Source organism: Pleurodeles waltl, chromosome 12 (genome assembly GCF_031143425.1).
Source record: "Pleurodeles waltl isolate 20211129_DDA chromosome 12, aPleWal1.hap1.20221129, whole genome shotgun sequence".
NCBI lineage: Eukaryota > Metazoa > Chordata > Amphibia > Caudata > Salamandridae > Pleurodeles > Pleurodeles waltl.
Genome location: NC_090451.1, coordinates 49515460 through 49659638, shown reverse-complemented (window position 1 = coordinate 49659638; position 144179 = coordinate 49515460). Strand labels below are relative to the sequence as shown.

Here is a 144179-nt window from a genome sequence, read left to right as displayed (position 1 = left end):
AGGTATACGTTTCAAAAGTAACTTTGAGAGGAATTAGTGGGGGGAAGAAAATGGGGAAGACTTTACTCCTATATGAGAGGGGTTTAGGTAAATTTAAAGAGGGGTTTGGGGAGGAACCTGCTAATACAAGCAGACCCACAGAAGAGTAAGGCGGTTGCTATTTACAAACTACACTTCTAGAGAGCTGCAGCAGATGTGGGCAGTAAAGACATCTTCAGGCAGATGGGGCAGGTCTAGGCAGACATTGCATGCTTGAGCTGATAAGGCATGTCTAGGCATGACAGCACACGCCTTGCACAGTAACAACAGGTTCTGACAGCTGGGGAATGTTCAAGCAGAAACAGCAGGCTGAGGGGTAAAGATCTGTTCAGAGAGGGCAAGAATGGGCAGAAACAGCATGCCTGGGCAGACACAGCAGGCAGGATACAGCATGCCAGGGCAGACACAGCAGGCAGGATAAAGCATGCCAGGGCAGACACAGCAGGCAGGATAAAGCATGCCAGGGCAGACACAGCAGGCAGGATAAAGCATGCCTGGGCAGACACAGCAGGCAGGATAAAGCATGCCAGGGCAGACACAGCAGGCAGGATACAGCATGCCTGGGCAGACACAGCAGGCAGGATAAAGCATGCCAGGGCAGACACAGCAGGCAGGATAAAGCATGCCAGGGCAGACACAGAAGACAGGATACAGCATGCCTGGGCAGACACAGCAGGCAGGATACAGCATGCCAGGGCAGACACATAACGCTTGGGTATTAATAATGTTCAGACCACAAGGGCCTATGGTGGCAGAAACAACATTCTCCAGCAGTAAAGACAGCTCAAGATAAAAAATGAGTGTTCAAGCAACATTAGGGTTCCTGGGGTGCTAAGTTGGTGTCCGCCCTGAATATTGACCCCAAAATATGAATGGGACACAATATAGAGGACAAAATACCGAAAAAATTATTGTCAGGGAAATCTAGATTTTCTGTTCCTAATTCCAGATGTATGTACTTATGCTTATGTAGATATATTTTCAAGGTACACAGATATGCAATTAGGAATAGTAAATGTATACATCCGTATATGATTGTACCTTTCCATATTTTGTCCCGTGATATTCTGTCCTTGATATCCTTCTATCACGATATTCTGAGGGCCGATAGTCAGTAGTACAATCTGCTATGTTGAACTTTATAAACAATGAGTTTCAAGAGAATTCGCCAAAGGGTTTCCTCCTCAACTTTACGTTTCTAAGAACACTGCATGCTTTCTGAACCTAAACTTTTTTCCAATATTTAAAAGATTTTAGGAAAATTCTTCAGCAAACAATTTTTAGCAACAAGTGAAGTTTGGAAACTCTTGAAACTAAATGATTTATGTGAGATTAGTAACCTTTGCAGAACTTTCACCGCCTTACCAATCATAGGATGTAAGAAAAGCAAAAACTGGCCTGTAGGACAATCCTTCAGAGGTGCACTCACACCAAATATGCCTCATCCTCTTAGAAACTCTGTTCAACCTGTCCGTGTCAGGCCAACCTCACACTACACACAAACACCCCACAAGGACTGAATGAATCACTTCCCGCAAACAACATTTAGGAACCTACTGAGCGAAATCTCATGCTTACTTCAAAACAAGAAATTAACGTGGCACGTGCTCAATGAAAAACAAGAGGGGACAAAAGCATGTTGGTACTATGCACACGGATGTTGTGCAACTAACTTGTGAAAGTCATTGTCAATACTACTCGAAACAAAGGATTAGGCAACGGTGTTGTCCCTGTAAGTGAAGTCTATGAATAGAGCTGTTTTGACTGTCTTAAGAAAGTAAAAGAAATATTATAAGATGTCCACAAATATACATTGCCTAATACCAATTCAATTTTTGTAGCATTGTTGTATTTGCATAGCATCTCCTACCCCAATGAGGCTTCGAAGCGCTCCCAGGTGTTTACGCAACAGTCTGTTCCGATTGGCTGTGTGTGGTTGTGTGGAGTGGTCTATGTGGAGAGTGTTGGGTGTTGTTCTACATGAGTTTGGATTGCTCCAGTTGTGTCACGACAAACTAGTCGCTACTCTGAATCACGAAGTGCACGAGACAAATGTAAATGTGGAGTCGAATCAGTGTTTTCACCATTCCTGCCTTATTTGGGCGATATTTTATGGCATTCCTTAAACCTGGAATCACCAAGATAGTGTGTATAGGGCAATCCTCAGCAAAGATTTGTTTTTTTAAAGTTGATTGTACGGATCTGAAAGGCTTGTTCTCCTGAAATAATAAATTAGGAGTGTGCAAAATTATCAGCAGTTCCCTCGGCGACTTTTGTGAAGTTTCTTCAAAACTTCTCAATCTTTGTGAACATTTCCAAAGGTTGCATTTTTTAAATAAATTGAGTGATATAAATTTAGCCAAATATATACACATTAAAATAGCTGGAGATGGCCATGAGAGGATTTCATGGAAAATGTATCTTTCGTAATGTCCCTTCCATTGAATACATTTTTTTCAGGATTTTACTCACCATGTGTTGAAGGTGTATAAATATAAAAATGACCCATATGTGTAAGAAAAAAAAAGGCGCTAAAATTATAAAGCAATCAGAAGTAGGCTAAAAATATTTAGAACAATAATAATTTCATAGGTATGCAATCAATTGACAAATAGTATTTTTTCACATATGATGGAGATGTCCTGAGGTGTGGTCAAGGAATACTTGAACGTACCAGTCACCATCCTAGGAATTTAGGAGAGACCCTTCCATTTGGACAGTTTCAATGTATATAAAGTAACTGCACTACAAAGGAGGATTATTTCACAGAGACAAAGATTCTGCTTTCTAAGTTGGTAACTAGAGGGTACCCGTACCGCCTGGTTAAGATGATCAATGAAACGAGCTTGGTTTTATGACAGAGGTGCTTTGTTGCAGGCTGACGTACGAGTGACATATGTAAGGGCTTTTAGTCGTGAGTCAAATAGCATTAAGAGAGTCATATTGAAAACTTGTCATTTGTGATCGACGACCCATATGAAAGAAAAACCTAGGTGTGCTTTCAGAAGAGGCAGGAATTAGAAAGATTTTCTGGTTCGAGCATGTAATGATCCAGAAGCAGTCACATTGACCTCATTTTGGGGCCTGGGGCCTGCGGTTGGACACTATCCATGTGGGAACTGCACAGTTTGTGCTACCACATGTGTGATTAAAACATGTACATTGAAAGGCAAAACCTGGAATTTGAAACATTTATCTAATTGTGGATCTAAGAATGTGATATAGTGCACTGAGTGTCTCTATTCTTTGTTCTACATTGGTAAAACCACCCAAGAAGTACGGAAACCTATCAGACAACACCAGTCGCGTATCCGATGTAAGGCTCAAGATGCACCGCTTGCTGATCATTACATGTTGTTGTCTCATGCTCCCAATGCCATGAAATGGTTTGTGTTGGAACAGGCTAAAAGCTAAAGACGCAGACATGCTGTGCATCGCCTTCTTACACTTAGAGAGAATGAGTGGATTTGAGTAGCCAATACAGTCGACAATGGGCTTAATGAGCAAGTTGATTGGCACACTTTGGCTGCTCTATAAGTTATTCTTGCACTTTGAATGTGGGGGTCTCCCCGGCCTACTGCCCGTATACTCCCTGTGTTCCATAAGGTTAGATGGTTTTCCTGAACTTGGTTAGAGGTTGTTCTTTTGTTCAAAATATTGCAGCCGGAGTTAATGTAAGTATGCATTAGGTCTATGGTGGGCACTATTTCAGGTTGTGTTCCATTACATGATGGCGCTCACAGCGGGAATACCATCTTGTGATTCGCTAATATATCTGCTGGGCGCTCTGGTGTTTGAACATTCTCTTTAATGAGATGGTTGGTGTAGGTTTCATTGATTTTTTCTATTCTTCTAAGGAGAAGGATTAGCTGTGCCTTTGTTTGGCACCTTATTTGATCTGTGTAACTCATGATAAATCCCAGTTAAAATGGTTATGGGCTTGGATTTTTTTTACCCTCTGTTTCAAGATGGTGCCCATAGTTTCTGTGTTTGTCACATGACACATGGTGAGCATAGTTGGCGTGTTGTCGACAGGACTAATAATGCCGGGATAGTGGCCGTATCTCTCTGATGCTAAGTGATTCATTCACACGCAGGCAGGCCATCAAACCGAGTAAGTAGTACAGCCGCGGGGCACTGTAGCGACATAATCCGATGGCGAGCGACCTGATATGATGTGTATCTGTTGTTGTTTTTGATTAGGTCGTCTTCCAAATTCAAGTGGATTGTGAATTGGTATGGTCTTAGAGATTGTTGTCATGTGGCCGTGCTTAGATTTGTGTGTTTAAAAAAAAATATATATATATATTTTTGGCAATCCATCTTTACTTCTCATAGAGTTATTTTATTATTTCGGGTGCTGGTGGCCCTTTACTAGTTGAAGGGTAAGTTACGTGGCATTTTTTCAGACTTCTGGCTATATGCTTCTGTATGTACTTTACATTATGACCATTTGTGCATTGGTAGTGGTTTTTGGTTTGCCACCTGGGTTTTGATTTGATCACCGAGCACCTGTAGTTAATTGGTGCACAGTTTTTCACATTTGGATTGTGGGCAGGTGATGCACTTGTGTGTGTGGTGTTCTCTCTTCAGTTCACTGTGGCTTTTTGTCATGGTTTGGCATAGCTTTTTAGGTTTTATTTCCTACTTGCCACTAAGAGGGCCATTACGACTTTGGCGGACGGAAAAGCCTGTCTGCCGAACTCCCAACGGGAAGGTTGCCGCCAGTGCTGCCGCCTTCCCGCTGGCCCGATTACCAGTTTCCCGCTGGGTCAGCGGGCAGAAACAGAGTTGCCACGTGCTGGCCCAGCAGGAAAATGCCTACAGCATCGTCTCTGGCTCAGAATACAGCCGGTAGCAACGCTGTAGTGCGTAGGGTGCACCAGCACCTGTTGCACCGTTCACTGTATGCTTTGCGGACTGAGATCTTTGCAGCAGGGCTGGCGAGGGGGGCCCTTGCACTGCCCATGCCAAGTGCATGGGCAGTGCAGGGACCCCCCCCCACCCGGGCACCCTGTACCCTGTTTCCACCAGCCATTTCATGGTGGGGTTACTGAAATGAAACTGCTGGCGGAGAGAGGGGGTCGTAATCCCCAGGGCGGAGGTGCATGCAGCGCTGCCTTGGCGGATTAGGACCGCCTGCACAGCCAGACCGTCCTGTGGACAAACACTGGCGGTGCTGGCAATCTGACCACAGTGCTACTGCCGCAGTCGTAATGTGGTGGTTGGACCCCCACATTGGCGGCTGTCTGACCACCACTGAGATGACCGCCAGGGTCGTAATAAGGCCCTAAGTCCTGATGATCATCACGTGGACCCCTTAGCCTTCAGAGACCGAACAGGTCCACGTTAACTAGGATTATGGCACCATATGGTGAAGTCCAGTGCTGCAAATCTTGAGGATACAAGATATTGGGCCTGATTACAACTTTGGAGGAGGTGTTAATCCGTCCCAAAAGTGACGGTAAAGTGACGGATATACCACCAGCCGTATTACGAGTTCCATAGAATATAAGGACTCGTAATACGGCTGGTGGTATATCCGTTACTTTACCGTCACTTTTGGGACGGATTAACACCTCCTCCAAAGTTGTAATCAGTCCCATTGTCTTTTGTGGACTTACATGGTTAGGAGGACCGGGCACTTCTTTTCGAACTGTACATATAGTATGAGGAAGTGCTAGTGCTGGGCTGTGATTGTTGATGCTGGCTAGGCTTTGAAAAAAAAAAAAAAAGATTATGAAAAAAGACTATGCAATTGTTCTATGCTTATAATAGTATAATTAAATCATTCTTTTTTTATACATTGCACAATGCTTGTTTGTGTGATAAACCATTTCTGATATAGTTCTGGTTGGATATTTATGGTGTCTAACATTGTACACGGCTAAAAACTGTATAGAGATAATTCCTCCTGGAACACTGTCTCTTTATGCATTAGATTACCCAGTTTGATGGGGAATATTGGGTGGCCCACTTTATTTAGCAGCCACTGTGTTCCCGGCACTGAACTTGCCAAGTCTTAGGCCAGGGGACACAAAGGCAGTGCCAGGGGTAGCCATCGGCAAGCCATAGGGTCGAAGCTGCGACACCTGACGAACCCCTAAATGACGTCCATAGGTACGTTTTAGACTCAGGTTAACAACCAAATATTAATAGAAGTCTGAAACCTTATTAAATCCCATACCTGTTTTGTCTCCTCCCTGTATCTAGGCGATCCTTTACAGTAAGCGACACCAATCTCAAACAATCGGAGACATTTCAGTAATGTTTATGGTGAATGTCGCTGATGGAGTACGAAAGCGTAAGATCCAGTCACTCAAAAAATATGTAAGACGGACATCACTGAGCGTTATCACCCCTGAGCATTATCAGGGTATCTAGTGCACTTTTAGTCCATACTGTGGCAATCTAAACCATAAGTAACACATTTGTACTACCAGAGTATGGGCCATGGACTTTGTAACAGTCTACTTGAGAAACAGATTTCTATAAAAACACTACATTTGAACTAGAGTAGTGTTTCCCAACCTGTAGTCTGGGGACCCCTGGGGGTCCACGAAGCCTAGTTAGGGGGGTCGGCAACTACTTAGAGAATTAAATAATAATAGATTAATAAATGGTATATAAGTTAAAAAAGGCAAAGTGTAAATCTGAACATTTAAAATGTTCTATAAATGTGAAGGAATGTACACATTCTAGAGGAGTAAAGACAGCTCAAGCTAGGTAAGGTGTGTTCAGGCAACATTAGGGTTCCAGGGATGCTAAGTTGGCGTCTGCCCTGAATATTTACCGCAAAATATCAATGGGACACAATATAGAGGATAAAATACAGAAAAAAATATTGACAGGGAAATCTAGATTTTCTCTACCTGACTCCGGATGTGTGTACTTATGCTTATGTATATGTATTTTCAAGGTACGCAGATGTGCAGTTAGGAATAGTAAATGTATACATCCGTATATGATTGTACCTTTCCATATTTTGTCCCGTGATATTCTGTCCTTGATATTCTTCTATCACGATATTCTGAGGGCCGATAGTCAGTAGTACAATCTGCTATGTTGAACTTTATAAACAATGAGTTTCAAGAGAATTCGCCAAAGGGTTTCCTCCTCAATTTTAAGTTTCTAAGAACCCTGCATGCTTTCTGAACCTCAAGAATTTTCCAACAATTAAAGTATTTTGGAAAACTGCTTCAGCAAATTATTTTTTGCAGAAAAACTCTTCAACAAGTGAAGTTTAGGAACTCTTGAAACTAAATGATTTAGGTGAGATTAGTAACCTTTGCAGAACTTTCACCGCCTTTCCAATCATAGGATGTAAGAAAAGAAGGAACTGGCCTGCAGGACATCCCTTCAGAGGTGCATTCACACCAAATATGCCTCATTCTCTTAGAAACTCTCCTCACCCTGTCGGTGTCAGGCCAACCTCACACTAGACACAAACACCCCACAAGGACTGAATGAAGCACTTCCTGCAAACAACATTTACAAGCCTACTTAACAAAATCTCATGCTTACTTCAAAACAAGAAAGTAACGTGGCACGGGCTCAATGAAAAACAAGAGGGGAAAACAACATGTTGGTACTATGGACACGGATGTTGTGCAACTAACTTGTGAAAGTCATTGTCAGTACTACTCACAACAAAGGATTAGGCAACGGTGTTGTCCCTGTAAGTGAAGTCTAGGAATAGAACTGTTTTGACTGTCTTAAGGAAACTAAAAGAAATATTATAAGATGCCCACAGATACATATTGCCTAGTATCAATTATATTTTTGTAGTATTGTTGCATTTGCATTGCTCCTCATACGCCAATGAGGCTTCGAAGCGCTCCCAGGTGTTTGCGTAAGAGTCTGTTCCGATTGGCTGTGTGTGGTTGTGTTGAGTGGTCTATGTTGGGAGTGTTGGGTGTTCTGCATGAGCTTGGATTGCTCCAGTTATGTCACGACAAACTAGCGCTAATCTGAATCATGAAGTGCAGCAGTGGTCAGGGAATACTTGGGTTATTTCAATGTTATTAACAGTGGGACATAAAAGAAAAGAATACATATATTTCTGCAGGGACAATGATCCCAGGCCGCCCTCAACCATAGAAAATTGTGCGCAGAGGAAATCCACTTTAAATATCGCCACTGACTCTCAGAATTCAGTTTACATCAGTATGCGCTATCAGTAGCGGCTCACGTCGCGTGACGGGGCGGGGCAGCGGGCGAGGGTGGGTGGGGGTTGCATGTTGTGAAAAAAAATGAATAAAAAGATAAACTTACCTGAATGTGCCTCTGCCACCACCACGTGCAGCTCCTCTTTCCTTTGCCGCAGGCACAGGCTCCCAGCCTGCTCTGCGGCCAATCTGACCGCTGTTGTCATGTTGCTGGCAGATTGGTCGGCGTGCCCAAGTGCTCCTAGGCAGACTGGGAGAGTCTGCCTGCTCTCTCCAACCCGGCACTGCGTTACCGGGTTGGACAGAGTTTAGTGCGCATGTGTGCTTGGCCAGCCTGAGATGTTATGTTATGTCAATTTGTAAAGCGCCTGGCTACCCAAAGGCCTCCCAGCGCTGGAAGCGAGACTCTGAGAACCGACGGAATGGTTATGCTTTGAACAGCCAAGTTTTTAGAGCTTTCCGGAAGGATAGTTCATGGCTGGTAAGGCGAAGACTGAGTGGTAGGGAGTTCCATAGCTTGGTCCCCTGATAGGCCAGAGAACTTCCACCTCATCTAGACTTCTTTACTCTGGGAATCAAGGCTAGGGCAGCTGTGGAGGACCTAAGCTGTCTAGCGGGTGTATGAAAGGAAGCCAATGTCCTAAGCAGAGATGGGCCTCTATTATGCAGGGCTCTGTGGATGTAGCACAGGGTCTTAAATTATATGCGGTGTACCACAGGAAGCCAATGCAGAGAAGAAATTGCTGATTTGACTGATGCATGCTACGGTATATTTAAAAGCAGATGGGCAGAGGCATTCTGCACCACCTGCAGCTTTCTAATCACAAATTTGGATGATCCAATATACAAAGCATTACCATAATCCATGCGCGAACTAATCCGGGCCTGTAGGATAAGCCTTTTGGGAACAAATGTAAGCATTCTAAAAACCTTTCTTAAAAGCCTAAGCAAGCCAAAAGAGGTAGAAGAGGCCTTAATGACATGATGTGCCATAGTTCGTGAGGATCGAGCCAGATGAGTTCTTTAGGGGACGGAAGATTTTCCCAAACCTTCCAGGAGAGAAGGGTTAGATCTCAGCTGTGAGTGATGTCCGAGTATCATAACCTCAGTCTTATTATCAGTGAGTTTCAGCCTGCTTAGGGACATCCGTCCCACCGCAGCTTGAAGGCATGGGGCAAGTGATGAACCGTTTGTGCTGGGATTTGTAGATAGCGATACTACCAACTGCGAGCCGTCAGCATACCACGCTAGAGACAGCCCAAATGGCTTAACAACCTCTGTGAGAGGAAACATATAAATGTTAACTAAGGTGGGGCTAAGAGAGGACCCCTGTGGCTCTCCACAGCTACTCTTAACAAGGTCAAAAAAGTAGGACCGTCCAAGACCTGAAAAGATCTACGCTTCATAAAGGATGCGATCCAGTCCAGGGCAGCACCAGATATTCCGACCTCTTGTCTTCTACCAAGTAATATGTCAAAAGAGATGGCCGGCAAAACATACATGCGTACTGAGGGGGAAGGCTCGGTGCTTGTCACGGCCCCGCCCCTTCTACAATACAACAATAATAAACATAGTTTATTATTGCTGTACTGTAGATGTTTGGCAGCTGCTGCTGCTGGCAGGGGGCAACGCTTCTCCGCCCAAACGGAGGAGCCGCCCCTTTGTGGTATGCTCAGTGGCTTTGGGTATGACGGAAAGGCTGGAATGGCTACGGAGACACTTGCTAGGGGCCACTGTTTGAAAACCTGCTATCCCTTTGCTAAAGAGGGCCTGGCAGCCATCTTGGTTGGACTGCTGGAAGCTACGTTTGTCCACAAATGTGCAAATAATTCTATGTCAGGACCGGAGGCTCCGATTATGCTTCTCTTTCTTCACTTTAATTTTTTCAACAGCCAATCAGAAAGTTTAAACACAAAAAAGTACAAATCCTTACAGTATACACAACATGTGATAACCATAGAGGAGGGCCCCCTATATTATTCTCACAACAATGAAACAACTCTTTCTTTGCTGCTTCGCAGCCAGTTAAGTGCTTTCAATCCTTGTTTATTGCCTATGCTTGTGTAGATTTAAGATGGTATTTATTCTATTGTTTTTTACAAAGGTTGCTGCGATTGTGCTTTGCACACGTTGTCTTTTCCACCTGTTTATTGGGAGCATCTTTGCATCTCCCGTATGCGGCCACTGGGCCCGCGTCCTGTCTGTGGAGCGGCAGCAGGGGAGTGAGGACGTGCGCCTCTGCCGTGCAGTCCTCTTTATATTTCTATAGCTCTAGTCTAGCGTGCATGTGCAAAGCATTGTATCAGCGTTTAACACGTTGAGACGCGTGTTATGGTCTCTGGCATCGTGTAGAGCTGTGCACTCCCCGTTTTACGCCCCAAGTGTGTTCTCCTTGGGGATGGAATCATTTTGACACAGGCTGGGCTGTTTATATATGGGCAGAGTTCCCTCCACATCCTAACTTTTTTTCTCCCTCTGTGTTCAGGGCTTGTATTCTGCCCTTTGGCCTGCATCACCTGGTGGACTGCTCCCTTGGAGTTTTGTTCTGAATCTAGTCAGCATGGCTGAATATAATAATCATTTGGGTTATGAATATTATGTGGATGATCCTGCTGGATCTTTTGAACAGGCTCATTGTCTATGCCTTAGATGCTGGTGTGCGTCACACGGTAAATCAAGCCTTGGCCCAGGCTATCCGGCCTGTTAAACATCATCTCATTGGCTTTGCCGAGCAACAGGTATGGGTGGCCCCCTCTGGATCTCAGAATGTCGAAGAACCCTCCCTGTCTGGCGGTTCACAGGCACTCAAGCAGGATAGAAATCCACATACTGCTGACTTTGAGAGTCTTATCAGATCCCTGGACAAGGAGCATGATTATAATACTTCTGCTTCCACCCGGAAGTCTAAGTCCAAGGAGGATTTGGACTCCTCCTCTTCAGACAATTCCCTAGCCCACAGGGATGACCCTTCCCAGAAGCGCAAGAAGACGCACCACCAGGAAGAATCTGTCCCTAACCCAAAAGTGCTTACTTTTGAGCTGGAGGATATTGTTCATCCCCGATCTACCCTATGGTTTCCTCTGGCGGAGTCCCACATTCGGCATGGATTCGAGAAGGCGGTTCGCTCCAGGTTACGCTCCGAATGTCCAAGACCAGACTTCCATTCTAAGGTGATAGAGACTCTGGAACTAGACCCTACACTGTTCACGTATTTTAAAAAGTTTTCAAAGGACCCCAAGAAGGAGATCGACCGTGCCTGGCGCACTAGCCAGGACAAGCTCCTAGATGTGACAGGCCCCTTAACCAAGATTCTGGAACTGGGGTTTCAGGCCAAAGAATCAGGAAATTCCATTGACCCTGATGTTTTGGTGGGCTGGGCTCAAAGGGCCCTATGCTTCCTGGGGAATGCAAACTGCGATTTCTAACGAATGTTGTTGCCCCATTTTGATAAAGATGGACCCCAAGTTAGCAGCCCTTGCTTCCTCTGAGTCAGGACCTTTGGCGCAAGGCTTGCTTTTCAGCTCTCCTGTCATCAAGGAGTTTTCTAAATTTGCGGGAACTTACGCCTATCTGGACAAGGCCCAAGGGTCCATCAAGTAGGTTCTGCGCCCACTTTTTTGTGGGGCCGGACGCTACAGAGGGCGTGCTTTCGGCCAGTTCACCGTTCAAGGCCCTCAGCGGGGTTACTATCATCAGGGAAGAGGAGGCTTCCAAGACTACGACTCCCCCTCGTCCACCTTCTACCCCCTACCGGCCAAGAGCAGGCTACTCCAAATTCCACAGAGGGAGATCTAGAGGCACCCAATCCTACTCCCAGAATGCAGGATCTACAGGTGAGCCTAATTTTCAGCTCAGAAGTTGTTTTAGGTGGCAGGACAGTTTTTTTTTCTATAGGCTTGGCACATGATCGCTTGCGACTCTTGGGTCCTGGAGACCATTCAGTGTTTCAAGCTAGAATTTTATGACTTCCCCTCCCAGTTGTCCCCTCCCCGTCTGACATATTTTTCCCTTCAAGATCGCAATTTCAGTTCCACCAAAATTGCATCACTCTTGCAAAAACACGCTATTGGCGAGGCTCTACCTCACCCTATGGGGTTTCTCAGCTCAATATTTTTGGTAAACATAAAAGGTGGGGGCTCCCACCTTATTTTGAACCTCAAAGAATTCAACGGATGTCTGGTTTATCGCCATTTCAAAATGGAGGGCATCCACCAACTGAAAGATATTCTTCAGGCGATGCTTATTTGACGATCCCTATTTTTCCTCCCCACTGTCGGTTTCTCCAGTTTCTTTGGAGGGGCCTTTGTTACGAATACAAGGTCCTTCCTTTCAGCCTCTCATTAGCTCCTTGGTGCTTCACAAAGGTGATGCGGCCACTTGTGGAGTTCCTCCAAGCAAGAGGGGTGCGTCTGATAATTTACCTCGACGACATTCTCATTATGGCTCAATGTCCTTGCCTGGTCATCTCCCATCTGGAATTGTTCCTTTCTCTTCTCCCGAGCCTGGGGTTCATAATCAACGGTCAGAAGTCGGTCTTAATTCCGTCTCAGCGTTTGGATTTTCTGGGTTTTCCGGTGGACTCTACCCTAGCTCAGTTGGTCCTTCCCCCTCAAAGGGTTCACTCAATCAAGAGGGAATTGAGGTTACTGTTTTCCAGACAGACTGTATCATTAAGGGTGATTGCCCGCAGGGTGGGCCTGCTCTCTTCCTCAATCCAGGTGACCTTCCCGGATTCCCTTCACTACAGGACTCTGCAGCATTTGAAGATTTCTCATCTTCGGAGAGACTTCAGTTATTTGGGCCAGATTCGCCTTTCGGAGGAGGCTCAGATGGAGATGAGCTGGTGGTTGGACCACATGGAGGCCTGGAACGGCAGGGTCATCTTTGGGTCCTCCCAAGAAATTGTAATAGAGTCCGATGCCAGTCTTTGGGGATAGGGAGCTCGTTGTGGGTCAGTATCCACAGGGGGTCATTGGTCCAAAGCAGAGCTGGACCTTCATATCAATTGTCTGGAGCTCCTTGCAGAATCATTTGCAATCAGGAGTTTCTCCCCTTTCAAGACAAATTGTTGTATTCTTCTTCGAATGGACAATATCTCGGCAGTGAGATATGTCAACAAACTGGGCAGGACCAAGTCTCGCATTCTGGCGGAGATTGCCAAAGACTTTTGGCACTTCTGGCTGCAACACCGGCTTTCGATAGCAGCAGAATATCTGCCGGGGCACAGCAGTTCGATGGCAGATTGGCATTCTCGCCACCTTTGGGATTTCAGCGACTGGAGACTTCACCCCAAGGTCTTTCAGGTTCTCCATGCCCGATGGGGTCCTTTCTCGATAGACCTTTTTTCCTCCCGTCTCTACCGGCAGATGAAGAGACTTTTCATCTGGAGACCAGACCCTGATCTGGGTTATGCGTTCCCTCCTTTCCTGATGATTCCCAGGTTTCTGGCTCAGATCCATCGTCAGTAGGCGGATCTCATTCTGGTGACTTCTCTCTGGAGATCCCCGGTGTGGTTCCCGGTAGCTCTGGAATTGAGTTGCAAGCATCCTCTTTGGATTCCGCACAGGCGGAACCTCCTTCTGGACCCCCTGGGCCGTCCTCACCTTCTAATTCTTTTGGGACAACTAGCTCTAGTAGCTTGGCAACTTTCAGGGAAAGATGGAGTCTCCTGGGCCTTTCGCAGGAGTCTTCAGATTTCATTGCAGGGGCCTGGACTTCCAGCGCCCACAAGGGATATGCTTCCACTCGGAAACGATGGTGTTCTTGGTGCAGTGCACGGAACGCAGATCCTTCTTCAGCTGATTGCAGTCTGGTCCTGAATTTTTGTTGTCCTCCCTGGCTTCGTCTGGCTTAGCTTATAGATCGGTTAATCCTTATCGGTCTGCCATTTCTGCGGGACATTTGCCATTGGATGGTAAACCAGTGGGGGAGTTACCCATCATTTGCAAGCTTCTGAAAGGCATAAGGTTGGCTAACCCCCCTTGTCCATATTATTCTGCCCTTTGGGATGTGAATATAGTCCTTGGAGTTTTGGACAGCTAATAGATTCCGTCCCAGGAACAACTATCGGCTAAGCTCACTGTGTTATGTTTAATCTCTTGCAAAACGGTTTCTGATGTTAGGGCCTTAGATTTGGCAGGTAGGGTTTTCTCCCCAGAGGGAGTAACCTTTTCATTTCTTGTTGTACCAAACGCAATTCGAAATCAGTGTCTTATCCTTGTTTTATAGACAATCCAAAATTGTGTGTGGTACAATGTCTAAAAGCTTACGGGGTAAGTACAGAAAGATTTTGTTCTGATATGGGGGGACAATTATTGATTTCACTTGTTAAACCTTATCACCCTGTATCGTCAGCCACTTTGGTTTGATGGGTTCGTTGGCTCTTGAGTGAGGCAGGCATCGATATTTCCAAGTTTGGTGCCCATTCAACTAGAGGGGCAATGGCTTCAAAATCTTTTGCCTTGGGTTCCAGGTTAGAAGACATTTTAAGGGCTGCAGATTGGTTATCTGAATCTATATTCAAATACTTTTATTATAAGCCTATTGTGGATGTTGTTTCTGTGGTTGTGGGTCAGCTTTAAACAAGAATAATCGGAGCCTCCGGTCCTGACATAGAATATAAAATTTTCTAGCATTTGCGTTAAGAATTTTCTTATTCTATTAAGGACACGGAGGTGAGGATTATCCCACCCGCACTGTTTGATTTGTTGTTTGATTTGTTGTTATTATTGTAACATTTACATGGTTATTGCTGTATCTTCAGTGCTTTTTTCCCCTCCCTGTTTCTACTTCTATTATTTTATTCTGCTTCTGTTTTATGGCCTGGTCTTTTTCATCCCCTTGCAGGTAATGATGACAAAAGATCCATGGGCTTATCAAGTGGATTTTTTCTGGCGGCTGATGCTGGTGTAGGATCTTCGGTCCTCTTCATCCTTCAAAGTTGATCTTCATTTGGTTTCTCCTCTGCATTGCGTGTGGTGTTCATCAAGGGTATGTTCTTGTGAACTCAGATAGTCTTTCCTGAATGTTCGAGCAAAGAAAGAGGAGTTGTTACATTGTTGTGAGCATTGTATAGTGGGGCCTCCTCTATGGTTATCACGTGTTGTGTATAATCTTGGGATTTGTCGTTTTTTGTGTTTTAACTTTCTGATTGGCTGCTGAAGAAATTAAGTGAAAAACAAGAAGCATAATCCTCACGTCCATGTCCTTAATAGAATTTTAAATTTCTTAACGCGAATGCTAGAAAATCTTTTATTTGAGCAGCCATTAGCGTAAGTTTACTGGGTATTTCGCTGAGGTTTTGGGATGCGCTAACGATTCAATTGTAAATGTGTTTTAACTATATTAGAAGGCTGTGCTTTTAAATGAGCTGTTAGTATTTCGAGATAAGTGCATTGCTGCATTATACTTGCTTTGAAGGTGATTGGCTGAACGAGGACTACAAATATATATAATTGTGTTCTATGTATGTATATTCCCATTGAACATACGAATGCTGTGAATGTGCCTGTAGCTGACCTCAGTTACATGTTATGGGTAGTTTTAAAAAGTTTTCTAAGTCGGAGAGAATACACATTATTTTTCTAGAATGCATGGCCTGGGTGGTTTTGCCTCCCTAGATCGGACTTATTTGTGTAGCAAGGGCTGCTGGGCCATGATGCACACAGTAGGGAGCACAAGACATGCTCAGTGGGACCAGCTGATGTCTCCGCAGGCAACAAGCGGGCACACGCGAGCATGCGCAGTAAATCAGTGCGTCCTTAAGTGGAGTAAACGGCAGCTGCCATCCTGTTGAAGTCCTCTGCACCCCATGTGACCCCACGAAACCTCGCCTGAGAGCCAAACATGACACAAGCCGGGGGAATGTTTATGGACATATTGAGCCAACTCATTAGAATTTGTTGAAAACATGGACCTATCATGGCAGCTGATCAATTAAAAAACAGAGGCAACAACAACATGTTATTACTACGAACAAGAAAGTTGTGGAAATCACAAATGCAGTGGACCCTGTCTTTAGTAACAAGGTGCTGAATAACAAAGGGGCCACATGATAACAATGCCTGCGGGGGCTCCTTTACGTTTCTGACACTGAGTGAGACATGATACAAGAACTCACTTCACCTCCAGCCTTTAATTTAATGTTTTCTATATGTTATCTGTGCCCAGGCTTAAGCTTATCTATCTACACGTATGAACATTTATTCTCTCCTCCCTCTTTCCCTTTTTTATTCCACCATTTCACCTCCACTCTCACATTCCAGCGCAATGCATCTATCAGACGTTTTATGTTTATATGTCTCTCCATCTATTGTATCAGCTTATTGTCCTCTATCTACACCCATCAGCCATACTCTGTCCCTTTATCTATTTTACTCTCCTCTTTGTCATTCTCCTTCCAACTCGTTTACCTCCTCTTTTGTTTTACATATCTTTTTCCCTCTGTCTCTTACCCTGTCTCCCATTTTTCCCATTTCCCTCACCCTGACCTCTCTTCCCTCTCTCCACCTTTCTTTTTCTTAAAAACTATAAAGTTGTCCCTCTCTCTTACTCCTCTGTCTCCGCTCTTTTTCCTTTTATCTCCATCCTATCTCTTTAGTCCCCACTCTCAGTTTAGGTCTCTCTTTTGAGTTTTACTTCAGTTCTCTTTTCTGTCTTGCAAATTCTTCCTTTCGTCAGTTTTGTATTTTGCATCCCTCGCACCCGTTTCCATCCATCCCTTGAAATGCTTTGTGTCCTACACTACAACAAATCTTATATTCTGTTGTGTTTTTATTCATTACCTTCCTGCAATCATAAACTATCTGCCCTAGCAAGCCTTGACATTTGCAGAGCACCATTCCCCACAGAAGGTCACAGGATTGCTGTCCCTGTGAGTGCTTTCAGTTCCACTTTCTTCTGAAGGTAATTCAGGGATTTGAGGGGGCTTTGTTCTACCTCTGGTAATAGTCCAAGATCCTAATTTAGAGTTGCGAAAAGCCACATATTTCTGGTGGGAATGGTAAAGGAGAATCCACTGGTGGTATTCCCTTTACCGGACCATCCGTTTCTTTAAGGACATTCCACTGGAGGATTTTACTACATATTCATCACTTCCATTAGGTACCCTGCCGACTTCTAAACCAGTGGTTCCCAACCTGTGGTCTGGGGACCCCTGGGGGTCCGTGAAGCCTCCTCAGGGGGTCCGCGACTGCTTAGAAAATTAAAGAATATTAACAGATTAGGTCCCAGTTTTCAGTAATGACTTAGGAGGGGGTCCCCAGAGTCCAATAATGATTCAGTGGGGGTCCCCGGCTTCCAGTAATCATAGCATGGGGGTCCACAGAAGTCAAAAGGTTGGGAAACAGTGTTCTAAACCAAGCCTTAAACTGCTGGCCCAAAGGGCCATCAGAGAAGATGAGACCCTAATTCCTCCTTTCTGTATGCTCACTCACCAGGGATATTCTGACGTCCCCTTCTCCGCCATCCTTTACTTCATCATTCACTGTTTTTCTCACTTTGCCATCTCCTTTCTCTCCACTTTTGTTTCCCACCCTTCTCTCTCCCTCTACCAATCTCATTCTACCGTTCTCTTCACTCAGTTTTCCTTACTTCATCTTCTCTTTAGTCTCTTCCCTCTCTCCCTCCATCTGCTTATCTGGAATTATTTTCTTCCTCCTCTCTTTCCTCCTTTACTCTCTTCTCTCCCCTTATTGATTTCCCTCTTTCATCTCCTCTCTCCCCACCCATTTGTCTGTCAACCTCTCTCAAAGTCTCTGATTTCATTTTGTATCTCTAGCTCCTTTCCTTTGACTAGCTCTTTACTGCCTCTGCCCTGTGACCTCAGGAATGGGGGGTGAATGAGGTTTCTTTACAGCAACATTGTCTAAGAATGAATTTTCTTTCTATCCATATCTATTCATAGATTACTTTAAATTTGAAGTTATTTAAAACTTTTTGGGGTTCATCATTCACTTTTTCCTCCCTTTCTCATCGTTTTTCTCTCCAATGCGGTTTCGTTTTATCCGTTTCCATTCATATTTTTAAATACAAGATGATTTTTCTCTTGTTCCATCACTCTTCGTGTGTCCACAGTACAGCATTACAACCACAATCCCAATCTTAATGGGGGAGGACTGACAGGGTAGCAGGCACCTGAAGCTTGATCGTCCGATCTTTGTGGTCTGCTGCAGGGGATGTGGGGGACAAAAGCATCCTACCCACACTCAAGATGTGCTAATTGTGCTGCTTAAAAGAAACACCTCTTGGGACAGGAGGAGATGCACCGCGTGCTGTGCCTACATGGTTTGGCTCATTGTCGTTTTGTAAATGACAAAGAATGGGCCTAGGCCTGGCTTTGTGGCATGCTCAGACTAACTTTCACCTAAGGCCACAGCAGCCTTTCAGCCCAGACATGTGGAGCTGCTTCAGTCACAGCTAAAAAAACAAGCATTTGCAATGTAATGGGTCTTGCATTTGCTTGAGTTAGAACTATTGGCGTTGTACAGTCATAACTGGCTTTTTCTTGCCACATAAATTAGTCAACCCTGCTGCATAATTTGGTATTTTCCTGCCACATAATTCCAATGGCCCCACATATAACGAAAGCACTTCCATTTACCTTCTTCCTCTCTCTGCAGCCAAAAATTAAAATGTTGCCATTTAGCTTCCTAATTTAAATCTGCCAGGCTTATTCCAATAGAATACCACTTTCACCACCCCACCATCAGAGGTGCCGGCTGGCTAACACAATACCCAAAAGAAAGACACAAGACAGCCACGGAGGAGTAACAAGAGGAATAAACTAGAAGGGTCACACAAACATATCACGACTGTTCAAACAGTCATTATGTAATACAAATGTTAAGTTGGCCTGAATCATGGTCATAATTGAAATAAGGAGAGATTAATAAAACATATACAATTATCATATAAACCCAATAAAAACCTTTATCATAAATAAACTTTTGGCATTAAACTGTAATGCTCAGGAACAGCCATTAGAGGACACCACAATGAAAATAGCATTTGTAAGAAACCAGGGGCCAGATGTAGCAAACGTTTAGCGAGTCGTAAACGGCAAAATTTGCCGTTTGCGACTCGCTAAACGCGTTTCCCAATGCAGAAATGCATATTGCGAGTCGTTACCGACTCGCAATATGCATTTCCGACTCGCAAATAGGAAGGGGTGTTCCCTTCCTATTTGCGAGTCGCATTGGGATGCAATACCATTTGCGACCGCGTACGCGGTCGCAAATGGCATCGCAGTTACCATCCACTTCAAGTGGATGGTAACCCACTCGCAAATTGGAAGGGGTCCCCAGGGGACCCCTTCCAGTTTGTGACTGGACCCAAAAATATTTTTTCAGGGCAGGGAGTGGTCCAAGGGACCACTCCCTGCCCTGAAAAAATACCGAAACAAAAGGTTTCGGTTTTTTTTTTAAGTGCAGCTCGTTTTCCTGTTAGGAAAACGGGCTACACTTAAAAAAAAAAAACTGCTTTATTGTTCAAGCAGTCACGAACATGGAGGTCTGCTGACGACAGCAGGCCTCCATGTTAGCGAGTGCCTATACTCGCAATGGGGCCGCAATTTGCGACCCACCTCATGAATATTCATGAGGTGGGTCATTGCGACCCCATAGCGAGTCGCAGTCGGTGTCTGAGACACCGTACTGCATAGCAATTTGCGACTTGCAAATTGCGAGTCGCAGGGACTTGCAATTTGCAAGTCGCAAATTGCCGACTTGCTACATCTGGCCCCTGGTCATGTAACCATGTAGCTAGACCATTTAGCTTGACAGAAAGACAGAAAGAGCAGGTTGAGGTGAACCTTTTGTAGGTGGTCCCATTCTCCTAGAACCACCACAGGCTGGGTTATGAGCAAAAATGTTTTGTAAAAGAATGCCCTGCAAAGCATTATGGGATGACCAAGTGCATCGAATATTGTAGTAGGTTGACTGTAATGCTCAGAACAGCCGCTAGAGAACAACCTAATAAAAATAGCATTTGTGAGAAACATGGTCATGTAACCATATAGCTAGCCCCCTAGAGGGCATAATCACATGAAAACTGAATGGCAGAAAGTAATGTAGTGCAACCAAATATTTGGCCTCTAGAGGGCATAGGATCTTACACATTTTCAGGGGTAGTAGACCTACTGCAATACTAAAGCCCTTAGAACACAAACTACTCCCACCAGTAAAACAAAGGTTCCAGCCATAAGAGAGCTTTAAAAAAGGCACTGAATGGTGGTAGGGGTTATTATTTGGGGTCCCCATTTAACCTAGTGTGGGGACTCAGAGAGGTAGAGTGTGTTGTGCTGAACGTTTTGGTTGTGGTCCCATTGTCCTAGGACCACCACAGGCTGAGTTATGTGCATACCTGTTTTGAAAAAGAATGCTTGCAAAGCATTATGGGGCGAGTTTTCCTGAGTGCAGTGTATATTGTAGTATCAGCTCTCCCGCTGTGCCACGACAACCGGTTGCAGATTTCTGTGTTTTTCAGTAAACCATTTATCAATTACAAGTGTTTTTGGGAAAGCTATGGAGCGTGAAGGGGAGAGCCAAAAGAAATTACTGATTAGGTGACAGTGTGAACAGTGCGACCAGGGCTTGAATAGCACTGATGCAGTTCGTGCTGTGGCTGCCATGGAGCACAAAGGGGAGAGACAAAATAAAAAAATAGTTCGCCTGTGCTGAAGTATATTGCAAATTGTGCAATAATCCATGTAACAGGGTCAGTTTGCAAGGTGGTAAGAAAAAACGCCCCAAGGCGGGGACAAACGTAAAGCAATTACCAATGACATCAAGAGAGTTTTTTTTAGAAAGGCAAGCCCACGAATAGGTGAAAGTGATGGGTGTGAGTTGGGCGTGGTTGAAAGCCCACAGAATACTGACAACAGATTGAAAAAACTCTTGCACGCTCGACCTAAAAACAGCCCACCATCCGGCCTCTGCCACCGGCCTCTTGGACGAAGGCGGACTGCCCGCCCTGCCTGTCCGACTCTGCTGAGTCGCATCAAATTACTGGCTCTGTTTTAGATTCCTGTGTCCTGCATCAAGAAGAAGAAGTCTGCCAGACACAGAAACAACAGGGCCTAACAGAGAGGGGATCAGGAGAGGTCCAACACTGGGCCTAATATCACTCGCAATGTGGGACATATGGGCAGGGAAGGAGACGCAGGAGGCCAAGCAGGTGGCCAGATAGAAGCCTACACGCACAAGGGATAGGAGCAAAACAGCATGACCCTGAGGGGAGGATCTGGACACAAAAAAGGGGGAAATGAGAGGAAGAAAGAGAAAAACAGAGCAGAGTGAGGGGGTAAAGGCATGAGGGGCGAGAGAGAGGGTGTGAGAGATGGCAGTGAAGAGTCATATGCAAATCAGAGGACAGGGGAAGGTCTCAGGGTAGGACCTGAACACAAAAAAGGAGGAGATGAGAGAAGGGTCAGGGAAACAGCAGGGAGAGGGGTTGCAAAGGTATGAGAGCGAGCGGTGGAGAGAGAGAGCCTTTCATGGAAAGATTTCTCCATGACGTCAGGTCTGGCGAGTGACGTCACAGCAAGGGAAGGCGAGCGCCTGCAGACATGGACAGCCACATGTTCTTCATGACATCATGAATACCTCCAAAAAAATAGCTGCTCGAAAGAGCCAGACAGCGCCATTAACTCTTAAACAGGTAATGTGAAATATTGACCATTAATCGTAAAATGTGTTCTTTTGGAAAGAGGACAAGCTGAAGAGATAATTAATATTAAAAAAGAGAATAATTCTAGCTAGCTGTATCTTTGAGAAAGTAACAGCTCAGTGGGTTAATTTATCTTATGCAGAGAAGTGTGTTTTTGCCATGTGCAGTTTGTATGTTTGAACCCAGCATTGTCCACTAAGATGTTTCCTCCTCAATTCTTGATCTAGTCAATACCATTTATTTGTAGAACAAAATCTGTTCTCATCGCTTTGAGAGTTGTTTTTTTGAGCTGGCAATAAATAAAAGGTCCTTCGTTGTCAGATTCTAAATTGAAATATTCTGCCAGGCTAATCAACAAGGATGAAAAGTCCTTGGAGCCAGCCCAGTTGGCAGCAAGGGTGGCAGAGAGAGCCTGGCACTGTCCCAAGCTAGAAGACTATATGGTGGGCCAGAAGGTCTTATCACCAAGAATCGAGGACCTGGAGGAGAGTCAAGGTGAACCGGCAAAGATGCAGCCTGTGATGGAGCACAAAGGACTCCACACCATAGACATGATAAGACCAAAGCTTGAAGACACGCATTGGATGCTCTAGGTCCAGAAATAGCCCGTTATCTGGAGACGGTAAGTAGACATCAATGTTTGAAGTGATGGGAGACAACACATTTTAACCATCAAGCAAGGCAATGACCCTTCATCCAGTTCTGCGCGTGCTGTCATCCGGTCATATCCGGTTTCCGATACTGTATTTAGCAAAGGACACAAGGGCATTTTTTCCAGGCAGACATAGAAGATAATTAATATTGTTTTTTTTCTTTTTTGTTTCTTGCTTTTGTTACAAGCTCAGTAGAGGAATGGACACTGCAAATTGTGTATTACCCGATAAGGGGTGTTTTGAAGTAGTCTTTCAGTCACAAGGACATTGTGCTACTAACTAATTTCACAGTTGAAAACACTCGGATTCACACATTTTGAGCACTTTTGGCTGCAAAATACGTTTTCTTATGTAAAAATCCAGTTTTATGAGTCGTTAAACTTTTAATCCTAAAATGTGAATCTGAACGGTTCCCGATCACAGCTTGCAGGGCCTTGCTGTGCGCATCTCTTCCAAGTAGCTATGTCTGTCCACATTTCCAACGCTAATTCCAGCTGCAAACCCTCGAAAAGTTACTGACCACTAAGGCCCATATTTATAAATTTTTTGCACCGCATTTGCGTCATTTTTTGACGCAAATGCGGCGCAAACTTGCAAAATACAATTGAATTGTGTAAGTTTGCGCCGCTTTTGCGTTAAAAAGCGGCGCACATGCGGCGCTAAAAAAAGTATAAATATGGGCCAGTTTCTGTGGTAACTCGTTTGCAAACGGGACTATTTGCCTCTCATTCCCCTTTGTGGATTGTAGAAAAGGTTTTCCGGGGAAACTTTCAGAGAAACTTTTTTAAAAAGAAGAAAACTTTTTTGTCTTGTAAAAAGAATGCAGCCCTGTTTTATTTGAGGAAATCGGGCTGCTTGAGAAAGAAAGTTTCTTTCCTTCACTTTCTTTATTTAAATGGAGTCAGACATGGTGGTCTTCTGACCCCTGTCCCTGTGCATACCTAATGAATATTAATTAGGTAGGTGTGATTGCGAACCATTCAAATTTGGGATTCTGTAAACCAAACAGTTTAAGCAAAGAGTATTATGAGACATCTGATCCTAAATCCTTGTCGGAAGAGGCGGGTCTTCAGCTGTGCGTGAAGTGACGATGTCAGTCTCGTGGCGAAGACGCAGTGGAAGAGGGCTCGAGCAGAGGGGCCTTGACGGTACAAGAACATCCATCATATATGTTTGAATTTCACTGGGAACACAGTGGAACAGATTCAACCACATGCTAGTTGTGGGTGGAGCCCATGTATGGAGGTGGTGAGGCCTATGGGGAAATTAAAAGGTCACCCCAGGGTATGTCCTTGAAAGGCCAATGGAACCGGGGCAGAGCCAGCTGTTTCTCCAGCTGTGCAACAGAGAAGTTCCTCATCTTACTACATTTGTAGTACGAAAAAAATGGGTGCAAATCTGAAAACCTTTTTGGGAATAGCCGATTGACGAAAAACTCAACTATTTTATTTAAACATCTGTTTACTTGTTTATGTGTCTTTAATTGCACCGACTCACCTTCTACGCCGCAAAAATAGCCTTGGGTGCTGAAAACAAAATACAAAATCCTTCAGAAGAAATCAACAAATAATTGGCCAGGTGCAGCAAACAGAAAGTTCCTTGGTTCTTCAGAGGATCTAGGGCGTGACCACCTCCTAAGGTCTTTAAAGTACCCACAATTTACACACACTCACTGTTGATGCTTTCAATGGTGCAAAACTTCACAACTTTGTCTCAGAGCGGTGAGAAGGGACCTATGTGTCCATTCTCCAGGAATTAAACCAAAGCCTCCAGATGGGACCATTCATGGTTGAAGCATCTGACATCACTTGGAGTTTCACCAGGATCTCCCCTCTTCCTGAGAAGCTTGAATAGCCACGTCCACCTCAAGGGACTGGAGGACTGGTTTAGGATTCCATTACCTACCTTACACCGTGGATACTAGTGTACGGTCACCATTAATCATAGTCAGCCAGATTATAGCCATCTTCTTTCATGTCGGTATTAGATAAACTGTAACGTAATGGGAATAAAACAGAACACATGATGATCAGTTCGTCGTCCTCTCGTCCAAGTCCCCCTTCAGACCACCAGTGCTATTGTGGATAGCACACCTCATTAATATTCATGAGGTAGGTCGATTTGCAACCCAATAGGAATCTGAAACATATAAATAAAAGTTGAATACATTGGAACTAGTGATTTCCTAATTGCGACTAATTTTGAAATTGCTATTCCCAGTGTTAGTACATCTGGTCTTATGCGAGTGAATGAGAGACGGGGGTATGTAGGTGGGCATGCTGTTCAGTGATGGGTGTGTACGTCTGTGAATTGATAAGTGGCTGGATGGTTGACCAGTTTGGTGTGTGAGTGGTTGAATGGGGGGGAGAACATAGGTAGTTTTGGGGGGATTTGTTCTGACTGATGAGAGGTGATAACTATCCTGATGTCATAAGAGTCACCACCAGTTAAGTCGTCAAAAATGTACCTGACGATGACCTCACTTATTTAATCTGTGTGATGTCATCTGTGATGTCATGCGTGAGGTCATGAGCAGTGCACTGGTTGATGGGTGGTTACTAGTAGACTGTAACCATTACTAGTGGATATTAGGGGCTGGCTTTCGAATGCTACCGTTAACCTCCTGTGAATATAAGTTATTTAATGATGGAATATTTATATTTTATAGATTTCAAAGGCTGGGAGGTCAGAAGCACCCAGGCAACAAAAATAAATGAAAAATAATTCCTCTAAGTTCTTCAGAATCTGAGGGGTAAACAGGATACAGAAGGGGGGGTTCTGGCGTGGCCGCAGGTCATGGAGAGACTGCTGATTAATTAATCCCTGGTGAGAAGGGCTGAGATCAGAAAGTGACATTTAATTACCAAGGTTCCGTTCCTGGCTGACCCCCCCTTAGTGTGCCCGCAAGATTCCAAGAAAAATAGAGCCCGTGGAAAATTACTTTCAGACTTTGAAAGATGCTTGTTCTATGCACGTAACGTGCTGGGGGGGGTCCAACCAGGAATGGGACAAAACGTAGCGCTATGAAGCGGCAAGGCAGCTAGAAGGGTTACATGGGTGGTCTGCATAAGGCATCCCTTGCTAGGAACACCATTTAATTCTGTTAGTAATGTAGCACAGTGGGTTGCTGCCTCGAAGCAGAGATGTTTAGGGCATCGCTAAAGTGGGCTCTGGCCCAGGGCCCGAATCTTTCAGAAGCCCCCTTGATAGAGCCAGCTCTGTTCTGTAGAGAATATTTCCCCGATGACTTTGAATAATTCTTAAACAGATTGTTTTAAACACCGTTTTCCTTTAATTTATTTTTAATGTGGGAGTTGTGGGGGGTCCATTAGAGACATTTTGCAGAGAAATGTTGTGTTTATGTTTCATGCAACATCCATAAAAAACGTTTCTTATAGATCAAAACAGAATGTCACCTATGAGAAATGGGAGGGGGCCTCAGAGATTATTTGCAGTAATATTAGTGAGCTGCAGCTGTGTTACAATATTGAAAAAACGCACCACTATCCGTGAATATTAGATATAAACACATTTAGGATATTTCCCAGTGTGCCTGCACTGTCAGGGACCTGGCCAAAGACGGCTTGAAAGAGCAGAAATTGGGTCATAAATTCAAAGCTGTTCCAAACAATTGCCCCAAAAAGACGTTTGGCCCAGGGCCCCCAAAATCCTTAAAGTATCCCTGCCTCAGAGCATAGATTTGTGTGTAACAAATTGTGGCATCTTCTCCTACTTAGAGTCAAAACTACAATTGTGTGTTTAGCCACTGAGGGGCAAGGGTTGGGTGCTTGTGGGATAAAATTGTGTTTCTTCGGGTTTGTGAATCAAGTGAGCTGCCTTAAAATGCCACAGACATCTTTAGAAGTGGCGGTGTACCCCCCAAAGGTCTAATCCAAGCAGCCTGGTTGTTCCAAGCCTCATCAGGCCAGAACCACCAGGCTTCCTGTGGGTGGCCTTGAGTGTGCAATATTCTTGTAATTTGCTATTGCATAATTATGTGAAATGTCAGTAAAATGATCTGAAATGATATGCAACTATAAAAAATTCATAGCTATCATTTTTTGCTATATTTTGCCACATGATGCATCCTCGTGTCAACTTTTGGTGCAAGGATGCATTTAAACAAAGCAGTGTGAACGTCAGCTGCTTGTGTTATGTTCCTTGCTCGCGTTCACAATCATTTTTTTCCACAAATGTATGGTGATTTTTTTACTGTGAATGACTTGTTTCCCAGGAATTGCACATAGTTACGCGAAGGGGTTTGGGGAATTTCACATAACAAGTGTAATGCGAAATTTCCAAAATTACATTGGTCCAATAATCTATAATGTGAAATTTCCAAAATTATATTGGCCCAATAATCTATCATGTGAATTTACCAAAATTACATTGGGTCCAATAATCTATAATGTGAAATTTCCAAAATTACATTGGCCCAATAATCTGTCATGTGAAATTTCCAAAATTACATTGGGTCCAATAATCTATAATGTGAAATTTTCAAAATTACATTGGTCCAATAATCTATAATGTGAATTACCAAAATTACATTGGCCCAAATAATCTATAATGTGAAATTTCCAAAATTACATTGATCCTATTATCTATAATGTGAAATTTCCCAAATTACATTGGCCCAATAATCTATAATGTAAAATTTCCAAAATTACATTGGGTCCAATAATCTATAATTCGAAATTTCCAAAATTACATTGGGTCCAATAATCTATAATGTGAACTTTCCAAAATTACATTGGGTCCAATAATCTATAATGTGAACTTTCCAGAATACATTGGGTCCAATAACCTATGTGCTGATGTGTGCTGGCCGTAGGAAAGAACTGAAGGCGTGGTACAGTGCTAACTGCCTTCCAGCTGGGTTTTATCTGTATAAATGACATATACTGCCTTAGGCATGTCTTTTTCCTTCCATTGTAGTTTTCCCCCAGGTTATACTTCATTTATTTGTTCCTCAATTTTGACCATCATATTAATTTTCTCTGTCAATATTTTCTCCTCTTTCTTTTTACTCCCTGAAATGTTTTGTCCTGGTTAGGGGTGCTTTAATGCAATCCTTTTTTTTTTTTTTGTATCATCACTTTATTATTTCAAAGTGACATACATGGTGGAGCACCACTGAAACGACCATTCAGGTTCATAGAGAAGAGAGAAGGGAGAAATACCTGTTATCATTAACATAGAGTTACATATACAACTTCAACTTTGAATTATAAACTGTCACGTGGTGGTTAAACCGCAGCCACACCAGGGAGGCTGGGGGGCGTATGCAATAGTATTCAAGGGGGGGAGCGAGGCGCCCACGCGCACTATGGGCATATGTTATGCTAGCGTTTTAGTGATTGGGGGTATAGCATAAGTATTTCAAATAGAAGATGGGATGAGCCAGGACATAATAGATAGGATCCCGGGGATGTCCAGATGCACTTTTACGCTGGTGCATTAGTGGCGCCCTCTCTCGCGTAGGAACAGCGGCATTCGCAATAGTCACTCACAGAGCAAAATTAAATCCGGGGGGGCAAATAACCATCCCATCTCGATGTCTATAGGAGATCTAAGGTGGGCGAGTGTCATCCCTGACCTCCATCTTGACTATAAAGGCGTCCCATATGTTTGAGACGCCCTGCACTAGTCCTCTATACTGTAAGCTGCGCAGTGTCTGAGCCTCAGCCTGGGGCTGCTGTAGTAATATCCGTAGCCACCCATCCTGATTAGGGGCATGTGGTGCCTTCCAATTAATGGCTATTTGTCGCTTCAAAACTATGTATGCCAGATCGACAAACCTATATAGTTGCTTATCCTTGCTGGAGCGACGTCTTAATCATAGACAAGATTTGGGAGTCGGTTGCAAAGCGTGGGTGGTGATGTCAGACACCTCGTCAGTGACGTGTCGCCAAGCCACAGCCAACGGGGGGCAGCTCCACACCATGTGGTAAAAATCCGCCTGGGGGTGCGCGCATCGGGGTCAAGCTGGATCCGAAGCAGGGAACATGCGTTTTATACGGAGGGGGAAAGGTAAGAACAGTGTATGTCGTTAAATTGGGTGTAGCGGAGTCTAGCATTTCGGGAAACAGTTTTAACAGAGGAGAGCGCAGACGACCACGCCGCCGAGGATAGGGAGGCAGTCAACGTCTCGTCCCAGTGAGACTTTGAATGATCTAGGTCCGGGAGAGCGTCCAGTAGGAGCATGGAGTCCAGTCGTGACACCATTCTCCCAGCTCCGCCCATTGAAAGGAGTAGAGTGAGGATCTGCCACGTAGGAGGTTCAACGTCTCCCAGACCCCACGAGGTATGAAGGAGGTGTCGTATAGCGTAGTATGCTAAAAAGTTACCGGCCGGTATCTTTGTGTGGGACAATAATTTGTTGAATGTTAGTCGTGTGCCCTCGGAGTAAAAATCTCCAGTCATGACCAGGCCCGCAGCCTTCCACGGGGACAGATTATGGTGCGCCAACAAGGACCGTGCTTCGGGTAGAAGTATAAAGGGATATATGGGGGAGTATGGTATGCGAGGTCCCCTGCCATGGACATAGCGTAGCCAGCCCGACTTTGCAGCAGTCAATACAGTATTGCCATGTAGAGGAGAGGAGGATTTGTCCGACAGCCATGTCAGTAATGGTGTCGGAGCCAGGGCACTAAGCAGGACTGATTTTTCACCCGAGGGATGATCGCCCAGCCAATCTGCTGGCCACTGCAGCTGGGCTGCAGCATTATACATTTCAAAGTTGGGAACACCCAGTCCTCCCCCAGTCTGTGGGTGTTTAATCATAGACGAGGCCACTCGGCGCTGACCTTACCCCACACAAAGTCCGTCAGAATGCCCTGTAGTGTCTTAAAGAATGCGTGTGGTAAAACAAGCGGGAGCGCTGCAAAGTAGTAGAGTAGGCGAGGTAAGATGATCATCTTAGTGATAGAAACCATAGGGGACAGGGGAAGCGCTCCCCAGAAGGGCAAAGAGCCCTTAATGGAGCGAAGGGCTCTGTCCAAATTGCCCTCCCTAAGGTCCTCGAGAGAGTGGTACATCTGTATGCCCAAGTATTTAAAGGTGGTATGACACCATGGCAGTTGATAATTCGGTAATGCCAACTGGAGTTCCGAAGGCACTGGAGATAGGGGGAAAATACAAGATTTGGACTTATTTACCCGCAGGCCGGAAGTGTCTGCGTAGGAGTCCAAGGTCTCCAGTACCTGACACATGGACGTCGTGTGATCATGCAGATCGATCAGAGCGTCGTCCGCATTCAAGGAGATTATATGAAATGTATGTAGCTGTGGGATGACCCAACATTGTGCCTGTTGTCTAAGGTGAACGGCCAAGGGTTCCATAGCTATGGCGAACAACAAAGGGGACAAGGAGCATCCCTGTCTGGTGCCCCTGGAGATGGGGTATGGGTCCGAGCTAATTTGCCCCGTCTTGATGCGGGCTGACGGATTAGAGTAAAGGATCCTGATCCATGATATAAATCCTGCACCGAGCCCCATCGCAGCGAGTGATTGAAAAAGGAAATCCCATCTCAGCGTATCAAACGCTTTTTCTATGTCTAGTGACACAGCATCTTCGCTGCCGGTGGGAGTTGGATCAGTGCTGTGTAGTATACGGATCAATCTCCTAATATTCTGGAAAGTATTCCTGCCAGGTATAAAACCCGACTGATCCTCATGAATTAAATGAGGGATATATGGGAGAAGCCGGTTGGCCAAAACTGCAAACCTTTTATATATAAAATGACTAATGGCAAACTTAAACATCAGTGGAAGAACATGGGAGGCATAATGTTGTAGAAACAAAATGTGAACTTTTTTCTCTTCAAGAATTGAGGGTACAGTTTTTTGTATGCTAACTGGTGACAAAATGCTCACAAAGAATGTTGAAAGGGAGAGCGGGTTTGTGGGACACGTACTTTTGTCTCACTTAACTCATATCCATAAAACCTGTACATGTATCCAGAGTGACCCAAGCAAAGTGTGTTGCAGACTGGCCAAATTTTACACCATCCAAAATGGCCTCTTGTTGAAATAGTGCCATGGGCTCAATACTGAGTGACCCTGGTTCCTGATGTAACTCCTCATTTCTTAGAGGTCCCTTCTGGATGCAGCTTGTGATTGGCTGGATTTTTCCCAGCCCTGATAAATAATGATGCCACGGGGTAACTTATTTATCGGGTGTGATAAATAACACTTATTACAAGTTGGTGGGAAATAAGTTGATTTGGTGTTTAACGCCGTAAAATCTGCATGATACGATAAATACTATATGCTTATCCCCCTTTAAATTTCAGTTATTTTTACCTGCCGAAATTTAACAAAGGTTGAGGTATTTGATGCATCCGATAACTATCAAATGCATTAAATACCTAACGACTCGCAGTTCTAGCCCGTGCAGACCCAGGGGTTTACGCACAGGTCGGGATACACCGTAATCAGGGCCACAGTGGTGTAAATAGGCATTTTGTGTCCAGTCCAGAGCGCTGTGAAGTGGGCGGATCCGTTGCTTGTCACGATGTTGCACTCCCACACACCTCTGACATGGCTGATGCAACCAGCAGGGTGACTGGCACGGCTGCTAGAGACCAGTAGCACCAAACTGCAGACTGTGCATGCAGGAATACGTCTCAAGTTCAGCGCAGCTAGGGCCTCTAGGGAGGAGGAGCTTGCGCGCACAGCAAAATGGCCGCCTTTCTCTCAGGGGAGCTGTAGCTAACATAACGTTGAGCGCAGGGTGGTAAACCCTTTGCACTACCCACACAGCAGTCGTTGTGGCTGCAGGATAGCAGCAGATTGTGCAAACATCTGGAAGAGATTCAGCATGTTCCAGAGGGACTAGAAAAGGCTGTGACGCAGACCCTGCTGCCCAAGGGGCTCCTGAGTGCCAAAACCATTCATGGGGACCCAATTCAGCCCACGGACAACTAATGTAGGCATACATGACAATAGTTCTGATTCAGGTGGGAGACTCCTGATTTTTATTTTGTCTGTCTTCCACCTGAAATTGTCTGTCCTTCATTAGAGGTCATTGGGGAAAACACATTGTCCCGATTTATTTATTTTTAATCTCCCACTTTCTTCTTCTAAAATGTTGGCATGTGTCTATGGGACACATAAGTGCCCCTTTTCGCAATCTGAATGAGGCATCATTTTACGCTACCCCACAGTGACAAGCGCCATGCATTCTGTGTTTAATTTGAGCCGGTGGTTTCTGATGCTCAGCACCGGCACTTTAATTGTCAACCCCGACACTTATGATAGTCTGGCACATGGTGGCGCTTTTTTTCTGATTAGAGATTAGCTCAACACCAGCTGTTTATTAATTCAATAGACATTAAAAATGACTAATACCTGCCACCTAAGCCATCAGGAGCAGCTCCTCCATTATATTGGAGGAGTTTCGCCCCGCTAAAAAATGTCCCAGAGATGAAAAATAAAATGGTAATAAAGTTTATGTATTACCATTTTATTTTTCACCAACCCGTCCCGAACAGTGTGTCAGGGCGGGGCGGGGCAATTGCTGCTGAGTGGCAGCAGGGAGCTGTGCACATACGTTTAAAATGTGCATGTCCCTTTGGCCGGCGGTCTTGCGATGAACAGTCAGACATGCGCACTTTAAACCTCTCTAACCCAGCTGTCTGAGACAGCTGGATTAGACAAAGCCCACGCCTCCAGGGCTGTTAGGAGTGCTGAGAGAGGCTGCTCCCTTCAACCCGAGTGCATCTCTCATGCTGGTTAACAGCATGAGAGCAGCGCCGGGATTGGTTAGAGAAGATTGGAACACCGCAGCAACAATGACGTTGTTTGGCAAGCCAGGAAGGTAAGTGGCTTTTTCTTTTATTTATTTTGCTACCCCCCCTGCCCCCCATTTGCCCGCACCACCCCTCTCCTTACATGCCAGCCACCACTGACAGCCATTCTTAGAGCTTTGGGGGCCTGGAATAGTCTGGATTGCCACGCTTGTAGGGGTGTGTTGGTTAGTAGTTGTGTTGGAAGCTGGTACTGTCATTGGCAGCTCTGGCTGGTGCGAAGAGGGGTTCAAGCCGCAGTGGCCTCCTGGCGAGAGCCCCGAAACATTATATTTTTACAAATTAAGCACCTGAAGGTACTGCACGAGCGAAGGTGTTCTGGGATGCAGCTTCAGGTGCACTCATTCATATAGTCACTCCCAAAACCTCAGCTGAAATCCCAGAATTCACCTCTGTCCGTGGCTTACCTTGGGACACTAAAACATGGGGTGCGACCTTGAGTGACCTTCTCAACCTCTGACCTGCTGACAGGCAGAACACCCGAGCCCACCTGGAAACACCTTTGCTGTGAATGTGAACCAGGATAACAGCAGAAAGATAGCTTTACCTGCCAACTATCAGACAATGCACAGCAGCATCACAGGGCCCCGGGAGGCACAACAAACACCTTCATGGGCATCCATGCCAACACAAACAGGGAACTTTGTAGTGAAACAAGCCCAACAATGTCACTGTGTGTGTACACAAGCAGTGCCAGTTCTCTCAAAGAGTTTGGGCACAAGAGAGACATCACATGGGCCTGGGAACCCGAAAAAAGAAAAGCGAACGGTATACAGAGAACTGACTCTACCACTAGCGCCTAGAAAGTGTCCACTTTATTAAGGCACATTCAGTCATCGCATAAAGATGGAGTGAAATAGATTTTTTTCTTTTATCTTGTGAACAAAGATGTTCAAAATTACTTTTTGCCGGACATTTTTTGGCAAAATAACTCTCGTACCATTTTTGCCAAACATTTAACTATTTAACTGGACCACAAACATAGGACACGATTTCCTGCACCTCAAAATTAGCAGTTTCACCACTGACCAGGCTCAATAAAGCACATCCCACAATTTACTGCGACTAAGAATGTACCTCCGGCGCAGTTTAGTCCGAGGGCCAGATTTGGACGTTGGCGGACAGAGTGATCGCCGGTGGCCTGGTGAGGACTTTACGTCCGCCAGGCTGAGCCCACGCTGCCATCAGATTTATAAACGACCGCCACGCTGATGTAATTTACACTGGCTCTTTGTTACACGTTTCTAGGCAGGAAAATATAGGAAGATTTTTCTTACACACTTTTATATTTTGTCGCACGTTTTTATTGACAGTGGCATTGCCGGGCAGAAGAACACTCAGGCGCTGGTTGCAAATTCAGAGGAATTCTTCGTGCAGAGTTCGGGTGTCCACTATTACGGATGGTGCATGGAATCTCCACGCAGAATTTCACGAATTACGGATTTGACTCCCTGGAATGTGGAATAAATGCGCGGACCCAGAATTACAGAGCGACACTTGACATTATCCCCAACTCCAAAGGGTTTAATACAGACATTTAGAGCGAGCGGGACCTCTGCGTATGGATGGTCGGGGAGGGCGAGGGGGGACAGAGAGTGTTGTGGGTAGAGAGACGCCTTCGATGCTCTCTCAGTGCATGGCTGGGTATCCGGCAGGGTCTGGGAAACGAGTTCAGGCTGCAAAGCTCCCCTTCCCCGTCCGCCTTCACCGACCGGATTTTCGGGCCTGGAGTCCCATGGACTCCAGGACACCCACAGGACACCCATAAATCCAGGTGTGTGGATTCCAGGCCCTTTATAACTGGGGAGAGCGAATTCCACACAGGAATTCTGCTCTTCAGAGATCGAAATTGGCCCATAACTATTTTGTGCAAAACATCTCTCCTGCAGAACCCCCTTTGGCATTAAAAACACAGATGTAACTAATTGTTGCAAAAGCCACGATTTTCACTCGATTGTCCAGAAGCCAAACAAGGGAACCGAGGAGACTTCCATGGACACGACCCCTGCGAAGATTGCACAAATACTTTGCAGGTTTGCAGGCCCAGGCGGCAGCCCTGAGTCAGGCTTGTTTTCGTCCCGGCTAGTGGTCTGGAGCTGTGCCAACGGCGGATGGTATTTTTGGGTTCCACGTAAGGTGCGTCTTACACTAGTAGAATCGGCCCCAGCTGGGCCCTGGGCACAGGCTGTCCTGGCTTTGGCAGCATAACACATTTGTGGACACAACAGAATCTTATTTTAGGCTGACCAGACCCCACACTTGAAACCCACACCACAGCCCTAGTGCGATATAACGCAAGGGGTCACCTGAAGTGTGGGACTCACTGGGCATCAGATGTCTGTCAGACAACAACATATGCCCAGTTGGCATGTGCTGGGAACATGCGCAGGTACTGGGTCAGCACAGTTACCGGTACATGTTGGAATGCGCAGATGCAGGGCTCAGAATGTACAAATGTAGGTGGAATGTGCAGGTACACGTTTAGAAAGCACATATATAGAATGGGATATGCAAGCGGAGGGTCACAATGTACAGATACGTTTTTGGAATGTGCAGGAACATGATTGAGCCATGCCAATACAGGTTCAAAATGTACAGAGAGGTTGAAATGTATAGAGGGATGGTTAGAATGTACAAGCTGGGATGTGCTGATGTGGGTTTAGATCGTGTAGATAGAGGGGATATTAAGTGCAGATAATGGTTGGAACGTGCACATGAAAGGGACAAAGTGTACAGATACAAGTAGCAATGTGCAGATGCACAGGATAGAATGTACAGATACAAGTAGGAATGTGCAGATGCAAGGGTTGGAATGTGCAGATGCAAGGGATAGAATGTACAGATACTAGTTGGAATGTGCAGCTACAGGGTTAGGATGTGCAGATGCAAGGGATAGAATGTACAGATACAAGTTTGAATGTGCAGCCACAGGGTTAGAATGTGCAGATCCAAGGGATAGAATTTACAGATACAAGATGGAATGTGCAGCTACAGGGTTAGAATGTGCATATGCAGGTTGTTATCTGCAGATGCAGGTTTAGAATGTACAAATGCAATGGTAGAATGTACGGATACACAGAATGTGCAAACAGGGTTAGAATGCACAAATGCAAGGGATAGAATGTACGGATACACGTTGGAATGTGCAAACAGGGTTAGAATGTACAAATGCAAGGGGTAGAATGTACATATACAGGTTGGTATATGCAGGTGCAGGTTTAGAATGTGCAGATGCAGGGAATAGAATGTACAGATACGTATTGGAATATGCAGATACAAGGTTGGAATGGGCTAATGAAAGGGATAACATGCACAGCTAGAGGTAGCAATGTGCAGATGCAGGGTTGGAATGTGCAGATGCAAGTGACTGAGTGTACAGATATAGGTCAGAATGTGCAGTTACAGGGTTAGAATGTGGGGTTGCAAGGCACAGAGTGCACAGATAGAGGTTGGAATATGCAGGGGCAGGGTTCGAATGTGCAGATGTGAGGGACAGAACATACAGCTAGAGGGTGGAATCTGCAGGCGTAGGCATGTGTACAAGTATAGGGTTAGGATGTGCAGATGCAAGAGATGGAATGTACAGATATAGGTTAGAATGTGTGGACACAGGGTTAGAATGTGCAGATGCAAGGGATAACATATACAGGTTACTATCTGCAGATACAGATTTAGAATGTGCAGATGCAAGGTACTGAATGCATAGATAGTAGTTGGAATGTGGAGTTGCAGGGTTAGAATGTACAGATACAAGGTGAGGATGTGCAGATGCACAAGATCGAGTGTACAGATATAGAGCTGAAATGCAGAGACAAAACGATGAATGTGACAATCTGGGTTTTGAATATACAGTACGAGCTGTGAATGCGCAGAGAGAAGGTAGAGTGCGCTGCTAAGGGTTAGAATGTACTTATAGCAGTGGAATGTGCAGCCTTGTGTTTACAGAATAAAGTTAAAGGACAGAAGGTGGCCGTATGGCTTTAGAATGTACAGGTAGAGTGTAATGGACAGCCATGTGTTTTTAATGTACGCTTACAGAACAAAATGTGCCCATATGGACAAAGGAATGGTTGAAGGGTGTTGTTGTATCATATAGAATGCGCAGGCAGAGGGTGGAATGTGTAGGTTTGTGTTTACAGCACACAGTTAGGAGAACAGAAAGGGCCATATCCGTTTAGAATGTACCGAAAGAAGGTGGAACGGCAGCTATGTGTTTATAAAGGACAAGTTAACGGGGATGGTGTGCCTGTATGGTACAGGATGCACAGAAAGGGGGCGGAACTGGCTGTGATGTATTTCCAAAGGCACGGCTAAGGGGCAGGATGTGCCTGTATAGACATAGAAAGAAGGTAGAACAGAATGTTTACAATGTACATTTGAAGGGCAGAATGGGCCCATATGTGTTTTAGAATGTTCAGAGGGTAGAATGTCCAGGTGCTAGTTTAGAATGCGCGTGTAGAAGGTCACATGGGTGGAAGAAAATGTAGAATGTACAGCAAGAAAGACGGATATGCAGATTTCAGCTTTAAGTGTACAAGAACAAGCTAGAATTTGTAGATATGGATTCAGAGTTCAGTGTAAGAGGCGACAATGTGCACCTTTGAGGTTAGGGAGTAAAGCCAGCAAGTCAAATGGGCAGATACAAGTTTACAGTGTCCAACCACCGGGTGTATTGAGATGGGTCGGATCAGCAGAGATGGGTTTAGGTAATACCTATGGAAAGTGGAATGTAAACTCCAGGTGCCGCTATAAGGGACATTCCGCAGGCCTTGGTTTAGAGTCTACGATAGAAGTTAGACTCTTCAAACACTGGTATAAAAGGTAGGGCCAGCATGGAATGTGCTGATATGCGTATAAGCTATGCGTATGTGGGGTAGAATGTGCAGCCACCACACTCAGAATAAACAGAAGACAGAATCTACAAATTTGGGTCTAGAATATTTAAATTGATGTCATCATTATTGCACTGGTGCTTTCTTCCTTAAGGATGTGACCTCTTGATGCTGTTAGCGTGCAGGCGGGCATACAACACCCTATTCATTATAATAAACATTGCTCCCAGTTTAATATACAAATCGAGGGTATTTCATGTGGATACTTATTCAGAATGTAAAGAGATAGGGTGGAATGCTCGGATAAGAATGTGCAAATAAAAGGGATCTCATGCAGATAACGTTCCTGAATATTCTAATATTAGGGGGCTCACGCAGAATGTAGAGACAGTGTGAACTTTGCAGCGATAGGTTAATAATTAAAATTAGAGGGTGCACCATGTAATGCATGTTTTTGTTGTACTGATAGAGGCTGAAATGTTTAGATATGACTTGTGAATGTATAGACAGAAAGTAGATTGATGGGAGTTTAGAATGTACTAATATGAAGTGGAATGTTCAGATATGCCTTTTGGATGTATTGCCAGAAGGTATAATGAACAGCTATAAGTTTCAAATAAACTGATATAGGCTGGAAAGTTAAAATATCCCTTTTGAATGTATTGCCTAAAGGTAAAATGAACAGCTATGAGTTTCATTTATAGTGATAGAGGGTATATTGTGACTTTTGACTCTATAAACGGAATGCGGAATGTACAGGATTTAGAATGTACTGATTGTAGGAGGCGGGCTCTCTATGTAGTGTGCAAAGCTGAGCTCACTGTGCAGAGAGTCCGGGCAACTACTTGTTGGTTTACAGAGGTAAAAACTAGACTACCTAATGCTCTAATTTTCATGGTAGCTGGTCGAGCAGTTAGGCTAATCTTGGAGAAGTGCAAAACGTATTGTACTCACAATATCAATAAATGAAGACACACACTCAAAAGAATAACTCAAGGCCAATTTACAAAAATACTTCAGATTTTTATAACATTTTTAAGACCAAGATCATCAAAATCGGGTAAGTACTTTTTACATTATGAATTTTAAAATTTTAGCAAAAATTGTCTTTTTGTGCGTAATTACGCACCATGGGACTCAATGGAGAAATTCTTTAAAAATGCATATAAAATCAGGCAATGCGTTTACCAATGTCTCCTTTTGCAGGTATGTCGAGGTCATCGGCGGGCACTATGGACCAGCCGGAGAAGTTTGAGCGGTTCCCGGTTTCAGCGGCAGCAGCTGCAGAATGTCGATGGAGCTGGTGCCAGGCAACTGCGGGGTACCACTTGGAAAAGCACTGCACTGTGACTGTCGAGGTCACAAGGGGTGGGGAACCCTTAGGTCACAGCTGGATCTTTAGTGCAGGGCACAGGGCGGCCGGAAGAAGAGCGAATCAGTGAGCCAGGAGCTGTGTGCAAAGGTGCCCTTGGAACCAGGAGGTAGGTCACTTTGAGGGTGGCCTGCAGGTCAGCAGGGTCACTGGTGAGGGGTCCTAGTGTTTTCTGAAGTCCCTCGACTGGGGCTTCCTCTTGGTCCCTTTCCAGTCCAGAGTGGGCTGTTCTTCTGGATACCCGATGTTAGGTGATAACTACCTGGGGCAATGATGCGGATCGGCTGCCCGAGGGTGCATTGCCACATTAGCACACTTGAAGGGTGTGTCCTCGTGGTTCATCAGGTGGAGTTTGGTCCAGCTGAGGCATCCAGGTCCTTGGTCAGCAGCCGGTCAGTGAAGTGGCCTTCCCTGGGTCTTTGGTCTTTGTTGCAGGAGAGTGATGCCTTCACTCAGGAGGGAGATCTTTGGTGACTTTCGAAGTGTGGAGGTCCTGTGGGGTTTGTAGAGACTCTCCATCCTTCAAGCAACCCCTCAGCAGCGAGTGTCGACTTCTGGGTGCAGCAGGCAGGGTTTGGCGCCTTTTTCTTGGTGCAGCAGGACCTCATGTCTCGAGCCCTGGGTCTTCCTTGTTGCTGGTCTTCTTTTGTCCTTGGAATCTGAATCTCTGGTCTAGGGGTGCCCACTAAATACTGTATTTAGTGAGCGTTTAGGGGAGTACCTAGTAGTGGCCAATGGGCCATCTACCTTCGGGTGACTACACCGGCTAAGTGACCACTTCCTCTGGGCAGAGGTCACTTCCCTACACCTGATTGGCTATTTTCCTTCCATGTAAGATAGAGGAAAATTCAATGGAGGAGTCACCTTGCATGCTACACCTTAGGGGTGGTGCAAGCTGGGGCTGACCACTCCTCCTGTCCTTTGTGTGGTTTCCCGCCATTGCTCCTGCCAAAAATGAGGGTTTGCAATGGGGACGGCCATCTGCTGCTAGCAGCAGGCTTCGGTGTTGAGTTTCAAGGGTGGTAAGCCCTGTGAAGCTCACTAGCAGAGCAGTGCACATTCCTGGGGGGGAGTGTGATAGCACCTCTGCCCAGGAAGAGCTTTGTTCTGGGACCCAGAGAGCAGGATCTCTCACCCCAGGGTTCCAGACTCTTGTCTGGAGGTGCAGGCTGGATGTGATCGGGCAGGATCCATGCCAGGACAGTTAGCTTTTGCAGGGGGCACCTCTAAGGTGGCCTCTGGGTACATTTTGGAATAAATCCAATGCTGGTACCAAATTGGATTTATCATTCTGAGTTGTTTGATACCAAACTAGAGTTCAGAGTTGCCATCATGTAGCTTTAAAACTCGTACTGACCAGTGTCCAGCACATGTATTAAAATGGCTGCTCTGTTCACTTACTATGTCCCAGGTTTGGCAAGGACACAGTAGGGGCATATGGCTCATATGTCTGTGTCCACACATACAGTATGGTGCACCCTGCCTTAGGGCTGGAAGACCTGCCAGAGGGGTGACTTACGTATATTGCATGCAGTGTTTAGTGGACACGGCACACAGGGTGTGTGCCATGTCGAGTTTGCATTTTAGGATTGCACCAGGACACTCAGCCTGCAATGGCAGTGCTGGGTGTATCTGGGTGCATGGCCCTTTAGGGTGGCACAATCTGTGCTGCTACCCTCAGGGGCCTACCCTTAGTACCCCAAGCCTTGGGTACCTAAGTAACCCTTTACTAGGGACTTACAGGGTCAGCTAAAGATATTGCCAATTGTATCAATACCTTTGCAGTTTTTAGGGAAAGAACACTGGCATTGGGGACCTAGTTAGCAGTATCCCAGTGCACTCCAGTCCAAGCTGCATCCAGAAACCAGGCAAAAAGTGTGTGGGGGGGGGTTGGGGTACTGCAACAGGATGCGAAGTTCCCACCGTGATATTGGGTGGAATGTTCAGACATGGCTTTTGAATGCTTAGACAGGGGATAGAATGCATAGGTTTAAAATGACCAGGATCATAACGTGCACATAAGAGCACACAGTGCCACTAGTCCACAAACTACAGAGTATGCCATTCCCAGAGCACCACTTGGCCTGTGTATTTAATCACTCTTCCGAGAGCCACTGCCCTGCCAGTGGGGCTTGCAATTGTGGAAGGAGCACAGGGACTTACCTTTAATTCAAGTCAGCTATCGCCGTGGAGGCTGGACTGGACTCAGTGGCGGCTGGCTTATGTTTATAGCGGAGGGCGGGGGAGGGGACCACAATAATAATAATAAAAAAGAAAAGAAAAAAAAGGCATCTACCTTCTGACGTCTTCCGCGCGGCATCCTCCTGCTCCCGGAAGCTTCACCGCAAGGGACAAGGAAATGGCAATAACCAATCCTGGCGCTGCTTTCATCCTGGTAACCGGCATGAAAGCAGTGTCAGGATTGGTGGGAGCGGGCTCTCCCAGCGCTCACCAGAGAGCTGTGCCTTCTCTAAACCAGCTGTTTTAGGACAGCTTGGTTAGAGATGTTTAAAGTGCGCATGTCTGGCTGGTCGTCACAAGATGGCCGCCCAAAGGGACAGGCCCGCTTTAAACATAGTGCACAGCTCTCTGCCCCTCAGCAGCAATTGCCCTGCCACGTCCTGACACTCAATTCAGTACGGGACGTTGAAAAATAAAATGGTGATAAACAAAGTTTATTACCATTTTATTTTTACATTATGAGGGGCATTTTTTGGTGGGGCGACGCTCCTCTGCTCAAAGCGAGTGGCTGACCATGAGTGGACTAAAGACCTGGAGGCCTGTCACTGCTGACAGCTGCTCTGCGCACAGAGTAGCCAGGGGCGTAGCTTGGTCAGTACGATGAAGGGAGGCGTGATATTCATATTTTCTAACAATCACCCTAGCATATAATCAGTGGCATAACTAAACTGGATGACCCCCTTGCAAAGAGCATCTAGGGGGCCCCTCCAGACTCACTCAGGCTAGAAGCTGTGCTGAGGGGGCCCCCTGGAGCTCACCCACCACGCACCGCAGGAGCTGCAGGGGCCTTTGTTACGCCCCTGCATATAATGTTAAAATGCATTATAACACAAGCAGGGCACCTTAGAGGGCTTAAGAGTAAAGGTAGAGGAATGCACTTTAATAGGGGTACTAAGTGACAGAAAACACAATATTTTGTGAAATAAACATTTCTGGAGACTTACACAACAGCGAGAGGGAGCAAGTGTGTGTGTTTTTGTCTGGGTGTATGTAAAATCCGACAGACACCCTCACCATACCTGAATGAAATCACCTGAACTCTGCTACTTACCAGAAAATACATTCATTAGGGGGTGTAACACTCTAAACACCCCCTGAAGCAACGCCCCTGGGAGTAGCACAGCTCTTCAGCTGTCAGTCATACACTCTTGGACCCTCAGTTACAGATGCCATGACACACTGCCCTGCCCAGCCTGTTTACCAGGTGGCACTGGGAGTCATCGCCCTTAGCATGCCCCGGAGTGCTTAGCCCTCCAGTAACGGGGCTGAGAGGGACCCACCCTGTCGCAGCCGAGGGTGCTGCCCTGCCACCCAACCCCCACAGCCGGTCGGTGTCAGTGCTGGATGTTCTGTGCCAAGGCAGATGCTTGGTAAGGGTGGGTCTGAGTGACTGGCATTCTGCGGACGCGGGCATCAACCGAGCGCAGCTGTCAGTGGCACACTGGTGCAATCGACAGTGTTCGCAACGGGGACATCTTGTGGCCTGTTCACAAACTATTTTCATTCGCACACACTTTTAATGGCTCGTTCGCTACAAAATTGGTTTTGAGAACTTCACGGCACTGCATTACAACATATAACTGTTTTTTTTTAAATGTGGATTACACAAACGTAATTCATGTAATTTCAGGAATTTTGCGCTATGCTTGTTTCACTAATTTTCTGAAATTATGCCATTACACCACTTCGCGTCATTACACACCATTTGCAGTTAACAAAAAAAACAAATAACATTTGGTGTACACATGTACAGCGGATGGCACGGATACAACATAACGAGAACAGGTGTTGTTTGCAGCGCTTTGTTTAAATGCGCCCTCATGTCAAACATTCACACAAGGACGCATTTCACATTAAAGCGTACCACGAAATGCCGGATTTGCATTTTGTGAAATGTCATATAAATGTCCAGAAATGTTGCTTAATTACGCGAAAGCAGAATTTCGCTGAATTTCCCACGCCCCAGTGCTGATCTGATGGAACAGTGAGAGATCGAGGAAGTACGAAAATGCATCTCAGGAGCCCGTGTGACAGAAACATTACCAGGCCCCAGCAGGAGACGAGATGGAAGACCTAATCCTGTGAGGCGGACTAACTGAACCCGAAAGAAAAGAGATGGGAAAGTGGGAGGCCAAACTTGAAACAGAGATTAAAAAAACACGTGCAGCAAATTCAAAAGGCATCACCACAACGTAGAGACATTTGATATTAAGTAGGACTGGATGGAGGGTAAACATGGCTCATTGCCTTTAATACATTTTCAGATTTCCACTTCACTGAAGCTAGTAAAACCCTCATTGTGTCGCGAGACAATGGGCGGTGTAATATGCAAGGTCAGAGCCCGGGGATGACTTGGACTGCATATATTCCGAGGGTGATTGTTCCTAGATTTGGAAAGTCAGATGGGGTGGTCACTCTTTCTCAGTAGCTGCAGCTGAACTATGGAGCACCCTGCCAACTCATATTCGGAGTCTGGACTCATTTGCAGCCTTCCGAAAGCGATTGAAAACTTTGTCCCTTCCCTTCCATGATGGCAGCTCCTTTGCGTTTAGTGGGTGCCCCTTTCCCCTGTAATTTTACTGCTTTAATCAATCAATATTTGTAAAGCGCGGCTACTCACCTGTGAGGGTCTCAAGGCACTGTGCTGTGCCATAATGCGCTTTATAAACTCAAACAAACACATATCTATATATTCAGTGGTTCCCTACCTTTTGACTCCTGTGGCCCCCTTCCCTTTATAAATACTGGAACCCGGCGACCCCCACTGAGTCAGTACTGAAAGCTGGGGACCTAATCTGTTAATATTACTGAATTTTCTAAGCAGTCGCGGACCCCCTGAGGAGGTTTTGTGGCCCCTCGGGGATCTCCGGACAACAGATTGGGAACCACTGTTTATATTCATTCAGATGGCTTATGAAACTCGATCGGGCCCTAAAGATGCGCTTGAGGCTGGAGACAGTGGAAAAGGCCATGGAGGCCTTAGGGCTTGGTGTAGACTTTGGCAGATTGGTTACTCCGTTACAAACGTGACGGATATCCCGTCCGCCATATTGCAACTCCATAATATCCTATGGAAATCATAATATGGCGGACAGGAAATCCGTCAATTTGTGACGGAGTCACCCGTCCGCCAACCTCTAAATCAAGCTCTAGTTCCAAGAGTGGAACGGGCTCCAAAGAAGGAGATGCGGATGCCAGAGGAAGCCACAGTTCACTTGGTGCGTTGGTGCAGGGTGGCACAGAAAATGCAATTCTGAGGACCCTTGGAGGAGAGAAGCGGGTTCGAGAAGTGTAGGTTCGAGGTACGAGAGATGCGCCCTGAAGAAAGAAGAAAAAGACAAAGAGAAGGAAAGGGGGTAAAGTACGGGAAAGGGACCAACCGAGAGACCACCTTGGTACGAGCCAAGATGTCGAACTTAGCCTCATTTGGGGAGAAGTGGAGACCCCCTTATAAGGGATCAGGCAAAGCACGAATGCGAGCCTATGAGGGATGGGCCTTTTAAGGAAAGGGGGGAATTTAGAAACCTAGAGGAAAGAAATATGGAAACGCCCTGGGTAGAGTAGTGGGGGGCACGGCTTTGATGAGTTGTCGGACAAGGGGATCCTGGCTGATGGAGAGGGAGATGGGAGCAATGATGGAATAGTAGATATTAATGGTCCTGTTTGTAACACAAACTTGGTAGGGATGGGAGGGGTCCAAGCAGAGTGGCAGGGGTTGCCTAGGGCCTCAAAGCCGCAACCCCAGTCAGCCCCCAATAGAAGGGACATCACCATTGAATTTGATAACTACTACATATTGTACAGTTATTTCATCTACACATTAACAACATTGCCTCAGCAGTAGGTTTACATCATTCTAACCCTAATAAAAAAAACTGACCCGAACCCTAACCCTGATGCTCCAAAGGCAATGTAGCATAAAATGACAATGTAAACCATGGCCATGTAGGGGTACATCACCCTATGTGCATGAGAACGTAAATATCTGTCTATGTAATTGTAAGAATCTAATAGCGTGCACCCCAAACCTTTGAGGCATAATTGTCCCCCAATGTCAGAGCAGCTTTCTGTATGCAAGATGCTTTGTTAACGGCACACGTTGCACTTTCTATTCTTCATCAAATGAATTAAAATGCAAAGAAGACGAATTCTATTAAAAATGTTCTGTCGTGTGAAGTTGCATGTGTTTGCCAGCTGCATCGCCCGTGCATTTGAGACCTTTTTCGATTGCGCTCACGAAACTTCAGCCCCCCCCTTGCAAAGTACTTGGGGGGACCCCCTCCAGACTCACTCAGGGGTTCTAATGCCAGGTCACTGTGGGCTTGCACCCCCCCTCCCCCAACCCAGACTGCCGGGGCCTTTGTTACGCCCCTGATTGCGCTGGAAAAGGGACCGGTATTCCACCATTTTCTCAGTTTCTTGAGACGTATGGCTCTCTCAACACCCTAGGAGAAGCTCAGGCTGGATAGGCACATTATGTACGTATTTTAATATTTAAAGACTGGGCCTTCACAACTGGTGGCTACTTACCAAATGTATGTAAATGTATTTAAAATGCGCCCTTTGCCATTTTTTTTTTTTCAAAAATGAAGACGACCCCCTTCATTGAGCACGTTGGGCTTGCATGACCCACTCAATGGAATTCTGGCCCAGGATTCCCCACCGCTTCACCCCGGAAACAATCGTATCTCCTCAATGGCCATAGGTCAGGAAAAGCATCATTGCTCATTAACAGCAAACTGCATCCAGTTCACACAGAGGCAGTCATCCATCAGGGTCACCGAGATAAGCATCCGCCCAGTATCCCGCCGCCCCCCCTCATCCCCGACCGCGTATTAATAGACTTTGTTTGTTATCGGATCATAGCGGTCAGTCTGGGGCTTCCTGGAAGTGTCCCATTTGCACGCAGAGGTCATGCCTGGCTAGACGTCCCCCCAACATTGCTGCCGGGGTGCGCGGCCAAGACCAGGCCCGGAATACCTCGCGCGCTCATTCCGCAGAGTTCAGCCACGCGGGCCTGGCCCCGGGGCGCGAGCCATCACCAGAATGCGGCTTGTTGCTCTGTAAACACGGGGTGTTGTGCACCAGCTGACCCCCTCACGTGGAGGGCAAACAAGCAGGTGCCTGAGCTGGACGCCAGAACTGGCTTGTGAGCTCTCTCGTGCGCCCCCACCAACCCACTCGAGTTTTTTCAAACAAAGATATTTCCCAGATGAGCTGTAATCAAATAAATGGCCTTTTGTCCAGGGCTGGGAAAATATGTCTGAAAACTGTTGGCAGGCAGCCCAGTCTTCCAAGTACAGACATACCAAGGTTAAAGGTCAACTTTGGACATTTACGTCTTAGGTACGGTGGAGATGAGCGAGGTGGCCCTGAGAGCCACCCTCATGGCCTAAATTATAACTTCAATGGAGCTTTTCTCAACATGCAAAAAATTATAAGTGATGACAAGCAGGTTTGTCCATGGAAATGTGGAAACTGAACAGAAATCAATAACCAAATATTTATGTGAACTTTTAGAATAAACCTGGGTGAATGTCGAAAATTACATTTAAGTGCAATTATTAACCCATGATTCTGCCAAGTTAAATGGGTGGCGTGGAAAGCACTTACATTGGGAACCAAATCTTGCTAATTCGTTTCCTGGTGTTTCTTTTTTTTCCTTTCAAGTCCACATTTCTTAGTGAATAAATTGTGTTCTATACTTTCTTTAAGGGGCTGTGGCTCGCTCTTCTCCAGTCTATTGTACTCCAGGACTACCAGACATTGGCTTGAGACACTGTTGATCACATCTTGGAGTATTTTAATCTCACAATTTCTCAAATGGTTGCATGCCTGTGTGTGTCCTCGTGCCTCCGCTGAACTGCACCAGGAACTATTTTGCATCTGTTCTCAGCCTATGAGCGGGCCGTTGGCACTGGGGAGAAATCACTGATAAAAGCATCTGAAAAGGGATATTAAAGGAAAAAAGGGTTGCCTTAATCTCTGTACCATCTATTTTTCTGATGGCTTGGTTGCCACTAGCTCCTCACAGCCAAGCTACTCGCAGACTGATTATTAGCACAGCCGCCATCTTGGAATGGTATTCTACATCCTCAAGTATCTCATTATTTTATTTATTTCTATGAAACGAAAGTCAGCCAAGTGTTGCACATTCGTTCAGCAGTTACTTGGCTGCAGAGTGAACAAAATATACATGTGCAAGGGCAGAATTGTACTATGGCACCAAAGTATTAGGACATGAGTGGGATATTCTCCAACTATGATCCCCTTTGGCCCCGTAGACTGCATAGCCTCAATGAAAACAGTGCATTAAATAACTGATAGTTTGTCGACAAGTGGCCCTGCTGCAGAGTCTCCAGGCCTAGGCTTGCCAATGCTTGTGCCACTTGGAATGGATCCAGGGAATATAGTCTTGGATGTGCAATGGAAGTCTATGAAGTGCATCCCAGAAACCTGAGTGAGCATGGTATGTGCGAGACATTGCCGACCACCTTGTTGAACCTTCTACTAGAGACACGGCAAGGACCCTGCGGACTGATGGAAGATATGTGCACTCACTCTAGTCTCCGATGCATTTTTGAAACTCCTCGTAGGTCACTTTTCCTTGCCTGGACAGGGCCTGCTAAATGGCACCTTCATTAAGCTAGAACTACCAATCCTAAATTTACATTTGGCAAAAAATTGTCTTACAAATCCAAAATATGTTTTCTATGATGGCTGTGCTTTGGCTGTTTCTAAGGTGTTTTGAAAGTTTTCAGGGTCAGCGTAGCAGCGCGCAAGCGCTGTCTTCCCACGTGTTGGTATATATCTGGGCTTTTAACAACGCCCACCGCACGCCCATCACTTTCACTTGTTAATGGGATTACCTTTCAAAAATCCTTTGATGACATTGGTAAATGCTTTACGTTTGTCCCTCCTTGGGGCGGTTTTGTTACTGCCTTGGACATCGACCCTGTTACATGGATAAGTGCACTTCTGCCGATACGTTTCACTGCGAGCGAACTTCTTTTTCCTTTTGTGTCTCTCCTTCCCGCTCACGCTCATGGCAGCCGTGGCACTTTGAACTGACATGCTTATGTCAACTGTTTTACTTTTCATTTCCAATTTATGTGGCAAGAAAAGTCCACGTAGGAATTTACACCGCTAATAGCTCTAACTCAAGCAAACGAGACCCATTGCATTGCAAATGCTTGTTTAGAATAGGTGTACAGAGAGTAATGATTATTTTCAGACACTAGATTCATTCCGTCACGAGGTAATGGTCTAAGGAGATAAAAATCAGTTGACAGGAAACAAATCCTCTTGGCATACCATGTATTATTCTAAACCACAGCATAAGTAATTGGTACCTAGGAGCAAACATTAAACTAACCTAGCTTCCCACAGTGAGTGCACAGAGACAGAGGAGCTATTCATCAGCTGGTGCCACTGAATACTTTCCAACCCGTGCACAAACCTTTTCAGGGGGCCAATGTTCAATCTATTCTTGTGTAGATCTGGTGACTGTGTACTGGATCGCATCAAGATCCCAGCAGAAGCCGAGCGCCCCAGCCCTGTGGACACGAGGGGTGCCTGATTCTGCACATTCCTAATGCCCTTGTGAGCTATCCTCCACAGTCTCTGGGTGTTTGAATGGCTAGTGAGGAGTTGTTGCAACAATGGGGTGCTCCTGGTCCTTTGGGGAACCTGGCGTGGTGGTCGTAGCTTCCCCCGGTGCCTTTCTGTTCCCACTGTGTGTTAAAAGATATTATTTCTACTAGCCGGGCGTTCACTGGGTTGTGTCTCCTCAGAGTGCTGTGGGTTGGTCCTCTCGTTCTCCCTGGACTCCTGACTGCTAACGTCTGTTTGATGGGTGTCACCGCGGATGTCTTCATGGCTTAGGCTTGTTTTTGTGACTTCCCACCACCCTGTGCACGCATAGTGGATACACACAGTGGTTGTATCAGTGGTATGGAAGGTGTAATGGGGTGTGGGCGCCATTGTCTCAAGACGGCCATCTATTGAGTGAATCCCCAATAGGTGTTACAAGCTGAAATCATCAAACAAAGGGACCTTCCAGAAACTCATTGATGGTGACTGTTGATGGTGTCAGATTGGGTAAGAGACTGAGACAAGCTTTATACTTTTCACTGGTCGGTTCCCTTAAGGTTCCTCCTGTCGTTGGGTGAGTCATCATGGTAGTAGGCTGTGGGTACTAGTTGCCCCGACTAGCATCCTGGATGTTTGTTTGTCTCTCTGTTGCACGGGTGTTGTCCATGGTTGAGGCTAGGAGCGTCTGGACCTCTTCAGAAACTGTCAGTGAAGTGATGGCACCCAGAAACTCCCCCATGTCCCAGTGGTCCTTGACACTGACTGATGATATTGGTCAGTCGGGCAAGACTGCACTCTACTGGATGTGACTGAAGGCTGTAATGACCAGTGGTATGAGCCACACAGTGGACAAACTGCATTAGAAAAAAGCATGGGAACTGTGATGCTGCATGCAGTGAGGGTGGGGTCAGTGAGCGTGGGGGTGGGGTTCAACGAGTGTAGTTTAAAAAAAATATATTCTTTACTTTTGTTTGTTTTTTACCGTCAGGTAGCTAAATATAAAATAACATGCAGCTTAAATGAAAAATACATTTTAAAAAGTTGTTACTCATTGGGAACTGCACTACAGTACATTATGAAACCTCTATTAGTTAATGCGCTGCAGAGGTCTGGGTGTAACCAGAGAGCCACAGAATTAAGCCTTGGTTGCTGCAGTGGAGAAAAGTGACTTGTGAATTTTTAGTGCTATGAGGTCACAGCCTGTGACAGAAAGCACTGTGAGTATATAATTCATTATTTTAAACTTGCATTACCCATCGTATAAGATAGACTGTTACAAAATGCCCAAAATGTTTAGAATAAAATTGTGCTTCCAAAATATAGATTTTAGTAATACCCAGAGTGCAGGTAATGCAATTCTTTTACATTATTGCCCCTTTAACACCTCCAGGTGTAGAAAGGTGATATACATACAATTACAATTAAAAGCACGCACTTCACAGCCTAGTTGTTAACTTTTTGCATTGCCACTCAAATTGAATAAATCTTTGTCATCTCGCAACTTCGACTGATTAGGTCAATTAAAGCCAGGACCGGCTCCCATGCATCCTTCACGCTTGCAGATTAACGCGTAGCACACATTTGCATTTCTTTCAGGCAAGCAGGCACCCTCGTAGGAAGGCTTGTTTAGCTGTCTTAAACATACACAAGCCCCAGAGCAGAAACAAACAGTCTCAAAAGTGATGGCAAGAACATGTAGTACGTCCAGTTAATAAACAAGAACGTAATAGTTCATTGAAAACCATCCTGCCATAGGATGATTGCGTTAGTAGCTGTTCCCACTCCAATAACAAGACCTCCCCGAGATCATCAAAAGTTGGAAAAATAACGATACAAAACCCGATAGGTATTTATTTTATCTCAATATATTTGTTAAGTATAGTGACATCCCACCATCGTGATAACTCCTGTTTCTTCAATCTTTCTAATTTAAAAAACTTCTGTTTCAAGCCTTCATTTTATTTCACATTTCTGTTTTGGTGTGGGTCACATTCTTTTTCCTAGAGGTGTACTAACATCTACAAACGCTGTCATCCTATGGCATGGTGTCTATCCATTAAGCATGCGGAAAGGAAAAGGGAGGCCATCCGACTAGAGATCTCTACATTGTAGGAAGAAATTAGAAGTTTGAATTTAGTTGACGCCACACAGAAAAATTCCAAAACACTGGAAAGCTGCATTGACTTTCGGGCATCTGTATTACCTCTCATAGCCTTGAAAAAGTCGCCAAGGACGAAACACGTGCCTGCTGCCTGCTCTTTGTGGATTAAACAAGTCCAGTTTTTCAATGAACTATTACGGTCTTGTTTATTAACTGGACGTACTACATGGTCTTACCATCACTTTCGAGACTGTTGGCTTCTGCTCTGGGGCTTGCTTACGTTTATGTAAATGTGGGAGTTCCCCTTTGACATGAGTTGGATAGCACAGTGTCTCTGGCTGCTGAACAGATTGTTCGTATTGATTTACACATTTGTTGCTTGGGGGAAGTGCGGTATTCGCTTCACCACCGCTACTTCCTTCTGTTATTTTTTTAGCCGTCGGGCCGGCTTCGGTTGGACCGCACAGGAGTCACTGAACGACACTTCAGTTCAAGCACTTAAACTGTAGGGAACGGTTTTTGTTTGCAAAAAGTAAGGGAACGGTGTTTCATAAATCATAAAAGTATGGGCACGTCGTGCGGCACTGATCCCGCCCACTTCGACCGCTGGAGCCACACGCCACCAGCGTCTCTCCAGTGTAGATGTCTGGTCAAAATGGCCTCCTTCTGAGGGGAGCGTCCATCTTGATTCGTAGTGGCAGAAACTTCCCCAAAAACACAACATTTATTATTGACCTGAATTTAAAATCCACGACTTACATTCATTACCCTTTTTTTCCTGTCTATATTCACCTCTCATATTCTCCCTCATTCTCGGGGAGCCCTCTTTCTGGTTTATTTCTGTTTCCTGTCCCCTGTCGATGTTCCTTGTCCATTGTTCATTTTGACCCTATTGCTGTATCGTCTCCTAGACTCTTCTTTCCAAGTCCCTGTTGCCCAGGCCCATGTTTGATTCTGCCAGCTGTTGTCTCCTTGGCTCTGTCACAATGGCCATGGTTCTTGTCGCCCTGTCCTCGTTCACTGTCCTGTTCACCCTGTTCCCGCCCTAATCAGACTCGGTCCAGCTTCACATCTCTGCCTCAGCATCCGAAGTATCTGTTCCCTGACCCAAAGCCTCTATTATCTGTCCAAATGTACAGGTTTCTTGTCTAAAAATCTATGTTGCATGTCCAAAGTACATGTTCTCTGCCCAAAGGACCATTCTCCTGTCTCAAGGGTACATTTTCCCCAACCTGCCTAGAGACAGGAAGCAGCAATATTAACTTAGGGTAAAAATAAGCCAAACAACTAACACCAAGCACTGGTAGAAGTGAGCACGAGCTCTTAGATTGCATATCTTGGTCACCTTGCCAAAACCAGGTGGCCATTTTGTCTGTATAAGCGGCCTCGTGTGCCCCATAGTCAAGTTGTATTTGTGTGGTATGTTGTGTTGTTGGCAACACACACGACTCATGATAACCCTTGAATTCGTTTTTTAATGTAAATATGCCGCATAACCTTTAACTATGCAGAATTTGTTTTACCACATAACTTGTACATAGCTCAGTGCCACAAACAGGTCAGGCTCTCACCCTCTCTTGGGGCATGTCAGGCGGGTGAGGGGCCTTTACAGACATGTGAGGATGCTGTGGCACCAGGTGGGACTCCGAAGAGGGTGGGCCTGTGTCTTTTGCTTTCCCCTCGGTCCATTACGTTCCCAAAGTTTACCCCCGTCGTCGGAGTACCTCTCACTTAGGTTTTCAGAAGGTCTACTGCACAGAGGCTTTTTGGATTAGTTAGGCCCTTCTGCTGGTATTGGCACCTTTAAAGGGACATCCGACCACTCCTGAGCACGTGTTTTACACACGACAAGGTAGGCCTACCTGCCGAAGGGGAGGGAGTGGGGTGCGTATGTTCTGTGCTCCCCCCCCTTGTTTCTTCTCGGTGAGATGCGTCCTAGGTGCATGTTCGCGCGCTCCCCTTGGGGTCCCCGGCTTGCTCTTCTTCAATGGTCCTGATGGGGTTGGATTGGGTCCTGTCACCAGGATGGCAGAAATGTTTGGAAACTTTAGGAGTTCAGCAGGCCTGAGGACAGGTTTGTGAGCGGGACCTATCGCCTCTCCCAAGGGTGAGGGTGCAGTTTGGAGCTGGTGACCCATTAGTTTTTGGGCCTTTGGGGGAGGGGAGTGCATCTAAGGGGACAGACTGGGCCCTCGCCTCACCTGTTTCTCCCGCCACCCCCCAGCTGCTGGATGTGACAGGACCAGACCCAGGAGCAGGCACCACCCCCCGCACCGCTGGCTTTATTAAACCAGCTTACTTACTTCAAATGTTTACATCTGACTTTGTCTCTCGATGGTGCTGGTACAGCTTTCAGAGTGGGGGTGCTCCCATCAGCGTTACATCACTGAAGTCATGGAGACTGTGTAACCCCCAAGTGTCTCACAAAGAACAATGCAGAAAGCGAGCCTCACCCATCCAGCAATCGCGGGGTGCGGGTGTAGATAGGTCCCCAGTGGAGCATTCTGGAGAACTGTGGTTCAAATATATTACTGAGGTACGGGGTGCAGTGCCGAGGCGTCTGGTCCTTTTAAGAGGGAGGGGGGCTGGGGAGGGGTAGGTTCAGTGGTGTAGCATGGGTTGTCAGCACCCGGAGCAAGGCAAGTAATTTGCGCCCCCTAACCGGGGGCAAGGCAAGTAATTTGCGCCCCCTAACCCGTGGATTTAGTCTCTTCCAAGATGTTGCGCCCGGTGCGGCCGGCCCCCCCTGCACCCCCCACGCTACGCCACTGGGTAGGTTACACACGCACACATACACCTCACTCACACCCATTCATTAACACACGCACCCGCATACCCATTCACAACACTCACTAACCAATACACATACATTGATACACGCATGCACCACACGTTGAAAAAAAAAAAAAAAACTTACCTCAGCAGCTCCGACAGGGAAGCCTCGGCGGTCCCAGGAGGGTTGGGACTGCTGCCTTCCCTCATTGGCTAACCCAAGGTCAGCCAATGAGGGAAGACAGCAGTCCCAACTCCTCACAGAGTGGGATGGGGTCAGTGAGAGTTCTGACCCCACCCCACTCTGTGACGAGGTGTCACTGATTGACACTCTGCCCTGGGCATTAAGGGCTTAATACTGAAGTGCTCAGGTCCAAAGCAATCAATGATGCTTCCCCCCGTCATGAGGTCATGTGGGGGAGGGCAACGAGGCACCTTTGCCTGGCTGAAGAGGTCATGCCCATAGGAATTGTGACTTCTTCAGACCATGCAAGTTCAGCTCAGGCAGCCTGGAGTCTGCACAAGAGTGTCTGTCAGCCTGACTTTTCTTCAGCCTAACAGACACTCTTCAAGTCAGAAAAAATGTAGGGGGTGTGTCCCCTCAGCCCATATGGACGTGCGCTGCTGAGTAGCGCATAAGTGGTAGTGGACCATCATTGCTTAATTTGTAAGCCAGTGCCCAAAGCCCTCCTCTTAGACATCCGGCTGCTGCAATTAAACATGCGAACACAGAATACTGAGGCAGCAGAATCCATCTTGGGTCTCTTTAATCCATTTATAGACACTCCCTGCCCCCTCAGCTCACTCTTGCAGCTTTCTGCTTTCTCCCTTTGTGATGCTTTTTTCATTTTTCTCTTCTCTTTTGCTCGCAGGAAATGCTCGAGGCAGAAAAATAAGTGCTGGCCCTCAAAAATAAGTCCCGTTGCCCCCCACCGGGAACAACAATCACAATATAAGCACTGGTACAGACAGCACATTTTCCATTGGATTAGAAAGTACATTTGCAAAAATTTAATTTTACTGATAAAACTAGAGAGCACATAAACCATACATAACATGTACCCTTAGTAATTTACATTAGGCAAAGCTAGAACCATGTGTGTAGAGAGTCCAGAATTTTACTGAACTTCTGGTAATAAAATGTTGCTGATAAGGAAGACTCGACAAGATGAACTAAGATCAAAAGTTTATTTGCAAAGTAACAAAACGAAAAATCACATAATCTCACACTTTTGAGGAAAACAACATCTCTGTAACTTTAAAACAAAAACTGATACAAAACAAGTGAACATAAAGATGCAAAATCCGTTTATTTCTAGCGCACATCGCACTTTTTGGAGTGTTTAGGCGCTTCAAGTAATCAGTAACCCGGCTATTATCGACATGTCTTGGAACTGTACATCTAGTGTCATCTCTTCCTCCGCAGCTTTCACCTGGGTCACTGAGCTAACTTACCCACCAGGGCACAGGCACGTTAATAGCATCAATTATAGGACATTTATATCCTTTAACGCCCCTTCCACGAAGCAGCATCTCCGTAAAAACAAGCGCTAAAGATTTTAATTACTGAACCATTTTAAAGGCATATTCACCCGTTTCTTACTTTTGCACAACACTGCATGGCAAATGTCTGTACTCCCCTTTCAATATATCAAGTATTAAATCTTTTTTTACACACCTTGCTTCAGATAAACAAAAACAAACGATGAGACATTTTCAAGTTTTACGCTGATCAGTGCTTAATTTGTAACTAAAAGCGTGCCGGTGCCCAGAGCCCTCCTCTTAAACACGTGGCTGCTGCAATAAAATGTGTGAACACATACTGAGGCAGCGTAATCCTGAAGCCATCTCGGCCCTCTTCAATCTATTTACAGCCACTCCCTGCCCCTTCAGCTCACACCTGCAGCTTTCTGCTTTCTCCCATTGTGACGCTTTTTCGTTTTTCTCTTCCTCCCTCTTTCCCATGTGTGTCTTTTGCTCGCAGTAAATGCTTGAGGCAGAAGAATAAGCGCCGGCCCTCAAAAATAAGTGCTGGTGCTCCGCACCGGAAACAACAAGCACAAATTAAGCACTGATACAGTATTTCAGGTTCATTTACGAAGTTCCTCTGGAAATCCTCGACATTTTCTGCTTTTTAGTTCGAACATTGGTCAGCGATTATTTTTGTAAAAATGATCGAAAATAATCGACCCCTTCCTTCTTACGTCACAGAGGAGGCATTTATCGTTTCCATGCAACGGAGTTTTCTAAAGCTGAACATGACTGACCCCGCGCCCTCAGTCCACTGGCTTTACACAGTGCTTTCTAGTGCAAATTCTGCTGGGAAATATCTGGACTGATCCTGTCGAAATTTCCACCACACCTTCTCCTCTAAGGCCCCTCTGCTGCTTGTTGAGGGAGGTTTACACTATTGGTACCTAGAAAGTAGCCTCTTACCTCAACTGCACTTATTTCACACCAGTGGCAGATGTTACATCAGCAGCAATTTCTTATATCAACAAGGGCTTCTGACGTCAACCGCGAGTTTTGATAAACATGATATACTTCACGTCGTCCGATGCGTTCCACCTGCGTGGTAAACTGTTTGGCCCATGGCGCTACACCCCCTGTTATTCGTGGAGTCAACACACCATACAAGTCCTTGTGGTCGCCAGGACCTGACGGAAGACCCCCATGTCACAACCGCTCCACGTCACGTAGTGGGACACATTGCCCAGGGCAGGTGTCTTCGACTCCGCGAGGCCAGAATCCTCGTGTCTTCGGTCCCAACTGGGATATTCTTCCTAATTTGAGGGCATCTCACAGATGGATCTTCAGCAAGTCATGCATCGTGGCCTCAACGTGTTGATCGGGTTTGGGTCAACCTAAGGAGAAGGAAAACAAGAGCGTCAACTAGGCCAGGAGGACGTTTCTCCAGTTCTTTGAGATGGGATGAAGTAAGACGTCTGGACACTACAGACACTGGCGGGAATGATGTAGGTGGGGTTTCAGGAGTAGCGCTCACCTCGGAGTACAGGGGCGGAGGATGGTTCCGGAACTCTTGGATGTAGGCGAAGAACGGCCCCTCCAACATGCCGCTGAAGTCACCGTGGAAGGGAGGGGACAGGCTGAGTTCAGGGTCACTTTCGGACCCAATGGAGTAGTCGGGAGGAGCTGGAGAGCAAAGCAGGCCTTAGGTTAGAAGAAGAGCATTGCAAGCATCCTTAAATCTATCAAGAATATTGGCTTTCTGTACTCTCCTTTTCCTGACATCTTTGGCATTATCAACAGAGCATTCACATTTGTTGTCTACACCTGCCTAATTTATTTGGTGAGTAGTACTCAAACATTTATAATTTAGCTTTGCTTTCCATGGTCAGGACATACAGAGAACAAGCCACAAACATGTCTCAGACAATCACCAAGCGGTTGTTGATACCAAGATGGACCCCATCAAGCCTTTTTTGACGGCATTGATCATGATAAAGTAATTGTTAATAAATCATTGACAACGATGAGGCCACAGTCTGTATCAAGGATGACTATTAGACCATATTTGAGGTCATTGACTATGATTAAGCTGTCGAATAATATCAAGTAGGCAAGTAGCAAGCAATTCTTGATTACGTCACGGGAATCGACCAAGCTGTAGTTGATAATGTCATCGACAAAACTGAAACCGCTATCGAGAATGATTTGGACAAAGATCAACCAATTTATGATATCCTGAATAATGAACCCACTTCCTAATACCGCTTTTAATTGACATACTAGCTCTTCTGCTCAAATCTTACAAGGACCCTAGTTAGTTTCTAGTAATTGTCATAACTTAGACTAAAAACTTCTCTATTTCTGACCTAGAGCGTGAAAAAACATACTTACGCTCAGGCTGCTCGGGGATGGTCATGCGTAGCCAATCCAGATTGACGCTGTACTGGCTGCCGATGCTCGACGACCGACTGCCAAACGCTTCCAAGGGGATTGTTCCAATCACAAGTGGTAGCTCCAAGAGTAGCTTTGAGGTACTTGGGATTTCAACACAAACCTTTATGGAATTAACATAAGGAAAACATTAGCTATTACCCAATATCAACTGATTCAAAGAGAAACTTTGACATTTTTAAGGACCCCTCGTGTACCATATATGAACTTAGCTGGTACCCCCTTAGCCCTCTAATGGCTTCCTCTGGGTAAATTAGGAGAAACCCTCTAAAATTGCTTGTGATCTCTTTAATAGGGAATTGAGTGATTTATGTCACAATAAGTCACAATAGCACTGGGAGGAGATCTTTTTTTGTGCGCAGTGGATGGATCTTTTTAAGGTCCCACCACTTATGAAATGTTAATGGATTCCACTGCCACAAATGGTTAATGTGTGATGTGTTGAAACATGTCGTCTAATCTGAATGACTATGTAAGAGATGTAGGATTCTGCTGGCGGTCCTGTGACTGATAAGGTGGTCTTCTCTTTAACACAACCCACTGACCCCATCCATCCCCCAGCCTCATATACGGGAAGTTAATCCTTGACTTACCTTCAGTGAGTACTCTACACGGATGATTCGGCACCGAGTGATGCTCGGACTGAGGGGCGGGACCTTCAGCGCTCTGCCGTGCCACGTCTCTCTCTTTCTGGGGGCCACAGCATCACCATCAAAGCTTGCAACCACAATCTTCTTCTGCTTCGTGGTCCCCCGGGCGACAAAGGTCTGTGTCTGGATAATGGCTGCCTTGGGTGCAACCGACTTGGAAGTGCAATTGTCGATTTCAGCAAAGATGGGAATAACTTCACCTGGGGAGGAGGAAAGGAATCTTTTTGGTTAATGAAATGCCCTTGCTGCTGAGCAGAGTAGACAATAGCTAACTGTGTTTTGGGGATTATAGCTGGCTGGGGAAGACTTTAGGTGTATAGATGCTTACCTGTTGAACCCCATTACCATCCCCACTTAATCCAACTATGTCCACCAGCCACGGTTATAATTCTGCATTAAAATATTAATACCACTGAAAACTAAATAATCACAATCTAAGGGATTCTGGAACATAAAAACAACTTGGAGAGTACATGAACTGATAGAGTTATTGAAACATGTTCTCAAAAAACAAAAACACTGATCCCTGGGGAAACGGGAAGGGGTACTTTGTGCATCTGAATAAAAAACATTTTTTTATGTTTAGGGCAATATGGTGAAATTTGGCAGTCATATATAAAACAAGAAAAAACAAAAATAAGTGTTTGGAAGCGGACATTGGAAGAACAAAGGCAGTGTTTTAAGTTTTTAAGTTACCTGGTGCATAGCCTTTACGATCAATCTTGGCCGTCACGGAAACCTGCCCAAGTCGGCAATACCAGGCCTGGGCATTCTTCTCTTTGGTACCTGCCTGTGGAGCCTGGAGAGGATGAAGAGAGGCATTTAGGCAGAGCGATCCACCGCAACCATGATCAAGCTGAAGAATGGCCAATAATATTTATAGAACTGAAATAAATCCCTAATACGTTCATAGAACGTTGGTGAATATTGAAACGAACCTAGGCATTTGTGTTATATATATATATATATATATACACACACACACACACACAAATACATACACATCCAAATGTGGTCCTAAAAATTGATATTATTTTGAGAACCTCTCAAGATCCACTACTTCATTCATGCCAAAGCCGCTTACAAACCAGAACTTATGTCAGTGAGGGTGGCACATTTGTGGCACTTGAACACCTGAATGGAACTTGACAAAGCTGGACGTCCACACAGAAAACTGAAGTGCCCTTAGAAGGCCAGGAGAAAGGCTGTTCAACACAGATCCACAAGGACTGCGCTGAAACATAACTTCTAAGACAGCCACATTTACATGGAATGTGTTTAATTGAGAATTATTTACATAGTCAAGAATGATCATGAAATTCTGGCTTGGATCTGGGTCTCGTGCTCAAGCGGTGGTCATTCATGGACCACCGTTTCTTTCTCATAACCGGTTCATAGTGAACTTTTCTTTTCTTGTAAACAAAATCTGCCTCATTGTGACCATACCACCCCAGAGGTTACCCCTGCACTCACCAACAAGCTGGGTGTGTTGACGTCGATGGGTTCGAGGACAGTGAAGTCCACCTTGGCTTTCTTTACTATGGCCCACGGCCTGTGAAGTTTGGCTTGCACCCAGTATCGCACGCTGCCGTGCTTCCCTTCGAATGATGTCACCAGGTTCCTGGGGGGGGGGGGGGAAGTGAACAAAAAAAGTGTTAAAACTTCAACAGCACGACTGATAGCTTGTGTTAAACAATGTTACTCCCTAGAGCCCTATCTCATATCAGTTTTGCACATGTGCCACTTAATTTCCAAGCTTCCCACAAACACTGCAGCGTGTCAGAATGAAAGGCCTAAACAGAGTTTGGCATATGGGATACCCCGTCACAAACGTGGTGGATGTTCAGTTCAGGTATTACAAATGCATCATAGCCTACGGCACAAGCAATATGGCGGACGGGATTCCCGCCACGATGTGACATACTAGCTCTTCTGCCCAAGTCTAACTGGGACCCCAAGGCAGTGTCTAGTCATTGATTTGACTTACTCTGGCAGCTGGAGGCTGAAAGGGAACTGGTGGGTTCCAGGCTGCAGGACCGTGAGCGACTCGTTATCTGAAAAAGAAAAACAGAAGGCACCATGAGTTCACCAGTGTTTGTCATCGTTTCCGGTCACGTGCTTGCGCCTCTGAGCTCAGCTGTCAGAAACTTCAATCTGTTGATTTAAGGAATTGCAGAGGCGCCTGTAAAGCTAGTTACGTAACTTGTGACATAGAACCTAGAACGCATTTTAACCTTGAGAACCAACAAACACTATTTTCGCTGGAATATTAGTCCGAGGGTACAAAGATTTTTAGACTGGAAAGCAGGATTTCTGCTGAACCTACAACGCATATACACATAACATCTATATAGCGCCTGCATCAGGAAAAATTGTGCTAGGCACCTCAATGGCAGGTGCTAGGTAGGTGTGGTCATTTTATCGACCACAGAAGGATGAAGGAGGCTATCGTCCCTAGCTGGAACCCGGACGACACACATTTCATCAAGTTGTCAGAGGGAGGGTTGCAGCCTACATTTCGGGGTGTGACCGATTGGCCACAATTGAAGGGGCCTGTATTTCGGTTCTGAAGTGGGAGTTCGTGGTAACGTGTGCTTGGCTCAGATAGTAATGCACAATTTTCTAAACCCTCGTGTGCGTGACAGCAATTAAAGGCAGCTGCTGTTTATGCACAGACTTCTGTCTCCCTGCCCCACGTGTGCCCAGACACGGGGGCACCTGGAAGTTAACCCACCCAGTGGCGTAGAGTGGGTTGTCAGCACCCGGGGCAAGGCAAGTAATTTGCGCCCCCTAACCCGGGGCAAGGCAAGTAATTTGCGCCCCCTAACCCGTGGATTTAGTCTCTTCCAAGATGTTGCGCCCGGTGCGGCCGGCCCCCCTGCACCCCCCACGCTACGCCACTGAACCCACCCCCTCCCCCCCCCTCGGTGCTCACTAGGGGCAGCGGGTCATGCCAAGCTCAGTGACTTACAAGGTGTACTATTTAATACAGTTTATAAACTGTTAGGATCTGTCAGGCAGACTATTATCGACCGTGGAGTAAAGATCCCGGCGCCCCAACCACCCTTTCCCGAACTGTGTGATCTTGAACAAGCTACTTCATTTGGATGTTTCCCTCACTCCTCATATTTGCTAGAAATTGAAGTATTTACAACTTTCTGGACACTAGTACTGAATCTTATATTAAAATAAGTGCTTTACACTGCGTATATGGCTCGGGTTAGCTCGTATAATATACCCTCTCCCTGTTTTACGCTGTAACAAACATGAACGCGTTCCCACTAGTCCTAAAGAGACAGATTTAAACAAATTATGACTTGTGTCGCTAGGAGAGTGTTCGTGAAAACTCTCTACCTTCAGTGCAACACCCCAAAACTAACTAGGACACATTTTGCACATTTTCTTTCTGTCTTTGTTGTGTGGAGGGCTGTCGGGTGGGTGGGTAGGGGTGTTATGCATTGCACAAAATTATCTCATGGTGCGTTACCAATAAATGCTATATTAAACCTCAGGGTCAGTTTTATTTATTCAACACTATAAGGATGAAGAGCTGAGGCAGCGCCCTGCCAGGATACAACTTGTGAACAACAATCTGCACAAAGGTTTACAAGGACCTCATCAGTCTAGTGGGCTATTCATCAGCTTTAGGTGCACCTGTCCCCCACCCATGCCAGGGCAGTCCCCCCTCACCTGTGCGCAGCAGCGCCTCCTGGTGCTCAAGGTACACCACCTCGTCGCTGTAGTTTTGGCTATAAGCAGCGTTGGAGTTGGCGCTGCGGGACTCGGTCCAGTGGACCCGGGCCAGGCCCTGGGCGTGGAGTTTGATGGACTCCACCTTGGTCTCGGCCACCAGCTCCAGCAGCACCCGGCCGGTCACGGTGTCTCCTCCGCTGAAGACGGGCGGAGAGTCCGGCTCCGGGCAGTCCAGGGTCACAAGGAACCGCTTCACCTTGTCGAAGATCATGTCGGTGGCGAGGAGATCGTTGTCTTAGTTTAAGCCTCAAGGGGAGAATATGTCTATGTAGGATCGCTCTGTAAGAAGACTGAGCTCTGAGGCAGGTGGAGGCTGCAGGCTTATTTATACCTGAGAGAGGGAGGAGAGACACACAGGAGGGAAGGGAGGGGGCTGACAGGAGATGGGGAGGAGGGGGAGCCAGGAGACGGAGGAGGGACTGACAGGAGAGAAGGAGGAGGGTTGCCAGAACGGGCTCTTTCCATCCTAGCTGAGCCCTCTCTGAGTCAGTGCGGTGAGTACAAAGGGCGGGGCCTCACTCCTGCCTCCCCCCCAGACCCCCCTTTTAAATTCAGGAGAGAGGGGGCAGATAGAGGGGGCAGGGACTGCATTCTGTATCAGTCGTTCAGCGGGAGTGTACGAGTGAAGACAATGTAGTGGTGACACCTGTGTAGCGCTTCCTGTGGGGTTAGTGTTTTCTATGCGCTACAAGCAGGTGATATTCCTACCGACTGAGAAGGGGTTAATGCCTTGTCTGTGTAGCCTTAAAAAGCCAAAGCCCAGTAGCTTTTGTTGAAATAACTGAAGTTGTCAGTAGATGGAGGCCCCTCTTTGGGGTGGTGCCGGTGCCCCCTCTATAAATGTTCTAGCCCCTTCGTGCCCCACCCACAGAGCCAGCTAGCAAAAAAACCTGGCACTGATTTTTGAGCCTTGGAACAGCGATGCAGTTTCCCTTTACTTCCATGGTTTACTCACTTTTACATTATCTGACAGTATATATTTTTTCCCTGATGTTGTTTTCTGTAGCTTTTTTTCACGCAACACACATTATTTATGCGTGGCGCTACTCTGTAAAGACTGTTTCTATGCGCCTGTGTGACTTCAGGTACCGGGTGTGCCGACGGACCACCACTGAGAGCCGCGCAGCTCAGGCTGAAGGCAGTGCGAATTTCATCGGCGGGCCAAGGGCTCGGAATACGTGCCCATCCGCTCCTTGGCCTCTCTGCAGAGCGCGCGGAGCAGTGGTCAGGTGTGGCGGGTGTTTTCATATGTGGAGGAGATACACAGCTGTCTGAAAGCTAAATACAGCTCTGTGCTTACAGCTGAAGGGGTGTTAAGTGTGGGGGTGAAATGAAGAAAATGCAAAAAAAAGTGCGCGCAGGAGAGAGTGAAAAGAGGGCACAGACGAGGAGAGAAATGGGGTGTGAGGTTCCAGTTTATGTCGACCAGTTCACTGAATTTAAGACCCTTTACCAATGTTATTGTTCTTTTCTGCACACTCAATATTGTCTGTACGTATTTGTTTAGTGTAACATGGTGAGCACAAAGTCTTTGTATAATATATTGAATAATCATTTAATAATTTCTACTGCCTTGAAGATTGCTTTTGCTGGGCACCTGTGTGTTTCTTGTTTATTTGTAGCACATTATTTGTGAAATAATTTCTTCTGGAACCATTGTTGTTTTCATAAAAAAAGTAAAATAAGGAAGACATTGAGGGAGGTGACGAATGAATAAAGGGGAGACAAGAGGGAGGACGAAGAGGAATGAGTGCAGCGAGGAAGGACTGACTGCAAGAAGTTGGGGAGTGAGCAAAGAGGAAAAAAGGAAAGATGGGGTGCATACAAAGGTAAGGTGGAGAGAGATCTAACCGCAAGTAATGAAGACGGGAGCGCTTTGAATCTGTAGCTTCAAGGCACTACTTGCCTGTGGGGAAGGCGCAATCAGTCAAGCCTCTGCAGGTTGTGAGTATTCTCCCGCAGTTTGCCTCCGTGCAAAAGTGTCAATGAGTGCACCATGCAAGTGCCGAGAAGCACCACCTGGTGACGTCAGCAGATCCCGGGGGACGTGCCCGGCGTGACTACCGGTGCCCTGCACCGACAGCAGGGCTGCGCTTTACCTCAATCAACTTTTTTTTTTATTTAGAGAACGTCTTCGAGTATGGGTTTAGTGCCAGCGAAAGGCGCTGCTTGAACCAGGCAGTGGGAGTCTGCCAGACATACAGCACTGGTGCTGCAAGGGTAGCTGCACTGCAGGCTTCCCTCATACATACAGCACTGGTGCTGCAAGGGTAGCTGCACTGCAGGCTTCCCTCATACATACAGCACTGGTGCTGCAAGGATAGCTGCAGCGAGGGCTTCCATCATACATACAGCACAGGTGCTGCAAGGGTAGCTGCACCGCTGGCTTCCCTCATACATACAGCACTGGTGCTGCAAGGGTAGCTGCAGCGAGGGCTTCCATCATACATACAGCACTGGTGCTGCAAGGATAGCACCAGTGCAGGCTTCCATCATACATACAGCACTGGTGCTGCAAGGGTAGCTGCACTGCTGGCTTCCCTCATACATACAGCACTGGTGCTGCAAGGGTAGCTGCACTGCAGGCTTCCCTCATACATACAGCACTGGTGCTGCAAGGATAGCTGCAGCGAGGGCTTCCATCATACATACAGCACAGGTGCTGCAAGGGTAGCTGCACCGCTGGCTTCCCTCATACATACAGCACTGGTGCTGCAAGGGTAGCTGCAGCGAGGGCTTCCATCATACATACAGCACTGGTGCTGCAAGGATAGCACCAGTGCAGGCTTCCATCATACATACAGCACTGGTGCTACAAGGGTAGCTGCACCGCTGGCTTCCCTCATACATACAGCACTGGTGCTGCCAGGGTAGCAGCAGTGCAGGCTTCCATCATACATACAGCACAGGTGCTGCAAGGGTAGCTGCACTGCTGGCTTCCCTCATACATACAGCACTGGTGCTGCAAGGGTAGCTGCACTGCAGGCTTCCCTCATGCATACAGCACTGGTGCTGCAAGGATAGCTGCACCGCTGGCTTCCCTCATACATTCAACACAGGTGCTGCAAGAATAGCTGCACCGCTGGCTTCCCTCATACATTCAGCACTGGTGCTGCAAGGGTAGCTGCACTGCAGGCTTCCATCATACATACAGCACAGGTACTGCAAGAATAGCTGCACCGCTGGCTTCCCTCATACATTCAGCACTGGTGCTGCAAGGGTAGCTGCACTGCAGGCTTCCATCATACATACAGCACAGGTGCTGCAAGGGTAGCTGCACCGCTGGCTTCCCTCATACATTCAGCACAGGTGCTGCAAGAATAGCTGCACCGCTGACTTCCCTCATACATACAGCACTGGTGCTGCAAGGGTAGCTGCACTGCAGGCTTCCCTCATACATACAGCACTGGTGCTGCAAGGAAAGCTGCACCGCTGGCTTCCCTCATACATACAGCACTGGTGCTGCAAGGGTAGCTGCACCGCTGGCTTCCCTCATACATACAGCACTGGTGCTGCAAGGGTAGCTGCAGCGAAGGCTTCCATCATACATACAGCACTGGTGCTGCAAGGATAGCACCAGTGCAGGCTTCCATCATACATACAGAACAGGTGCTGCAAGGGTAGCTGCACCGCTGGCTTCCCTCATACATACAGCACTGGTGCTGCCAGGGTAGCTGCACCGCTGGCTTCCCTCATACATACAGCACTGGTGCTTACCAGTCTGGCGAGGAGTAAGCCTGATGATGATATCAGTCACCCAAGTGGGTGCTTGAGGGCTCTCCTGAGGATACTCAGTACAAACATTGGTTGCCTTATATATTCTTTCTCTAGTGTGGAACAGTGCACCCTGATTGATATTATAGCTGCAAGGATAGCACCAGTGCAGGCTTCCATCATACATACAGCACTGGTGCTGCAAGGATAGCTGCACCGCTGGCTTCCCTCATACATTCAGCACAGGTGCTGCAAGAATAGCTGCACCGCTGGCTTTCATCATACATACAGCACAGGTGCTGCAAGGGTAGCTGTACTGCAGGTTTCCCTCATACATACAGCATAGGTGCTGCAAGGATAGCAGCAGTGCAGGCTTCCCTCACACATACAGGACAGATGCAGCAAGGGTAGCAGCATTGCAAGCTTCCTTCATACATACAGGACAGATGCAGCAAGGGTAGCAGCAGCACAGTTTTCCGTCACACATACAGCACAGATGCTGCTAGGGTAGCAGCAGTGCAGGCTTCCATCACACATACATCACACGTACTTCAAGGATAGGAGCAGTGTAGGTTTCCCTCACACATACAGAATGGGTGCTGCAAGGGTAGCAGCAGTGCAGGCTTCCCTCACACACACTGTACACCTGCTGCAGGGATAGCAGAAGTGCAGGCATCCCTAACATATACAGCACATATGCTGCAATGGTAGCACCATTGCAGGCCTCCCTCACACATACAGCACACATGCTGCAATGGTAGCACCATTGCAGGCTTCCCTCACACATACAGCACAGGTGCTGCAAGGGTAGCCGCAGTGCAAGCTTCCCTCACACATGCATAACAGGTCCTGCAAGGGTAGCAGCAGTGGAAGCTTCCCTCACACATACAAAACAGATGCTGCAAGGGTAGCAGCAGTGCAAGCTTCACTCACACATACATAACAGGTGCCAGAAGGATAGCAGCAGTGCAGGCTTCCCTCACACATACAGAACAGGTGCTAGAAGGATAGCAGCAGTGCAAGCTTCCCTCATCCATACAGAACAGGTGCTGGAAGGGTAGCAGCAGAGCAAGCTTCCCTCACACATACAGAACAGGTGCTGGAAGGGTAGCAGCAGTGCAAGCTTCCTTCACACATACAGAACAGGTGCTGCAAGGGTAGCAACAGTGCAAGCTTCCCTCACACATACAGAACAGGTGCTGCAATTGATGCAGCAGTGCAGGCTTCCCTCACACATACAGAACAGGTGCTGCAAGGGTAGCAGCAGTGCAGGCTTCCCCTCACACATACAGAACAGGTGCTGCAAGGGTAGCAGCAGTGCAAGCTTCCCTCACACATACAGAACAGGTGCTGCAAGGGTAGCAGCAGTGCAAGCTTCCCTCACACATACAGAACAGGTGCTACACAGTTCACAGCAGTGCAGGCTTCCCTCACACGTAGATAACTGGTACTGCAACCCTCACATATGGAATGGAAAGGTAGAAGCAGTGCAGGCCTCCCTCACACAAATAGAACAGGTGTAGCATTCACTTTTTGATGAATCAATTTCCATGAGCGCCTGGGCACCTTAGGTGGCAGAACAAGAGTCCTCACACCCTGCAAGGCTCGAAGCCAGCTTCAGTAAACAAGGGCGGACTATGGCACAATGTGTGAAGTAGCCTGTGGCAAGAACAACACCTTCCGGCCCCTCCTGCCCGTGGTGGTTGAGTAAACGTAATGTCCATGGTAGCTGGGACTGCTACTATATATAGTACGGTGCATAGTTCCAGAGGGCACCTCTGGGGCAAGCTGTAGTTCTGAAGATGCATCTGGAGCAGGACACCTAGTACTGGAGGGCACGTCCAAAACGCTGTGTGCCTGCTTCTGGGCACATCATGTAGAGTATTGTGCTTGGCTCTGGAGAGTCTATCCAGACTACTATCTGTAACTTTGTTACTACTCCAGGAGTACTGATTATCTTGCTCTGAAGGCTGCAACTGCAGGATTTTGTCTTTTTCTGAAAGATGTCGTTGGAGGGTTAGGTCTGGTTCTCTGGGCCTCACGCGGAGTACTGAGTCTCTTTCTAGTGATAACACAGACCGGCTGCTCTGTCTCTGGTGGGTTCACCTGGAGTATTGCATCTGTGTATGGTGACCACATAGAGTATAGTGTCTGGTTCTAGGGCCACCATCTGGGGTATTTTGGCTACTTCTAGAGGACATGTGAAAACAGTATCTACCCCTGGAGGCGTCATGTGGAGCAACTTGTTGGTTGGCTTCATTTGGAGTACTGTGTTCTCAGAGAGGGTTATCTAGCACAATTGTTCTATTATTATCTAGAATTGTCCGGAAAATCTTGTCTACAGGATTATGGGCCTGATTTAGAGTTTGGCAGAGGGGTTACTCTATCACAACGGTGACGGATGTCCCGTCGGCCGAACTATAAATCCCATGGGAAATGATGGGATTTATATTTCTGCGGCCGGGATATCTGTCACCGCTGTGATGAAGTAACTCCTCTGCAAAACTGGAAATCAGGCCTCCTACCTGGGTCTGGAAAATACTTTTGCAGCATTGCGACCTGATTCATTTGCCTTTCCAGGAGAATTGTGCACAGTTCTAAACGAGCAGTACTGAATTGTGTGCCGTTCCGGGGGAGGCGTTTATCTAGAACATTGCATCAATTATTGGGCCCTCGTGTGGACTACTGAGTCCTAATCCATATTTCTCAGACTACAGTATCTCATTGTCTGAAAAAATATACATGAGTTAATGTACATATTTCCGGAGGCCTCATCAGGCTTAAAGTGCCCAGTTTTGGAGGCCTCATCTAGACTTTTGTGTTGAATTATGGATCCTTCATCCGAAGTATTGTATTCATTTCAAGCAGCCTCATCTCATCTGCAGGACTATCTCTCGTTTTCTGTCATCACACATCAATAAAATGCAACACCAACGATATCATAGTGCGAGAATATCGAGGAACAAATGATCGAATGGTCAGTACCTAACGGGCAGTATAGATTTACTATTCCTAAGTTCATATCTATGTAGGTTGAAGGTATATGTAACGCACAGGTGCATGTGTTGAGTTAGGTGTAGAAAATTTTGACTTGCTTATTCTGATATATATATATATATATATATATATACCCAAACAAAAGTGGTCTGAAAGTTGCTGGGCGGCGCACTCCACTGCCGGTGCCAGTGACGGAGAGGGCCAGTCTTGAAGAATACAAATCACCAAAAGTATTCACCGCACTCAACGAAGTTTCAATAGTGCATACTTATTCATAATAACAACCACCAACACAGTGAACGAGACTCCTTGGGGAGTTGAAACGTGTTGGTGGTTGTTATTTTGAATAAATATGCACTATTGAAACTTCGTGGACTGCGGTGAATACTTTTGGTGATATATATATATATATATATGTTTTTTTTTTTTTTTTACTCGATATTCTGTTCCATTGCAGGTTCAGTATTCAGGGTGCACATCAGCAGTCGTCCTGAGGAGGGCCAACAAAATATCAGTGATCCGAGGCCGCGACCCCAACCGCGACTGCTGGTGGGAGGGACAGCCGGTGTGACAGGCACACTGACATTACAGCAGACAATCACGACACAAGACACAGACACTTTTAGTTGGGAGAGCACGGCTGCCACGAGGGTGCTGAATGAAACCGGGAAGTGCGCTGTGTTGTGCAGAGCAAGTGGAGTGAAGGTGTTGGCCGCCCGCCAAGGTGGAGGGTGGGGAGACGACAACTAACGAACAAGGGCCTATGACACAGAAAAGAAAAAAAGGTGCACGTAAAACAGGCTGGATCTGCAGAGCCGGGAGGGCTGTGTGTCAAGAGAAAGTCGGTGAAACTTGCAAATGGGATGGGCGTGGGACGTGCATGCGTCACCTCGTCCACCTCCAGGTGAGACATGACTCAAAGGGCTGGCTTATAAAACATTTATTTTCTAGATCGTAAAACGAGCAATTGAGACATAATAGTACAACTCAGCGTGAAACAGTGGGATTGACTAAATTATAAAAAAATTACCAATCAGACGGTGCAAAGTATTGGCTGCAAAATAACACTTCGGCCGCGTTGTCTTCACTGCACCAAAGTTTGAGGATCCCCAGCCTTGGCCCCGTGAGGGACGCAACATCTTTGAAAATGTTCTGCAGCCAAGCTCTCAGGGACCACAGGTACTTCAGTGGTCTTTAATTTTAGTAGTAGCAGGCCATACAATAACACATGTACTCACAAAGCGCATAGTACTTTCTCAGAGAATGGAGGCGCTTCACAAAATGCAAAAGCCTGTCTAAAAGGATTGCCACTTATTGCAGAGTCCTCTGAAGGATGAAAGGCACAGCCGTCCCAACTGGCAATCCATCCTGTGGCCTCCAGATTAAGCACCGATCTCTGCAACAAGCACACAAACCCACTGAGCTATCATAAAAGTGTAAGATTAAATCTGGTGTTCGTCAATAATGAAAATAGATTTGATTCTTAACACAGCCATGTGTATATATTCCTAGTGTAGATTAGACGTTTGTAACTTGGTCCCATCAATCAACAGCAACGTGCAAAAAAAAAAAATTAAACTGTGGCTCTGTTATAATTTTAATAAGGGCAGTGGTTTGTCCTATGGAATCCTTCGAACCGAGTTTAACGCCTGTTAACCCTGTTTGCGACCTATTTACAAATAAAATGATTAAACAGCAGCGCAGTGAAATAATCTGTAATGTGCACCACACAAACTTTTTAGTGAATTCATGTTTTAATGAACATTTAAGTTTTACCAAGCACAGAACTCGAGGTGTCGTCCACAAACGTTTACAGGGAACGTTTACATTTTCACTTTTGTGGACCTGACACTGGTCAGACATCATTTTTGTAAAAAGGACAGACACCTTCCTTTCTGCATAACACTGGGGCCAGAGAGCTCCACTACAGGAGTACAGAACTCCACAACTCTGACCCAATACCTTTACTGAACATGCTGGGTAGAGCTGCAATATGGCAGTGGTGCATGCAATCATGACGTGTTTCCTAAACAGGGCCAGGCCACAGCTGATTGGTGGGCTAGTGCCCCATGAGTGCACTCCAAGAGAAGGACTGATCAACATCTGAATGCAAGAATAAGTGTTTTTTTAAACAATAATGTCTGAAAGGGATGTTTGAGCCCGTGTGGTTTTCTGGTACCTTCCAGTCTTGGAATCTGGCTTGTGCAAATTCCACTTGAAAAAGCCACAATTGTCCTTGTTTGAGGTTCCGCGACCTCCCCTTTCCCTAGGAGGTTCCTCCTCTCCTCTTTGAGAGATTCCACATGCCTTATGAGGCATGCACTTTTGCATTTATACAACATCCACTTCTTACGTCACCGGGCTTCTCCTATAGCCGGTGACGTGTAGCCGCAGTGGCTGTTTGAGACTCAAGCGCTTGTATAATGTTCATCCCCATGAAGCAGTGGGAGGGTCTGCCATGAGTAGGGCTGTGGCACACCTCGCCCATCCTCGCCCACTCTGGTGGCACCGAAGGTTGGCAGTTGTGCTTCGTCCTGTGGTGAAGCACCATCTTTGTGCCCAACAGGGCTTTTTCGGTCTAGTTCGACAGCATCTTTCAGTTGCGTCTTCGGCTGTTCAGGAGGCGGAGCTCAGGATGTCGACTGGATGGGGGTCCACCTGCGAAGAACACAAAAAGAACGTGAGCACAACTCTGCTAGGTGCAGCTGGCCACCATGAGACAGACAACATTTCACAAACATCTTGGATGGATAGAAAGTGGGTTTTTCCTAAATAGTCTAGTCTCAAAAACAAATGTGAGGTTTAAAGAGAGACCCTGAGATAATGTCCGCATTTTGGAATCTGTTGTGTGCCATACGAGGACAGCTTGTACTTGCACAACAATGAAAAGATCATGGGCCAGATGTTTCGAAGGATTTTACCCATTCTGTGTCTATGGGAAAATGCTTTAGTACATGTGGCCCCATGTTGTTTATTTCATGCTGAGTGTTCGACACTGCTGTCATACGCACTCTCGATGGGTTGACCATTGAATCTATACCCATTCATCCGATCTCTATGAGCTCACCAATATCTACCCAATCTAGCAGTTGCGTCCACCTAGAGTCCACCATTCCTTGCCTCTGTCCACCCTTCTCTCAGAGTTCGCCATTCCACTGACCTGACCTCACCTCTCTGTGTCCTGACATTCAAGAGCCACATCATAGAAAGGTTTGAAAGGCAACTTGAAGACATGGGGCCAGATGTATCATATTATCCAATAGCGATTACCTAATTGTGATTTTTTGTGAATCGCAATCCAGTAAGCGCTATTGGAATGTGTGAAACTCCAGGAGTTTCATACTGCGATTCGCATGGGCTCGCAAATGCACCTACCTCATTAATATTCATGAGGTAGGTTGCAATTTGCGAGCCATTGCGAATGGCTTCAATCACAGGGATGGTGGCCTGCTGGGCTCACCACCATGTCTGTGATTGCTTTTCCTTAAAGGAAAACGGGATGCGTTTAAAAATGAACACTGAAAAGTTTTCTTTTCATTTTTGAAGAGCAGGCAGTGGTCCGCGGGACCCCTGCCTGCTCAAACGTTCTCGCATGCATTCACAAGGGGGGAGGGGTTCCTTGGGGACCCCTCCCCTTTGCGAATGGGTTACCAACTACTTGAAGTAGGTGGTAACTGCGAGTGTTTTGCGACCACATTCACGGTCACAAAACAATCCTACATTTCTCTGCGATTCGGTATTAGGAAGGGACGCCCTGGACACGCCCTTCCTAATACCGAATCGGTATGTAGTAGCAAATCCAATTTGTGATTCGGTAACAAGTTACTGAATCGCAAATTGGACTTGCTACATACCAAAATGCATTTTTGCGATCGCAAACGACCCAAGATCACATGTTTGATACCTCTGGCCCTTGGTGTTGGGAAGACCACAGATGAAAACCACAAGGTTTGTGGATTTCAGGGTGAATTATGGGGTCTGTAATGGAAGGTGTGGGGAGCAGTGCTTACCTCGGAGTAAAGCGGAGGCGGGCGATTCCGGAATTCTTGAATGTAGGTATAGAACGGCCCCTCCAGGACACCGTTGAAGTCTCTGTTGAGCGGCGGAGACATGCCGTACTCACAGTCTCCGTGAAACACAATGTCTGTGTATTCCGGGGGAGCTGAAACCAAAACCAGCCCTTGGTTAGATGAGGAGTTTACGTTTCCCCTTAGACAGCAGACACAAACACTCCACAACTCATCGGGAGCCACAATATCCCCCTAACTTTTCCCAGATCACTTTCCTCAATTTCTTTAAGAGATACCCATGTGCAATCACGTTTCGCTGTCTTCCTGAAGCTACACATGTACTAAGGAGAACTCAACAAGTTTTGGTCATGATGACTTTTCCAACTGGTGAAATTCCCAAGGGATTACATGTTAAGACTTTTGAATGCGGAACAACCACAGTAATCGGTGACCCACAATTATTCCTGCATGGTTTTTCTCCTGGTGTTGTGGATCATGAAGGACAATTTTTATTCCTTGCTTGCTCGAACAAAGTCAGGTTATTTTAGACTAAAAAGCATGTTTACTGAGCAACTTTACTAGACTTGTTGACTAAAGACATCCGTAAGATACTTACGCTCGGGCTGCTCGGGGATGGTCATCCGTAGCCATTCCAGGTTGACGGCGTACTGGCCGTTGATGCTGGGTGACCGGCTCCCGAAGGGATACAGTGGGACTGTTCCAATCACAAGCGGTAGCTGCAGGCACAGGACTGAGGCACTGGGAATTTCAATGCAAACCTTCACAAAAACAAGATGGAGACAAAACACTCTATTAAAAACATGCCACTTGCAACACGTACTTACTCACTCCACTCATCCAGAGCAACATTGTGTCAGTTTTGCAATAGGGACTCCCTTAAATGTCAAAAACCTCTACGCATTTCTGACCTTCACATTCTTTTTCTATTGGAGCAACTACACATCTTTAAGTAGCTGGGGTCAGGGAGCGGAGGCGGCCGTTGTTCTGACGCAAACACTTGCAAGCGAGGATCTGGATTACCGTCCTTTGCACGTGCAGTCGTGCAGGCTTGCACAAGTGTGGCCCGCCTGGGGCATGAAACGGAAAGTAAATGCAACGTGACGGGTGTGGCGCTGTATCAACAGCGGCCTCTAGCACAGTGATGAAACTTTATTGAAATCATAATTTGCGTAGGGATGGTGGTAAAATCAGGAAGGTCGTGTTATAAAATGGCTGGAATTCCCTTTAAAACGGCCACGACCAAGAAACGCTAACGTACGACACCGCTGCAGATGGGAAATCAGCGTTTGATTTCTCAAATACATGCGTAATTCAAACAGCTACGCATAGGAGCCTCGTCCTCACTTTTTGAATTCTGCAAGAAGCTGAAAACCTGGCTTTTCGAGTAGTTCTACTAGGCCCTCGTTGCGGCCAGACTCACACCTGCTCGGCGCCAGCATACCCTCCCGGGTGATAGAGCGCTCTACAAATCTCCACAAGGTAACAAAGTAACACAAGCTTTAAAATGTGAATTAAGTATCTCAGAATCTAATTATTTTGAGCGCGGCGGAGGGAATATTAATCACAACGTGCCTATGGCACTTGTAATACAGCGGACTTGATATCTGTATCTTTTTGACGCAGTAACCTGTCCATCAAATGCTAAACGAGACCCTAAATATCTCAGCAGGACCATATTTGTGGGCAAGAGTGACCTACCTCACAAGGCAGACACAGGGGGCTATTCAGAGTGCTCTGTGGCTACCTGCATTCGATAATGCCCACCTTCCTAAACCGAGCTGCTAATCCCACACTCACCTTCAGTGCATACTCCACGCGGATGATACGGCATTGCGTGATGGATGGGCAGAGGGGCGGGACCTTCAGCGATTTTCCATGCCATGTCTCCTTCTTTCTGGGGACCACTGAATCACCCGTAAAACTGGCCACCATAGCCTCCTTCTGCTTCGTGATTCCACGGGTGGCATACGTCTGTGTCTGGATAATGGCCACCTTGGGCACCACCGCCTTGGACGTGCCGTTGTCGATGTCAGCGAAGATAACAATGTCATCGCCTAGGGAGGAGAAGAAGAAACCATTCTGTTATTGAACTCTTGCAGAGAATGCTTCACTCAACTCAGTTTGGTAAAGAATTATTGCATATGGAGTGACCATGGGTCACACAGTACACCACTGGTTTCGGAATTCCACTTTGAAATGCAGAAAAAAAAAAATTAAAATAATGGAACAATTCCTGGCACAAGCCAGGCCATCATGAGTAAACTATTTAGGGGCAATCAATATTTTGGCTGTAACCAAAAATCCTAAAAAGAGATGGTCTGGCAATCTATTTCAACATATGCAGCAACAAGGACAATTCTATTAAAAAAAGATGCTCCACAGGCAAAAATGAAGCAAAGTGTTTTTGTACTATTTAGTCCAGTGGTTCCGAACCTGTGGTCCGGGGACCCCAGGAGGTCCGCAAAGTCACCTCAGGGGGTTCACAACTGCTTAGAAAATCAAATTATATTAACAGATTAGGTCCCTAACTTTCAGTAATGACTCAGTGGGGGGTCCCCGGATTCCAATAAAGATTCAGTGGGGGTCCCTGGGCTCCAGTAATGACAAAGTGGGGGTCCACAGAAGTCAAAAAGTTGGGAACCACAGCTTTAGTCTAAATCCGGACCATGGCTAAGGACCCAACATAGTCTGTGGTTTTTCCTGCTGTGAAAGGTACGGCCTAGAGGGTATTACACCATGTACATGACTAGTGGGATTTTTGGCAGAAGGTAGGTTGGTGCTTCAAGTTACCTGGGGTGTAGCCTTTACGGTCGATCTTGGTGGTGAGGGAAACCTGGCCCAGGCTGCAATACCAGGTGTGGGCCTTCTTCTCCTTGGTACCTCTCTGCGGGGCCTGCGGAAGGAGAAAAATAACAATTATGCATCTCTTCAGGCACTGTGACCAATCAGCAAGCACACGCATTAATCGAAAGAATTGGCAACTACAGCCAACAAATCCCACTGACATTTTTTGCAAACAAATAAATAAATAAAAATATTTTTAGATTTATATCTGAAATGGATAAAGACTTCAGTGTGGCCTTTTTCATCCAAAGCTTAAACAATCACAGCAAAGCTTTGCTTGGCCTTTTTTTATGATCTGATGCAGACCCCCTGGATTGTTTTCAAGGGTCGAAACGTCGACGACACATAAATGGCGAAGACACTTTTATTTGTGCTGATTTTCATAGTCTTCTAAAGTTGTCAGCCTGAAAAGCATGTTCACACCTTGTCTATATCGATTTTGTTTTGGGCCAAGAAACTTCTACCTTAACGACTGTGTCCAGATCATGCTTTTCATGTAGCACTGTCACCTTCAAGGAGCTCTGGGACGCCTGCACCTCTGTCACCAACTGTAATTGGCCTGTCAAATTTGCAATATATTTCCTTTTTTTCCCGACATTGGTAATGATTTTTCTTCCTTCCATAAGTATGGCTACATAAGAGAAGCCCTTAGGTATCAGGGTTGAAATTAGGAGTCAGGAGTGACCTCTCCACAGGAGGCACCTGGAGAATCCCCGTCGGTTTCAACTGCTTGCCTTATAAGCAGGTAGAGCTGTACATTTATCAGCCCCAAAAGTCAGTAACCAATGAACTGGGCATCTCTTTAAGGTTAAACCTTTGCCCCACTGTCAACAGAAATTGTGGTATTCGGAGGGCTTATTTTAGCAGGGGTGTAGAGGTTGGCATTTAGGATTTCTAGCAGCTAGAAGCACAACCTTAGCAGGGAGGAGCTAGCACTTGTATTGGGATTTGCAGGATTATTATGTGAAAGTCAACAATCTGGGCCCACCACTTTGTAAAATTGAAGTCTTGTACCTATGCGGCGTTGCCCCTGGGGGGCCCCCAGACTCACCAGCAGGGCGGGGGTGTTGATGTCGATGGGCTGCAGGACCGTGAAGTCCACCTTGGCCTTCTTGACGGTGGCCCAGGGCCGGTGCAGTTTGGCCTTCACCCAGTAGTGCACGCTGCCGAGCTTCCCTTCGAATGACGTCACCGCGTCCCTGCAGGGACAAGGGGAAAGGTTGGCTATTTCAGGTTCTGTCTGCAGGAAACATTTGTTAAAAAAACAGTACTGGGCGGGTTGGCTATTGCGAATGTAGGCGGCGTCCCTATGTTACATAGACGGGTGTTCTTTATCACAAGCCCAAGATACTTATATGTTGTTAGGAATGCCCTGGAAAAGTGGCTATCATACCAGAATGGTGAAAGACATTCCATTAGCCCCCTCCCCCCCCCGGTCCCTGCCCCATCCCTACTCCCCACCAGGACGTAACTCAGGCCCCCACCCCTCAGGGGGCCGCCCATTTAGTGTAAACCCCATTAATATCTGAGCTATCACAGCCTTGGGGACCTCTCATCACAATCCGCCTGGGGGTGCATTGTTTTGTATGACGTCACTGCCCCCAATCTGTAAGCATATACTATTAGAAAATACAAAATGTAACTTACTCTGGCAGCTCGAAGCTGAAGGGGAACTCGTGTGTTCCTGGTTGCAGAACTGCGGGGGCTTCGTCTTCTGAAAAAAAAAAATGAAAAAACAAGGCGCTATAAATCCATGCTCAGCTGTTACAAAACTGTTGACCGTGCATACGCCGGCAGCATTTATACCCGACTGCTTGGTAGTCCTCTTATCGACACCTGAAAGATAAACGGCTGTGCAGCCTCGCTGGGATTTGGATCAGTGACTTACAAGGGACGCTGCATCAAGAGGTCGACTAGCAGGTTTAACTGGGCCACCTCTATTTATTGGCGGTGAGATGCAGTACGTATTATAAAGAACTTGCCCCTGGCTGCCCTCGAGAAGGCAGCACTAGTAAACAGATACTAAGCGTACAATCTTTTTGCCGGCATCAAGCGCTCTCCATCTTGCGTGTGAAGTCTAGGCGCTGCACAGTAGGCTCACAAACTGAGTTTCTCTCCTTGCATCGTGTGTGTCCGGCTGGCATGCGGCGGTGCTGACCAAGAGCTCGTGACGCCAAAAATAGAGTCGTCAATGTAACTTCCTAGAAATTGACTCGTCGTGACGCGGCAGATTCAGGGAATATTCGCGCCTTACAATAGGGCTGAGGCGGGGAGGGTAATGCGTGCTAGGAGGCAAACTCCGAGTTTACACTCGGACATTGCCGATCAGGCACTGGAAATACAACCCCGCCTGGCACAGGACGGAGACTTGAGCCGGAGGGAGCTTTGCTAACTGTACCAATCTCAGCTGCTCCTCTCGGCCAAACCGTGTGATCCTAGCCAGATCGTATTACACCCTAGTGCAACAGCTAGAGTGCCCCACCAAGGGGACCCCATTCAGTCTAAGGTTAATGAATGTCTGTCAGATATAGGAGAGCTTGGGGGCCCTCATCACATTCTGCGGGGGACCCTATCATTTTGCATTCCGCTACTGTTCACAAAGGCAACCCCAGCCTCACCTGTCTGCAGGAGCGCCTCCTGGTGGTCCAGGTACACCACCTCGTCGCTGTGGTTCTGGTTGTAGGCCGCATTGGAGTTGGTGCTGTGCGACTCACTCCACTGGACCCGGGCCAGGCCCTGGGCGTGGAGTTTGATGGAGTCCACCTTGGCCTCGCCCACCAGCTCCAGCAGCACCCGGCCGGTCACGGTGTCTCCGCTGCTGAAAATAGGCTGAGAGTCCGGCTCCGGGCAGTCCAGGGTCAGCAGGAACCGCTTCACCTTGTCGAAGATCATGTCAGCGGCGAGGAGATCGTTGTCTTAGTTTAAGCCTCGAGGGGAGAATACGTCTATGCAGGATCGCTCTGTAAGAAGACTGAGCTCTGAGGTAGGAGGAGGCTGACGGCTTATTTATACCAGAGGAGGAAGGGAGGAGTGCCGGGAGACGGGGAGGAGGGGCTGACAGGCAGGGCTCTTTCCACGTATTTCTAGCACAAGAACGGACAGGTGAGGCACTTCTTGGAACCATCACACTGAAAAACCGGACAATGGCAGGCCTGGTATTCCCACCTCTTCCCCTGAAGTCTACAAGAGACGGAGAAAGGGAAGGCCGAGCTTACCTGCTGCGAAGAGCAGGGCGTGACTGGAAACAGGACTAATAATAAATCCCGCACGTATAGAGCGTCTTCAGCGAAGTGGCGTGGCCATGCTTGGGTACCACACGCTATTCTCACCTGAGACAAAGCCCTAATTCCCTGGTAATCCAATTTGTAAACAAACGTTCTGCACAAGCTGTGCCTTTCAGTAGTGAGGCGGAAAATCACACCCGGGGTGGTACGGTGCAAATATTATATAGGTACCTGCCTTTTACAGTATGGGTTAATGATACAGGGAAACTGGGAATAAACAATAAAGGAGAAAACGGAAGGAAGAAAAGGAGTGCAAGAAAAAAGGCAAGGCGGGGGCAAGGAAGGGGTTGGAAGGGAGAAGGAAAGAAGAGGCAAGCGGGAGGGAAGGGCAAGGAGAGGGGGGAAAGAACTGAAGGGAAAAGGGGGAGTGGGAAAGGAAAGAGGAAGGGAACCGTTAGGATTCAGGCGAGTAAAGTGGGGGAAAGACTGTGTAGGAAAGGAAGGCTTTGCCGGAGGGGTAGAATAAGGACAGAAGGAAACTAGAAAGGGAATAAGAAATTAAAGAGCGGATGTGGGTGGAACAAACCATGATAGGAAGGAAGAAAGCCTGGGACGGCTGTGATTTCCAGAACAAATTTCAATGTGATTCTTTTTAAGGAAATTCCACAAAAAAACATACAAGCCAGACAAAAATATGGCTCATAAAAGACTTGATGGTAGGTAAAAGATCTAAGGCCCTATTTATAGTTTGGCAGACAGGACACTCTATGGCAGTGGTTCCCAACCTTTTCACTTCTTTGAACCCCCACTTTATCATTACTGGAAGGCCCACTGAATCATATTTAGAATCCGGGGACGCCCCCACTGAGTCATCGCTGCAAGCTTGGGAACTAATCTGTTAATATTATTTAATTTTCTAAGCAGTTGCTGGCCCCCTGAGGAGGCTTTGCGGACCCCCAAGGGTCACCCGGACCACAGGTTGGGAACAACTGCTCAGTGGCAAACATGGTGGACATGTCATCCGCTGTATTGCAAGAGCATTTGGCCAATAAAGAAATCCGTTCTGAGTTCTTTATAGAGCCCTTGCCCACATGTAATAAGCTGCGTCCACCAGAATGGCTTCTGAACCTGATCGCTGTTGCAGGGCAAGATTTCATAACAGCAAACTGAGTGGCTCCCCATAGGAGGGTCTTGGGTCCCCAGTGCTTTCCAACCCTAAGAGCCCCACCCGCCTCTTAGCCACCCACTGCAATTGAGCAGCCAGGTAGTATAGTTTGAAGTCTGACACTGCAACGCCCCCTTAATCCGTTGGGGGTCTCAAATTCAACAACAACATTCTGAACAGTTTACCACTCCAGATCAAGCCGGTGAGCATGCCGGTACCCGGAATATCAGCTTGGGTATCCATACAGAGAGGGCGGAGAAAAACTATAGCAGCCTGGGGAGCATGACCATTTTAGAAAGCGCTAGATGCCCCAATGATAATAGGGGAAGAGTCGCCTTGAACCTAATACCCTGCGTAAAGGAAGTCATTGCAGTTTGTAAGTTTCCCTCTCAGAACTTTATGGCGGAAGCATCTTGGAAACAAGTGGTTTTCAACTATCTTTACAAAGACTTAAACTAAAAATAGAAGGTGGGAATCTGGATCTAATACAAGTTCCTTGGGACACCATGTGATACTTGCCGGTAGCCTAGAGTTTGGTCACTGATCACATATAAATCCACCGTGCTGACCCATGTCTCAGATATTGAACAATCCTTAATCTCTGATGCAGGGTGGCTTCTTTAACGCAGATGTGACTGTTGAGGTGTAGGCTTTGTGATGCACAGGCAATTGTGGCATCATGTACAGCTGCGATGTGCACACTTAAGTTTTTTTGAGCATGTCAGGGGTCTAGGATGTCCCATGACTGGACAGACACTTGAGAAGAGATCCAGTTTACGGATCCCACCATGGGCCCTGTGCAGTTGAGAGGTCTGCCAGAACTGACGTAGATACCTATCAGCAAGGCATGGCTCCTGGATTGCCCCTCTACTGAAGCCCGCCAACATAATGCGCACAGTGCAGTGCTTAATTTGTGCTTGTTGCTTCTGGTGCGGGGCACCAGCACTTATTTTTGAGGGCCGGCACTTATTCTTCTGCCTCAAGCATTTACTGCGAGCAAAAGACACATATGGGAAACACGGAGGAAGGGAAAAACGAAAAGGCGTCACAAAGGTAGCAAGCAGAAAGCTGCAAGAGTGAGCTGAAGGGTCAGGGAGTGGCTGTAAATGGATTAAAGAGCCCCGAGATGGCTTCAGGATTACGCTGCCTCAGTATTCCATGTTCGTACATTTAATTGCAGCAGCCGCATGTTTAAGAGGAGGGCTTTGGGCACCAGCACGTTTTTATTTACAAATTAAGCACTGGCACAGTGTAGTACCCAGTACCCCTTTGCAGAACTGTGCTGCCCCCTCACAAAGGCTTTGTCTTTCGAGTACGTTTTTGCAAAAATTGTCACTGGTGCAGCAATCTGTACCAATGGCAGGCGGTTATTTTAGGAGGGAGGGGGCGGACGGGACACACAGGCACACTTACAGTCATTCATTCACACACGCATGCACACACATCCATTCACAACACTCATTATAAAATATTCAAACATACACATACGTACGCACCAAACATTCATAAAAAAAAAAACACACACACTTACCTTCACCTCTGCCTTGAAAGTCCCAGGAGGGTTGGGACTGCTCCCTTCTCTCACTGACTAACTTAAGGTCAGCCAATGAGGGAAGGCAGGAATCCCAACTCGTCATAGAGTGGGATGGGGTCAGTGAGACTCCTGACCCCCCCAACTTTGTGACTAGGTGTCACTGATTGACATTAGGCCCTGGGCACTTCAGGGCTTAAAACTGATGCGCCCAGGTCCGAAGCAATCAGTGACCTTCCTACTCGTCATGGTGGTGGTGGTGGGGGGGTCCTCGAGGCACCTTTGCTAGGCTGAAGAGGTCACGCCCACAGGGCTGTGACTTCTTCAGCCCAGCCAAGTTCAGCTCAGGCAGCGGAGCGATCTGTAAATGAAGAGTTTCTGTCAGGCTGACCTTTGCCAAGCCTGAGAGACACTCTTCTTGAGGGGCAAAAGGTGTGGAGGGGAGGGGATGGCCCCTCAGCCCCAAAGGACGGGCCACGACTGATATGTACTCTTGCAACTGTCCTCTTCTACCCATACACAGTCTTCGCTATTGCACAGAGTTCCTACCCTGATTGGGTTCTGTCTCACGCACAGACCTATCATGAGGGTTTTTTTTGCATTCACTCAAATGCTGGATGCCCCCTATGGTTTAACTGCAGGGGCACATGACTGCTTCAAATGGGCACTGAGGCAAGCTATTGTCACTGTGAATACCAACACAAACCCCTGGCACCACAGCACCAGGTGATGAACTTAGATTAATTGCTACGTTCCAAGAATCTGGATTTTTAAGGGCTCATTTCTTCAGAGAGACTCTACATTTGATTTTACTCACCGCAAGGGCCCAACACTAATAGGATAATTTCTCATTGGCTCCCATTACCGATAAGGAGTCGGGCAGTAAACTCTGCTCCACCAGCTGACTTTTGGCCACTCCACGATACGCATGTAACACAGAGTTCTGGTGAAACTCCGTCAACCGCCACCTGGTGGTTTTCTCTTGAGCGCGATTCGCCACCGTTGAGTTAGCAAGCGAGAATTGGTGTCCCCTAGCATGATTTTCAGGCGGTAGGAGGGCACTCAGCGAAATTTTTCTAGTGTAGGTGGTTGCAGGCGGCCACGATCATTTGCATTTGGAAAACTGCAGCTCGAGTAAAGAATTTGCGCGAGCAACAGTAAAACCAACTCGAGTAGCATCTCCCTTTGGCCACCGCGTGATGCTGTTCGCACTGATTACTCAGCGCAGAATATGCTCCAGTCAATAAAAATCTGATTTTCGCAAGCTTGTGGAACTCTGTGGAATCCCATTTTATGTAACTGCGTGGAATTCTGCCCACCCCTAGTAAGGAGGTAGCTTAGAGTCTGTGACTCTTCCAGTAAAAGTAAAGGCATTGCCACTGCAAAGAAACCATAATATTCTGGGGGTGGCACCATGCTCATCTTTGGGGTGTTGGCATTGCTTAGGGGTACTCAGACTAGCAACATTGAGTCAACTGGTGATCTTGACCGGTGAACTATCGATCTGGTGAACTATCGATCTTGTCCAGTAGGAAAAATTGACACCCAAGCATCAATGTGACTGCTTAGGTTGTGCGAATTTTGCACGCCTCGTTGAGATGGTAAGCACACGAACCCATGGCCATATAATGAACAATTCCTTCAATCCTCACCCATCTCTGACAACGTGTTTTATTCATTCTTGCTTGCTTTCGTTTTTATTCTGTTTATTGTTCTTTTAAAAATTTCCTCCTCTTTGGATTGCATTTTAGAGTTTTTAGTTCCATTGATTCTTATGCAGAATTGTAGTTTTCCACTCATCGCCTTATGTAGCTTCCCATCTCTTTTACGGAGTCTAATCTTGTCGCAGAAGTGGTTTATCTTGGACAGGCTTTGTTTTTGTAGGATGCTTAGCACCATAGTCTACGCAACTGAAGGGTGTGAAATAAACCTTGAATTTGAAATCTGGACTTCTCCAGTAGAGAAGTCTCCATTAATCATGGACCCGGCAACAGTGCAAGCAGGGACAGTGTCTTAGAGATGAAGAATTTACTTCTTAATGAAACAAGTGATAACAAGGGTAAACGAACATCAGTAGCCACTGGTAGTATGTGTGGAAAATCATCTTTATTCATCATTGAGAAAGCTAATCAAGTGAGCCCAGAAGACAGGAACAAGAAGAGAAGTTAAAGAGAACTCGGTCAGGGAGAAGAAAGATGGACTTAACTTTTCCATTCCTTCCATGTATGAACAGGTGCAATGGGCCTGACCTTTGCTCTATGACTTTGGGTGGTATGTCCACCAGAGAACACATCAAATGCAGGATGCCAATGAAATCTCATGCTTGAAAATGCTTTAATTACTTCAAGTGTCCTGAACTGTAAAGAATTAATAAATGCAACATTTTAGGGAAAAGTTGAATAGCCATGACCCGCATTGTACTTTGTTTCAATGCCCCCAACACATTCTGTACATTTGTGTATTTGTGTACAACACGTTTCATGCATAAGGAAATCCCGTACTTTACGGGAAATGTATTTCAATGTTTTTCCATGCTTTTAACAGCGATAGATATTGTGATCAAAGCGTTTCAGCACTTTTTTCAGATTTTCCAGGCCTTTTTCAGGATGGGAGTGCTGGACCATGATTTTTACAAGTGCTGTGTGTTGGTTTTTAGTGTGTCATGGAACCCATCAACTCTGTTGGGATTTGGTGAATTAGTGCCCGAGCTTTGTTCTAGGTGGGTGATTGCTGGATCGCAAGAGTTTTGTGTATGGCAGCGAATGTTGCTAAGCGACATATAGCATGTGCCTGGGGAGCGGCCAGACCCCCACGCATGTGCCTGGGGAGCGGCCAGACCCCCGCGCATGTGCCTGGGGAGCGGCCAGACCCCCGCGCATGTGCCTGGGGAGCGGCCAGACCCCCGCGAATGTGCCTGGGGAGCGGCCAGACCCCCGCGCATGTGCCTGGGGAGCGGACAGACCCCCCCCGCATGTGCCTGGGGAGCGGCCAGACCCCCCCGCATGTGCCTGGGGAGCGGCCAGACCCCCCGCATTGAAGACTGGGAGGCTGAGCTGGACTGGTGCCAAAGTGCAGAACATGTGGTGTATCAGAGTCGGGGTTGCCCTAGGGTATCGGGGAAGGTCTGGAGTAGTTGGGTGTTCCCATAGAGGATGACACCTCGGAGTATACTATCCGCCCTAACCAGGGGGGTGGACATGGGGAACTGTTTACTCTGATGACTCTACGTGCACCAGTGACACACTGTATGCACGCAGTGCGACTTGCTTTCTTGAGAAGCCTATTCTGCAGTCATTTTGTCAACACTGATCAGCTGTTTAGTTAAAATATTTTTTTTTAAATAGTTTTGTGTAAGGTGACCGGAAGCAGCAGAGAGTGCTGTTGTACAGTGTAATGGGTACTTTTTAGAGTTTTATTGTGCAGGACTGCTGGTTCATGGGGCAGGCTGCTTGTATCGGGGGGGGGAGTCAGAGGCGTGGTTGGTGGGCAGGACTTGCTTAACACTATAGCATGCTTGGAGATATATTACATAAACAGTGTTTTGGAGGTACCTTTACAATTCCAAGTTTCCAAGATTCAGCATCTAATCCAGAGGTCTTCAAACTGGGGGGCCCCAAGTGATCCCTGGGGGGGGCGTCAGACACTGGCCAAAAGAAGCATTATACAGATAACAGGCCTTCATTTTATTCAGTAGCATGTTATTGCATTTAAAAAAAGGTAACAGTACTTAACTGAAATGTTTCAATAGGTCTAGACATATTTAAACATTGCCGTCTTTATAAAATAATTGTGAGAAAATTCTGAGGTGGGCCCAAAGATTTTTATTTTTCAACTGGGGGGCGTGGCATTAAAAAGTTTGAGGACCACTGATCTAATCAATGGCTGCTGCACATGTAACTGATTGTTGGGGTACGCACTCCAGGAAGAACGGGGCCATGAGGCACCCGGGACCCGTGTCCCCAGCGGGTTTGGAAGCTGGACCGCTTCTTGGATCCTTTCCTATTCCTTAAAAAGGACGACAGGAAGATGTCCTCCATCTGTCCCCGTCTACAGAGTTTTACTTATAGAGGGACTTGGGAATAAAGTGATGCTTCCCGTGAACTGCATCCCAATTAAATATGGTGCACGCCTGTCGGTATTAGGTCAAGCCGGTCCATGAAGCAAGGAACCCAAGGACTTTGAGACCTAAAGTTCCACCGCTGAGCTGGCGCAATAAGTCTGGTCATGTTCTATCGATCCCTTTGAGACCCCTACAGAAAGAAGAGGGACTTCCACTGTGTCCATCTTACACAGGCGGTCGCCTTCTCAAGCAAGGAAATACAAATTCAAGTGTTATAATCCAAAAAGGGTTTTCTCACTCGCAGATCAACAGCTCTGGATCGCATCGGCTTCAGCCAATCACGGAGCAGGTCTTAAGCAGGTCAATTAATTTGGGCGAACCTGTGGAGGTATAAGAAAGAATTAGTGAACACTGCGGTCCACCATGGCTACATCATTTCACCATTTTCCTTTACTATTTGATGTGTTTTTAACCAAGAAGTTTTTATCCTTTCTAACACGAGCAAGGGGACCAGGCATAGATTACCCCGAATATTAGAAAGGATACTTTTTTGTGCAACAATTTACTACTGAGGAGTGGTCCCGACTTTTCTGACTCCACAAAAAGGACGTTTTTTCAAGATGGTAACAAAAAAAGTAGTTACAAAAAATAGTTACACCACTATTGCTCAGTTGCAAAACACCCAAGTTCCTGCTGTTTTGCTTTTCTTTCTTCATGAAAAAGAGGCTTGGGAGTGGTGGGCCCTTCACCGATTTAGGAAGTAAGGACTATAGAATTTTCCCATGTAATTACATTTTGCAGCTAAAATTGCATCAGCCTTTTCCTTTAAAGTGATAATCATATTTAATTCATAATTTGCCAAATTTGGAAATAATTTCACTTGGGTTTCATATTTGGATTTGACACAGATATGTACAAGACAAGAACACAGCCCTGACTGAGCCATGGTAACTATTTACAATATGCGCTAATGATTGGCTGGGTGGCCCTAAGTATCTCAAAGCCATAGTGACTTTATTCTCATAAGCTGTGCACCGTCAAGGCTTTTTTATTTCCTTGACACTTGCTTTTCATTGTGTGTCTAAAATTCTGTCTGGATTTATCTCTCACATTTCTGCTTTTCCCCGAGAGTCACCCAGCTGTCGGATTTATTTTCCCACTAACAAGCAGTTGTTCGATTTCCCTACTTGAACCTTTCGGTTCAAAAGGCCATTTCAATTTAGATCACAGGACAGCTACCTATGGCCCCGTTTTCTGACCATGATATTTTCTTTTTCTATAAACTATCAACTTGATGACTTTTAATTGTGTTTTTATTTTTTTCATCCTGATTAAGGCTTCAAGAAATGAGATGATGAGCCAAAACATGCGACGACATGTATATAATTTGATTGTCACCTCAGTTAGTAAATGGTATACATTCTACATGTATAGTTGATTAATTATGGCAACAATTGATAACTCAAATCTGGGAAAAGTTGTTTTCATGAAAGTGAGTGGTATATTTTCACTTTATATTGGCATTCGTCTTGGATTCATGTTTAATTGGCTGAGGAATCTTTTATTTTTGCCACCTTTGACTCTGGTATCCAGTATACAAAAATACAAAGAACATCCCCCCAAAAATAGTTGTTTATTTTTTACAAAATGCCATGAAACATTCAACAAGAGGTTAAAGTAAAATTGAAAGACCCCCTTGGAACTCATTTGTGATACCAACCTATTTCATACATAGCTGCAATAGTAGCATCAATGTGCACGCACAATTTCCATTCATTGCTGCAACTACCAGGTCCTTTCAGATCACACGGCAAAGAGTCAACTGTTTAATTTGCAGCATTTAAAGGGAGCCATCCAGTGAATGATGTCACCGTAGGACTCAAAACCCAACCAGACTTCGGGCCTGATTTGTATACTGGTGGACAAGCTACTCCGTCACAAGAGTGACGGGTATCCCGTCCGCCGAAATATAAATCCCATTATTTCTTACAGGATTTAGATTTCCGCGGACGACCTATCTGTCACCATTGTGATGGAGTATCTCTTCCGCCAATATCTAAATCAGGTCCTTCATCATCAAACAAGGGAGCATTCCAGAATGCATATTGTTTTTGATTGTTAGAGATGCAGAAATGGCAGCGACTGTTTCGGTCACTTTGTTGTTACTGCAAGGGCTCAGATCTAAAATGCTGGAGAGCTTGCAAGAGCACGGTTTACGGAGACTGTATGGGCCTCAAGTGGTAAATGTTGGGGTACACCTTCACCTTACTGTACAGGAGCAATGTCTGGTTTTCGAATTCTGCGATGAAGGCTCAGTCAGTCTCCTCCAGGGGACGATGGGTGTTGCCCGGGAGCAGAAGGGACATACTGTGCTCGCTGCTTTCATCGGACACATTTTCTGAGTTTTCAGAACATTCTGGAAAGAAGCAAAATAGTCCATTGGTTCTAGCAAGTCTTCCTGCTTTCTACATTCATCCGGCACATCTAATTTATTCTGTTTGAGGACTACCCGGAGACGTCCTAGTTTGGACCAGCCAATCCCTAAAATATGAGTTGCGCTTAACTCATTATAATTTAGCACTTGTCTCTGATGTTAGTTGCATTGTCTATAACACACTGGCGTAACACAATGCCTTTTTATGAGGTCATGAACAGCACTCAATGCATTGTTCATGATGTTACAGTGATCGAGACATTGTTGCCGATGTAGGGGATAGTAATGACCTACATCTGGTGACATCACAGAGAACAATCAAGTCTTAGTTGATTACGTCATTGACAACAATTAAGTCATTGTTCACGGTGTCATGAGTACCAATCAACCCAATGTTGTTGATGCCCTGGACGAGGATAACGCTCTAGTTGATGATGCCGCAGGATTTAATGTCAGAATATTGTCTACAGACATATCATCTGACATAAATATAATATCCTAACTATTGTTAAGAACAAACTTGTACTACATTTACCATGATGCAATGGGGCTGACTGCATGCTGGAGTGTGAGGCAGGGTGCTCCCAACTGTTTCTTGTTTATTGTAAAGAATTATTATGTGTAGATTTTTTTATCAGTAGCTCCAGTGGGGCAATTGTTTTGTAAACTATATTTAGGGCACAATCTTTTAGTCCTACGATATTCTGACTATGATATTCTGGGTTCCTACCGGCCTAGGACATGGAACGCCTACCGATTGATCCATCTGAGCTAGAGTCATAACATTAAGCACATCAGTTACTGATGGCTGAGGCCACTGAAGAGATACTCACCCTCAGACTGTTCAGGGCCAGCCACATGTTTGGAGTCCAGAGTGGCACTCTCCTCACTGCTAACACTGGATGCTCGGTTCATGACTGGACCCAAATGGACGGTCCCAATCACAAGCGGCAACTCAAAATCTGCCCACACTATGCACTGTAGTTTTACGCGAACCTTCACAGGAGCCGGGCATTAGAGAAAAACAGAATTGTTAATAAAAATTGGATGATTCTAACGCAATTAATAAGACATTTATTTACCATTCTGAACTGAGCTGCAGCGAAAGTTTAACATGTTTAACGTAGGATTTCAAAAAAATATATTCTTAGCTGAAACTCACAAAAGACTTATGAGCGCCTAGAACCGTCCCCCAAGATCAGTGCTTAATTTGTGAAGAAAAAAAAAGTACAGGGGCCCTCCTCAAGAGGTCACAGCAGAATCCACCTCCCATTGCCCCTGCCAGGACTGCCGACGACAGTACCAACACAACCACTAACCATCGCAGCCATACAAGTGTGACAATTCACTCTATTCCAGGTCCCCGAAGCTATAAGAATGGCTTGGGTGGCACATATTAGTCATCGTTAAGGTAGATTGAATTCATAAATAACGGTTGTTGTGCTCATCTCTAAGTTAGTCAAACAGCGCCACAGTGTGGCTGACTGTCATAAGTGTCGGTGTTGACAGTTAAGTGGCGAACACCGGAAACCACCACCTCAAATTAAGCACTGGCCAAGATGTATTTGTAAAATCATGCTGAGAACAGAGCAGGTGGCAGTCAACTACCACATCCATTCCAATGGCATTCCAGGTACAACTTGTAAAGCTGAACGTTCGCCATAAGGAAACGTTTGAAAATATTATATATATATATATATATATATATATATATATATATATAGAGAGAGAGAGAGAGAGAGAGAGAGAGAGAGAGAGAGAGAGAGAGAGAGAGAGAGAGAGAGAGATTGAGATTTATTCCAGATACCACACATAAACACAACATTCCAATGAGATCTTTTTTACTCCACCGTGTAATAACCAAACCATTTTGATTACCAACACCTTCTGTGAACTCCACTTTGGTTTCTCTCACCAAAGGGCTCTTCATCACACACAACCGTCTAGGTTCCACACTTTTCATTTTTTAACAATCGTGCTGTATTTTCTACTATTCACCCCATCATTTTGTTGTGTTCCTCTACACACTCAAGTACCCTCCCCATTTTAGAAAAAGTGTACACATTTTTATATCTCAACTTCACAAACTCTGTCCTCGCTCTCATTGCTTGTCACTGCATGGTTGTGTGAAATGAGAACTCTTTACTCACATCTACTCTCGCCTGCCAACCTCTTTGCCCTCATACTCACACTATAAATCCTATCTGTACCCCCAGACCCATTTTTCACCCTAAAACATGTTCAAACATTCCGAACTTAATTTAGTCCTCACAACTTCCATGCACAAACGAGCTTACCAGTGCAGATGTGTAACATGGAGTGATCTGCCAATACACGATTCCCACAGCCTCCACTCAGGTTCCTATGTCTCTCAGTGGTAATCAATGCCCTTCCTCTTATAAGTGATTCTACCATCACATTGCTTTTTATGAGTACTACCTGCAGCAGGTGAGCAGGGAAGGTCTCCACTGCTGCTGGCCACAATGACCCAAGAGAAGTGTAATCAACAAAATGTTTGGATTCTGTAACTCTAGAATTATTGGCGAAAAGTCCCATAGCCACAGATATCTGGATAATCTTGACACCTTGGAAGACCATTTGCAAAAGTATTAGATTATATGTGTGTAAGAAGTCCACTAAACAAAGCAAAATAACACTTTCAAATTGTAAGACCTATATAATACCCCTAGGTTAACAGTTCTCAGCAAACACAAAGAGGAAATGCATTGAAATGCATGGATTTTTCTCTGCCAAAATTTCACGAACACATAACTACTTCGATACTGAATCCAGAAGTCACTCCTCATGCCACCAGGAGAGAAACATTTGGGTCATTTCTTTCTAAAATCTCAGAACAGCCATCGAAGGCTATAAAACCATTGAAAACAATTTTCTACTTTGATGATCCTTTACCAGCTACACTTACTTATGCCCACTTCCAGCTTTAATCCAAAATGGGCACAGTTAATACTACTCTCAAGAAGGCATTTTCATGACTCTTTAAAAACTGACCAGATAATGCCCTTATTAAAAAACACCCAAGAAGGCCTAAGCCAACATATGAACTACAGACTAGTAACAAGTGGTGCATGGCTTGGGAAATCATTGAACATGTGTTGATGCCTATCTGTAACTGTTTACAGAACATTAAAACCTTCTGGTTGCTCAGTCTGTATTTGTATTGGTTGTTGCATTGAAACTGCTGCCACCAAAGTTCCTGATGGCGTTCACCACACGCGAGACATTAGACATGCCTGCGTCCCTTTTGACCTCTGAGGCGAAGTACGGCTCTTTGAAATGCGAGGTACCCACAATTGATTCAAGGGCAAGCTTCTAAATTTGTTCACCTCATGCCTCAGTAACTAAACACAACTGATGTAAGGAGACAAGCCTGCTCTGTTCCAGCCATGGTACCATTCGTAGTTCTGCCGGGCTCTATATTTGTACCCATATTATTCCATTGTACGTACAGCCTCTGCAAATCGTATTGGAGGCGTCAGACGTGTCCTTCCACCAACATGGAGGTGACACACAACTATCCCTAAAACAAATTGCTTCATTTGACGACATCATTGTAAGTAATTGGAGTATTAGTTGAAGGGGGTGAGAATGTACCTCAAATAACAATCATAATTCTTGTGAGGGTGAACCACTTATGTCACCAAATAAACCTGTGTTTAGCCCTCTGGTTAGTTGGGACAAAGCGGGTCAACCTTAACTCAGAGGCAATGTGTAAAGTATTTATCCAGAGCTCAAACTGTAATAAACTAAAAACACAACACAAGAAAAAACTGAAACTAATTTAGAAGAACAGAGAATATTTTAACAAACAAAATGACACCAAAACAACAGAAACCCAATACGTAAAACTGGAGATATGAATTTTTAAAGTTGAAATTAAAAATAACACGAAAATGCACAAAGCACCATGTAAGGGCATATAGTCGCTCTAGACTGGATCAAAGTCAAAAGTTAACGCTGACTGTGATTCATCACCTGTCGGATACAGGGACCAGGTTTGCCTCAGCAGAAAGTTTACTTTCTGATATAAACTTTTTATGGAGAAAAAGTGGTTGTCGACGAGTTGTCGGCAGGTCAAGGTGCAAACTAGATCCAAAGTGTGACTTGATGATGGTGGGCTGCTGAAGAGCGGGGTTCTGATGTGCTTCTGATAAAGGTAGTAAAGCTCTGAGCAAAGTCCTTGCCCAAGAAACCCTCAGTGTCGATTGGATGCTGCTCAGCATGGGTGCTGGTGAAGCCATCTACATTCGGACTTAGAACCTTTTCTAGAAGTCGGGATCCAAACCTGCAAGTTGAAGCCGACCGGTGATGTGAAGTCGACGGTCGCAGCTTCAACAGTGACCCTGGTTTCCGTTGATTCTCCAAGCAGAAAGTTGGCAGAATATTTCTAAGTGCCATTTCTTGCAGTTTGGAGACAGAGGGGTACATTCTAAGACCAGGCAAGGGCCCATGGCCCGGGAGAACCACATGAGGGTTAGGACCCACTTCAACAGCGCCAGAAGCAGGGTCAAGGGCAGGGTCATTTGGAACTGGTCAGCTGGGCAGTTGCAGAGAGAGAGGCCTCTGGAAACTTATTCTGTCCCTGTAGTTCAAACAGGGGGTAGGCCAAATGACCCTTGGAGTCACTTCTAGGGTACTGGGTCTGCGTCAAGCAGGGTCGATCTTCCTTCTCATGCATCAGACAGCAGGGCAGTCCTTCTTCTGATTCATCACAGGTCCAGGAGTGTTCTGAGGAGAGGTCTGTGAAGTCAACATTTACGCTCAGTGCCAGCCTTTCAGTGGAGGGCAATCCTTTGCCCACCCCTCTTAACTAGTTCTGGTAATTTCCACCGCTCCCTCTGGTTTTGGAGCTAGCCGGACTAGAGAGACAAAAGACAAGCAGGCCTAGGTGTGAGTTTCATCTGCTAGTCACTGGGTAGGCATCCTTTGAAGTTCAAGAAAGGCTGGGCACAGCCCCCTGGAAATCCAGTCAAGCAGGAGACCCACTCCTCATCCGGAGCCCTTTGTCCGCTGTCTGGGAGCAACACACATCTCAGCACAGAGCAGCTATCAGGGGTCAGGCGACAGCAGGGCACTGGCAGGAAAACCTTTTGGTTTTAGGCAGGAAAATGACACCTTTCTAAAAGTGTGATTTTCAAAATAGTGAAATAAAATTTGATTTGACCATTGCTAGATTTTAAATTACTATTAAAACTGATCCTTGAAATATTTTTGTAGCTATTCCCAAACTGAATTTAGCATGTATTGAATGAATTTAGCATGTATTAAATGTAATTGTTTAAACCAGTGTTAACCTTGATGAATTACTTTGGAGGTTTTTCACTGCCAGGACAAGCAGAACATTAAATATACATGTCCTACTTTAATTACCATGGACTCTGCCATAAGGGCATTTAAAGCGTACCTTAGGGATGGTTTATATGTATTAAAAAGGAAGGTTTGGGCATGCCAAAAGGGTTATTTTGACAGGCAGGTATAACAGTTTGAAAATGCACGCCCAGGCTGCAGCGGCAGGGCTGGGCACCTGTTTTTCAGTGCTACATTAGTGGGCGGCACAAGAAGGTTTGCAACCCACTGGCAGCGCATTCAATCAACAGTCCCGGGTACAGGTAGTACCATGTACTAGGGACTTACAGGCAAACTGAAAGTGCCAGTCAGGGATATACCAACTATTGTATGTTTAAAAAGGAGAGCAAAAGTGCTTTACCACTGGTTGGCAGGAGTAAAGTTTGCAGAGTCTTATGGCCATCAAAAATAGGGTTCAGTAAAAAGGGCAAAATCCTGGGTGACCCTGCAGGAAGGGTAAACGTCCTACAGTCATTATTCTCAAAACTGTCATAAACATTCAAATGTGGAGGTCTTCAAACTTCCTCAAACTAGATGCAGAAAAGACTGAATTCATGTTCCTTGCCAGGGAACACCATCAACAATGTAATATTAATTGGTGACAGAAGTCAAATCGATAGCCTTAATCCCACGCTACCCAAGAAGCCAAATCTCTTGTTTTTTTGACCGACCATCAGTCACCGAACCTCCCAGTCAATGTTTTGAAATGCCCTCATCTTATTTAGTGAAATCCTTTCTGACAAATATTTTTCCTGCCAGGTCTGCCATAGAAGCAGGTGCATCCAATCAGATAAAAAAATTATCAACCTCCATCGTATGCATGAAATATTAATATTTTGTATTTGTGAACCAGTACCACTACACCAAAAAACAGTGATTACAGGTTACTTCTCCCTGGAATGAGGAATAACGTGTGAACCCGGGAATACCACATCCAAATACTTCTGGGGGAATGAAAGGGTATTAATGGCGTCTTTCCATGCCCCATGGCCTTCCATGCCCGCATGCAGGGTAGCCTGTCAAAGTCTTACCCTTAATATGTACCGCAGACCGATATTCAACAAATGGTCAATCGATGGAGTGAGGGGCGGAACCCGAAGGCCGCACCAGTGCCACGTCCCACTCGTACCAGGGGCCACGCGTTCACACTTCATGGTTGCCACCACCTTTCTTTTACGGCCATAAAATGTGGAGGTATGGAAGGTCTGTATCTGTACAATGGACACTTCCGGCCAAGCCACTTTGGAAGTGCGATTATCGACGTCTGCAACAATGTGGATCACGTCACCTAGACGAAGTGAAAACTTGTTACTGAGCGTTAGCGGCTGTCAAGGCCTACATATAGTGCAACGCATCAGGCGGGAAATTGAGTCTTGAGATGCAGTTCACCACCAAGGCCACACAACCCAAAGGGACATGTTACCCAAAAAGGCCTTGGTTTAGGGACTCATTGGTCTTACAGACTGTGGGTAACTGAAAGCAGACTAATCTGAGATGTCATAAGATGACTTAATAGAACATAATATTATTGAATGTCGCCTCAGCGATCGACCACAGAGTGGGGGTTACATCGAATCCATCTACATCGTGGGACATTAAATTGCCTCCAGTGGAGAACTCATGCGCACCCAATTAAAAAAAAAAATCTTTCGCATTTAGATTTTTTTACATTCAATTTCCTCATTCCATTTATATTTTTGACTTCTTCATAAATTGTTCCTATATTTGAAGGTAAGGCACTCTTCTTACCACATCCAAGTCTGACATGGATCTCCCCATGTCAATATATAGCTCTGGTATCACAGTCTTCACAGGATGTACATTTTGGCCCTCATTTTGACAATGGCGGTAAAAACCGCCTACCGCCACGGCCGCCAAAAGACCGTCGCCGCGGCTATCATCCGTTTGCCGAATTATGACCACAGCCGGATTTCTGTCACAAGAAGGGCGGAAATCCAGCTGTGGCCATGCCGGCGGATGGCGTTAAGGGTGCGCTGCTACCACCAGCAGCGCCACGCCAGTAGACCGCCGCCAGCCATATCATGACACATGATACGGCCTGGCGGTGTTCCGCTGGCGGGCGCTGCTGGCAGTAGCAGCGCCCGTCTCGTCCCCTGACGGAAGACCCCTGGATACAGGTAAGTCATGTTTACGACAGGGGAGAGGGGTGTTGTGTGTGTGTGGGGGTGTGTGTGCATGTATGTGTGAGTGTGTGCGTAAATGCGAGTGTGTGTTTAGTGTTGTTTGCATGCGTGTATGAAGGTGTGTGAGTACGTTCATGAATGTGTGAGAGTGCATGTATGAATGGAAATGTGAATGCGTGTACGTTTGGATGTGAAAGCAGATGTGTGCGTGAATGAATGAATGCATGTGTGGATGAGAGTGTGTCTGCGTGTGTGGGTATGGGGGGTTGGAAGGGAGGGGGATCATGGATGAAGGGGGGTGGGGCTGTCTGAGTAGTGTTGGAGGGGTGGGTGGGCCTCCTATCAGTGACAGGGAAGGAATTCCCTGTCACTGATAGGGTCTACCACTATGGTTTTCGTGGCGTTATGAACGCCACAGAAACCATGGTGGTAGGCAGGGTCATGATACCGGTGGCGGCACAATAGCGGCTGCTGGGCTGGAGATTGTTATCTCCAGCCCAGCAGCTATTACCGCCATGGCGGTCGGAGTGGTACATTGGCAGTTTGGCTTCAGCCAATCCGCCAATGTCATAACGTGGCGGTAAGTACCGCCAGCCTGTTGGCGGTTCTACCGCCACATTATCTCCGACCGTCGGGGTCATAATGACCCCCTTTGTTTTTAACAATCAATGCTAGAAGGCATGAATAGTGGGTAACTTAATGATCCGCTCGATTACCTGCTCCAATAAATTTACCCAGCTGGGAAAAATCAATCCTCCTGATGTACACAGCCCAAATATTTCAAAATATCTAGTGGCTGATATGAGGAATGTGTGAGTTGTTTATGGTGAGTAAGCACCAATCAAAATGTAGGCAGCACACTGCAGTTCCACCTTGTAGGTGGTAGGGTTAAGACAAACCTGGAGGTGGAATCTTTAAAAAATAATTTAGCGGTACAGTAATTACATGTACTTATGCCGTGTTCAGTAGTAAGAAGCTTTAAGATGCTATTTCAATAAGTATATATCTATCATCAGTCTTAATTATTATGAAAGTTCTCATAGTAACTTATAATTAAATTACTGTATCTTGTCAACAGTTTTGCTTTTAACTTGTGGGATGTGATTTCATCAATTTTTGCATAGATGAAAATGTGAATAAACAAATTCTATAATATGACTTGTTTTTAACGATGTGACCTTCCACAGTGTTTTGGCCTCTATTTAGCAGATACTTGGTAGATGTCCACCCACAACATACCAAATCTAAACACATCTCACATAACTTAACATGACGTAACATATCATACTAGTTGTATCTGGAGAGCTCATGCTCACAAGCTATCTTGTCGCTATTGTGAGACAAAAGATTATTGTGTGTTATAGTCCAAAAAAATGCTCCATTTAAAAAATAGATCATTTCTGTTCTCTGAAATTTCTTCTCACTAAGATTTTTTTCATGCTATAAAGGAAAGATTAAACCTTTCAAGGCAGCCACGTGGGATAGTCGATGCATCAGTCAGTGCTTGAAGGTACCTGGGATGTAGCCTTCACGGTCAATTCTAGTTCTCACAGAAAGCTCTCCACTGCAGCAACACATGGGGGTTATGTTCCTGCCATTTCTCTGCAGTTTCTGAAGAGGAAGAACATTGTACAATGTCATAAGTGTCCCTATCGCATCCGTAGACACATCAGTCTAAACGATGGCTAAACTATTTCTGTATGTAGAGATATTTATAGTGCACCAGCAGTAATCCAGTACATACACCTAGTAGTAGCAATCCACAGTAAGTAGAAAAACTTTTGTGGCTGCAATTGCTTTGCCCTTCATCTAGGGCTGGTGATGGATATTTAGGCCCTGATGTAGATTTTTGCAGAGAGAGCCCTCCGTCGCCCCGTTGAGAGTCGGTGGACCTTCAGTATGTCAGCGATGGAGAGTACTCCCTCCCTGCTGCTGACATACACCTCTGACAGCGCGACAGAGTAAGGGCCATTAGAGGTTTGACCATTTGACTGTCCTCCTGATTTAGAGGGGGCGGTCAAATGGCCAGTTTTCACAGCCCGTCACGTCTTCCGGAGCAGTGAAAACTGTAAAATGCCCCACACACTATGGTAGACAACTCCCATGGTGCGGGTGCTAGGAGATTTTGATATTGAATATAAAATGAAACATGTCAAAAGTTTGATGGAGAGTACCATTTTGCTGACAGAGTCATCCTTCAAATATTTTATTTGCAGTTTCATATAGCACCAATTCAAACCAAAGGCTCTAACGCTCTTTACATGAAGAACCATTACAGAAGAACACATTGATTTTTTTAGGCACGGGGAGGTTAAGCGATTTGCCCAGAATCACAGGATGTTGAGCCAAAGCTGAGACTCGAACCCGGTTACTTGGTCCCCAGTTCTAAAGTCCTCTCTTTTAAAACATTGACAGGAACCGCCCCGATGGCAGTTCACGCTGATATATAATGTATGAGATGTCTGCGGGGCCAGCGGACATCTCTAGAGTTGGAGGACGTGTCCGTCAGGACAACGGAGTAATTTACTCCACCGCCCTGATGGACTGAAGACCATCCTCTGAGGTCTAAATCATCCCATTAGTCTTGCATCCAATTGATCTTGGGGAATGGCCAAGAACCATTTCATCACCAATCTCGGGGCACACTGGATGCAATATCAGTGGACTATGAACAATCATTTGAACCCACAAAATATTGGAGTTCATCGCATTCCACTAAGCAACGTTGCTGTTTGCCACTGAATGCCCAAATAGGCAAATGTATCAACAGAGCAAGGGGCAAGTTCCCTTAAAATGTGATTGCCTGGATATGGCTTGACACCCCCATAATGGTGTTTCCAGATTTAGGTTCTCAGAATATGGATTCGTAAACGCCACACTACAAAAATATTGGGAGCCAGAATATTTACTCCCAAAATATTGTGCCTTTAAGCAGATATAGGTAAGTATAAATTCACACAAATATATATACAATACTTTACTTCGCAAATATCGACTTTGATGATAGGTATATCTACAGTAAAGGTAGTTGATGATATATATAGTCTTGGAGTTGAGAATAGAAGATCTATATATGTTATGTTCTATGAATTTTGTGGAGCGTATAATCACCTATAGGGTGTCCTGGCGCTGCAAAGGGATGGGCGAGAGCACGTCGGATATGAGTGAGGGATTTAAGCATTGGGAAAGATCCAGGTTTTAAGTTTTTATGGAAGACAAAAATTAGGATTCTGCTCTCAGATGAAGGGGAATTGAGTTCAGAAATTTATCAGATATAACGGAAAAAGCACATCTGCGAGCTTGGTCTAGTGAAACCTGGGGACATCCAGAAGTCCAGTCGCGGAAGACCCGAGGGACCAAGAGTACTATAAAAGCCTGAATTTCTGTACTTACCTTCTCAATATTTTGGTAATTTATTTTCTATGATATTTTTGCAGCACAATATTTTTGTGTGCGATATTCTGAGATACAGTGATATTCCAAAATGACATTTTATGGGGGCTAGTTTAATTTTTTTTAGAAGATGTGATGTGACTGGGGTTTGCTCTTTTAGGGGCGTCTTCAAAAAGTAGGCGTGGCCACCCGGAGTTTGTGTTTGGCAAAGGATGGATTTTTGTCCGGCTACTATCCAAGGAAATAATGAGATTCCCATAGGCTGACATGTGGTGTGTGGCTGGCTTGTCTGATGGGAGACAGGGCCAGTACAATGTATTCCTGTTTGATCACCCATGTCTGATGTGGCCTTCACAGACTCACCTGCAGGCGAGGTGTGTTGACATCAATAGTTACTATTATTTTAAAGTTGATCTTGGAGTTCTTGGTAAAGGACCATGGCCGGTGAAGCTTGGCCTCCATCCAGTAACAAATGCTCCCATAAGACCCTTTGAAAGAGCTGCCCAAATGCCTATGGAAGAAAAAATTGAAAAACTAATGAGAAAAGGATAAGCATCTCTGTCCTAAAATAACAGTCTATCGTTAATCTGTATTACTTTTTTTTAAACGGGCCATAAGGGGTGTCAATAGTATTAATTATTTTAACTAAGGTGCACAGCTACCTAGAAGAGATTGTGGTGCCTGGACCGAGAAGGGGTGACTATTAGCTGACTAAAGGAGCCATCACCAAAAGATGAAACATTTAACAAAACAACATTTTTCTTAGTAGTTTATTAAAGTCCGGAATGGTACTCCTCTGCTCGGGCTAAGAGGTGACATGGATGTCCTGGAGCAGGAGTACTCTTAAGATGCTGGAGGCACAGAAGATGCTGCTTTTCCAAGCCCTGAAAGAGGGAAAGGTGGTTTGAAGACAGAAGACTGGAGAACTCTAAACCTTTACGCCCATGAGACACTCTTGGGCCCTCATTGCAAGTGGCCCAGAAAGTTGCAATAAGTGTGATAACTCCTGTTACTGCACATATTGGAATTATGAGCTTTGTAGATGTCATCACACCCGATAAGTACTAGGTGCAATAAACCCACATCCATTGGATACATTTTGACAGATCAAACCCTCCAGAATTTACAAAGAAGAAAAGGGCCTGGAAGATACCCGTGCATGCAGATCAGCGCAGTATTCTCAGCACCTGTGGGGGCAGCAAAAGACCTGAAAATACTGCAACGAACCAACTCCGATTGCAATCTTGATTCGTGGATTAATCGTTGTTTTGCTAAATCACTGTTAAAGGCCCTAGCCGTTTTAAGCAGTCGCCGCTCGCTGCCCTCTAACGGGGGGGGCGCAGCGCAGGGGGGGATAAGATGTAATTAAAAAATGTTAAAAAACGTACCTCCTCCATTGCAGCCGCCGCACCGCTCCTCCTTCCCTCGTCGTCGCTCCAGGCTGCAGGCACAGGCTCCCAGCCTGCCCTGCGGCCAATCCTGACGCTGCTCAAAGAAGCGTTAGGGTTGGCTAGGAGCGCCCAGCTAGGGCCCTCCCAGGCAGACTGGGAGTCTGTGCAGGCCCTCTGCAGCCTGACAACACAGTGTCGGGCTGGAGAGAGCCTACTGCACATGTATGTTCGGCCGGCCCGAGAAGGCCGGCCAAACGTGCATGCGCATCGAGGGGAGTGCACAGTCCACTCCCCTCATCATAGTCATCCCCAATGCCCCGCCCCTTTAACAAACGAAACGATAATAAACATAGGGGGTCATTCTGACCCTGGCGGTCATGGACCGCCAGGGCCAACGACCGCAGGAGCACCGCCAACAGGCTGGCGGTGCTCCCATGGGCATTCTGACCTCGGCGGTACAGCCGCGGTCAGACACGGGAAACCGGCGGTGTCCCGCCGGTTTCCCGCTGCCCAAGGGAATCCTCCAGGGCAGCGCTGCAGGCGGCGCCGCCATGGGGATTCCGACCCCCTTACCGCCAGCCTGGCTCTGGCGGTTTTGACCGCCAGAACCTGGCTGGCGGTAACGGGTGTCGTGGGGCCCCTGGGGGCCCCTGCAGTGCCCATGCCAATGGCATGGGCACTGCAGGGGTCCCCTAACAGGGCCCCACCAAGATTTTCAGTGTCTGCCAAGCAGACACTGAAAATCGCGACGGGTGCAACTGCACCCGTCGCACCCCTTCCACTCCGCCGGCTCCATTCGGAGCCGGCATCCTCATGGAAGGGGGTTTCCCGCTGGGCTGGCGGGCGGCCTTCTGGCGGTCGCCCGCCAGCCCAGCGGGAAACTCAGAATGACTGCCGCGGTCTTTCGACCGCGGTACGGTCTTCTGGCGGTTCCCACCAGGCGGGCGGCTTCCACCGCCCGCGGAGGTCAGAATGACCCCCATAGTTTGGATCAGTAAACATAGATGGATCAGTCAGGCGTTGGGCAAAGGAATTGCTCAGTGTGAGTTCAGATGTGTCCTCTGCTCTGTAAATTCTACATGCAAGCATGTTTACATGGTTTAATATGTCATCCAGGAAGCTAACGATTGGGTCTGATTGACTACACAGCCATGCTCATCAAACCTGGTTGTGAGTCTGAGCGGGCCTGGTCGTTTCACCCCTCAGCCGCTAAGGCGGAGTCAGTTCTGGGGAGAACCTTATTGGTTACCCAGGTATCTTGACAGCAATTGGATGGATGCCATCAATCTTAAGTGTAAGTCCTCCAGGAGCTACAAAAAATGTATTTATTGGACAGCCGATGCAAGTAAATTACGTTCAATGGATTTTACGCTTAAGTGCTGACTGATGAAGTTTTGTCCAGAAAGCAAACCTGATTGAATATTGGGGTTTATAATGCAATTTTCAATGCAATTTTCAAGACTTACTTTTAATGACTTGTGAATAATGTGATATAATCAGAAATCAGAAATGTAGTCTGTTCAGCCATTCTGGTAAGTAATATAGGTAAATTAACATTATAGGGTTCTTTAGGGAGTAATTAGAATTTATGGGACACAACGCCATTGTTACTGCAGCTTCCTTTACACTAAATGAAATATATTTTGGAATTTAAGAAATATTTAAACTTTAAATTTAGTAGAGAAGCAGGTGGGAAAATCTGGCGTAAGATTACCTGATATGGGGTTAACAGTAAGACCAAAAAATATGACATTTTGGGATATATATATTAGGAAAAACTATTATTTTAAAACCAAACAAATCACTGAAGTTCATCAGTCATATGTGACACAAGTACAATTTGCACCTCTGCGCATGTCAGATGTCATCAGTGATGTGACAATAAACATAGTTTATTATCGTTTCATTTGCTAAAGGTGATTTGCAGCGGCTCCTGCTGGCGGGGGATGAGGGGCAACGCTCCACCGCCCTAACGGAGGACCCCCCCTGCTTTTAAGCCAGGCCTTACATAAGTGCACGACAGACTTGGGATACTGCCGCACTGCGCACCAGTCCTCTGGACTGCTGGTGTCGGCTTCCTGCACCCAGGCCCAATGCTGGCATCTTTAGCCCTGAGCCACGCATCCAATGGCAACATCCTCTCAGCTCTGGGTACCAAGGTGCTGTTGATTCTAAACTGTATTTGCACAGTCCCAAATCCACTCATGAACGTTTATCAGGCTGCTGGTAATGTATGCAGTCCAGAACTCTTCCATCCCGAGCTAAGGCCTCACAGAACACGTGACCCTCGAAGGATCCGGAATGGCGTAGGCCCGAGCAAAATTGTGCCAACATAATTTCATGTAGGTTCCTGTATTTCTAATCACGCTTGTTGCGCGAAATTCCAAAATTATGCCATTGAGCACAAAAGGAAACTGTGCGTCTTTAAACAATTCTTATAATGTAGCCACATGGTCCATCTTTCTACCTTTGCTACACACATTTAAAATCAAACAAGAAACAGATAATAAAGGTGCCCTGTTTGGAAAATGAATGCAGTTCACATGCGCCTGGAGCACCGAGTCCTTCCAGCCACACAGTAGTACACGTCTATATATTGCAGGCATGTGTTTCCTGCTGTCTTTATGTAAGTGTTGCCACCTGCACCGTTCTTGACAGGTCACCCCCATTTACATTTCAGATTATGGTTGGCCAATTTTCTGTGCTAATCTGGAGTTGCCAGCAATGATTTAAGAGAAGTTGGCTGTAAATTGATTAAAAAACATAATTCAGGCTCTCTATTCCCCTGTGTAATTGTTGTACCTGATGTGTGTCAGTGCATTAAGAAAAGCTCAAATGTCCTTCTTGGAAGCAGGTGTGGGAGGGGAAAGCCTAAAATCTTAAATTTCTTTAAAGTATCAACTCTTGAGGATTTAACATAACATGTATCTGTAAAGCACACGTGTACCTCTTGGGGCACCTTGTCATAGAATAACAGGTTTATTATGTCTTGGCTACACCCATCGGTGATTAACTCTTGATGACATATATTTCTAAAGCAGCCTGCGGAAGTGAAAAAATGGATGAGTTTACTGAAATTATCCAATGTATTATATTTACCATCAAGGTTAATTCATCTGCAACTGCACACAACTCAGCTCTCTAGTCTTTCTGAAAAATCCTCAGTTAAATGTCATAACTTTCTGGGATGAGATTCCATTAACAGCTTTCTGTTACGTCATCAGGGAGTCGCTTCTCATTTGCTAATTTAAATAGCCTTCTAAGACGTCATTGGAATCTAACAAACTGGAACATCACCAGAGAAATTTAGCAGTGTTGTATTCCAAATAGATAGATAGATAGATAGATAGGTAGACAGACAGACAGACAGACAGACAGACAGACAGACAGACAGACAGATAGATAGATAGATAGATAGATAGATAGATAGATAGATAGATAGATAGATAGATAGATAGATAGATAACACAGTGGTAGTACAATACATGAGTCAGAGTTTTCAAAGGAAGAGAGTTTTTTCGGATTGGCTCGGCACACACGAGACCGAGCGATCGGATTGGTCACCTCAACATGAAGAAAATTCTTGTGGGCGCCATAACAAGAGTCAGGGACTCTGCACCTGAGTCTTGAAAATCTATTTAAGGATGCAGGGTAGGGATACTCTGGCCCCCTAGCCATTTTGCAGGAGTCCCAGAGGGACCCTCTAAGGGGACAAATACAAAAATGGGTTTGTTATGGAGCCATGGAGAGTGATGGAGAGAGCCAGTGTAGCCACCTGTGCACAGAAGGAATTTAAAAAAAAAACGTAAAAAGTGGGGTGGGGGAATTGTGGCCGAGTGACCGCTTGTGTGGACGTTGGCCACCCCCAGACGCGAGGGTGCATGGCCTGGCTCGCCTGTACCACTACGCTGCGCTGCTTAGGACCTCACATTTCACATCACTGATGACATCTGACATGCGCAGAGGTGCAAATTGTACTTGTGTCAGTTACATATGACTGATGAACTTCAGTGATTTGTTTGGTTTTAAAATAATATTTTTTCCTAATATATATATCCCAAAATGTCATATTTTTTGGTCATACTGTTAACTCCATATCAGGTAATTTTACGCCAGATTTTCCCACCTGCTTCTCTACTAAATTTAAAGTTTAAATATTTCTTAAATTCCAAAATATAGTTCATTTAGTGTAAAGGAAGCTGCAGTGAGAATGGCGTTGTGTCCCATAAATTCTAATTACTCCCTAAAGAACCCTATAATGTTAATTTACCTATATTACTTACCAGAATGGCTGAACAGACTACATTTCTGATTTCTGATTATATCACATTATTCACAAGTCATTAAAAGTAAGTCTTGAAAATTGCATTGAAAATTGCATTATAAACCCCAATATTCAATCAGGTTTGCTTTCTGGACAAAACTTCATCAGTCAGCACTTAAGCGTAAAATCCATTGAACGTAATTTACTTGCATCGGCTGTCCAATAGATACATTTTTTGTAGCTCCTGGAGGATTTACACTTAAGATTGATGGCAACTATCCAATCGCTGTCAAGATACCTGGGTAACCAATAAGGTTCTCCCCAGAACTGACTCCGCCTTAGCGGCTGAAGGGGGAAACGACCAGGCTCGCTCAGACTCACCACCAGGTTTGATGAGCATGGCTGTGTAGTCAATCAGACCCAATCGTTAGCTTCCTGGATGACATATTAAACCATGTAAACATGCTTGCATGTAGAACTTACAGAGCAGAGGACACATCTGAACTCACACTGAGCAATCCCTTTGGCCCAACCCCTGACTGATTCATCTCTTCCCATCATTGACAGCCTTTCACCTGCAATACAGGAACCAGGCACCAGCCTTTCACCTGCAATACAGGAACCAGGCACCAGCCTTTCACCTGCAGTACAGGGACCAGGCACCAGCCTTTCATCTGCAGTACAGGAACCTGGCACCAGCCTTTCACCTGCAGTACAGGAACCAGGCACCAGCCTTTCACCTGCAGTACAGGAACCAGGCACCAGCCTTTCACCTGCAATACAGGAACCAGGCACCAGCCTTTCACCTGCAGTACAGGGACCAGGCACCAGCCTTTCACCTGCAGTACAGGAACCTGGCACCAGCCTTTCACCTGCAGTACAGGAACCAGGCACCAGCCTTTCACCTGCAGTACAGGAACCAGGCACCAGCCTTTCACCTGCAGTACAGGAACCAGGCACCAGCCTTTCACCTGCAGTACAGGAACCAGGCACCAGCCTTTCACCTGCAGTACAGGAACCAGGCACCAGCCTTTCACCTGCAGTACAGGGACCAGGCACCAGCCTTTCACCTGCAGTACAAGAACCAGGCACCAGCCTTTCACCTGCAGTACAGGGACCAGGCACCAGCCTTTCATCTGCAGTACAGGAACTTGGTACCAGCATTTCACCTGCAGTACAGGAACCAGGCACCAGCCTTTCATCTGCAGTACAGGGACCAGGCACCAGCATTCCACCTGCAATACAGGAAGCAGGCACCAGCCTTTCACTTGCAGTACAGGAACCAGGCACCAACCTTTCACCTGCAATACAGGAACCAGGCGCAAGCTTTTCACCTTTCACCTGCAATACAGGAACCAGGCACCAGCCTTTCACATGCAATACAGGAACCAGGCACCAGCCTTTCACCTGCAATACAGGAACCAGGCGCAAGCCTTTCACCTTTCACCTGCAATACAGGAACCAGGCACCAGCCTTTCACCTGCAATACAGGAACCAGGCACCAGCCTTTCACCTGCAATACAGGAACCAGGCGCCAGCCTTTCACCTTTCACCTGCAATACAGCAACCAGGCACCAGCCTTTCACCTGCAATACAGGAACCAGGCACCAGCCTTTCACCTGCAATACAGGAACCAGGCACCAGCCTTTCACCTTTCACCTGCAATACAGGAACCAGGCACCAGCCTTTCACCTGTAATACAGGAACCAGGCACCAGCCTTTCACCTGCCATACAGGAACCAGGCACCAGCCTTTCACCTGCAATACAGGAACCAGGCACCAGCCTTTCACCTGCAATACAGGAACCAGGCGCGAGCCTTTCACTTTTCACCTGCAATACAGGAACCAGGCACAAGCCTTTCACCTGCAATACAGGAACCAGGCACCAGCCTTTCACCTGCAATACAGGAACCAGGCACCAGCCTTTCACCTGCAATACAGGAACCAGGCACCAGCCTTTCACCTGCAATACAGGAACCAGGCACTAGCCTTTCACCTGCAATACAGGAACCAGGCACCGGCCTTTCACCTGCGATACAGGAACCAGGCACCAGCCTTTCACCTTTCACCTGCAATACAGGAACCAGGCACCAGCCTTTCACCTGCAATACAGGAACCAGGCACCAGCCTTCCACCTGCAATACAGGAACCAGGCACCAGCCTTTCACCTGCAATACAGGAACCAGGCACCAGCCTTTCACCTGCAATACAGGAACCAGGCACCAGCCTTTCACCTGCAATACAGGAACCAGGCACAGGCTCAAATCTAAAGAACGAAGCTGACATAACTTAAGTTCAATTTCTCTGGTACATCCCATTTCTCCAGCACCCTCTCGCGCCCCCATATATTTATTTTCAATTGCAGTAAAATAACTTACATTGGCATCCGGAAACTGAAAGGGAATTCATATTCTCCTGGTTGCAAAACTTTAAAATCCAAAACATCTGAGGAAAAAAAAAAACAGGACACTGAAGGGTTCGTGGTCTGAGGTTATGTGACATCCTCTGTCTTGTGCTGCTCTCCTGAGCTCAGGTGCCCCTAGTTTCCTCAAATCACTCAAAGGCAGAGAGACCCTGATCAACAGCGAGAGAGACACATACACTGGGACACAGACACTGTAACCGAGGCGGTGAACCCACAGTAGATCAAAATCTACTCTGTGTCCACTACATGGACAACACGACTGCAAGAGGCTGGATTACTATTTGGGGTGGTGACTACCCACATCAAGGAACCATCACAGACCTCGTCAGAGTGAACCCTCAAAGTCTCTAAGTAAGGCTGAGCTCCTCCACCGGGTAGCAATGGCACGGAGTAGATAGTCTTAACTTAGAGGCAACATGGGCATTTACCTATTATCAAACAGTAATGCAAAACTATTTCCAAAACATTCTCAAAATGAATTAGAAAACTAGTGTAAAATGTAATAAACAAAATGACACCAAAATGTCAAAAATCCAATAAAGGGAACCGAAGAAATCAATGTCTAAATTTTTAAGTAGGAACAGCGCTAAGAAGCTCAAAGTACCAATGATAGTCAATGGTCACAGCACACCGGGACCTAAGTGCAGTTTGAGGCTGCCCACAATGGTGTGCTGGTCGGACACAGGGACCTAAGTGCAGTTTGAGGCTGTCCACAATGGTGCGTGGGTCAGATACTGGGACCTAAGTGCAGATACAGGGACCTAAGTGCAGTTTGAGGCTGCCCACAATGGCGTGCGGGTCAGATACAGGGACCTAAGTGCAGTTTGAGGCTGCCCACAATGGCGTGCGGGTCACATACAGGGACCTAAGTGCAGTTTGAGGCTGCCCACAATGGTGTGCGGGTCGGTTACAGGGACCTAAGTGCAGTTTGAGGCTGCCCACAATGGCGTGCGGGTCAGATACAGGGACTTAAGTGCAGTTTGAGGCTGCCCACAATTGTGTGCGGGTCGGTTACAGGGACCTAAGTGCAGTTTGAGGTTGCCCACAATGGTGTGCGGGTCAGATACAGGGACATAAGTGCAGATACAGGGACCTAAGTGCAGTTTGAGGCTGCCCACAATGGTGTGCGGGTCGGCTACACCAACCAGGTATGTCCTGTTCAAAGATTTTACCTTCTGACTTTAGTCCTTTAAATCCCAATTCACCACAGGAGGACACTTCTAACATCCTGTGGGACCTCAGGGGAGACACTTAGGCATTCACAGGGTGGCAAGCAGAGAGAGAAACAGAGGCTCCAGTACAATGGTTAAAGAGTACTGGGACAGGGCGACTTGGATGCTACACGGGCACACAGACATATGCATATACACTGTATGCAGACACGGCTGGAATACGGCACACTTGGTCACGGCACAGGGGGACACATACTCGGGCACGGAGACCAAGTCTTGGCCGATGGGACAGGGAAATGCATTAACTGGGGTAGAGTGTACAGCATCCATTTTAGGACATCCTCATTCCTCACTCCTCATCCCTACTTATCATCCCTGCTTCTCATCCATCATCCCTACTTCTCATCCATCATCCCTACTTCTCATCAATCACCCCTACTTCTCATCCATCATCCCTACGCCTCATCCCTCATCCCTGCTTCTCATCCATCATACATCATCCCTACTTCTCACTTCTCATCCATCATCCCTACTTCTCATCCATCATACATCATACCTGCTTCTCATCCATCATCCCTACTTCTCATCCATCACCCCTGCGTCTCATCCATCATACATCATCCCTACTTCTCATCCATCATCCCTGTTTCTCTTCCATCATCCCTACTCCTCATCCCTGCTTCTCATCCCTACTTCTCCTCCATCATCCCTACTTCTCATCCTCATCCCTGCTTCTCATCCCTACTTCTCATCCATCATTCCTACCTCTCATGCCTCGGCCATCATCCCTACTCCTCATCCATCATCCCTACTCCTCATTCCTCAGTCATACCAACACATTTTAAATTTTGTGAAACACACATTCACACTGATGTTTGGGAACAGCCAATCAGAGTTATGAGAGAGAGAGCTGCATTCTATTTCAATGAAAAACAGCCTCCTCATTGCACATGGTGGCTGAAGAGGGAGGAGAGGAAATGCAACTGTGTGTTTGTTTCCAGTGAATTCAAGGCTGCACAATATTTCATATTATTCAACTCAGTGTTTTTCTGTTTGCACAGGCCTCTGCAGAAAGCTCTGCTGGTTTGGGAAATACAAGGAGTGCACAGCCTGGGCCATAAATCAGCTCTTAGAGAAAGGGTTATACAGGTCATCTACAGTTCAACTGAAAACCTTTCTGGTTTCTGTTTCATATGTAGAAACAAAGGGGGTGATTCTGATTCTGGCGGGCGGCGGAGGCCGCCCGCCAGAATTCCGCCCCCATTATACCGCTCCGCGGTCAGAAGACCGCGGAGGGTATTATGAGTTTTTCCCTGGGCTGGCGGGCGGTCTCCAAAAGACCGCCCGCCAGCCCAGGGAAAAACTCCCTTCCCACGAGGATGCCGGCTCGTAATCGAGCCGGCGGAGTGGGAAGGTGCGACGGGTGCAGTGGCACCCGTCGCGTATTTCAGTGTCTGCAAGGCAGACACTGAAATACTTTGCGGGGCCCTCTTACGGGGGCCCCTGCCGTGCCCATGCCACTGGCATGGGCACGGCAGGGGCCCCCAGGGGCCCCGCGACCCCCCCTACCGCCATCCTGTTCATGGCGGCTTTCCCGCCATGAACAGGATGGCGGTAGGGGGGGTCAGAATCCTCATGGCGGCGGAGCGCGCTCCGCCGCCATGAAGGATTCCCCCAAGCAGCGGTAAGTCGGCGGGAGCCCGCCGACTTGCCGCTTCTGACCGCGGCTGAACCGCCGCGGTCAGAATGCTCGTGGGAGCACCGCCAGCCTGTTGGCGGTGCTCCCGTGGTCGGTGGCCCTGGCGGCCACCGGCCGCCAGGGTCAGAATGACCCCCAAAATGTTTAAAATCAACTCTGGTGACAGTGCAATCCAATTCATCCAAACCTTTTCTGGTTTCATTTTTATTTGTAACACATAAAATGTTTAGATCTGAGCCTGCTTTTTATTTGTAACAAATAACATGCTTATATCCCAGGCTGCTTTTGTCTCTGAGAGCTGTTTTTTTTCTTTTCAGAAACCAGAAAGATTTTCCATGAATGGTGGATGAACTGTATAACCCTTTCTCCAAGAGCTGATTTATGGCCCTAGCTGTGGGCTCCTTGTATTTCCCAAACCAGCAGAGCTGTAAGAATGCAGCTCTCTCTCATAACTCTGATTGGCTGTTCCTAACCAATCAGTGTGAAGGTGTGTTTCACAAAACTGAAAATGTGTTGGTATGACTGAGGGATGAGGAATGAGGAGTAGGGAAGATGGATGAGGAGTAGGGATGATGGCTGAGGCATGAGAAGTAGGAATGATGGATGAGAAGTAGGGATGAGAAGCAGGGATGAGGGATGATGGAAGAGAAGTAGGGATGAGAAGCAGGGATGAGGAGTCGGGATGATGGAAGAGAAGCAGGGATGATGGATGAGAAGTAGGGATGATGGATGAGAAGTAGGGACGATGTATGATGGATGAGAAGTAGGGATGATGGATGAGAAGTAGGGATGAAGTATGATGGATGAGAAGTAGGGATGATGGATGAGAAGTGAGAAGTAGGGATGATGTATGATGAATGAGAAGTAGGGATGATGGATGAGAAGTGAGAAGTAGGGATGATGTATGATGGATGAGAAGCAGGGATGAGGGATGAGGAGTAGGGATGATGGATGAGAAGCAGGGATGATGGAAGAGAAGCAGGGATGATGGATGAGAAGTAGGGGTGATGGATGAGAAGTAGGGATGATGTATGATGGATGAGAAGTAGGGATGATGGATGAGAAGTAGGGATGATATATGATGAGAAGTAGGGATGATGGATGAGAAGCAGGAATGATGGAAGAGAAATAGGGATGATGGAAGAGAAGCAGGGATGATGGATGAGAAGTAGGGATGATGGATGAGAAGCAGGGATGATGGAAGAGAAGCAGGGATGATGGATGAGAAGTAGGGGTGATGGATGAGAAGTAGGGATGATGTATGGTGGATGAGAAGTAGGGATGGTGGATGAGAAGTAGGGATGATATATGATGGATGAGAAGTAGGGATGATGGATAAGAAGTAGGAATGATGGAAAAGAAATAGGGATGATGGAAGAGAAGCAGGGATGATGGATGAGAAGCAGGGATGAGACACAGGGATGAGAAGTAGGGATAATATATGATGGATGAGAAGTAGGGATGATGGATAAGAAGTAGGGATGAGGAGTGAGGAATGAGGATGTCTTAAAATGGATGCTGTAAGAGTGACACGGACAGAGGTCAAGAAACAAGTTCACTAGGCCTGAGATGAAGGAACACAGTAAGACAGGAAGCCACAGACATGGCCAGTGGGTCAGGGACATGCCTCCAATGGGACAGAGTGACTCTACATGTGATGCAGTGTGAAGGTTGTGGGAGGGGGGGCATTGGTGCATTGCAATCCTGGCTCTCTCAATCACATTGGTTGATCTTGGGAGCATCATATTCTTCCAAGGTCACTGTACCCTAATCAGGCTCAAAAGAGGAACTGAGCACCAACGACTTACTACCAGGACAGGCCCCAGAGTGGTCTTCTTGCGTCTACCTATCATATTGTAACGACAAAATGCTCACGCTTGGTAAGCTCAGTAGCTTTTCTCGTCTAAATATTGAAAGATTCCAGGGGCCTGATTTAGAAAAGTTTAGGATGGACAAGAAAGAGATGCCATTTCAAGTAGATGTCTTCTGATGTCTCCATGTGGCAAAATATCTTGCACCCAGTGTCCTGTAAGTGACAGTGGAAAGCTGGGTGCTCTTGAAGCAAGTACAGTGAGGTGGGGACGAAAGAAACCCACCAGGTGACCACTTACCTACGGTGACTAGGGGTGCTGCTTCCAGTAGGGAGGTTTTCACCTACAAATAATTTATTTTAGGTGTGTTGGTCTAATTAGTCAGCATGGGGGTAATTTTAATTAAGTCTGAGTAATCAGAGTCATTTTAGTAATTTTGCATTAGTCTTGTGATGTGAGATTACTAAAATTACGCAATGACGCCTATTCGAGAGTCATTAAGAGTAATTTGGGACATAAATCCACCCTCAGGAGCATAGGAACAACAAACATATAAAACATGTGTGGCTACTGACTGCTGCTGTTTGTGTCCTGTTGCATTTAGCACTATTTTCTTAGTGCAGAATGCATCCTCCGGCCCAGTTCGGACACAAGGGTGCATGCATATTAAGCTAAGAAAACAGTACTAAACGCTGGATCACGCTTCTTGCGTAATTACATATATTTTTGAGGTAATTACACATAATCTTACTAGAGGTTATTACGTGAGTTATGCACACCTTTACTATAATCAGGGCCACTGGAATTATGCGATTGTGCGACTCTGGCGATTTTTGCATAACTATAGATTTGCTGCATTTGCCATATAATCCATCACCTGCCACATAATCTGCAGATTGTAACAAAAATATTCTTTCTAGCTCAAATGGTTCAAAAGTTACTACAAGTGTAGTAACGTGTTGCTGCGCAGTGAAAGGCCCTTTGCAAAACTGGACTGCTCACCTTTTTGTTGCTTATTGCTAGTCGGGGTATTAAAATAGTACTAACGAGGTGCAAGCAATGCCCAGACAGTGTTATCAAGTTCAAAAATGTTGACTTAGTAAAGTAATATTATTACAAAGTGTGCCTTATGCCACATAATTTGCCTTTTCCTGCTGCATGATTTACTAAACCCTGCCGCATAATTTGGCCCTTTCATGCCGTATAATTCCAGTGGCCCTGCCTATAAATCAGTTCAACCAAAGCCAAACAAGTCTACAACACCCAGAATGCAGCAGGACATGAACAGAAGCCCGGGCCTAGATACAATGCCTGGGTGGGGGTGGTATCCCTACACACATATCATCAGCCAGGGACACAAGCACACCAGCCCTCCTGTCTCTGCCATGAACCTCGTCAGGGTGGGCAGCGCTTGTGGCCACCTGCCGGGGGCGTGGCCTCCTCTCACCTGGCCGGAGTAGCATCTCTCGGTAGATAAGTTTCTTCGTCTGGGAAGTTTCGATGCGTGTGGTGTTCGGTGCGGTATCCTCGCTCAGCGTGACCCGGCCCTGGCCTTTCACCTTCAGCTCGATGGACCCGACCCTGGCCTCGGCCACCAGCTCCAGCAGCACCCGGCCGGTCACGGTGTCTCCCCCGGTGAAGACGGGCGCGGAGTCCGGTCCTCGGGTGTCCAGGATCAGACGGAACTTCCGCACTTTGCAGAAAATCATCTCTTTTCCACGAGCCGAGGAGTTTAGGACACAAGATAAACTTCCGGAGAGGTTTGTGCACAGGGAGTGAACTTGGCAGAGAAGTGAACTCTGCCTCTATTTACACTCAGGGCGGGGCGGGCTGGGGAGGAAGTCATGGAGAGGGAGGGAGTGCCTGGAGGGAGGTGGACTGATGGGAGAGGGCTGCTAGGAGGGGCGGATGAGGGCCCTCTAAGCTGGTCTGTTTCCCAGGGTGGTCGCTGCTAGCAGAGGGAGGGACAAGCGAGCCCTGACCTTCAGTTTGTGACTTTTTCCAAATTGTCACACTCGCCAGGGGCACTGCTGTCGTTAGTGCAGCAGGTGCAGTGCGCAGGGGTCCATGATCAGTGTTGGCACTAGAAGTGAATTTCAAGAAGCCACACTTTGGTTCACTGGTGGGGGCCACCTTACCAAGGCCGGTTGGAAAAAATGTGTGTGTATGGCTTCAACATATGTAAATGTGGAGTTAAGAATAATCTCTCTCTCTCTCTCTCTATATATATATATATATATTTACATTTGTTGATATTCTGATTTTTACAATTTGTGCTACAATATTTCGGTAGCTCAGTATTTAGAACTTGATATTCTGACATACAACCATGCACATGAACATCTAATTTATAATTTTGGGACACCTTCACAGATGCACCATCAGAGGAGCATGGTACCGTGACATAAACATTAGCACTGTAACATTACACAAGCACAGCAACACCTAACCTGTTGATAAAAAAAATTAACTGACACCCGAACAATGAATTGGGAAACTGACGGGTAGGAATATTCTCGGGAAAAGAACACGGGCAGTCACACTTTGAGAGTAACAGTCATCACGAACACTGTGGCACAGACGCTAGGACACTGTCTCTAGTGCATTCACAGACTTCGGCACACTGCGAGTTATGGGGTCACATGATTGCAGCACAAGATAACATACACAGAAACATACAATCAGGGACACGGTCACTGATACATTCTGCAGCTACACTGAGAAACATACAATCACACTGAGGAAGGAACGATGGCCATGTGCGCAGACTAGGAATATGCAAAGTTTGCTTTTCACGAAGTTCTGAAATTTTCAGTAAATAGTGCTTTAATGCTGTAAGATTTACACTTTTCTGCACATGATTCTTCAGGTTAAAATCCGGACCTTCGTGGTCCTTTTAAGTTGTTTGAAGCAAAAAGATGACCAACATGCATCCAGTTTTAAAGTCACAAGTGAAACAGTTTTAAAGGTAACTTGCAGGAAAATTGCAAGGCACTTTCAAGCACCAACTAGCGCTTGTGAGGGAATATTGCCAGGTTACGTGCAGAAGCATACCCAGGCCTAGACATAGGAGAAGTGAGAATCTCTATGAACTAAAGGAAATCCAAGAAGACTGGCATTAGCACCCTGGGAACTTTTCACGGATGAAGGGATACTGGTATGGGCACGGCAAGACAAATACAGAAACCCGTAGTCAGTGACATGGATACAAGCTAAACCGGTACTGAAGCGATAAAATGGAAATGCTGACATGAATACAGCCTTGGGGAGAGGGTTATAGGGGCACTGGCCAATGGCGTGGGGCACTCAGAAAGAGGCTCCCTAGCCATGAATCTTAAAGAGAACATAGGGTACTTTATCACTAAAAGGGGGTGCACTCACATACGGACACCAACAACAAGTACCAGCAAGCACACCTCTCTTCTCTCCATCATTTGGGGGGTGCTGTCTTCCTTCAACATACCTTCACCTTCCAAACAAGCCTCATGTTACCCAGAAACCTGAAAGAAGTCCTGAGCCTTGTAAACCTTCCTCAACAACACAAACGAACACCTTCTTTGTAATTTATAGGCTGAACATTCAAAGACATGAAACTCACCCTTCTTTGAGACCCACCAGATTCAAGGCCTGTGGAGGGGGAAACCGACATGGGGACATAACTACAAATACATGGGGGACTGACACAAGGACACTGACACAGGGACATTGACCTTGAGATAATAATGATGGGACATTTGTGGTGTTAACAGGAAATTGTGGAATAGTCACTGAGACGTAAGCAGACACAGGGGTGGAAACATGCAGGTGGATTGGGATTTAGACATGGACTCTGAGACAAAACAATAAGAAGATGGCACTCTGTCGAGGTCACTAGATCTCGTGTTTCTAGGCCTGGACTGTGCCCTCAGGGCATCAGTGGGTGTTGTGTACACTGAAAGGGCAAATTTACTATTCTAACTCCAGTCCTAGCATATTTGGGGAAAAAGCAACTTTTCCCCAAAATCTTCCAGGAGACTTATTTACTATTCTAACTCGAGCCCTAGAATACATCGGGGAAAGTTATACATTTCCCAAGTATTTTTAGGATGGGTTGAAAAGTAGTCATCTTGATTTGAGAAAATGCTGCCCTGAGGGCGTAACTCAGGGCAAAAAAATAGAATACCTATGGACAAAACTTTACAACAGAAACAACAGGAATTGGGGCGTGGAAACCAGAATCTAATCCTGGCAAGGTTATTGTGACACTGGCACAGTGTCAGGGACACAAATAAAGGAACCCTGACCGTGGGAATCAATCAGTCAATCAATCATGGATTTGTAAAGCGCGACTAATCACCCATAGGGTCTTAAGGTGATGAATGTAGATGTGCTGCTCGGTCGCAGAGCCAGATCTTCAGGTCCTTCCTGAACTGCTTCAGAGATGCGGTCGGCCTGAGCTTGCGGGCAGCGTGTTCCATGTCCGGTCTGCTAAGTAGAAGGATCTTCCTCCTGCTGTACTTTTCCGAATCCTGGGGAAGGCCTCAATGGGAAGTTAATATTGGATCTGGAGCACTCTAGGGCTCTGACTCTGGGAGCCCTGGCTACTGGGGACAGAGGCCTAATGATCCTGGACATGAAAACAAACCTCAAGATACCGACCTAGGGTAAAAGGCCCAAACACTTTAACACTGTCACGTTGGCCCTGGAACACCTGCACCGGACACTGGTAGAGTGGGTCTTCTGCCGCTGACACGGAAAGTGTGATGCACACGAGAACACTGGGACCTGGCATGGGGACAGAAATCTTAGGGGCATTTTCTGACGCTGTGACACTGGCACTTTTGATACAAACACCTTTAGTATGATTTGGACCCTGGACCAGAGACATGGGCAGAGCATTATGGACACATTCAAACTACTCCCCCCTCCCAGCTGGGCCGGTTGGCACCAATATGCCCAGTGGTATGAAGTATGGTAAGTCTAGCCTTGGTTAAGTGAGGCTGGGTGGCACAGAATGTTCACCTTGGCATCCCAGCTGAAACCCCGCATGGAACCATTCAGTGACTCTGTCAGGGTTTTGATGGAGGCTGGAGTCCTGGCACAAGTCTCTTTCAATATATCGTTTCATCTGCAGTCTAGCTTAAGAGGAGTCTTACGTAAGGTCATCAGCAGAAGAGGGGTTGCGACACCGTGGACTTATTCAGATTGTCTAGTTTGGAATTTCTCTGCCCATGGTCTAAGTTTAAGATAGAAGCAATGAGGAAATCCCAGAGTGGCAAACTAAACTGGAGGCATCTTCTGCACCAGTATGTCTGTCCTGCTTGGAGTTCCCGCTGCCCCAGGACTAAAGGGACTACCCCAGTGCTACCCCTAACAGAAGGACAACAGACATCTTGGTTACAGGTGCTTTTCAGCATAGACTCTCTGGGCTCGGAGGTGTGTTGTTTCTAAGAAAGTCATTTTTTCCAGAAAATAAATGCCTCCCAGAAATAAGACAAAAAACCCACCTCAGGCACTTAAAGACATGCAGTTCAAGGCAGCAAATGGTGAAAACTTTGAGTCCCCAGAAGAGAATCTAATATATAATATCTTTCCTTTTGATCTGCCTCGTCCGGTGCTTTATTAATTTCAGTATCTGGCTTCCTGCCACACACTGGTAGATTGGGAAATAAAATGTAGAGCCCAATGATGTGTGCAGGAAAAGGGCTTTAAGGGTACTCAGCTGTAGCATTTACATAGTGCTTCGTGCCCAGGTGTAGCTCTGCTGATATAGAATGAGGCTGAAAGGTGGCTTAGGATAAACAGTAAAAAATGTTTTGTTCCAACGTATAAAGAACAAAGAAAACAAGGGCAAAAGTGGAGGCCATGTTGTGCGGGAGTCGTGGAAATGATCGCACTACAGACAGCGCTTTATTTGTACGTAAAAATGTGCCGGTGCCCAAACCCTCTTCTTAAACATGCGGCTACTGCAATTAAATGTGCGAACACGGAATACCGCGGCAGCGGAATCCTGAAGCCATCTCGAGCCTCTTAAATCCATTTACAGCCACTCCCTGCCCCTTCAGCTCACTCTGGCAGCTTTCTGCTTTCTGCCATTGTGACGCTTTTTCGTTTTTCTCTTCATCAATTTTTCCCATATGTGCCTTATGCTGGCAGTAAATGCTTGAGGCAGAAAAATAAGCGCGGGCCCTCAAAAATAAGTACAGGTGCCCCGAACCGGAAACAACAAGCACAAATTACGCACTGACTACAGAAGCCCATCGGTTCCTTATCTGTAGTTTTATTTTCCTATTTGTAAATGAGAAACAAAAGAAAAGGTGGGATAATAAAACGTTTATTTTCAAGCTCATACAACAAACAACCCATGGCATGAAAGTTTTGAGGCACTTTGCTTTGAGCAACAATACAGAAATGAACAGCAAAACAAGAGGTTGGTAGACAACATTAAAACAATCATTCTTTTGTTTCACAATATTGACATAATAACACTTCCGCCTTGTTTTAGGTTGGAAGGTGTCCAGATGCTGTTCATTTCTATTATACCTACTTAAGTAATGTGTAGCAAGCTTATTTCATCGTCCTTTCAAATATGAAATGCTGAACCAGCATTTTCTGCAGTCAGACCCTTTCGTTGGGGGTTAAGTATTATTCTCTGCAGTTTTGTCATTAACCCGGTGTGCTATCTTGTGTCAATCTATTACCCAACATTACAAAGTTTTTTTTTTTTTTTTATAGTCCTGACACAGTCCAGCAATGTAAAGTGTATTCTTCTTTCTTTCAAAAGCTCGAAACAGAACATTTGTAAAAAAAATTGTTTAAGTATTGTAATTGCACTTTTTTTGGACTCTGCCAACAGACTGCACGTTCACATTCTATACAAAAGGCGTGCTGTCTTTTTAACAATGGTAAGACTTCAGTAGCACTGTAGTGAAACACGTCTACAGTGTGAATGGCCGCCATAGTACTGGCCCCATCAGCCAATCAGGCATTTTTGGTGCAGATGTGGTCAACTCTACCAAAAAATATATATTAAAAGAAACACAATAAAATCAATATGCTTGTTACTACAGGAGTGAGCTTGTTGTACAAAAAATTATCTGTTTATTACCCCAGTAAATAAACATCTATAGACGGACTAGTGCCTCGGAGCTGAACGAGGTCTCCTGTTTTAGCTCAACAATATGATGCCACTTAAGGGCCTCTTTCCTCCCTTCTAAAGTGGGTTATGTTCATGTGTTCATAGTTCATGGCTCTTCTGAGAATCTGGACTTTTGGCAAATTCTACTTCAACCTGGCACCAATGTTCTACTTGGAGGTTCAACAAACTCTTTTCTTCCTCTCAGGTTCTTCAAACTATGGTGCTCCTTCAATAGTTTCTTACATCAACTATAGCTTTTTACATCCTCTGCACCTTCTTCATCGATAAGAGTTTTTTTTACATCAACATGAACTTCTTAGGTCAATAGCAGCTTCTTATGTCAACAGCTTTTCACATCAATTCCATTTTCTTATGTCAACTACAGTTTCTTACATCAATAATAGCTTCTTTGTTACATCAACAAAAGCTTCTTCCAGCAACAACAGCTTCTTACATCAGTCCATGTGGCCCAACTAATAGATAAACCATTCACCCTTTGGTAGGAACCGGAGTCCATCCGCTCCACAAGCCACGCTCTTCCTTGCTCCAACATGTCAGTCTGGTTCTTGCACACACCAGCACCTGAGAGAGGGCACCTGGCCATCTGGTCTGTCTCAATGGCAGCGCCATGCCTGGGTCAGGCACCTTTGGCTCCACCTAGAGAGATTTTGAAGGTTTCTCCGGCAAGAGTGGTCTTTCGTTCTGGTTCAACTGCTTCTTGCATTTCTGTCTTCAGCTAGCCGAGCACCGAAGACTCACACCCTCGATCGGATTTGGGTCAACCTGAGAAGAAACACGAAGGACAAGTTTAGCATGTCCCCTACACCTTCTCCCCGTTCTAGAGCATGCAACAGGTTTAGAGGTATAAACTTAACCTCACCAGCTATTTCATAAAAAATACATAACTGCATTTTTTTTATTTATTCACTAAAAGAAAACATATGGGGTGGATGATCGATTCAGGAAGATGACCTACTTAAACATGTTAGTTTTCTATAAATTTCCATTTCTGTGGCTATAAACTGCTATACGTTCTGCTCAGTAGAAGACTACAGAATGTACAACACCCCAAGAGATAGGCCTGGATTCAAGGTGTGTAGGGGTGACATGGGCAGAAGATGTATTTCTGTATCATGTTTCTGTGGTTACCATTTTGTTTAGCAGCGCTAGGAACGCCCATATCCATAAAAAAGAAAGTTCATGTGATTGAGGGTTTGGAATTTGGGGGACTCCTCCCTGCAGTGAGATTAGTTCATATTTGGATGCCCTTGAAAGGGCCACCATCCGTCAGGATCGGATGTACTACATGTTTGTAAACTCAACCGGGGCATATCTTCACTACAGAAGTCCTCCATAGTTTTCCGTTCCATGCTCCTGCCCTACCCTCTCCCACAGTCACTCACCAACCAGCTCACGGATGCATGTAAACACATTTTGGTGATGCTGGGGTGAGAACTGCACACCCAAGATGAGGTAAATTGAGGCATCTATAGGGATCAGTGCTCACCTCGGAGTACAGCGGAGGTGGGCGGTTCTGGAATTCTTGGATGTAGGTATAGAACGGCCCCTCCAATGGACCATTGAAGGTGTCCTGCACCGGTGGAGACGCAGTGTACGCGTAGTCATCATTGGACGCAATAGCGGAGTACGCAGGAGGAGCTGCAAAGAAATACATGCCTTAGGTTAGACAGGAAGTCACCATTTTTACAGAGAGCAGGCACATGTATAACACTGCATTATTGAAGAAGTCTCAGACACTATGTAATTCATTGTTGAATTAACAGACAGCCTTTAAGTCATTGTTGATGATGTCATAAGCAACAATCAAGCCCTTGTTGGTGATGTCCCAGACAACACTCAAACCATTGTTGGCAATGTCAAGGTGTTGTCAGGACAGAAATAAAACCACTGTTGATACTTTCATGAATAAGAATTAAAGCAAATATTGATGATACTAGGGCAACAATATAACCATTGATGACTTGACAGCTCTTAACGAAGGAGCGACGTTCAAGCCATCAACGGTGATGTCATCTCAACGATCAAACCACTCTTGAAATAAGGCCAACAAGTATATATTTGTCGATGATGCCATAAACGACAAGTATTGACAAAAGTCGAAACATTGCTGATGATGTCGCGGAGAATAACGAAGTCGTTGAGGGTGATCTCACAGACATCAACACCTCTTAAACAGTTCATTTATGTTGCAGTCATTTTGTGTTACATTAACAATTTCTATTCCATCACCGATAAGATACTTACGTTCAGGTAGTTCTGGGATGGTCCCGCGCAGCCAATCCAGATTGACGCTGTACTGGCCGCTGATGTCGGATGTCTGGCTCCCTCCGGCGTGCAGCGGGATTGTCGCAATCACAAGCGGTAGCTCCAGGAGTAGGGTTGATGATTTTGGAATTTCAACACATACCTTCAGAAAAAACATGGAGGAAAACACCCTTAAAAATTGCAGCATAGGCAGTCATGATGAACATAATCATATGACCACTTAAAAGAGGATTATGGGAATGCTTAAATCAGTTAAGAGGTCCAATTTATTTTGCTGGGCTGGTTCTGGCATTTCCTCTGTCCTTGCCAGGTTCCATCCCCAGAGGTGATTAACATGAGCACACCTGCAAATTTCAGGTGAGGGAGCGGCGTCTACACGGTGCACTGGTGGCACCATCAGGTAAGGCACATGATTGCCTCGGATGAAGTACCAATGTTGATTTAACAAGGGCACGCCTCCTTCATCAGTGGACGTGAGTGGCATGTGAGGGGGCAGGTTGTGTAAAACGAGAGCCTGTAGCAAAGAGTAGAAGGCCAACCCTAGTCCCTATCTCCTGAGTGTGGAGTGCAAATGTTAAAAGCCAATTCAGAAACCGGAAGTAAAAGGGAACTCTGGATTAAAGTCAGGCAGGAGTGTCCCTTCTAAATAGCCACAACCCCAGCCCTGACAATCGATACCAGAGCAATAGATGCCATTGTTATAGTTGTTTACCCAGCTACCTAGATAATTAAATATTGAGTTTCATGACACAGACCTTTAAATGTGAAAATTAATATCCCATTATATAATTCCCTGTCCTGACTATCTTTGTGTATTAAAGTTATCTACTTGAGGATCGAGACGTCAGAGGATAGGCCTGGCCTGCACATCTCTCTATGGTGGTTGGGTTTTGTCGCCCCTCTGTTCTCATGACCCCCAGAGCTAACCCTGGTCTCACCTTTAGCGCGTACTCCACGCGGATAATCCGGCACTGCGTGATGGACGGGCTGAGGGGTGGGACCTTCAGAGCTCTTCCGTGCCACGTCTCCCTCTTTCCCGGGGCTACGGCTTCCCCCACCATGGTGGCCACAATGGTCTTCTTCTGCGTCGTGGCCCCCCGGGCAACGAAGGTCTGTGTCTGCATAATGGCCACCTTGGGCACCACTGCCTTGGAAGTGCCATTGTTGATTTCAGCGAAGATTGGGATGACTTCACCTGGGGTAGAAATAAAAATAAAAATTTGTCATAAAAGTGTCCCAACTGCAGATAAAGGTTTGTCTTTTGTCTGTCATTCTGACACATGTACTAAAGTGCATGAGCGAAAACAAGAGTACACGCCCTCTGAATCGGGGAATTCCATTGGCTGATTCAGTGGACACTTATTCTTATTGGCAACAAAAAAAGATCTTTGTGTAATGCTGGGGATTTTACATAAGCATGTTGCACTCAGCAAAAACTGAGACACTAAATGTTGCCCCATCCTGGCTGCTCACTGATGTTGCCATGCTGTAATATAGGGAGTGTAATGTGCGGGAAAATGTATACCCACAAGGGACTGACTGCCACAGTGGAACCTTTCCTTACTCGCTGTGTGATTGCGTCAGGTTGGATACGCTTAAGGCGCTATTGGTGGTTACCTGCGGTGTAGCCCTTTCGGTCGGTCTTGGCATTTACGGAAACCTGCCCAAGGTTGCAGTGCCAGGCGTGGGCGTTCTTTTCCTTGGTACCTGCCTGTGGAGCCTGGAGAGAGAGAGATAGAGGGCCTTTAACATCACATCATCCATTACTGAAGACCCCAGCAAGGTACTGATTGAATCTCTGCTGTTCTTTATGAACTGAGGCTGAGGATTTAAGCTACTGAGGTATTTGTCTTGCTTCAGAGGCTAGGACTAAGCTTTTGGAAGATACCTAGGATGAACAATGATGCCTCATGGCAACCTTGCTTTGCCACTGATTTCATTATTAACCAACTAGGAATCTGAAAGGCTGCAAAGATGCTGGTAAACGCGGCGGCCATCTTGAAAACTAAAGCTGCAAAACACAGAGGCCCCAGACTCACCAGCAGGGCGGGGGTGTTGATGTCGATGGGTTGCAGGACCGTGAAGTCCACCTTGGCCTTCTTGACGGTGGCCCAGGGCCGGTGCAGTTTGGCCTTCACCCAGTAGCGCACGCTGCCGAGCCTCCCTTCGAATGACGTCACCGCGTTGCTGGGGTGGAAAAGGGGAAAAAGGATTATTTTTCTATGAGTCATTCGCCTATAAAGTGCTCAGGGTATGCATATATATGTGTGTGTATTTATTTATATATATATAGCAACAGGAAAACAAAACTTACTCTGGCAGCTCGAATGTGAAGGGGAATTCGTGCTTTCCTGGTTGCAGAACCGTGAGACCTTCATTATCTGTGGAAAAACGAAACGAGAAATTATAAATTCGTGCTCAGACTTCCCGCCCTTTTCCCTGTCCCGTTCCTGTCTTTCTGAGCTCAGATGTCCCAGGACAGTAGCCCCAGAAGGGAAGGAAATGTACCGCGACCCTTAAACCTGATGACAATGTTCATCCAGCGTGTAGCGCACACTGAATTCTAAATGGTCTCAAGGCGCTTCAGTGGCAGGTGCTATATTATGCCCCACTAACCTGTGCTCCTTTTATCACCCACTGAAGGATGAGAGGCTGGGATGCGAACCCGTGCCCCGCAGGACACACACTGCACAGAAAGGCCGGGCACCCGTGCAGCACAACCTTGCGTGTGAAACCCTGGGCTGGATAGACGGGTCACAGGTTGGCACCCCTCCCTGAAACATGTGTGCCCCACCATGTAGGTACTGTTTAGTGCCAGCAGACGCAAGAGATATAGCCCCTCCTAGGCAGAGGAAGGAGATTCGACTACAGGAGGGGTTCAGAGTTGGGAAACCGAGTACTGGCGCCTTGTACAAAGGTTGGAAAAGGAGTACAATTTCACCTCAGCAGATGGGCACAGACTACTTAAATAACAGCGCTCATCAAAATACAAAAACAGAGAGCGGGGCACTAAGTCAATAAAATAAATTAATATTTTTAACCCAATATCCCAAGTGTTAGTTCATTTTACAAATGAGTTAACAGGCAGGATATTGGGTTTAAAATTTGAATTTAATATATTCTGACAGGAGATGCCACCGTGGCCTGCCTCAGAACCAATGAAAACGTGCCCCCACTGTTTTCAGTCGACTGTCTCTGAAAACCAGGACATGTGCTAAATTTGACGACATTTACCGGGGCAGCTCCTGAGGAACCTGAACTTTCTCAGAAAGTCCTGAAAGCCTCGTCACCAAAGGCTAGGGGGAGGGGGGTTCCTCGCGCCTGTGAAAAAGGAGCGCACAGCAGTAATCACAACTGCTGCCTGGTTAAACTGTGTGATCCTAGGCAAATATTGTGTCCCCAGTAATTAAAACACACCTTTGAAGCCATGAGTATGTTTTGGAAAATGTCCACAGATTAAGGAAAGCTTCAACACATGTACATTGAATATATAGCTGACATTTTAAACCTTTGAGAGTAGTGGGAAGTCGACCCCGTTGGTCCTGTGCCCTCGCCCCGAGTAACATTTATTGTTCATATAGCACATATCAAAGCCGGATTCGTCGCTGGGGCTCCAACTATAAGTTTTATAACCCAGGCCAATAGTACTCATGTTATCAACCTCAGAAGGCTGACCGGCTAAATCAGTACACCTAGAATTTAAACCTCTGACCTGTTGGATGCACCCTCATTGTTGCTGAAGGTATATTAACCAACTACACTGCTTCACCAAGCCCCGTGCCACCTGTCTCCACTCACCACCCTCCCACCCATGCCAGGGCAGGCCCCCCACACCTCTCACCTGTCTGCAGCAGCATCTCCTGGTGGTCCAAGTACACCACCTTGTCGCTGTGGTCCTGGCTGTTGGGCACGTTGGGGTTGGTGCTGTACGACTCACTCCAGTGGACCTGGGCCAGACCCTGGGCGTGGAGTTTGATGGACTCCACCTTGGTCTCGGCCCCCAGCTCCAGCAGCACCCGGCCAGTCACGGTGTCTCCTCCGCTGAAGACGGGCGTGGATTCCGGTTCTGGGCAGTCCAGGGTCACAAGGAACCGCTTCACCTTGTCGAAGATCATGTCGACGGCGAGAAGATCGTTGTCTTAGTTTAAGCCTCGAGGGGAGAATACGTCTACGCTGGATCGCTCTGTAAGAAGACTGAGCTCTGAGACAGGTGGAGGCTGACGGCTTATTTATACCAGAGGAGGAAGGGAGGAGTGCCGGGAGAGGGGGGGGAGGGGCTGGCAGGAACGAGGGAGAAGTGGCAGGAGGCCCAGCCAGGGCGAGGCTCTTTCCCTGCCTGTTTGGGACACAGAGGCCCAGGTGAGCACTCTTTTCTTGGAATCACAATGGTGACAAAAAAGGCGTGGGGCCTGGTGTTTCCGCCTCCTTCTCCGAGGTCAGGAGCTGGAAGGAGAGAACTGGAAATGCCTGAATGAGAATGATAGGGCAGAAACTGTCACCAGGTGATATACTGAAACACTGATGTATAATTGCCGCACTTGTGTAGCACACTTCACAGAGTGAGTTATTTTTGGGCGGTGTTCCACTGAGGTCCAGACTGATTTACCATCAAGGTACTTTCCGCAGATGCTATAGGCCCAGGACTTCAGGTGAGGTGAGATAGGGAGTCCGTCACCCACGTATGGTTTATTGAACCGTAGGGCAGACATTATTCGTTTTAACTCGTAATTTCTTAATGCACACAGCGGACCTAAGATGAATTAGACTCTGCGGTGCGTCACAAAGTGATTTTGAGCCATCATATGAGGGTGGTCATTGGCAGAAGTTACAGCAGTGGCCTGTATAGCGCCAATCACGTGCTCCCCCCTCGAGGGGTGGTTGAAGGGGCAAGGGGAGGTCTCGGAGTACTTTGGAGGGGTAGCACACAAATCAAAGTATCCGCCTTTAGGATGCAGTGTCCTATACACAAAACATAGAAATGTGACTTTTACACAGCAAAGCTATCGCTCAGGTTACACAGATCTTAATGAAGGCCCATGCCACCTGCAGCACAGCTGTCCCACAGGTGACACATATCTTGCAGGCACAAGGATCTTAGCAGAACACAGAAATCCTACAGGCTCAGGAGCTTTGCTCCAGTGCAGAAACAAAACGGAGCCACATTGCAGCTGATGGCAGGAAATCTCACGCCTTAAGTGTGACCCTCTCACGCAGTTTACGATCAAACCTGTCTCTCAGAAGACACATTATTTACAGGTTCAAGTTTATAACACTGGTGATATCCTTCAGGTTTCAGAGACCTTTTAGGCTTATCCTTGAGGCAGCAGGCATGTCTCTCAGGTTGGAGAGCTCTTACAGGCTCAAGCTTTTTAAAGCATAGCTATATCTCAGGTTGGAGAGCTCTTACAGGCTCAAGCTTCTTAAAGCACAGCTATATCTCAGGTTGGAGAGCTCTTACAGGCTCAAGCTTCTCAAAGCACAGCTATATCTCAGGTTGGAGAGCTCTTACAGGCTCAAGCTTCTTAAAGCATAGCTATATCTCAGGTTACAAAGATCTTACAGGCTCGAGCTTTTGAAAGCAGAGCTATACCTCAGGTTATAGAGACCCTTACAGGCTCGAGCTTCAGACATCAGAGATTTATCTCTGGTTCTAGCGATATTCCAGGCTCGGGCTTCTGATAGCAGAGATATATTTCATGTTCTAGAGGTCTTACAGGATTAAGCTTCAGGCAGCAAAGATATATCTCAGGTTATAGAGATCTTCCAGGCTCGAGCGTTGGATAGCAGAGCTATATCACAGAATACCGAGGTCTTAAAGCCTCAGGCTTCAGCCAGCACAGCTATATCTCAGGTTATAGAGATCTTCCAGGCTTGAGCTTAAGACAGCAGAGCTATATCTCAGGTTATAGAGATCTTCCAGGCTTGAGCTTAAGACAGCAGAGCTATATCCCAGGTTATAGAGAAGTTACAGGCACACGCTTCAGCGAGAAGAGCTATATCTTAGCTTATAGAGATGTTACAGTCTCAAGTTTCATACAGCATGGTTATATCTGACGGTACTGGTATCTTAAAGGATCAATCTTAGACAGCGGAGATATATCTCAGGATATGTGTTTCTTAAAGGACCTAACTTCAGAGATCAATCTATATCGCTGTATGCAGAGGCCCTGCGACAGCAGTGCTATCTCTTAAGATACAGAGATCTCCAGCTTCAGACAGCGGACTATCTATCCGATTGCAGAAACCTTACAGGGTCAGGCTTCAGACAACAGTTACCTTGTTGCGTAAAAAGATCTTACGCTCTCGGACCGAAGAAATAGCTGTCAAGTTACAAAGACCCTACAGTCCCAGGCTAGTGACAGCAAGGATCTATCTTAGGTCACTCTCATTTTACAAGATCACTCACTTGAAGGCAGAGCATCTTTTGGTTCACATATATCTCCCAGGCTCAGGCCTCTGACAGCAGAGCTATCCCCAGGTCACACCCTCTGCCAGATCTCCAGACTCCCACCAAAACAATCATAACATTCCAATAATTCCTGGACTCTATACACAGTACCCTGAGCAAATCACACACCTCCCCATTACACAAACAAAAGTTGGGTGAACAACAAAGTCTGCAGGAGTTATAATACTTAAGAAAGCTTTGCAAACTACAAACTTGAAAAAAGAAATGTTCAAACTAGCATGCACATTTAATGATTGTAAGGTCCAGAGAGTGGGGCACAGTTTTGACAGTAGGTACACCACATAGCCATTAAAAGCTCTGGCTTCTTAACAGCCACCCCCTCCTTCACCCTGCTTGCCTCAACTCATCTCACTCATGTTTTTTCTCAAATTGTCCTCACTTTCACGTCTCATCACTTTTTCACCCGCCACTTTTGTGTTCTCGACAAATACCTTGGGTGAGATGTTTGCCACCCGGTTTCTATGTCTATAATCCTTCATTTGTATGGCATTGCGAAAAATCTTGATAACCTTAAAAGTTCAGAATACTTGGAACTCTTCCTTTCCAATCTAGTGGTTCCCGAGTCTTACCAATTCACCTCCTTGCACATTAGAGCACCACCAATCTCCTAACAAATCTCACTTTTCTCTCCATTATCTTGCTTTCTTCTGTCTTCTGCCACAGTACATCCTCTGTCCCTCTTCATAGGTTTTGTTACTTTTTTAAATGATCGATGGCGGAGACATCACCAAGCTGGCCTTCCCATTTCTGAATAGCTCAAAGGGTGTTTCACCTGTGGTAGAGTGAGTTGTCAATCTGTGCACATTAATCGTGCATTCAGCTTCTTCTGCCAGCGCTCACTACTGGCACTTGCAGTTTCAATGGTTCAGCATTTCATTACCTTATTAAACCGCTCTATCAAACCATTATTCTTCGGATAATATGACACAGTTTTCTTGTGTGTTATCCTCCTCCTTAAAACAAAAAAAAACTCAGTTTGCTTTAACACCAGCTGCAGCCCATTATCAATTAACAAAGGGTTGTGAAATCCTTACCTCTAGAAATGTAATAACATCCTGGGGTTCAATGCTGTTCACCACCCTGATTTTCAGCCACCCGGAAACCACGTTTAGAACCAAAACTAAGTAAGCATTTATGTTACACATCTCATCTCCCAGTTCAAAACTCTGCGGGGTTGGAGCTTGCTCACGATTACACCTTATTGAATTAATATATTAATATATTATACTCGCAGGTGATCCGGAGCTGGCACCGGTGCAGCCCCACAGCTTGCAGCAGCTCCACACTGCCGACGTCTGGCCGAGTGCGCACTGCGGCCCAGATATGGGCCACACAGCGCAAGCGCATACTGTCTGCACTTGCTCCATAGGTCCCATAAGTGGGCTGCAGTGCGCACGCGGTGAGCGCCACTGCCGGGGCTAGTGGAGTTTTTGGCCGAACTCCAAGTGGAAAGATGGTTCTCTCTGCATGAGCAGGCTTGCACTGCTAACACTGTTGCAGCTATTCCATGCCCGAGGGACGCTTCCATTCCTTGCACGTGTTCTTTGCGTGAGAGAAGCTCCATGTGCTGCTGCCTCAGCTGCACCCACATGTGAGGGAGGGTTGCACTGCTGCCTGTGCAGTTCTTGTCCCTTTGTGAGAGAAGACTTCGGTGCTGCTGCCATGTGTGTGAGGGAAGCTTGCTCTGCTGCCTGTGCAGTACTTGCTTCCCACACAAGACAAGCTGCCTGTGCTGCAGCAATATGTGTGAGGAAAGCTTGCTCTGCTGTCTGTGCAGCACTTACTTCCCACACAGGTTCCCTGTGCTGCAGCCATGTGCGTGAGGGGAGCTTGCACTGCTGACTGTGCAGCACTTGCTACCTGGTGCAGGGAAGCTGCCTGTGCTACGGCCATGTGTGTGGGGGGAGCTTGCACTGCTGTCTGTGCAGCACTTGCTTCCTATGCAAGAGAAACTGCCTGTGCTGTAGACATGTGTGAAGGAAGCTTGCACTCCTGTCTGTGCTGCGGTAGTGTGTGACGTAGGCTTGCACTACTGTCTGTGCAGCACTTGCTCCCTGTGCAACCCGCCGCTGGGGAAAAGTCACCGAAGATCAACTAGCCAGCACCCTCGCCAAAAACCCACCACCCGACCCAACCGACCCGGACTCCGCCGCCATCAATCTTCATCAATGGATCCTCAACTGCTCCAACATCCTAGCTCCTCTCAAGAGACCCACCACCAACCAAGACAAGAAAAAAACAGCTTGGTTCACAGACGAACTAACCACCTCCAAACGCACCTGCCAGAGACTCAAGAAAAAATGGATCCTCGAGCGTACACCCGACAACCTTGCCACCCTCAAGGAAGCCAACCGTAAACACCACCAACTGATCCGACTGGCCAAACGCTCCCACTTCACAGAACGCCTCAACAACAACGCTCACGACTGCAAAGAACTCTTCTGCATCGTGAAGGAACTTTCCAACCCCAACGCCAACGACGTCCCTCCCTCCCAGGAACTCTGCGACGATCTCTCCACCTTCTTCTACCAGAAAATCGCAGCCATCCACGACAGCTTCAACACCTCACCTCTGCCGGACCCCACCCCTGACAACTCCTCCCACGCCTACCGCATCACCACCTGGACCCAGGTAGACGACGCCGAAACCCTGAAGACCATGAACTCCATTCACTCAGTATCTCCCGCTGACCCCTGCCCTCATCACGTATACAACAAAGCCAACGCCACCATCGCCCCCTAACTCCGCAAGATCATCAACCTCTCCTTCCACACCGCTACCTTCCCGGACAGCTGGAAACACGCAGAAATCCAACCCCTCCTCAAGAAACCTAAGGCTGACCTCAACGACCTCAAAAACTTCCGACCGATCTCCCTCCTCCCTTTCCCAGCGAAAGTAATCGAGAAGATCGTCAACGCACAACTCTCCCACTTCCTAGAAGACAACTCCATCCTAGACCCCTCTCAATCTGGTTTCAGACGAAACCACAGCACTGAGACTGCACTCCTCGCCGCCACAGATGACATCAGACAACAAATGGACAACGGCGAAACCTCAGCCCTGATCCTCTTAGACCTATCAGCCGCTTTCGATACAGTCTGCCACCGCACCCTACTAAACCGCCTCCACGAAGCCGGCATCCAAGACAAAGCCATCAACTGGATCTCATCCTTTCTCTCCGGCAGAACTCAGAGAGTCCGACTCTCACCCTTCCGCTCCAATGCCACCAACCTCATCTGCGGCGTCCCCCAGGGCTCATCACTCAGCCCAACGTTGTTCAACGTCTACATGGCCCCCCTTGCACAACTGGCCCGCCAACACAACCTCAGCATCATCTCCTACGCCGACGACACCCAGCTTGTCCTCTCCCTGACCAAAGATCCTCTCACCGCCAAAACCAACCTCCACGAGGGACTGAAATCCATCGCCGAGTGGATGAGCAACAGCCGCCTGAAACTCAACTCCGACAAGACAGAAGCCCTCATCCTCGGGCGCACCCCCTCGGCCTGGAACGACTCTTGGTGGCCCACCGCCCTCAGCCCCCCACCCACCCCAGCCAGCCACGCATGAAACCTAGGCTTCATCCTCGACTCCGCTCTCACCATGTCCAAACAGGTCAACGCTGTCTCCTCTTCCTGTTTCAACACCCTCCGCATGCTCCGCAGGATCTTCAAGTGGATTCCAACAGGAACTAGAAAGACGGTGACCCAAGCCCTCGTCAATAGCAAGCTTGACTACGGCAACGCACTCTACACAGGCATCCCAACGAAAGACATCAAACGACTCCAACGCATCCAGAACGCATCCGCCCACCTGATCCTCGATGTACCCCGCCGGTGCCACATCTCCCCCCACCTGAAGAACCTCCACTGGCTCCCCGTGGACAAGAGGATCACCTTTAAACTCCTCACCCACGCTCACAAGGCTCTACACAACACCGGACCTACCTACCTCAACTCCAGACTCAACTTCTACATTCCCTCACGTCAACTACGCTCTACCAACCTTGCCCTCGCCATCGTCCCCCGAATCCAGCGCAAGACCTCTGGCAGCAGATCCTTCTCCTACCTCGCCGCCAAGACCTGGAACTCTCTCCCCACCTCACTACGCCAGACCCAGGACCTCCTCACCTTCAGGAGACTCCTCAAGACATGGCTCTTCGAACGATAGCAGCACCCCCCCCCCCCAGCGCCTCGAAACCCTAACGGGTACATAGCGCGCTTTATAAATATTTTGATTGATTGATTGATTGATTGTGCAAGAGAAGCAGCCCGTGCTGCAGCCATGTGTGTGAGGAAAGCTTGTACTGCTGTCTCTGAAGGACTTGCTCCCCACATGAAAGAAAACTTCAGTGCTGCAGCCATGTGTGTGAGGGAAGCTTGCTCTGCAGTCTGTGCAGTTCGTGCTCCCCACGTGAAAGAAGACTTTGGTGCTGCAGCCATGTATGTGAGGGAAGCTTGTACTGCTGTCTGTGAAGGACTTGCTCCCTATGTGAAAGACGACTTTGGTGCTGCAGCCATGTGTGTGAGGGAAGCTTGCTCTGCTGTCTGTGCAGTACTTGCTCCTTGCTCAAGGAAAGCTGCCTGTGCTGCAGTGGTGTGTGAGGGAAGCTTGCTCTGCTGTCTGTGCAGTTCTTGCTCATTGCTCAAGGAAAGCTGCCTGTGCTGTAGTCGTGTGTGAGGGAAGCTTGCTCTGCTGTCGGTGCAGTTCTTGCTCCTTGCTCAAGGAAAGCTGCCTGTGCTGCAGTGGTGTGTGAGGGAAGCTTGGACTGAGTCTGTGCAGCACTTGTTCCCTGTGAGAGAAAAGACTTTGGTGGGGAGCCACTGAAAGCTTGAGCCAGGCTCGAGCCTAAAGCCTGTCTCTGGCTCAGCTTGAGGTCCTGTTGGAACTTGGACCCCGTGCATGAATGTCACTTCACCAAAGTGCTAGGCATAGCGGAAGTGACATCACATGCCCTTTGACCTTCAGTTTCACACACACACACACACACACACACACACACACACACGCTTGCATATGTAAAATCACAATCACAGCGAAGCAAGTACACAACATATATTTAAAACCGTTTTGTTGCTTACCTCGTCTCCCAGGGAAGGTTATGAGCCAGCTAATTGTAGTGCATTTTTTAATTACACTAATAATGAAAAATGGAACATTATTCACTATTAGTGTAATAAAAAATGGATATCGGTTAGGGCTCCAGACTTTGTTTTCTCTCTTTTTTTAAAATTCAGTATTAGTGAATAATGTTTCAATATTCACTATTAGTGTACTAAAAAATTGAGAGAAAACAGTGTAGAAGCCTATCTGACAGAGGAATGGCAACTGTGCTCCTGGCACTGACTTTGCCACCTCTGAGGCCAGGGGTTACCAAGCCAGTGCCAGGGGTCACAAGGGGGAAGTGAGGGGTCGCAGAAGCAACCCCTGGCGACCCCTTAATGACCTCAATGAGCCCATGAAGAGCCGAGCTTTCAAGTGCCTGGTGCCTACCTCCCTGCCTGTGAGTTGTGCCAGGGCCAGTGCTGCTGACTTGGGAACTGGGTAGCCCAGTGGTGGAATTGCATTAATAAAAAGTATGTGAACTGCGGTGCTGCGTGCAATGAGGCGGGGTCAGTGAGCGTGGGGGCGGGGTCAAAGGTGTGGCTAAAAACAAAATATTCTGTACTTTTTATGGTCTTTCACCGTCAGGTAGCTACATTTAAAATAACACACAGCTTAAATGAAAAAATAAATTTAAAAAAAAGCACATTATGAAACCTCTAGTAGTTATGGCACTGCAGAGGTCTGGGTGTAGCAGGAGGGCCACAGAACTGAATATTGGTTGTTGCAGTGGAGAATGTATTTTTAGTGCTACGAGGTCAGCGCCTGTGTGAATATGTCAGCCATTATTTTAAACTTGCATTACACACAGTATAATATAGACTGCTGCAAAATTCATAAAAATGTTTAGGATAAAATGGTGCTTCCAAAATAGAGATTTTAGTAATACCCAGTCTGTACATAATATATTTTTTTTAGCTAACTGTGCCTTCAACGCCTCTTCAGCTGTAGTAAGCACTAAATAAATACAGTTTAAATTAAAAGCACGCACTTCACAGCTCAGTTGTTAACGCTTTGCACTACCACTTAAAAATAAATCTGTGTCATCCGAAGCTTTAAGTGATTCGATCAGTTAAAGCCAGAACCGTCTCACGAGCTCCTTTACATTTGCAGATTAACTTGTTCTGCACATTTGCATCTCTTTCAGGCAGCAATACTCTGGCAGGAAGGCCTTTTAGCCATCTGCTGTTTTTTTCGTTTTTGTTTTTTTAAAATGTTTTATTGGTTTTATAGTGCAGATACATATTACAAGCCATACATTTGTCTACAGCAAGATACCATTTATCTGCATAGGATACATACATGAAAAAAACCCTAAACCCCCCAACTTTAGCTCGCCACGGAACACTACATAGCATTCAATTTCCTTCTCTTCTGTGATGGATAGTAAATTTAGCGTGCGTTAGGTGGCTGAGGGGGCACACACGCGCAGCTGGGGTGGCTCAGTTACTGCTGGATCTGGCTCTAGTGTCGACAATTAGCGGCTATGCATTTGCTTGGAGGCGGGAGGTAATAGTGAGGCTTGAGTGTTTACCCTGCGTGTTATTTAACGCACTCAGGCTAGTGAGCAAGCCTGCTGTCAGTGCGAGGGGGTAATCGAGCCCAGTCGTTAATAACAAACCGCACATTGAGTGGGGCTCCGGGAAGGGAATGTGTGGGCGAGGTTGTACTGTGCGTGTTTATTCTATGTGTACCCCAGTTCAAGGGGGCTTATCGTCATTTTTGGCCTCCAGTTTAGCTATCAATGTTTCCCAGGCGACGCACCCTGTGTGTTGCTGACCCTCTCGCGCCAGCTTCTTTAGCACCTGGTATTCTGTGCGGGCCCAGCGTAGTGTAAGGGTATGCCAGGAATCATGATTGGGTGCTTTGGGCGCTTTCCAGTGCATTGCAATCAATCTTTTATACATCAGATAGGCTAGGTCCACAAATTTGTGCAGGTGTCTTTGTTTTTTAGGTCTTGTCCTCAACCCCAGCAGGCAGGACTTAGGGTCCACTGCCAATGCAAGGCCCGTCAGTTCCGTAACCCGCTGTACCACCTCTGTCCACGCTTTTTGTATGTTAGGGCACTCCCAGACCATATGGTAGAAGTGTGCTAATGGAGCTTTGCATCTAGGGCATGTTGGCTCCAAGTCGGGGAACATTCGCTTTATCCTGGCTGGTGACAAATAAGTTTGGTGTGTGTAGTTGAACTGGGTGTACCGAAATCTGGGGTTCCTTGACACACCGCGGGCATGATACAGAGCCTTCGGCCATTCTGCTTGTGGGATCGGGTCGGGGAGCACGGTGTTCCACCTCTCCCTAGCCCTCTCACGTACGGCTCAGAGGGCTTGTTCAAGATTTTGTACAGGCACGACTTTACTTTTGTTTGGGCATCATATTGTAATATGTGATGTAGTATGGGAGAGAACTCTGGTTCAATGGCGCCTGCCCCCCAAGATTCTTTTATCGCATGGCTTATGGCGTGGTATGCCAGGAATTGACCGGGGTTCACTTCGGTGAGAGCATGTATGGCTTCGAATGACATTAGCTTGCCGTCTTCGAAGCAGTCGCCCACTGTCTGTACACCTGCTTCTGTCCACGCAGACGGTGAGTACGTGCCGGCCTCAGTCCAGCCCGGGAGGTGGCCCAGTGGGATATACAGGGAATAGGGGAGCGTATTGCTCCCCCTCTGAACATATTTCACCCAGCATGCGTGCGCCACCGCTAGCAGTGGGTCGCCGGTCTCACCTTTGGAGTGTTTGGTTGATAGCCATGACAGCAGAGGGGTTCCTTTTAACCAGGGCTCCAGCCTCACGGGCTCTGCCAGCATCGGGCTGTGGATCCAGTTCTGAACCCATTGTAGCGTTCGAAGTTGGGGGCACCCAGGCCGCCCGCATCTATTGGACGCCGCCAGGGTCAGAATGACCCTCAAAGTCTGCTGATACCTTTGGGCGCCCCCTGGGTGTAAGTCCGCTCCCCCTCCGTCCCCCGCTCCCTCCGCTGCACTCCCCAAGCGCATTCCGGCAGTTAAATGAGTTTGTACAGAAGATACTCGTTGCTGGGGGTGCCCATTCCCCAGTCCCCGCCGCCGCCGCGGGGCCCCAAGCCCCATTCGGGCCCAGCGGCTGCCAGCCGCCAGCGCCAGCAGGGAGGTGAGGCAGTTACGTGTGGTTAAAGTTCATCCGCGGATCTGGGGGTGACCTTCGGACCCATCTGCTCTCCCGTGATTGTAGAGTCAGAGCTGGTCGCGTCCGAGTCCGTGCCCTTCTCGGGGGTCAGCCGAGCAGTCACGAAGTTGCCTTGCGTAAATAAGGGAGTCTCTTTCAGCACTCTTGCTCTTTCCTCTGCTACCTGTTGGTCATTAGGTTGGCCCCTGACGCGCTTCCTGGACCGCTTCCTTGAGGCAAATGTTGGTCCTTCCTCGCCGCCTTCCGCTCCCTCCCGAGGGCGGGCGAGGCCCTTAGCATGCAGCCATGTCCAGGCGTCCTCAGGAGAAGTGAATATGTGGGTGCGGTCCTCCGATACCACTCCAGTTTCGCCGGGAACAGCAAAGCATATTTAATATTGTGTTCACGCAAACGCTGCTGATTTTAACATAGGAGTTACGTTGATTTTGCACTTCCTGAGTGAAGTCTGGATATGCATTGATGATCGAGTCCTCATAGTTGTATGGGCCTTTATTGCGGAACTGTTGCAAGATTGCATCCCGGTCCCTGTAGTTCAAGAATCTGGCACTCAATGGTCTAGGCGGTTGGCCCGGGGCTGGAGGCCTGCCCGGGATTCTGTACGCCCGCTCCACGGAGAAGAACTTGGATGGAGCTCCATTAAACACTTCCTTGATTAGCCATTGTTCCAGGGATATTTCCGAGTCTGGTTGCCGCAAGTTTTCAGGGAACCCCAGGAAGCGAACGTTGTTGCGACGCGCCCTGCTCTCTGATTCCTCCGATCTTCTCCGGAGCGCTTTCAGCTCAGAGTCTAGGTGCTGAATTTGTTTTTGATTGTCTTGTGCCAAGGGAGTTAGTTCGGAGAGCCCTTCTTCGTCCGATTTCACTCTCTCCGACAGTTTGCGATGGTCCACTCGCAGGAGTTTCAGGTCCTGTGAGACTGCATCTATCCTGTTTTCCAGCGAGGATTTAGTGTCCATAATCGCCTGTAAGACCTTCTCGAGCTGTGCGGAGTGTGTCATGAGAGTATTTTCTAGTGTCCGTAGGGACGGGTTTGTCTGCTGATCACTAGGTGTCGCTCCCAGGGTGCTACGGTCTGAGTTCTTAGCTGCTTTGGACCTGCCCGCCATTGTGTCTGCTTCGCGAGTGTCTTGTGGGGTGCAGCTGCGCGCGTCTTGGCGTTATTCTCACTGTGATTTGTCCTTTTGTCGTTTAAGCTTGGCGCGTTGCGTGCTCCCTAGCCCTCCATGTACATTGGTGCCTGGCAAGGACTGGGTGGGGCTATTCAGAGCTGTTGAGTGGTTAGTTCGTATAATTATTTGCTCTCGGGTCGGCGCGGGGGCCGTCTGCACGCCCGTCAGGTTCAGCGTTGGATCTCCCCGGCGCTATGTGAGGCGTTTCTTGCAGGATTTGAGTCACAAGTCTGTTGGTTTGGGCCGTCGGTCGTCCCAGGGGCAGTGCCGGAGCCAGGCGGCAGCAATGCAGCCAGTAGGGGGGGTATATCAGGAAGCGGAGAGAGGGGAGCTCACGATTCAAGTCGAAAAAAAGGGGGGGGGCGGTCGTCTGTCCACCAGGGAGACCCGCGTCCACTCCAACGGCAGCCAGCCGATTTCGAGGGGTCAGAATGCAGGCAATGTTCTTCGCGCCAAGGCTAGGCAGCGGGCCCCCCGCTCGTAAGACGGGTCCAACCGCCCCCACTAGCGGCACACCGGGGCCAGGTCAGTGGGTCCCCCCCCCAGCAGCCCACAGGCGGAGCGCCACCAGCGCGGGGTGAAAGGCCCACGGGCGCGGCCCGCCGCCATTTTGGAGCCACACGGACGCCGGCACTCCGCAGCAGGGAAAGGGGCTGGGGGGGGGGGCGAGAGAGTCCTGGTGGTTCCCCTTCATGGGAGCTGAGCCCCCACCTGACAGGCCCTCACCTCAGCCTCCTGTAGTTCCGGGAGCAGCTCCCAGCAGGCTCCACCGCGGGCCGCAAATCACTGCTCCTCTTCTTTGTTGAGTGTACGGTTCAGGGCCCCAGTCCTGAGGCCCTGTTTTCACCCCTTGCGGGCGCTTCGGATCTCCGTTAGGCCACAGGACGCCGCCCCCGTGCTGCGGCCCCACCTGGCGAGCGACGCGGGCCTCCGCTCCGGCCATCTCGGCCGCTGCTCCCGTCAGCTCCGTCTGCGCCCACCACCAGCCTGCCCCCGCAGCGCTGATGGCAAGCGAAAGGAGGGGCGAGGGCGCTCCCGCTCACGGCTCCCTGCCGGAGCGGCCGCCCATCAGCCCAGCAAAAGCGAGCGCTGGCAGAGGGGCGCGGCCGGATCTCCCGGCCCGGGGCTGCCCCGCGCAAATGCGGTTGGGCCCGGCGCCGCGCCCAACGATTCCCGGCCCTATGAGTGGGCCCCGCCGTATCAGCCCCAATCTGGCCGGCTCGGAGCCCCTTCAGGTCACGCCTGATCACCAAGGACAGGCCGCGTCCCCTAGTGTGTCGACTGGGTTACGGGGGCGCCCTACAGGATATTTCCAGCGAGTCCGGGACGGAGCGTGCAGTTCAAGCGTCCATCCCGGCCGCCATTTTGGCTCCTCCTTTCATCTGCTCTTTTTTTTTAGCTGTCTGCTGGCAACGGGGACCCTCACAGGTAAGATCCTCATTTCGCCTTCTCTTCTATGTGCACATGGGGTCTGGCACTGGGCATGGTCAGGATTAGCATATGAGGGGGGTTTTGCTTGGAAGAAAAAAAAAGAAACTTCCCGTCAGAGCTCCACTTGAAAAGAACCTGTCTCCCCAGAGTTCCTGGGAAAGGAAGTGGTGTTATGGGGAATGGTGCTGAGGCCAGCAGGGAGAGCTGGAGACCGGGGGAGCATCAGGTGGGTGGTAGTCCAGCAGCCTTCACCAGACAGAGATGTGTGTGACCTGAGAGAGTGCCTTAGAGCCCAGTGGCAAGCCAGGCTAGGCACTTTCTGAAAATACCAGGCTCGCTGGTGCTGAGCTGGTTTGCTACTGCTAGTGCTGGGCCCTAAAGAAAGGGCGGTCTGAGGCGGTGTGCCAAGGCAGATGCAAGACAGGGGGTGTGCTTGGCCCTCCATAGCAAGTTTGTGAAGGAGGAAAGTTGGTGGATGGAAGTGTGCAGGTGTAGAGGGCAGCAGGCTCTGGACCGGTGGGCTGTGTCGGCACAAGAGGCCTGAAACTGCAGCTTTAGCTGTCTAGGACCCCGACCTGAAAGAACGTTTCTGAGATTGAGCTCGTTCGGGCCAGGGTGCCAGTAAAGCAGGTAGCACTCCGCCACACGCGGAACGCAGTGGAATTCCACAGAGGTTTAAGCCAACTCCATGAAATTCTGTGGAGTAGAACTCTGTGAGCTCCGCCCACCCCTGCTTTACTTGTGATCTTCCGTGGCACAGGACAAGTGCAGCTCTCACAGTATCATTCAAAGCTTCCCCGCTCACATCACAGGTAGAGCATCTCACTCACACTGACACCACAGATGTGCACTACAGGAGGCAGTGCAAGCTTCCTTCACATACAGACACCAAGTATGTAACTGGCAATCTCCCGCACACCCAAGAACTGGTGCAAAATGGGCAAAATTCGGGTGAGGGACAAATGATTCCATCACACACTGAGAACAGATGCGTTATAAGCAGACATAGTGCATGTTTACCTCACAGAGGGGACAGGCACAGTAAAGACAGCAGCAGCAATGAAGGGGTCTTTCACTAGCGAACAGCCACAGCAGTCCCCCCCCCCCCCCAAAAAAAAATACTGCATATGGAAAACCTCAGGTGTTTAACATCATAGTTTTGAAGATTTAAGTTTGTCCAGCCTCCTTATGACATCTCGAAATAAGCTGATTCCTAACACGTGATAAGTGCAGTGTTGTTTCGTATCCAGCAGTGAGCACACAGAAACAAAGAACATACAGCAAAAAAAAGAACACACAGAAAAAGAGAACAGGAAAAAATATTCTGTACTACCTTAGTCTGGTGAACTCAACATAATACCCTCAAATGCCACTGCTGATAGGGCAACTGCAGTGTGTTCTTTGGCAAGCATTCTGTTTCTGTTCAAATATCCAACAGAATGTAGCAATCTTATCGTCCTTGTAAGCATGAGATGCGGAGTTGGCCCCGCAGGGATTCATGAACCACTGAAAAAACAAGCATTTGCAATGCAGTGTCTTAAATTCATAACTGGACTTTTCTTGCCACATAAATTGGTCAACCCTGCCTTATACTTTGGTCTGTTCCTGCCACATAATCCCAGTGGCCCTGCATATACCTAAAGCACTTCCACTCCTCTCTCTGCAGCCAAAAACGAAAATGTTGCCATTTAGCTTCCTAATTTAAATCTGCCACGCTAATTCCAATACAACACCACTTTCACCATCCCACCATCAGAGTTGCTGGCTGGCTACATAATTGCCAAAACAAGACACAAGACAGCCACAGAGGAGTAACGAGAGAAATAAACTAGAAGGGTCACCCAAACTTAAAGAGTGTTCAAACAGTCATAGTGTAATAATGATGTTAAATTGGCCTGAATCATGGTCATAATTGCAATAAGGAGAGATTATTCAAATCTATATAATTATCATGTCAACCCAATAAAAACCTTTGTCAGAAATAAACTTTTGGCATTAGACTGTAATGCTCAGACTAGCCCCTAGAGGACACCGCAATGAAAACAGCATTTGTAAGAAACATGGTCATGTAACCATATAGTTAGCCCTTAGAGGTAATAGCGCTGGGAGCGTCATGGCCACCATGGAGCACGAAGGGGAGAGACAAAAGGAAAAAAAATAGTTCACCCACGCTGTGTATATCAGCAGTTGTGCAATAATCCATGTAATAGGGTCAGTCTGCAATGTGGTAACAAAACCTCCCCCACGGCGGGACAAACGTAAATCATTGCCCAATTACATCAAGGGATTTTTGAAAGGCGAGCCCACAAACGAGTGAAAGTGATGGGCGTGAGATGGGTGTGGTTAAAGGACCACAGAACATTTACAACAGGCCAAAAAGCATCTGCGCGCTCGACCTAAAAACTGGCAAAGACTTTACAGCCCCAAGGCCCTGTGTTAATCTAACTCACAGGTGCCATCTGCTGTCCTGTATTGTAAACACATCTGGTAGGAATGGACTGGAATATTAATGCACTAAACTACGCTTTCTAGGTAAAGAGACGGAAATGTCTCCCACCAGAGGTGAACCAAGACGCATGTTACTTTCCTTTAGCAAAATATGCAAATGAAGGCTAGAAACTAATGATCTATTAGCAAACAGGTTTTTTAGTTTTTTGACAAGTGAACATATCAGAATTGCGTTCAGTATTTCGTGAAGAGTGGGTTAGAAATGGATACATATAAGTGTTCAGCTATGGACTGGAATAGAGCAGGAACCTCCCGGATCTCTGTTTCCGCCACTATTCCCAAGATGGCCGCAGCACAGGCCTGCTCGACGGAACGCTCTAGTCCTGTCCCAGTTGCATTAGCTGATACCTGATGCATGCAGAGGCGCATGCACCTTCACTGTGCTTCGGTCGATATAGCAGCAGCCTGTGAAGGACAAGGGAGGGCTCCTATTTTGTTTTCTATCACAGCTGCTACAAATGCCTCAGATAAAGGGCAATCAGCAACTCCCAAAATTGTATTTTGTGTAATTACATGAAATGTACACACAATAGTACAAAAAAAGTGCAAAGATGTGAATCTGGCTTCAAACGCTGTATTTTAGCACAAAATGCATTTCACCCTAAAAAAAAAAATATGTGCCAAAAACACAAGTACCACGAACAACAGCCACTCGAGTTCTGGTTGCCTGGGTTGTTTCCATTCTCTTTGCTACATTTCTGCCAGTAACATGACGTAATTAGGGCGACACGCCATAATGGCATAAGTTCAGGCATTTTGAGTAACAAATGTAATGCAAAATTCCCCAAAGTATTCAAATGACTTTAGTGTAATTGGAAGTGAGCGTTGTAGTTCTATGCATTTTCTATAGTAGTGACAAGTGTGTGTGAGGATGTGTGTAATGACACTACTATACACTTATATAGCCCTTACTAATCAGTTTTTACTACTCAAAGAAACAGATTTCAATATCCTAAAAAATTACTTAGAAAAAGACCTGCAAATTTCTAAATTCATGCTCTCCAGGTTACACGCACCTATTCTTTGATACCTCAAGTATTTCTGCAAAAGAGAAAACATTTACCCACCGAATTGCCTTAAGTAAAACACAACTCAATGAAATGCACATTACATTGACCAGCATGGTTATCATAACACTACTACACCCTTAAATGTCCTGTACCCACCGCCAAACATATCTTAAGTGCGGTCTGTTTGCTTGACTACCTCATTTCCCTTGTTGCCAATTTTTGGAGGGTCAGATTTTTTTTAATAACCAGATAATGAATATGCTGATTGTGTTTTTCTCTGCTTAAAAAACACTCAATGACCCCACCCCTTGACCCCCAACTTATGACTTCCCAGAGTAAATCCCTTCCATTTCCAGTACTGGGCTGGGTGTGGGACTCTAGGCTTTGGCTGAACTTCCACTGTTTGTTCTTTTGCTAGTCTGTCTCTCTGTCATCTAGTTTTGTGCCATTCTGTTTCTGTGCCATTCTGTATTGAGCGTTAGTCTGTTTTTTTGTGTTCACCCGACGCACCTTTTCCTCCCTGTTCTCACCGGCTCGATCACTGGCTCCCACGATACTCCCTCCCCAGCATCTACGTAATGGAGGCCACAGCGTGGACAACATTGGACCCCAGTCCACCAAAATCAACCTCAACAACCCAGACCTCACCACACATACCAATCGAGCCGTCACCTCCTAAACACCTCTCACCACACTGGACATCACCACCATTGTGTCCTTCATCCGCTACAGTGGCGCCCGCGACCCCTGCCTCCACCACCTCTTCAACTAAGCAACAAATGAATTAGGCTTAGAGTTCACCAACATCCTCAACGCCTTCATCACCACAGTAACCTTTTCCAGCGAAGGTCAGACCCCTCCTGAAGAAACCCTCCGGCGATCCCAGTGAACTCATAAATTACCGCCCCATCTCTCTGCTCTCTTACCCCGCAAAAGTTATGGAGTAAGCCATCAACATCCAGGTCATAGAAAACCTGGAAAAGAACGATTGGCTCGACGCCTCCCAATCCGGCTTTCGCTCCAACCACAGCATGGAAACATCCTCGATAGCAGCCACAGACGACATCAGATCCCTCCTCGGCCGCAGGGAGACAGCAGCCTTGATCCTACTCAGGCTATCAGAAATCGACCCAGTATCCCTCCACACACTCATCAACTGGCTCAACAGCTTCAGCCTTGGTTTCATCCTATACAACAAACTTACTGTGAAATGCCAAGTCATTGCAGTCTCTGCATCCTGCTTCCACACCCTCTGCATGCTCCGCAACATCTTCAGATGGATCGCCACGGACCCCAGAAAGACGGCAATGCACTCTGCACTGGCATCTCCACCCAACTCCTCATGAGACCCCGGGTCATACAAAAAGGCGCCGGAATCCTCCTAGACCTCCCCAAATGGTCCCATACCATCCCCCCACTTCAGGAACCTCCACTGGCTCCCATTCAGAAGAGAGGCCAGTTCAAGATCCTCACACACGCATACAAAGCCTTGCACAACCAGGGACTGTCCTACATCAAGCACTGTGCAAATTTCCACAAACCCAGGTGTCTGTGTCCCCCGCTACCACCGCAGCCACTGTGGAGGCTGCTCTTTCGCTTACATCGCCCCCAAGACCTGCAATGACCTGCCCCTCCACCTACGTACAGCACCCTCCACGACCGACTTCAGGAAAAGGCACCTGGCGCTGACCGAGACGCTGCATCCTCAGCCCGCGGATACCTTCAGGGTGATAGCTCTGCACTATACAAATACTGATAGACTGGGAAGCCACATATCCTTCTTCGGTACACATCCATCTGGAAAGCCACTTGCAAGACACTCACTTTGTGGCTAAACTTATAAAAAGATCAGGAGAGACATTTCTCATGAAGAGAATAGCCCCATTGAAGACACACATTCAAATTGTCTTAACCTGACCCCCCCAGTCGCAGCAGCCAAGTAACCCTGTGTTGAGGCCCAACGACTGCTTACACAGAGCCCCTGCCCCACTCACTTTCCTCCATTTATTGACTATGGCAGTCACTTTGGGAAAATGTCAGGAGCTTCCTCACTTTGACAAGCCAAAGTTTAAAGGGCCCAACCTGCATAGTGTGTCATAATACCCAAGGTGACATCATCAAACAAAGGAACATTCTAGAACGCCTGGTGTTGATTGTTCGTGCGTAAAGCGAACCCTTTTTCCACGCTGCATGGTCCTTTTAACTTCGCCAGCATCTAGTGCCGGAAGTCCCAGTCTGGAAGGCGGGAACTGGCTCTAGAGTTCCCATCAGCACCCTATACAGCTCGTGGCCCCAGGTGGCTGCTGGCACGTGAGCGCTGGTGATTCCCCATCCACCGGAAGTCCAGACCTAAGAAGCAAGACTTCCGTTTCGTGGGGCGCGAAGAGGATGCAGTGGGGGCGGCCATGAGTGACAGCGGGAAGGGTTTTCCGCTGTCACATAGCATTTTCATTTATTCGCCCTTTATCTTTTAATTCTACATCATCTTCACGCTCCGTGCGACTGGAAAAGATTGAAAGAAAATATGAGAAGTTGTGAAGCGTTTGACATTTTAGCTTTGTACACCTATAACTAACAAAGTGTGAATTAAAATTTTGCATATAAAGTTTTGCAAAGCGGGCACATTTTCTACTTTGGAATGTATACAGTTTGTCAACTGCCTAAAACTACAGTCACAGGAGA

The 144179-nt window shown here is 46.7% G+C and overlaps 4 protein-coding genes across 4 annotated transcripts; all 4 read right to left on the bottom strand.

Annotated features, from left to right (window-relative positions):
• Nucleotides 1-54421: 54421 nt before the first annotated feature.
• On the bottom strand, nucleotides 54422-61878 carry LOC138267658 (arrestin domain-containing protein 2-like). Its single transcript, XM_069216787.1, has 8 exons — nucleotides 61509-61878; nucleotides 59806-59872; nucleotides 59292-59439; nucleotides 58515-58617; nucleotides 57762-58018; nucleotides 57109-57271; nucleotides 56252-56400; nucleotides 54422-56111 (listed from the first exon to the last, which is right to left on the bottom strand). The coding sequence occupies exons 1-8, from the start codon at nucleotides 61780-61782 to the stop codon at nucleotides 56061-56063; spliced, it is 1212 nt and encodes a 403-aa protein (XP_069072888.1). The 5' UTR covers nucleotides 61783-61878; the 3' UTR covers nucleotides 54422-56060.
• An 8138-nt stretch (nucleotides 61879-70016) lies between these two features.
• LOC138268748 (arrestin domain-containing protein 2-like) lies at nucleotides 70017-78295 on the bottom strand. The gene is made up of 8 exons (XM_069218736.1): nucleotides 77776-78295; nucleotides 76805-76871; nucleotides 76209-76356; nucleotides 75104-75206; nucleotides 74111-74367; nucleotides 72909-73071; nucleotides 72293-72444; nucleotides 70017-70940 (listed from the first exon to the last, which is right to left on the bottom strand). Exons 1-8 carry the CDS (start codon nucleotides 78047-78049, stop codon nucleotides 70899-70901), a joined length of 1206 nt encoding a protein of 401 aa, XP_069074837.1. The 5' UTR covers nucleotides 78050-78295; the 3' UTR covers nucleotides 70017-70898.
• A 5099-nt stretch (nucleotides 78296-83394) lies between these two features.
• LOC138268749 (arrestin domain-containing protein 2-like) lies at nucleotides 83395-113045 on the bottom strand. Its single transcript, XM_069218737.1, has 8 exons — nucleotides 112685-113045; nucleotides 106509-106575; nucleotides 98839-98986; nucleotides 96597-96693; nucleotides 93970-94226; nucleotides 88405-88567; nucleotides 87402-87553; nucleotides 83395-85517 (listed from the first exon to the last, which is right to left on the bottom strand). Exons 1-7 carry the CDS (start codon nucleotides 112944-112946, stop codon nucleotides 87450-87452), a joined length of 1098 nt encoding a protein of 365 aa, XP_069074838.1. The 5' UTR covers nucleotides 112947-113045; the 3' UTR covers nucleotides 83395-85517; nucleotides 87402-87449.
• Nucleotides 113046-117534: 4489 nt separating this feature from the next.
• On the bottom strand, nucleotides 117535-124856 carry LOC138267829 (arrestin domain-containing protein 2-like). Its single transcript, XM_069217043.1, has 8 exons — nucleotides 124482-124856; nucleotides 122955-123021; nucleotides 122680-122827; nucleotides 122258-122360; nucleotides 121579-121835; nucleotides 120620-120782; nucleotides 119862-120013; nucleotides 117535-119137 (listed from the first exon to the last, which is right to left on the bottom strand). Exons 1-8 carry the CDS (start codon nucleotides 124753-124755, stop codon nucleotides 119087-119089), a joined length of 1215 nt encoding a protein of 404 aa, XP_069073144.1. The 5' UTR covers nucleotides 124756-124856; the 3' UTR covers nucleotides 117535-119086.
• Between the last annotated feature and the right edge of the window lie 19323 nt (nucleotides 124857-144179).

Bases quoted from the DNA above. Each gene is read 5' to 3' on its own strand.
- LOC138268748 (XM_069218736.1), bottom strand. From the start codon at position 78,049: ATGATCTTCGACAAGGTGAAGCGGTTCCTGCTGACCCTGGACTGCCCG. The intron at 76,872-77,775 runs GTGAGGCTGGGG...TTTTTTTTTCAG, and splicing joins GGAGGCGCTCCTGCAGACAG to AAGACGAAGCCCCCGCAGTT. The intron at 73,072-74,110 runs GTGAGTGTGGGA...GTTTTTGTGAAG, and splicing joins GCGTGGAGTATGCACTGAAG to GTTTGCATTGAAATTCCCAG.
- LOC138267658 (XM_069216787.1), bottom strand. From the start codon at position 61,782: ATGATCTTCGACAAGGTGAAGCGGTTCCTTGTGACCCTGGACTGCCCG. The intron at 59,440-59,805 runs GTAAGTCAAATC...CCCCCCCCCCAG, and splicing joins TTCAGCCTCCAGCTGCCAGA to GAACCTGGTGACATCATTCG. The intron at 57,272-57,761 runs GTAAGTCAAGGA...AATTCCATAAAG, and splicing joins GTGTAGAGTACTCACTGAAG to GTTTGTGTTGAAATCCCAAG.
- LOC138267829 (XM_069217043.1), bottom strand. From the start codon at position 124,755: ATGATCTTCGACAAGGTGAAGCGGTTCCTTGTGACCCTGGACTGCCCA. The intron at 120,783-121,578 runs GTGAGACCAGGG...TTTTTTCTGAAG, and splicing joins GCGTGGAGTACGCGCTAAAG to GTATGTGTTGAAATTCCAAA. The intron at 120,014-120,619 runs GTAAGTATCTTA...ATTTCTTTGCAG, and splicing joins CATCCCAGAACTACCTGAAC to CTCCTCCTGCGTACTCCGCT.
- LOC138268749 (XM_069218737.1), bottom strand. From the start codon at position 112,946: ATGATTTTCTGCAAAGTGCGGAAGTTCCGTCTGATCCTGGACACCCGA. The intron at 106,576-112,684 runs GTGAGAGGAGGC...TTTTTTCCTCAG, and splicing joins AGAGATGCTACTCCGGCCAG to ATGTTTTGGATTTTAAAGTT. The intron at 88,568-93,969 runs GTAAGACTTTGA...GCTCCTGTGAAG, and splicing joins GTCTGCGGTACATATTAAGG to GTTCGCGTAAAACTACAGTG.